Source organism: Gavia stellata, chromosome 9, assembly GCF_030936135.1.
Source record: "Gavia stellata isolate bGavSte3 chromosome 9, bGavSte3.hap2, whole genome shotgun sequence".
Taxonomy (NCBI): domain Eukaryota; kingdom Metazoa; phylum Chordata; class Aves; order Gaviiformes; family Gaviidae; genus Gavia; species Gavia stellata.
This window is the reverse complement of record NC_082602.1, coordinates 10,747,440-10,867,188: the sequence shown is the minus strand read 5'-3', so window position 1 is coordinate 10,867,188 and position 119,749 is coordinate 10,747,440. Positions and strand designations below refer to the sequence as shown.

The window sequence follows — 119,749 nt, the reverse complement described above, 5'->3', positions numbered from 1 at the left end:
TCCTCTTGCAGACAGGGTGAACCTTTCGGGCTGAGGCTGAGATCATCGGCTAGACACCGCTGAGGAGCAGAGCGGCAGTGAGGCCATCAGACCAGAACAGAGATATAAAGCAAGCACTTTAGTAAACAAAGAGGCTTTTGCAAGGAATTAACACCTTCTCAAGCGTGGGACAAAACACATGTGGGTTTCACCCACCAGATCTGGGGTTGTGGCACTTTTGTGTTTCACCTCCGTAAGGAAAAGGCACCGCAAGTATCGACTGGACACCGACTGGGCAGGGGGCCCACACGAGTCCCTCACCTCCTCCTGGCTCATTCTTGGAAATGCTTTAAGATACAAACTACTAAATACAATATTAGGATACTTTGGCCGCTAGTTGCTGCTTGCGTTATGTCTCAGCCCTCGAGAAATATTAAGGCAGCAGAGAACACCTGGTGTTATTTCTTGTTTCAAGGTGCTGGTCGTTGTGGTCCATACATCCCTGTGCACGCCATTCAATAAAACATTGGCCGAGTATTGCTAGAGATCAGAATCAAAAGTTGGATTTGACTCCCTTAAATCATAGCTCTGTCAGGTCATTGCCACAGGAATTTTCAAAATAGCAAAGCCTTCTCCTGCTTGTTTAAGTATATAAACACATTATTGTGGTCATAGATTAAACATTTTTCATAGGTACAATTTTACACGGATCTGTCAGGAACTTTACTGGACTATAGTAGAAACCAATCTCGAAGTAATTTATTAACATTTTGAGGCTATCTGAAGGTCACATGTAATCAAGATTTGAGGCAAAAAGAGGGGGATACTTGTTTAAAGCAAACAGGAATTTGATTAGCCTTGAAACCCTTCAAACTACTTGGGCCAAAAGCTTTCCTAGCAGGCAAAGCAGGTTCCTGCTGTCAGTCAGGGTAGCAAAACCCTTCCAAAAGTGACATGCAGAAGGTGCAGGTTCATCTGAGTGTTTCCAGCTCTCATGCCAATAACTGACAAACAATTTTAAGACTTCAAAAACTTGAAAAACAACAAAAAATGTTGGTCAAAAGATTTAGAGCCCCAGATGCTGAAGTCAGATGACTTCAGGAGGTTGTCATTAAAAACATCTAGTCCTCATGATTGCCCGCAATCAGTCAGTCAAGTTTCAGATGGGGGGGGGGGGGGGGGAAGCTCCAGATCTGTTGCATTTTAAATTTAATCTGCTGGGTTTGGATCCTAGTTTTTGTGTACATGAAGTTGGCGGAATGAGGGAGGGATGGACTCAATCAATCAGTAGGTCTTTTTTTTCGTCCTGAATGCTCAGGGAATTGTCATCACCAACAGTAAAGTCTAAATGCCACTTAGCTGAGATTTACAACATGGAAGAATTAGAAGCTTCCTTTTCTCAAAGTTACAGTATGTTCAATCCTTGCCCAGAAGACAATGATTTTTTTTTTTTTAACTTTCTCCTCAAAATGCAAAGGTTTTGGTTTCCCACAGAATGTAAAAATCAAATATCTCTTCATTCCTGACCCACATTTGCCGCAGGTCAAGTAATTATGAATGAAAATGCCACTTTGTTTATATGAGTTCCTTTTATGACAGAGATTAAATTATGAAATTTGTACTCCTGGCATCTTATTAATACTGCTCTGCTGTAAAATTCCTCAGGCAACAGGCGAAATAATGACTTGAAACTGCAACAAGATAATTACCTTACAATGCAGGCGTTTTGAAGATGGAGTTAGCTCTGGATTTGAAAATACAATTTTTTAGGACCTTATCCTTTATATAAAAGGGTGCGAAATACTTACAATTACCTTAATTTATTTCCATGACATTTTGGTTTAGATCCAATCAATTCCTAGTACATTAAGGAAAATCTTGTCATTATTCAATAACAGGATTTAGCTGTTCAAAGCAATTTTCTTAACCTTTAATTTTGAAAAGGTAAGTCTTCAAATCTTAGCAAAATTAACTTCGTGCCGTGGTGAAACACTTTGATCTATACAATATCTTTATTGCATCTGATGTGCCAAGATGCGTTGATGAATGAAAGAAATTAGCAAATTCAGCACTTCCCTTCAACTTCCAGCTGAAAGCCCAGCGCACACATGCAGAGGAACGATGTCCTTGCTAGTATAAGGCCATGCAGGAGGGTTCGTCTGAAGCACCCCTAAAGCAGATGACATAAACTACATCTAAATCCTAAATGGACACTCTTCAAAATTAATTGATTTGATTTAGGTTCCTCTGCTTTCAAATGGAAGTGAACAAAGCTTCTTTCTTCTTAGTGATAATCCTCACTAACGTCATAGTTCAAGATCATCAACTTCCCCAAGTATCCCTTCGTAGGTAACACCTGATGTGGAAATAGCACAGCAGATGAATTCAACAAACGGATTTCCTTTACGAGTGGAGCAGGTCAAAATCCTGCAGTGGGCAAAGATCTTTCTAGCGCATTTCACACTTTTCAGTCCTGCAAAGCCCATACATGCCAGGGGGAACACCCTGCCTTCTCTACACGTGGATGCAGTTTCTCACTTGCCTGTTTCTAAAGATTACAAAAGGGGACAGCAGCTACTCAGGACCACTAACACGGGAACATTCTTACTGATGAAGATGTACAAACCCAGAGAAATATTTCACTGATAACCTATGTTCTGTTGTTCCAGCTACACAAACCAAAACAACTTGACCTAACGAGGCAGCCTGGAGAAAATTTTCCATGAATTTCTTATTCCCAGTTATAAAGTTGCAACATTCTGTCCATGTAAGGTGCTTACGTTTGTCATTTCCCCACCGAGCTCCAAAATGAATGTGACTCAAATGGACGTGGTCAGAGCTTACATCGCTGTTTTCAGAAAAACATGACCTTTTTTTAATTTTTCTCCCCTGTAAGCAAAGCAAGACTACTGTCAGCATCCAGTCAGGACAGTCTTTCACAAACGAAAAACTTTAATCAAACAAGCACCTAAGGAAACCCATACAGGTATTTCTTCTTGGGCACGAACATGTGGGAGATGGCAACCCAGCAAATGGGAACACAGGAACACAAATCACTTGCCTCCCTGAAGTGTTTTCTGCCCTCTTTGCAAAGGACTGCAAACTTGGAAAGTAAAGGCTAATCGGAAAAACACCCTCCCCTATAACTGGTCTTGATAAGGATTGCTGAGAGAATCTAAGCATTATGTTTGGAGAGCATGACTACAGCAGATTCCTGTAATAAATCTGAAAACGTTGCAGTTTCCCCCTGATTCTGCCTTTGTTTTCCTGGTTCGTTTTGTTTTTAACAGGTACTACTAGCAATTTCTGAGAACAAACCTAACTGTTCCCCAACAAGCAAAATAATTTTCTGCCTGTCTCCATGCAGTGAGTGTAAAAGAAAGGTGAAAACACTGTCTTTGAGCAAGAAGATTGCAGCTTTCCCCTTTTGCCTCTTAACACACTCCTTCAGCCTGAAAAGGAGATGTCAGATGCTCAATAGCCATTACAGAGCACATCCAGCCACGATTTACAGAAGTTTAACTTCTCACGCGCTCCAAACATTGTTCCTAATGTAAAGCACAGTTTACACAAAAGCTAGCAAACGTTGTACTTCCAGGCAAAAATACCAGTAATGCCTTTAGCTAAGATCAGACATGTTAAAAAAGTGATGATATAAGGATACATCAAAACAAACAATTTGTAATTTGTCATAACTGCCTTCCTACAAAAATGGCCTTCGGAATTGAAACTCAACATTTGTGTAGGGACAGTGATTAAATGCTAATACACATACGTATGTTTTGCATCCAAACTGGTAGCATCCTGTGTGGCACTACATTCTGTTTCTCGGTAACTTTAAACATGGACTTTAAAAACAAACCTGCTCCACTGTTTTTTTGCTCCCTTCCTGTCCTGAATGCAGTTTTTATCTGTGCAGAATCTCACTCTGATAACATTAATTGCAAAAGGAAGGTGTAAGAATTACAAGCAGTTGCAGAAGGCATCTCTCTGAAGAAGAAAAAAAAGCTGCCATTGAACTGGGCCTTGCAAGTGAATATAACTGAAAACAGGGTAGACAAAAGTGTCTGCGGAAAGTTCTGTACAGGGTAGGTAGGCAGGTAGGTACCCGCGTGCTATGTGAATTCTCCTAGAGGAGATTTACACAAACCAGCGTTTACCAGTTGGGCAAGAAGAGGAGTTGGGGCTTTTCAGTAATCTTTATCTAATCAGGCATCCTTTTACCATTTTACACCCAATGAAGAAATCCCCTCGTTGTATTCCATTGCTCTGAAAACTCGAACATCAAAGTGGTCCTCTTAGATAGCCAAAAGGGGAAAAAAAAAAAAAAAGGCAACGAATCTCCCATTTTTAATATCACCTGTTCAATTTTCCTTTTAAAAAAAAACACCATACAAACCACATAAACCTGTCTTTTTCTTGTTGTTGTTAGGCAGATAAGCTATGGCAAGGATTTTCAGGGCAATCCATTTTCCATTTGATCTAGAGAAGAGCTGACTGGGAAGGCTGAGGTGTGTGAACTGTGGATACCAGTCAGCCAGCAAGCACAATCAGATTGTAAAGACAGTGCAGTCTCTCTCTCCGTTGTGCACAAGTTCCACTGTCCTCTGCTTGGATTTACAGCTGATTAACTATGTATTAATGATCCGCACTCCCTGTAGTTTGTGACAGCTTCTTTAAGCTTCTGCAATATATGTATCAACTAGCCAGCAAGCACAGCACCGTGTATGCATATCTGCAAACGTCGTAACAGCATACCACAGTATCACCAAGAGAACTTGGAACGTACCAGCGCTTCCTTTAGCTGTGTACCAAGTGCCACTTACCAGAACTGTGTAATGTAACCCCGGCTGACAGCTCAGTTAAGCAGAAATTGATGATATTGCTGTAATGGAGTTATCAGTGACAGATACCTCCTACGCAGCTTCCAGGTCACACTCACTTAGGCAATGATAAATGAGCATGAAACACTGTTAGCACAGAACAAGGTCATAAATACTCAATTCATAGTTAAAAAAAACCCAACAACTTCAGACAGCTGCAGCATCTTGCAGATTCCATGATTTTATGGATGTTCTCACTCTTGTCAAAAATGTACCACAAAACAGTGAAAGGAGACTTTTTGCAGATTTAAAAAAAAGAAAGGAAAAAAAAACCCCAGTCATCCATCCAGAGCAAATATTGCATCACTCTACACTGGCTGATACACAAATACATGGGTGAACCTTACAGAGTTTATAACAGCTTTTGGTATCCCAAGGTCTGCCCATCCTTCTGTCACAGAAAGCTGCCTAGGCTGAGAGGGTGCAGCCTGTTTGGAGTGTAAATGGCAAAAGTTGTGAAATTCAGTTGTCTGGGACTCCTCTGTCCAAGTACTGACATAGGTGGGAAGCCAATGGTTTGCAACGGAGAAAGATGGAAAAAGTCCATAGGGAAGCAGCCCTTGCGATTGTGCTTTATCCCTAAGGAGTTACCTCCACAGGCTCCAGTGGCTTTCAAGAATTAATAAAGCATATTCCTCAGGGTGTTTGCTACTCGCAGTTAGATCAGCGACAGCTTGGGGCAGGAGACACTGGCAGCTGCTTCCCCACTGCAGCAGCAGAGAGTGTGAGCACCTTCTCCTGCCTCCCCATCACCTGGAATTTACCGGCTACAACACGAAGGGCATCAACCCTCCTCTACCAGGTCATCACGCTACCAGAAGCATGTCCCCTCCGGGTTGTCCAACACTCAGCCAAACGCCTCGTATACAGCATGATGTAATTTTGGCCATTTACATGAGAAGAATTAAATCTAAAAACCAGGAACAACAAACCATGCTTGAGGAGGAACCGAGACCTAGCGTGCGGCAGCCCGCAGCACACGGGCAGCCGGAGTGTGCATTGCACAGGCACCCCTGCTCAACCACGACGAACTGCTCATTCTTGCTTCGGCAGACGTGCCTGCAGGTCAGCATCTTCCTTACTGTCACCGCTCTACGACAGACTAAATCCTTCAGTATTAACACTGCAAACTTTAATAAGCTCTGCTACATCTAAAACCTTAGGAGCAATTGGAAATTATATTTTATCCTAATTTTTTGTTATGCTAAAACATGAGTTCCTTACTGGCTTAAAACAGGATTTTTGAAAAACGGTTCTAAATCTTTTCCTTTACAAGGATGTCAGTACCACTTTTACAAGCCATGCAAACATTTATGCAACATGTTCATTATTTCTGTCTTTTTAGAGTTTTAATTGCTTTTATCTAGTTAGATTTTCTTCATGAAGTTCAAAGAATAATCAAAGACTTACTTCTTACCAAAAGCAAATGGGGAATTAACATTGAAATGCCTGCATATGGCCATACACACATATGCAATCTCACACTCATGCTAACACCCTTCCAATTTACAGTAGTTACTTCCTTTTTGAATTGCCACACAGATGGGAGCAACTGCTACGATATTATACAGTAAGAATAACTTACTTTGCTATATTTTATGTGTCAAAATACTTGAATTATTAAATCTACTACGAGAACTACCTTCAGTATTGTGCCATGTACATTCAAATGTGCTGGAATTTCTCTGTCCTGGAAAGCATATTACAAGACAAAACACACAATATTATTTCAGTCAGAATTTTTTAATTGTATTCCTACAAAATCATGTAAACATTAGCATACAGATCCAGAAAAATCAATATAATATAATGGTGCATAAACTGTAAGTTTAGAAGAATGTCAGGAACACTTCAACAGTTTATAAATTAATATATACAGTAATGGGTACTCATCATTAGATAAGAACACCTCAAAACTGAGGAATTTAGGTGCAAGAGCTGTAAACAACAGAAACGCTCCGACACCAAACTTGACTATGAGGCAACACTGCAATCTACATGACTGCCTGTTGTTGTTTCATATTAAGCATTCAATTTAGCTGCTAAAAAGTATAAAACAAAAGTTTTGGTAGGAAGTTTATTTTTATTTGAAATCATATAGCAAACATCCCTAAAGTAATAAAAACCCCCAAAAACGGAATACTCCACTAAACAGGTTTCTAGAAGAGTGAAACTGAAGCTTACTAGGCTGCACAAAGAGATCATCAGCATCTCCATTCCATGCTACTTCAAACAGAGCACCAAAAGGCATCTCTAGCTAAAGAAAACATTTCAGGTAGTTTATAAATGGAGAGTGGTGGGTGGAGGGAAAAAGAAAGATGCAGAGCACGTCTTGGACTGATACAAAATTCCTGCTTCCACATGCAGCATTCTGGGCAGTTTAGCTCTTTATTGAATTAGAAAGTCATGGGAATGTAACGCCATTGTTGATTTCTTAACTCTGGGCTATTTTGCTTAAAAAACCCCCCAAAACAAGCAAGAAAAATATGATCTTCACAGCCTGTCTGCGATCGAAGTCATATTCAAAGTGTTCTTACAACATTGCCCTTTACAAGATCAAGGACACATGGTAGAATGCAGCGTTATTCAGATGGCACATTAAACAGAAAATGAGTTATTATTTTCCTTTTCTCCCATCCATAAAACCGTATTTCATAGTGAGAAAAAATGTATGGTAAACATACCCTAACAAATGATCTCAAATTAAAGGGATTCTTCCCCATCTAGAACATTGTCAGATATCAGTGAAAATACAGGCTGCGTAAAATTACTAGGATTATCCTGGAAACACCTGACACTGCAAAAACTCTCTTAACTGGATGTCCTATAATATGACCTTCAGAGAATCTTTCCAAAGTTAAATACATTTTTCAGTTTCTAGAGCTGAAGTAGAATTTTATGCCATCTTACTTTCGTACATTTTTCATACCTGACAAACCACCTCCCCTCACAATGGAAATTAATATTGCACTAATAAAGATGTATTTATTCACAATAAAGGGGAGGTCATATCTAGCCACCTAAAGCTTTTTGCTATATTTTCTTCCAGTTGTTTAGGAACAAATTCCGTTCACCTTTTCTATGGGAAATCCTGAGTAGTAAGGTGAAGAAGGTTTGGCAGATAGCACCAATTTTCCATCACTTGTCTTAATTAAGAGGGAACTTTTATCGTCAGCAATGCATCTAGAAGCACTATCAGAATTGAACCTAAATGCCCAAATAAGAGCTTATTATAATATACTGTTATTCCTGTTGCCAGAATCTCAGCCAACACTGAAACAGGAGCAAGAGAAAAGATTTCTGCTAACTCTGAGGACACAAGTTGCAAACACAGAAAAGGGCCTGAAATTCTATCCCAAATCTTTTCCTTATAATGCATGGGGGTGGAGAAAACTGCAGCTGGAGGGAAGAATAGGAGGAAACCCTTAAGCTGCTGTGTCTGTCACCTTCGAAGCAACACACTTCCAAGCTGCCTGCTTACCTTTAATGCACAGGTGCAGCCCTCTGAAGGTGTTTAAAAATGACCCAAGCTCTTTGCTATTGCTTCCACCAAAGCAGCTCAGGCAGCGAGTGCTTTATTGTAAGCCAGACTGCCAACAACTTCCAGCATTTAATTACCATGTCGTGTTTCAGGCTTGGAGAGGTTTTATCTGACATTAGCCAAAAGGATTTGTTGATACGAGAGCCTTAGCTCACTACATTCCCTGCTGTGGTTTCTACTTGTATTGCTAAACTGGCAATACCAACCATGACAGACCAGAAAATCTAACACAGAAGAGGCTAAACTTGGCAATTTGGGCTTAAACGGGGTTTAATTTGCTAACAGACAAATGTTTCATTGGATTGGCCCTGTACACAGATCTGGAGAAGTTTTATCACAGATTTACCTGCAGTTTTGTGTGAACTATTAAAGTACTACAGCAACACTAATTTGGTATTCACAGAGATAGGAATAGCACGGTTTTTACACATCTTTTGCCCTCTCTTCATTGTTACTGTTACCACGCCTAAAAAGATGCAGGCACAAACTCCTAACAAGACCTCATGTTCTTACGTGTAGCCTGTGGACTTTCCTCCCACTGATATGCAAGTGATTTCCAATCCCTCACTCAGATTATCCCATGGGGATCTTATACTCACATACATGCATATTGCGATAAAGGAGAACTGGTATGACAATATAAACACGACTAGCAGACCTTAATTCAAATGATATTGCCAACAACAGTGAACCTTGAGAAACTTCAAATATACTAACATGTCTAAAACCTTGTTCAATGTTGTACCAGATAGCACCAACAAAATGGTATTGAAGAGTTTCATGTGAAAATGTTTCCCTCTGATTCTAACTTTGGTCACATTTGTCATTTTCCCACCCTCCCATACTTTGTTTTTTCTCTGCTTCTTCATGCTAACTTTCATGTCTGATTCGATAAAGGCAATGCAATTGTGAAATACATTATAGCTCCCCCAGAACTGTTCAATTTTTAACCATTTATTTAAAAAATAGACTAAACCCAGGACATTAAGTTAAATGAATGAAAAAGTTGGTAAGATAATGAAGATACTGTGCCAGTCTTAAGGAGGTAATGAAATTGTTACAATTTTCAATAAGAACAGTCATGACAATGCTTCTTTCTAAAATCATCCCAGCTACCTGTACTCCATCACTAAGCTTACATGAGAAATCTAGGTAAGATCTCTGAAAAACAAAGGCAAAGGAGTACAGAGGAATCTTCTGAAGTCTTCCAGCAATCTCTTGACCGGAATTCAAATGTGTACCAAAATATCCTGCTTAACAAGGTATAATGCAAACCAGATTTACCAAAAAAAAAAATAAATTTTCTGTACACACATGAACAAGGTTTTCTTGTATGAAACCATCAAACAAAAAAAATCTCGTCTCTCAAAGGTGGGTTTTTTTTGTTTGGATGTTATACATAACTATCAATGCAGTCAATATATATTAAGTTAAGCCAATTCATACATTATACCCAGCAATTCACACAATATACCAGTGGGAGGAGATGAACAATATTCTGATCAAATACATTTATTTTAATCCTCAAAGCACAACCCTTTTTCTTCATCATCATCATCAGTAGAATCTGCATAGGACTCAACGGTATTGTATATGAAAGAGTACAGCTTGACATCTGGTCCTGAAGTAGAACAGCTTCTGCATTCTTCGTTGTAATATCTCAGTAACAGCCTATAAATGTCCCCTTAAAAAGAAAAAGAAATAATTAAAAAACATGTAAGATCATGCCATATGAAGAACATCTGATTGCAACTGAAGACCGAAAACGCACACTCACACTGCAATAGTGGCTAGGAACATCTCTTTAAATGAGCAGTGAAAAGAGGAGGTAGGCAACTGTATAAGGGGAAAGTGACTGTTCTCAAGTTTGTTCAGAACATAGGGTGGGCTCCCTCAACTTTCTGCTGAGCTTTCTGCACAAGATACCCGAACATTAGGCTTGCATATGTATTACTTACAAATGCATTGCCAATTACCTAGCGTTGTGCTTCTGTCCCAGAAATTAAAGACATTTAACAACCACAGTAGGGCAATGGGCACACTGCTTTTCTTGTATTGCTACTGGATAACACATCTAAACCATTAACTCATCTTGCAGGATCAAGCCAGAACCACTGTAAGACAAATCTATATTGAGAAGGCGTAAGCAGATTTTCCCTTTTTAAAGCATTTTGAGTTTTATTAAAAACTTTTGCAAACCTTCTGTCTACCACATGCATCTATGTTTTCCAAATCCTGCAGTGTAACTCCCAAGGGAATTACAAAAGGATTCTAAAAGTCTAACAGATTAACACTGCGCAGTTGATCCTGAATCAGAAGAGTTCCCCACTCTGGAAGCAGGTGTAAATAAATGGAGATGCATTTGCTTGTGTTCAGGACTTGATGACAATAATTCTTATTGGACAACTTCCACTTATAGAGACAGTTAAGTCTCTTTGCTGGATGAAAAGATTTCTTTATGCTCACCAATAGTTTGGCCCTTCTCACAGAGAAAAGTGTGCATGCTGTAAATATCCCGCATCAGCTCCACATCTCCAAAGGTAAAATAAACAACATCACGTCCAGCCTCAGCAGCTGCCAATATCTGTATTAAGGCTGAAACAACAAAGAAAGATTACACACATGAATATAGAACAAAACAATTAGCTGAAGGGAAAAACACAGCTTAAGTTTACAAAAAATCATACCACCCGTGTCCAGATGAATGCTGCAAAGCAATGTGAACAATGGGTAGATAAGTACTCCACTTTTAAAACGAAGTAAAGCATACTGGGCACTGCAGCTCAGAGTGTTGAAGTATCCTGCTGGAGTCACAAGTGACAACCACCCTTACTTTCCAGATAAACAATGCCCTTAAAAATCAAAGGTGTTTTTTTGGTCCGTGTCCCTCCGCAAGCAGCATACAGACATTAATTATCCAATAAACGTGTGCAACAGCATAAGACGACAGAGTTTAAGCTGCTTGCATCAAGTCACAAATAGTGGGGTAAAAAGCATCCATTAGCACATCACAATTTCCATTCTCTGCCGCTCTTCAGAAGGAACGGAGCCAGCCTTTTCACTTGGTAAGCTACGCAAAGCCGGAGCTGATCCAGCTTTTAGCTCCCAAGAGGAGATCTATGGTTCTGCAGCCTCTTACTGTGCAATTTAAGGTGTCCATTTTACCCATAATAGAAGTATGCAGCATGAAATATGATGGCTCGTTCTGACCTATAAAAAGCGAGTGGCGATGCCAGGAATGCAATTCAGGTTAACTTCCAGCTTTACGTCAAACTCACTGGACCAAGCTGCATCCCAAGTTCTGTCAATGGCTAACATTACAAAATACACAGAATTTGTTTTTCTATATGGAAAAGACAGAAGAACGTTTCCTATCTTGGAAACAGATTTTTGAAGATTCATCTTGAGAAACCCTCTGGGGTATTGATCAATGGTCCAGCTGAGCCAAGCTAATTACCCACTGCAACTGGAGAAAGTGGCTCTGGTCCAGCTACATTCTCTCACCCACCTCCTGACTTTTCTGCAGCTCTCAGATGCTCATCAGACATCTCACTGAGCCAATTCCATTCACCAACCTGACAGAAAAGTTATACGACAAAAGAATAAAAGCTAATTGTTTTCTGCTAGATTAGCAGTTGAATTGGCTGAGTGAACGGTTTGCTAAGAGCCAGAACTGATGCAAGGGAGGGCACCAGACCTTACAACAGCCAAGAACAGGGAAGGGGAGAAGAAAAACCAGGACCCTTTTAGGTAGCACCAAACTACTACAAGAGCACAGCTGTTTCACCAATCAGTACTGCGAGGCTGGAGTGTCACAGACGCATGCAATCAATCAGACATTCATTTTAGGTAATATTACAACAGTCCAAATAATGGATCCCAGCAACTATTTAATCTACTGCGGCTTGTCTTATTTCAGAGCCTATGGGTGCAGTTCTGACATTAATTCTTTCTGTTTCTACCCAGTAAGTAGTTAATTAAAGTATGATTAATATTGTCTTTGTAAAGATTAATTTTAAATAAAATAGCGTACATACTGCATTCCCACCTGCTAGTGGAAACTAAAGAGAAAGCTGCTCATAGCTCAGCTCAAGGATCTTTCACATTTTTAAACAGAGACCTATTAAAATACTGCATTCTTTAATCAAAAAAACCTCTTGTAAACCCATAGCTAAAATTACAAATCACACGATTCACATGTGAAATTAATCTCAATCTGGGAATGATATTTTATTTAAACTACTGAACCAGATATGGATTTGGTAAAGCTTCAGTAGTTCAGCTTTTAAAGGATCTAATTAACTAGCTTGCATAGGGGAACAGAATGTAATGAATCTTATTATTCATTCCAAACAAACAATGCAGTTTCACTTTATGGAAGATATTAAAAATATCCTACTGTTTATTTTGAATTGCTATGAATCTTATGAAACAAGGGTCAAAAATTTCTGTCAAGAATCAGGCTTCACAATCTTCTGGGCATTAACGATATACAATGCCACATGAAATTTCCATGCTACTGATACAAAAAGGAGCATCACAGGAAGAGCAACAGAGCCTGCGGTATAGGGGACTGGAGGGATTTGGGCTCTCTTGCCCCTTGCACCCAGCTGATGTAATCCCATTTAACTCTTCTGGACTCGCACCTGAAGGAATGGCTCTGCTGACATACCTTCTACCACCCAGCGAGGGTGGTAGAAGCATAATACAAATCCCTCTGGGGACCCAGCTATCCTCACAGGCCCTACATGTTCAGTCCCTTTTACCCAGAGGAAAGGATGTTATCACCAGGGAATCCCTCCCTTACTATGGTGCTGTTGCAGCAGCGCAGCCGAAGTCCAGAGATCGGTGCAAGGGAAGTGGCACCAGAGAAGTGGCACAGCAGGGGCAAGCAGAATGTAACTCCGCTACTGCAGGCACAGCAGTGCTATGCTGGGTTAAACACCCAGTACTCCTTGTGTTGTTGCCTAGTGTGTAAGTTCAGAACTGCAGTACTATCATGGTAGCACCCCAAGACTGCACACATTTACATGAGGCAAGATGTATGCTTTTCTCTCCTTCCACTAATCCTACAAGGGTCTTTTTAAAGCTGATGGCAGTCTTCCTATTGAACTTTATTTTCTCAGATAAATAAGAGCACCAGTTCAGCTAAAGAGTAGTCTCTCACAATCGTTAGAAGTTAAATTTATGTATTTATGAGATGCCTCATCAGATCATCTCCTTTGCATTTTCAATAAAAGTGTCTTTTGACAGTTGCATAGAGCCCCTGCAGCTAGTAATTGTTAAATTATCCTCTGGTTTGAAGAGCAAGACAAGATCTTCTAACTTCTCCCAATTATATAAACATACTTTTTTCAGTATTGAAAGTCTTAAGTTTATATTAAAATTTTGTGGCAATATCCCTAACTTAGCTGGAATCTGTCTTGTTTACATACCAGGTCTTTAATTTATAAAGCCGGATTATTTTTTTCCTCCCTTAAGACGACTCTAGTTTTCGCATCATCTGTCACCTTGAGTGAAACCATATTTTACATACAATCATGTTCCTTTAATTCATGACTAAAAAAAATCATGATAAAATGTCATAATGCATTATGGCGCTTATCCAGTTATATCCAATTACATCAAATACTTCGGTGGTTCTGAAGTCTGTTACAGATCCAGATACTACTTCTGAAAGGACAAGGGTGTATATTTAAGAACGTTAAATGAAAAAGCAAGATTTTAAACTACAAAAACTATTTTGTCATTGCAATACACTGTCAAGCCTGTGTAGTCAGCAAAAGCTATTATTTGGGCTCAGTGAAACAGTGATACTGATAATCTCAGTTTTCTAAAACATATTCTGAAATGGAGAATTTATAACTCCCTATGAAGTGTAAAAGATTATTCTCCTGTGCAAGACATTTGCTTATAATGAAGTGAAACCATTGAGAGAATTTGCAGTTCAGAATAACCCTATATAGCATTTTAGAACAAAAGGGAAAAACACCTTTAGCACTTATGACTGTGTAGGGAGTATCTGTGAGCTAGGAAAGACTTTACTTGGTTATCACACATCAAATGCAGCTCTATTCTGACGAAAACACACATGACAAACTACTGTACTCCTTTGTAGCTCAGTTTACAAAAAAAAAAAAAAGAATGAAGCCAGCTAGTTTCTAGTCAGCATCAGTTCAGAGAAAAAGGTCACATACTAAATGACTAGCTCCATATCCTACAGCACATCACTGTCATTTAATTCTCTTTATCAAGCATTGATTTTTCAGAGTCAACTAAGACATTAAGTTGAGTTTACAAAAAGCGTAAGTTAAGTGCAAGTTGAACCAATATCTGTCTTTGTAAGGTCTGCCAAAAGAACAAGAGAAGACTTGAAAGTGCAAACATGGATTTAGATGAATTTTTCAAAACAGCAGCAGTGCTGTAACTTGATGTTAAGTGTTAATTCTCACAAACTTTGGAAAAAAAATAAGGTTGACCCAAAACCAGAGGAAAAGTTACATAAATGGAAACTCAAACTAAAATATTAAGTTAAAATAAAACAATGTTTTACATGAGAATGTTCAAGTCTTTACGTGCTCTTGTTCTGCCCAGAGTTCATATCCAAGTTACGAAGCACCACATCTCACAGCTCATTTCTTTGCCTACGTCAAAGACTTTTCTTATGGGCTACCTCACCAAATGGACTCAGCTCTGGTGGTCTTTGTCAGTATGCTTCAGTTTTGAGCTCTGACTGATGGGGAGAGGAAGTAAAGCATTTCAGCGAGCAATCCCTATTCTAAAAGTCACATCCAGTATTGAACAAATAATGGCTTTGATCAGATGAGCCACATTTTTAGCAGAAACCCATACATTAAAAAAAAATATACATGGGATATTACAGTTCGGATCTGAGATGAGGCCTTATGCAAATCAAAGTATTAAACCTTCCTAACATAATCATGATCAAGTATGATCAGATCCTGCAGTAAATACTACTTCTGATATTGATGATCTGCACTTGGCAGCCTATTTTATCTAATGGAAATCAAAAAACAACTGTCAGGAAATCGATGAGCAGTGAGAAAAAAAATAGATGCTCAATGAGTAAAAGACATTAAGAAAGAAAACTAATGAAGCTGGTAGCCTGATGATTGTTTGTCTCAGTGTAACTATCTGAAGCTGTTCAGAAAAGCAAATTTTAAATACTCTCCAAATGTTTGAAAACAACAAAAATGTAAGTTTCTACTTGGAACTATATGAATCAGGATATCAATTTAAATGTCAGGATCCATCAGTTCTTGACTTGATGGGAAAAGTCTTAAATGAATGTAGGCATGTCATATCTGCCGCATTATAAATACTCTAATTAAAAATAAAAGAACATGAGAAAGTGAGTGATATAGCAGGCAAGTCAGGAAAAAAAGAAGCATGTCTGAGTGACTGAAAACCTCTCTGGCATACAGCAATATATTGAGGAGCAAAACTAAACATTAAGCATTGCCAGCAAGTTTGTGAAGCCTCGCAATTACCAGCTACTTTAAGCAGCTTTGCAGAGATAAGAATTTTAGGCATAATCTAAAAAGACTTGTCCACAAAGGTCAACTGATTTATATGACTGAAAACGGCAATGAACATGTTCTTTTGTGAACTAATATTGCGTGTCCATGCTTTTGAAGGTTTCAGTGCTACAGATCCTTCTAAACCCCTCATTTCACCATCATGTACTTACCTCAAACTTTAAACTGAAAATAGCATATAAAAGCAGCGCACATTTTTGTTAAGGCCACATTACTCATGGCATAAAGATCAAAGCTAATGAACCAGTTCTATGGACAGTTTAACTATTATTCCAATTCTTGGCTAAAATGTATTAATTTGAACAAGCCCAAAAAACATATTTGAACAACAACAACAAAAAAAGCCCAAGAATCAAAATCTAAAGTTATTTGATTAATTTGGACATTAATGAATTGTTACAATCTACCTTTTAATCGGGAGTCCCCTCCAAAGGCACCACATCCCCAGTTTCCCGTAGCTATTGCAGAGAGATGTTGAGGGGGAACATTGGGTCGAGAGAAGCCACAGTAGGCCTGCAGGGAGACAATAGTCAGAATGTGAAGCTGACAGGCAATCTGGTGTGATATTTTCAAACAATAAGATGATAACAATAATTAGTATTGTCTTCTAGCAATACCAAATTCAAACTACTTCGATACACCATTAGTCTTCCTTTAAATTTAAGGCCAATCACTACAGAATTTAAGGCAAAAAGAATTTTGCCTTATTTGGATCCAAGTTAAAAATTAGGTACAGGTGCTGACTCCCAGGGATTTCATCACAGCTATAGGAAACTTTTCAGAATAGAGAATAACTTTAACAGTAGATTGTGTTTGTTGCTTTTCGGCCTATTTTGCATACTTGACAGCTGAACTGCTGTGTCCAGTATTACTGAAAATTTCTCAAAACTGAAAATAAAATACAAAATCGCATCTTAGAACACAGGTCTAATGCAATAAATGAGGGTAGGAGGAAAAAGTGTGATATTCACTAAGAAATCTTGAGTAAAAGCAGTTGCTTCCATGTACAGAAAAAAGGATAAACTTCTTTGGGAAGTTTTTCAACAGTACAAAAATTTATCAAACTGGTACAATTGTCTGGTACAGATTGAAGTACCCACGGTTTCACTCCAACCTGATCTAAGCTGCAAATTCAGACTTCTGTTAGTCATAATTTAGCAGAGTACCATAACATAAAGTTTGCATAACAGGCACTTACACACCATCAGGTGCATGCAGCTTCTTGAGCTCTCTCAACTCAGAGCTATTAGTGTGCTTAATGTCCAAAGCATGTTTGTGTGAAACTGGTGGGGCAAGCAAGCTAGTAGCCCGGCTGCGTGGACAATAATTCTTCAAGTTCCATCCTCCCAGCGAGGGAAATGGATTGGTGTTGCAACAGCATGCCGTTTTCTTTTCAGCTTTTACTTAATGGGCATGTATTTCTCAACTTGCCAAGATGGGAACAAAAACTGTCTTATCAGATGCAATAAGAAAGTCAGCAAATACGTGGAAGGACTTCAGCAGCCATGAAGAAAAATATCTAAGTAAGTGCTCCCCTACGATTTTTCATAGCAAATAAAGAATAAAGATAAAACTAACCACTTTTTAAAAAAGAGACAATGAACCAATATTTTAAATAGGTTTAACCTAGGAATACAGGAACATGAAAGCTTTGTGTGCAGTTTTTAAAGCAGTTGCTTCCATATGGGAAGCAGAAGAGCTGCTCCTTTTTAACTACATAAATGAATCTGTTAAGTTGTGCACAACTTCTAAATAATGAGATACTACATATTTGAAGTTGTGTGATGTTTATAATTGGTTTGTTTTCATATGAAACTGTTATATACAGTTATCACAGTTAACACCATTTAAAAAAAACCCAAAACTGTTCTGCATACCATAATTCTTAGGGAAGCATTTTTTTAATTGGTGACTATCAAAATAGGCTTAATGACATTTATGAGTGGGATCGCAAGCCCAATTATAAGTCATTTGTTCCTTAGGATTTGGAAAGTAGAACTAGCAACTGGAAAAAATATTGCTAGTGAGAGTCTTCATTAGGCAATAATCTCAAGGGGCTAGCAAGGATGAAACAGTGACATCTCTTACACATATATCCATAAATCTTAATGCTGAAATCAGATACAATGACTTTTTTTTTCCTTATTCTGAACAGCTGACTTTAGACAATATTAATCTTGTTTTCTGAGTATGGGTTAAACCAGAAACAAGGGTCAGCCTCAGACAGCTACCCTGAGAAAACTAAATGAGAGCAAACATGTGGTTCTTTAAGTCAAATGGATCTTATAAAGGAGAAATCACACAGGCTTGTAAGAAAATAGAAGTTGTAAAAAGAATCACTTTAAGTTGTTTCGATCATTTCCTAATGTCTAACAAAATAACAGACAAACAAAACCTCTGGAAACAAGTGGACACTGCACTGTGTCTATTAATACATAATACACTTTTATTTCAAAGCTTGTGTGCATATACCGTGCTTACTGAATCCTGATTTATTAAATCATAATAGAAACAGAGTTGCAGCTTATTCCATCAACTTGTTTTCAGCTACAGAAAAATCTGAAGGTTAATATTAATTTTAAATCAAACTGAAAAAAATCACCACAGTACACTCAAAAATATTTGATTTGTTAAAATATTACAGAACCTCCAAACTTAATGAAATTTTTACTGTAGCAAACAGAATTAACTCAGGCTCAAAATTTTCTTTAAATACCAATCAGTCCTCATCAAACAACACCAGCCAAACCAACATGCTGTATAAAAGTTGTATGGGTCTACCACAATTTATTTTAAAAATCCAAACCAAATCAATAACATTGAAAATTGTAGGCAGATCATAAATTCACTAGAGTAGATAATTTGAATTTTGTAATAAGATATCACTGAGTTTACAAATTTTATTTACTGTCTTTTTCTCAGGGCTAATTTCATTACCAACCATGAAGAAACAAGCTGATGAATGTTACTTTAGTCAAGACGCTAAGGTTTTACGACTAAATTAAATTAGCCCTTCAGCACTGTACATCATTTCTGGGAGGGGGGAACAAAAAAAAAAAAAAGAAAAAGATTAGCTTTCAGGTATATTTCCCTTCCCTTTCCAGCTGAGAGAAGATTAGCTTTCAGGTATATTTCCCTTCCCTTTCCAGCTGAGAATTAGGAGCACACTGCCCTATGTTTGAATCTATTTAAAATGCTTCCTATATTATTCTATATCCTACTATACTACAGAAAGCAGGAGACTTTAACAATGGTAATATTGTGCCCCTATATTTAACACCCTAGCTAAAGCAGAGGCCCACTGCGTCTATAAATGTAGAAGCACACTAAGTAGACTTTATCTTTGGCATGTTTTGAACCCAAATATAAGCACACTGATACAGTATAACTGTATAAGCATTCTTGTACTCAACCACCCAGTAAAAATAGCATTGCCATTGCTATAACAGGCCACAGACCTTTCACTACCTATGCCTTATACTAATGATGCAAGGCCCTCATTCTGGCCCATTAACTGCCTTATTAACTTAGGAGAATTTGCTATGTGAACTGGAGATTGATACCAGGCATCTCTTGTTAGGAGATAAAATTTACGCGTGGGGTAACAGCAAAGGCCTTGAAAACATTGGCACAGGTTGAAAGCTAAGGCCTCAGAACTATAAACAGCTCACTGACGGCAATTAGTAGTCATTGAAAAAGTACAACCTCAAGAGCTGGGAAAAGACTGCTTTAGCTTCAAGAAAAGAAGCAGCAGCAAAGCAAGAAGACAGACAAATAACATGAAAATCTCAGCCATTTAACATGATAAAGCACCTGCCATGGCTTGGGAAAGTAACCCTATGTTCCCAAACATTATGCAGTACATAGTCCAGGACAGAGACCAAGGGCTGGGAACCATCTAGAAACTCAAATATCCTATTTAAGGACAAGATCCAAAACTAGGAAGGGCAGGGGAGAGAAAAAAGATGCCCACCACAGTTCAGGCTTCCCTTGTCAAAGAGCTCTTCAGCCTGGCAACCTTTATGATTAAGACTATCAAGGACCATAGCCATTGGATCTAACCATGCAGTTTTGCGTACACACAGCTAATGCAGAGTAAGGTCAAGGACTGACTGCTTTGAATACATATTGATAATTATTAATAATGTGTAACAATTATTAGTAGGAAGTATGCTGTTTCTGAATGTCAGTCTAAAAGTTTTGTTTAAAGGATTAAAACTGGCCTGATTTATCAGTCTTCTGAACACCCCTATCACTGCAAGCTCTAACTGGCATGTATATACACATATTCAGTAGCAACAGCTCTTACAGCTATTGTGCAAATAAAAATAGGAGATTTATAAACAGCTGGGCCTGATCTCAACAAAACATCAATATATGAAAAGATAAACTCCCAGGTAATATGGCAATACTCCATGAGCAAACAAGAAAGGCGAAAGAAAAGCAAGTGGCACTGTATTTATGAACTGTCACCATATTAAAACATGAGGCACCCCGTTCACCTTGACTGGAGGGCTGAGTAGGGTTCAGCAGAGCCAATCATGGGAACAGAACTTAAAATCATAATTTAGAAGCAGGACAGGGAAGAGTTAACAAAAGGTATATCCAAATTTCATTTATATTTTTGGAAGTTAAATACAATACACCTCTGAATAGCATATCAAAGGATAAGAGTCATTCTATTTGACAAGCTTCTGCTTTAACATCGGACAGCAAAGCCCTGAAAAGTACACCTTTTAAGAGACACAACTAAGCAAGAACTTCCTTAGCTGAAGATAATAATACAAAAATATTTGAAAGGGTACTATAAACATTAATGAAACAGCCTTAGACTACAGGCTGTTATAAAAAGTTACTGGCCTTGTTGAGCTCTCTTCTAATTTTCTCCGGACCAAACTGATCAAGGAAACGTCTGAAGTGAAATGCATCTATAGCAACAATTTCAGTGTAGCGTCGCTGCCATTCATCCCTAAAATTGGAGGGAGGAGAAAAGTAGATGACAGTAGTTGTTGAATATTGGCCATATAATTATGATCCCAAATGAGCAATTCCCTGCAGAGCTTCTCTGTTAGCAGAAGCTAGACAGGTGAGCTCATAACAGACAATGGAACACCTTTTTTCTTTGCGGGTCGGGAATGAAAGCAGCATCAGAAATGAGACAAGTCTCCCTATAAATTTAGAAATACTCTGGCTAGACTTTGGGTATAAACGTGAAACAAATCTTATTACACAGCACTATTTATTAAGTACATAAGAACACTGCAAGGTCAAAGAGAAGCACTTTGTCTCTCTGTCTTCCTCCAACATTTAAATGAGAACACATTGTGTATGTTTCTATACCAAAAGGATAATTTTGTGTATATACTATGATAACATTGTTGGAGAAATAAATTTAAGAGCTCAGAGCTTTCTACTCAGATTCATGGTATTAAATCTTATTTTGCCACATACCAGCTGCACTATGGCACCTGAGGTATCATTGTCAATCTTCTTGTGACATTACAGTCCACAGTTCAGTCAGTATCTTAAAAATTTGCATTAAATACATACAACTGTAAAAGATGTTGGTTTAAGAACTGACATATTGGCAGGTACCATTTATTAGCATTAATATCTCATTATTAATATGAGATAACTTTTTTAGCTTGTTGGCTCTACTGAAGAGAGCAGGATCAAACAGTCAAATTCTCTATTAAGGCAAATGCTAGGAAATAATTGAAGTACCAAGTTTACAAATTTATAACATTTATTTATTCCTTCACTTGAAATATTTATGTGGAACTTTACCTTGGGGTCTTATCTTCATGGCTTCTTGCCCATCGGTAAGTTTCTGCATAGCCTGTATACTCACTGTACTGCTCAGTACCTGAAACAAATGATTTTCTGTATTACATACAAAATATGTACGTATTTTTTCCACTTGGTATATCTTTCATAGGAATGACTGCTTCTCCAAATGAACACACAGCTCTCAGAGTTTCGTATCTGGACCAAGAATACGAGAACTTCTGGTAACCAGTAGAAGCTTCTTTTCCACAGATGATGTGTAGCATCCATGATAGAACATTACAAGTGCAGATCTTTGTATGCTGTCCAGTATATAACAAGATGATAGTTTTCAACTTTGCCACTCTCAAGTTCAATAGCTTCTCAATAAACTGCCTGTCATCCTTAAAGTTTTACTGGCTAATATCTGGTTAACAAAGACTGTGAGCCTTCGCGCCACCAGCATTTTGCTTTTCTTTTTTCAGGCTACTACCTGTAAACACGATGATAAAACAGTCACTCCACTATTGAAAGCACGGCAACCCTACTTCATCACAATTTAGCAAATGCCTGGGTTTACAGTTCAGGAAACATGAGAAGGAAAATATAAACAGATTCAAAAGTGTATGTGATGAGTTATATGTTTATACATTTTATTTCTCTTCATAAAACCATGGTCTGGAACATACTTGGCTGCTCTGCGAGAAAGTCCAGCAGGGTATCTTGACAAGCCTTAAAGGCTGTAAGAAAGTAGCTCATTAAGACCTCCAGCAATTTTAGCTATTATGCTCTACTGTGCCAACTCCTTTTCAAAGGTTTATCCCAAGACCAAGAAGAAAAGCATTTTAACTCAGAGTAAGGATCATAACCTTTCTAAAAGGCTGCCTTTCACCTCATTTTCCGAACTTCAAGACCTCACTTCAAAACCTGGGGATGCACAAATGCTTCAAAGAAATACTCCTAAAGTAACACCACAGCAAAAATCACAACTTTTCCCCCTGTTTTGAGCTCACAACAACTGAATTTCAAAAGTAGGAGACTGAAAAGTACCTTGTCTGGAAAATTTCAGTTCATACAGCACAGTTTGGCACAAGTTATAAACAGTAAGAGGAGAACTGTTAAGCAACCCATTAATTACAAACAGTGACATCAGCTATGCATATAACAGAAAAAAAGGTTTTAGAAAGACCTGTAAGCTGACAGCACAAAACATCTGATTACTAAACCAAGAGTAATGCCTAACTGTTGCACAGATTAGTGATACTCCGAGAATACAAGTGTTTAAATTTAATTTCAAAGTTTTTCAATCTCTAAATTAAAAAAAAATTAAAAAGTTGAACAATCAGAAATATAAACCTAATCACTTTTAACCTCATCTGACAAGGGAATTTCAATGCTTGCTTTCAGTAGTCTTAAGCATATGAAACATAAGCTGTTAAAGACTGTTTGAAATGATGCATATACTTCAAGACTTTTTCCCCATTTACCCAAATTTATTTTAACTGAAAAGACTTACCAGCGCTTCTGTAACTCATCTGCCCTATTATCCACTCATTATTTATTTAATTTGTCTATATGATTAACCATACTGAGTGCACACAAATTCCACTCAAGGCTATTTTGAAAAGTTGCTATGCAAAATGAGTGGGATGTTAAAAGATTCCTCACCAAGAATTCACTTCCTGTTACAAAAATCAAAGTCCTCAAAATTGTGATGGCATAATACGCCTGTATATTCACACACATTGCTGCCCTTGTACAAAGGACAACTGTGAGCAGCTTAAGTATTCAGAAGTCAGCCTTCTAATCAAATTGTAGGCTACCAACCTTCAGTAAGACTTCTGACATAGGTAAAATTCAGATTTACTGATATGCTTGGAATAAATGGTCTGAGCAAATAATAAGAAAAGACAGACAAGGGAAATATGTGACTTTTGTGAGAGCTCTCTTTAGGGGACAACCTAGAAAAACTTCCAGCTTTGAAAAGCAAGCATTTGCTTTGGTATCTAGCATGTGGAAAGAAAAGACTAGGTTATCAAGATATTGTAACAGGATAGATTAAATGACAGAGTATTAAGTGGACTTTTTCAAGGTTCATTGTTTTCATTAATTTTTATGGAAGTGCAGTGTCTGATGACGAAAGCACCAGGAAATAAACAAACAAGCAAATACATATATTAAAAAAAAAATCAATAACAGAGAAACTCAGAGAAATCACACGAACTCTAAACTCACACCACAGAAACCCAAAGTTAATGAAAATCAATGGGTTTTCATAAGTGAAGCTCTGGAATGTGTCAGACAAAAATGGTTATTCAACTGGCAGCACTTTTGCCTGTGAACTACTGGGATACAAACTGCTGTTGCCAGGAGAACAGAAGCAGTACAGGATAAATTTGATATACTAATGTTTTTGGTGAATCTTTTTTCTTCCCATAAAAAAAAAAGGGTAAAAAAAGCCAAGTCACAAATACAGCATAATAGCACAGTTCCATCATAGTTTTAAAAAACAAGCTACAAAATAAACTAAAAAAGCCCACCTGAAGTCAAAAGGAAGTATATACAAATATAATTCAAAAATACATTATTTGTGAAAATTGTAATAGTTACAGTATCAGACAAACAGTGAAACTGCCAGGTGTTAGTGCTTATGGGACCTCATCCATCTAGAAAGAGTTGCAATTATTACTAAAAATAAATATACCATTCTCAGACTCCACAGTCTAGCTTTTCATTTGCATATGACCTGTATGGCATTATAAAGTTCCCAGGGATTGGGAAAAACCCCACTGTCCCTCTAGTATTTCTTATGAGCTAGAAATTATACCTCTGAAAAGGCAGTACCACTAGCACTGAATAAAAAGGAGTGCATGTGAAAAACACAAGAGTACAGTTTTGTAGTCACCAATACAAATGCACATTTACTGCCAAAAGTGAGGGGAAGGTCCTTCTCTCCCTTTCAGTCAGTTCTTCTGATCCTTATCTTGCACCACCATTAATCTTCTTGGCTCTCCAGATAGTGACACGATCAGCCTGCTAAATCCAGCTGAAAAACAATTTTTCCCCCTCTGAGTAGATCTTCAGCTTAACCAATTATCTGATCTCATTTACTGCATGGGTAATGTGCTTAGAAGTCTCTGAAAATGTATCACTAAATGCGGTCAGGACTGGCCGTTGTTCAACCTGCAGATTTAAAGCAAACATGGAACACAGCTTCATCTGCTCTTAACGCTGCCTGAGTATATGTGAACTCAAAGGGAGGGGGGCGGGGGGGGGGAAGGGAGAAAAAACCTGAATGAAAAAAAAAATGACACTTATTCACTGCTCTACCAGAAATGCAGCTGTGGGAACCTTTGGCATTGCTGCTGCCATTTCTGTAGGTAGACGTCTGTGTTGAAGAACTTGACTGTTTGCATGACCAGTTCCATATTCATTACAGCAGTGATCTTAACCAGATACTGTGCAATCACAACAAATTTAATTTCTCTCCCAATTTCTCAGACTCTTCTGCAAATTTAAGCTACACAGTTATACCCATTAGGCCTCTGAGTCAAGATGCATCACAAAGAATGTAATTTATCAAGAGGTTTGTGACATGCAGTGGGGACTTGGCTAAGAACCGAGGTGGAAGAGTTCCAGGGATGAAATGGAAATGATGGAATGGCCATTTCCATTAGAGAAGAACACCGTATCACAAATACTAATTGCAAAACACTATAAAGTACCTAAGAAAACTAAAAGAACATTGCCGCAGTGTAAAAAGACCCTCAGTTTTATTTGTTCATGCCAAATGAGTATTTTTTGCAGGGGAATGAAAGAAGGTCTTTCAAAACATTCATTTAGTGTTTTCCCCCAATCAGACTGATAGCTGCACTCTGGTTTTACCCTCCCCAGAAGAGCCTCACCCAGAGGACAGTACTTCAATATGTTAATCTTGTTATAGTATCATATCCAAAATACACAGCAGATATCAGCAATGGCCAAGAATTTTCTGACTCATTTTTTTAAAAGGTAATCACAAAAGCCAATTTATCAAAAAGTTTTCACAGAAAAGGCATTAATTTTGGCAGGGGGAAAAAACAAAATAAAACACTACCTTAAAAAGATTACCAAGTATAAGACTGAAAACAAAAGATGCTCTGCCTGGTACAATCAATAGCTCAGGACAGAGTAAGATTTACAAGACCTAAGCTCAAATATCTACTGTGCATGCATGTGAGAGAAAGAAGTATTTTGGAAGGACTTTTCCAAGAAACATGTTTTAATACCCGTACAAATTCCTGACTGTTGAGGCAGCTCAGGTAAGTAAACCCAACATTTTTACTATAGGAGACTGAAAAATATAAAATATACATAATCTATTACAGTATTTGCCCAGAGGATCTCTCCGATCAAATATTTTTTCTTTCTAGCTGTTCTTTAGAGTAAATAAAAACAAAATTATAGCATCATTTTAATTTTCAGTCACGAAAAATGCTCACTGTGTTCCCATGTATAGAACTGAGACACACACAGCATGACCTGGGCCTCTCCAGTCCTTAGTAGCAACATTAGGTGTTTTGATGCTAACTGTTTTGATCCAATGGATAATAAAACATCCCAATTTCTATGACAGAGGTGGAAACAAAAGGAAAAAACACTTTCAGCAAAGCACTGGACAGACAGTGCATCCCCATACACAGTCTCTCAACGACATACTGGAGAAGCATTTAGGTTTTGATGTTGTACATTACGAACCTTTAAGTAACCTACAAGTAACACAAACACATGTTCGTAACTTATAAGATTAAAATCCTTAAGAGACATTTCCTGACTTTCTACCCTTTTTAACGGATGCTGATTTTCTCCTCTTCCACTTCTCCCCCTCTCTTTTTGGTAACCAGAAGGCAGTTCCTCTTCTCAGAGTTTTCAATCCCACTGATCACATGAAATGTTACAAACTCCAGACAGGAACAAAAAAAAAAAAAAGAAAACCAAAACACCAACCCTGCTTTAACATAACAGAAGCATTACCTGCTAATAGCTGGGACCAGCTAATAGCTGGTAATTGTGGCTTTTACCTATATTGGCCAACAGTATTCTTTAGCTAGGTCTAAAGACTCTGAGTCCTCAAACACATCTATATAGGATAAAAAAATGTTCTGTTTGCTTGCTGTCACTTTTTGTTTGTTTCCTTCACAAAACATCTGTTGGAAAAGCAGCCCTATGGTGGGGGTGAAGAGGTGGGGTGAAGAAGGAAGCTCTTTGTCCGATGAGTATTGACTTTTTTTTTTCTTCTTTTTTTTTTAATCCCTACAACATTTAGACATACTAAGCTTCAACTTGAAATGTATTTTCTGTATATAAAACCAGAATAAGATGTGAAACATTTTCTGCAAAGACTAACCTGTGATGATAAGACATTCATTGTGATCCAAGACTTCAGTGATAAGCCTTGATACAATCAGTTCTGGGTTGATTAAAAACCGAATTTCTTCTTGTACTAGTCCTGCCCCGGTCACACCACCTCCAACAAAACGGTTTGCAAAATCAACCTAACAAAAATACATTCAGGAAGATTATGAGATAAGCAAACAGCATAAAATCCTTTCATTTACCAAGGTAAATAAAGTCCTGTACAAATTTCAGTTCTGTTGAAATCTGCTGCTATCAATTAAAAATACAAGCAGCAGGACAAAACCCAATTAACACCATGACTTTCTCTTTTTTTCCTTTCTACTTATCAGAAAACTTAAAACAATGCAATATTGTGAGTGAGATATTACACAGCAAAATAAAGTTCTGCATCTCAAATGCTCTGAATCCAAGTTTTGTGGGTTTTCTTTGAAAAGCACATATTTAAGAATAAAAGACATTTCAGTAAATGTGAAAGATGAAAACAGCAAATTACACTATTCTTTTTGCATTTTATGGACATTGAAGAATTACTAAGTTGTCTTTTAATAAGCATTCTGCCCCAGCTGTCCACACTGAAGCATTTTTAGCTCAGCATTGTCCCTGTACCAGTTGTTTTGTACCTAAAAGAATCTCTTACGAATTCTCCTTGAAATGCACTTGAACAAGGCCAGTCATTCTGATCAAGGTTTCTGCTTGAAACAGAGAAGCTCTGGACTCTAATTTTTGCTACAATAATACATATTTTACAAATTACATTTCTATATAGACAACAGTTTTAAAAGTAATTGGTTTATTCAATAAAGTGATTAGTATTTATGCAAATTAACTGCCCATATAAATTTATGATTTTAAAAAGTCACTTCATCTTTCAAAAGCTATTAGCTTCTTACTGCTTTTTATTTAAACAGCTAATGACAGCACATTTACAGGAGGGGAACAGAAGTTGCTGGAGTGACATGAAGATCTGTGTAGATTACAAACTGATTAAGGAGTCAGAGTCAAGTCTGAAGCACACAAAGAGCCAGCCACTACAACAGCAAGCATTCCTGAAGCCTGTCCTGGAAATACCAACACACTTCAGTTGTTTAAGGTTTGCTGACCTTGACTGCGATACCAAAAAAGTAACAAGAAAACTACTCAAATGTTCAGTGTATCAGGGCCCCAAATGCACTTTAACTGCGCTGAGTACCCTCACCTTGGGCCCCCATCCTCACCCTCAGCACATGGCCTCCGTACAAACACACCCCCTTGGCCTGGACCTCGCCTGAGACACGTCATGTATGGGCCCATGCCCAGCCCTGTCCTCTGCTGATGCCCAGTTGCTGACTGGACATCTAGGAATGACCTTGGTGACCTGACTCGTCACCTTGCATTTGTCTGATGACCACTGGCCTGTCAGCAGAAACTGTTATTGTCACGATCCTGCTCTGCTTGTCTCAGCCAGTGACCCTGCCAGCCTAGGCTGGGATCACTGTGGACTCCTGGATGGTCTCGCCTCGGTCATCCTGCTCCCTCCTGGAGTGTCATCTGAACAGAGATATTTTCTTTGATAAGATTTGAAATAGCCAGGAGGAAAAATATCGCTCCCTAGGCAGTGCTCAATTTTACAGGGTACAACAGAAATTTAAACAGTACATGAAAAAGCATAATTCAACTTTCTCTCACCTCTGAGTTTATAGGATAGTTGAATAGAGAGACAGCAAAAAATGGGTATTGTTGAGCTGTTGCTGAGTCCATAATAATTTCAATACACATTTTGAGAGCTCAAGTTTCATACAGTCATGAGACATTTTAAAATTTGAGGAAAAAGCATCGCAGAACACTAGACCAGTAACGCACCTGAGCTACAGTCTCATTTAATAGATACATCATATGGGTTAAACGACTGTGCCTTTCAGGTTCAGCATCTACTTTCGGCTCATGAGCAATTTTTGAGCTATGCTACCTGGATAGCAACTGTGATATTTAAGCAGCTAATTATTTTATGATTTGTCCTGCAGGAATACCCACAGGAAGTGAGATACCTCCATTACCCCAACTGCTCTGCAAGCCCAAAAGCGCAACAGACAGTTCCCTCCTTGAAAAATGTAAGAGTCTAATTTTAAACAAAAAAGAATAAACGCAACTAATCGCAGAGAGAAGACTCGTAAGATTACATATTCATATGTTCATATTCTATTTTTCGTAAATATATTTTTTAAAATTTATTCCCTATTTACACATTAACTGTTTTAGTAGCAGATTTTGGCTTTCTACTGTTCTCTAGCATCTGCTCTTTCCAGAGAAAGTCCTCCCATTCTCCTTCCTCCTCTTCCTCTGCACCACTTGTTCCTGGCTAAAGAAGTTCTAAATTTTTTTTGGTAACTGAACTCTAGAGACCTTTTTTCCTTTTTTTTTTTTTTTTAATAACTTAATTTGAAAACTCAGATATGTTCCTTGCTATAGATATGGACAGGACATCCTCCTTATGAATCTCTTTTAGCTGACTGGCTCCCAGACCGAAACAGTGATGCTGGCAGCAGCAAGAAAGTCTCCTGAACTACTGACCTGGTCATTGTCTGGGGCACAAGAATAATTTTTTTTAAAAATAAACTGAAACCCTTGACAACTCATCAAGATCACAGCCTGAAACTTTTATCTTGCCAATCTTTGATCTTGGTTTGAACCAAAAGACCTGAAGCTGTCCAGGGCTTGCGATTTTCTGTCAGCTCTTTCTGTAACAGGTACACATGCAAACCTAGATGAGCTGGGGAATACTGACAGCACTAAGACTGTCCATGGATTTAATTTTGATGTTTCTTTTACACTGCAAAACATCTTGTCATTTAAGTCAATTGAGGATAAACAAATAACTTTGTTAAGCTGACGGACCATAAAAGCATGACAAAAACATGACATAAAGCCACATTTACTGTTAGATGCGCTTACCTGTAGCATACCTTGTCCATTGCTTTCAATAGTGCCTTCGTAGGTGACATGCAATCTAGACAGTTTTTTCTGAGATCTATCATTGGGGAAAAATGTTGTACAGAAAGGATGATTACAGAATCTCCACACAAAGACATCCATTTGAAAAGAAAACCCATCCAAACCCAAACTTCTTACATACCTTAACATAAAGTGGTTTACCCCCCCCCGATGGATTAAAAAAAATGCATTTGCCTTTCAGAAACAATTCGTAAAGGTTTAACATAGCCAATTGTTCAGTTTCTCCACCTCTTTCACCATAAAACCTCAAATTTGAAATTGAAGTTCTAAATTTTTCACACGTTTGTCCCACATGGACTTGCTAACCAGGAAGAAAGCTGCAACACTTATGTTTTCGTACTGGTTATCACCCATACTTCATTATATTTCCTGTAATTTCTGAAATCAAGTCATCTCTCTCTTTTTTCCCCACTCAAGCAACAGCACCAAAGACGTACTACTGTTCTAAAAATTCACTTAAGACTTGCTGGCGTCACAGGTAAACAAACATATTCGAAAACTCAGGGTGCTCAAACTACTTGTGACAGTTCACCCACTAACCCTCCGTACTTCTCTCTATAACAATCCATACCAAACATCGTTTTCTGTAGTAATTCCATGCCTAAATCAATTCTATATGAATGGTATTCAGTTAATTTCTTAGATTAACAGGATGTTTGACTTACCTTTCCCAGTCTGGAAACTCCTGGAGACACTGCCTTGTAAACGTCACCAATCCCGTAGGTTCTACAGGCAAACCAACCCCAGAGGAAAATGTGTTAACTGCTGGAGCTTTAGTCCTTAGATTATTTTAAGCGGTAAGCTTTTAAAATTACAACAAACAACATTCTTGGCAGAAATACAAGAGCTTAACTTTTCTCAAGAGCAGCTTTAACTCTTCCCCTGACAGCCCATGCTCAAGTTGAAAACAAGTAACACGAAGACCAAAATATTCACTTCTCTTCTCCCTTTAAAGTTTGAGTATTTTTCTTTTTCCAGATCAAGGAAAAACTATGTCTTAAGTGATTTTCACTTAAACTGTAAACAGTAGTAGAAAGACTTGATAATTAAAGTAAAATGCGGTGCCACTTAGAAAAAAGAAATTGTCAACCTTTAGAGGTGACTACTGTTCCGTGTCAACAGGCAATGCACAGAGTACTCAACCTATGGATGGATGAAGCAGCAGCTCATATTTCCCAGCAAGTCCTACTATGTCAATAAAGATGCAGTATTAGTGGATTCCAAATCAAGCCATTTTCAGCCCTGCCAGGATGCTAGTGAAATTCACTGTACTTCAACTGCGAAAAGACTCCTGCTCTCAAGAAAAAAAGAGGAGCCATTGCTCATTGCAGGAAGGATGCATTATCTTCTTCTCTCATTTTACTCAAAAAAGTTCAGTTTTGCAACAGAAAGAAAATACCAGCCTTTTATTAGGTGATGTCATCCTAATAAAAACTTTATTTGAGACTCATTTCTTTGCTCCAGTAAGTCTACTGCACTGGCTTGTGAAAAATATTCAAAAGAGCATGTAAAGCACAAACATATCCTTCCAAAAGCATTAAATAATCCTGTGCTTTTCTTCAAAATTATAGGGGTTTAGGGGGAAAAAGGGGTTGCTTGCTATTAAAAAAGTGCACAGCTTTTAGTAATCAAGCGCTTTTCCACAAGGAACTCTGGTATGAGTGGCAATATTTTACAAATTAAGCATCCACCTTTTGAGCACAAAGTCTTCAGCTGATATAGGCTCCACTGTGTTCTCTTACAAGGAATTCAATTACCATTTACAATAAGAAGAGTGGCAAAATTATTACAGTAATTTATAGAGCTAGGTTACTTCAGTCTTACTAATTCCTTGGACAAAAAAGAACAAGAAATGGGGTCTTTTAAAGGTATGATAGGAATTTTTAATTGAGGAAAAGAGCACTCAAGAATATCATTAAATATTATTTAAAGTTATAATGCTAAGAAATCTAATATGGTAGTTTCATAAAGCATGTTCCCAACATATTTCATATGCACGGGGGGTCAGGGACAGCTGCATAAATTTAGGATTTGGTTTGCATGAAAACGTTATTACTCAAGTATAAAAAAAAAGCTAGTACACTGTATCTCTTCTCAGTCCCACACATAGATCACAATTTACTTCCCACCTCAGAGACTTACTTCTATTCACATTGCTGAAAGCTTGAAAGCTGAAACAGGATGCAGCTGCATTTAATTTGTGGTGAATTAAAATGATGAACTGAAGATGGACTGAACCAAGTAAAGGGATTTTTATATTTAATAGTTTAAAGCTGTCTGCCTTTTAAAACAAACCCTTCTGAAAGAATATGAAGCTAATAGTGAACTACTGACATATAAAGAAAAAATTCTTAAAAAAAATACTGTAATAAGGCTGTTGCTGCAGATGTGATGCACGCTACTGCAGTAAGATCTCTTTCTCCCCCAAAATATAATATATAAGCTCTGATACAGTTCTCAGAAAAATAAATCTATTTTTGAAAGCTTATGCAGATGTTCAAATTCACAGTAACAACAGAAGATCTGTCTACACGCACTAAGGAAAGTATCGCACTAACTGCTAAAAGGATTGGCGATATCTCATGTCTTGCTATCACTTGTATTTGAACCAGGCAAACTTCACACAACTTTGCTTTAGGACAATAGAAGGGAAAAACCTGAAATATCAGCACAAGTAGGGGAAAAACCCTCAGAACTACAAACGTTATAGTCAAAGGACTAAATGTGCATACTGCAGGAAATCTGAAGCTTCATTCAGAATCTTTAAGCTTGTGATTTTAATGACTACATATGGTGCTAAGCTCCCTCTGTATTCTCACTCTGATGTGGTGCAGCGAGTAGTTGCGTGTATTACAAACATTATACATGTATATATTTATATACACACATATACACATTTATACACACACACTTTATATATATACACACACATAAAGGAGTGTGAAAAATACATCTCTATATATTTTACGCATCTCCCCATATATATATATATTTTTCAGAAAAAAGAAAACAGAATAAGCTCCAAGCAAAAAATTTAATTGCATGCATCATCTATATGAGAAGAAGTGACATTAATACGAGTATCAGTGTAGCAAGCTGGCTTTTGTTACACACTTCCATCATAATGCTGCATAGCCATTTCTAAATTTAATGGGATTAAATTTTTCATGTATCTGCTTTGTAGCTCAACAGAAGAATAAGAAATATACTTTTTTCTGTGACTCTCCTAAAATAGCAGAAAAGGGTCTTAAGTTTCTCAGGCTTCCTTGGTGACCGTCCTTCAAACAATCTAAAAAGGAAGAAATAAAAGGAATTAATTAGATTTCAGGGATATAGTGCATAGTAATTAGGCTACTTACCAATTGTGATTTTATTTTTTTAAACTATTGTGCACATATTTCAATTAGCCTTGCATTTAAATACTCTATTGTGGAAAGAATTCTCTAGACAGCTCCTCTGTAACATGGGCCTTTAGGAATGACAAGTTCGTTCACTTGCCAAGCTTCTGATGAAGATGCTAAGTGAATGCCTATCTCACTTATGCTGATTTTTGTAATATCAAAAAATATAATTTCAATATGAACATCCAGGAAAGCTACTAGTTTTATTTGCAACAGACTGGCTTGGATGAAAATAAGTGACCAAGGGGTGAAAACATATGTGTTGAGTACTCCGACATCTAAATGTCTTACCCTACTTTCAGCTCAGCGAGTTGCAGAGAAGAATATCATGCAACCATATTGCTTTCAAGATTTGCACTGCACCAGCAGTGTTTCTAAAGAATCTACGCCCAACAGAAATGGCTTCATGCACTGGGCTACCACTGACATTCTAACATTCATTTGTAAAAACCTAGGCATTAAAGAGAAGCATCCTATTTTTAGCCATTAAGTGAATGTATCATTTTAAGATTAGCTGAAATACTTTTACTGCATCATCTGTCTTCCAGCAACTTGAACACACATTACTTAATTTCACTTCCAATAAAGTGACAAGGCATTGTTATTGGCAACACATAATGGAATTTATCTGGAAGGAAGAATAGCGGCGACTTCAGAAATAATATCCTTTGAGTAGGAAGTCCACTACAAGATGTCTGACACAGTGAAAGCCCTGAGGATGTAAGATTCCCCCCCAACAAACAGTCTAAGTAAAGCAATGACACAACATTATTCATTTGTTTCCATGCACTGGAATGACAACCTGCCTTTAGACCAGAATGCTGTCAGGTGAATTTAGCTTTTAGTAGTGAAGTGAACTAGATTTTTTCAGTATTTAAAAATTATTACAAAGTATACATGCTGAAGAGATCAATTTAGTCTAAAAATCTATATTAAGTCGCAGAAGCTAATTTTAAAAAGGTTGAAAAGGTTTTATGAAAACTTTTTGTTCTTTGAATAATCAATCAGGACTTTAAGGCAGCAAAGTCCAGACTTATACAGTCTATTTTAAAATGGGCCAATATGCAAATTCTATCAAGGGGTTGTGCTTGCACAACTAGTAAGAGGTTCATAAAAGAAAGAGTTGATATGTGTGTGCGTACACAGGTCTTGCCTAAATGCATACATCACCTCAGACCTTTTATCTGGAAGTCTCATTTGGTACGAATCCTTTAAACTGGTTAATTTACCTATTAGCCCAATCATGCCTTTACTAGTTTTTCGCCTCTTTACATCAAATTGAAACCTTGCTCATGTTGCAAACTCTCAGGAATTCTTCATGTCACAAAGGCGATGATTCGGCATAACTAGCAGACTGGGCAGGAGAAGTCCAGAACTGGAAAAACTATGCCTGAATTAAGTCAAATCAAGCTAAATGACAAGCCAGATGAACTTGATTTCATCCATTACAATTGCTCACCAAAATGCAGTCACTCTGTCAAATAGGGAATTTCAACCAAATATTTTTTTAAATCTGCAGTATTCAGCATTGGCCTGTTTTTTCTCCTGTTAAAAGCTGTGATAACTACCTCTCTTCCTTCTCCTTTGGGATCAAAGCTAGAGTAATACTGATTTGCTTCTGAAAAATCTCATTTACAGCAGATAAATATTCCCAAAACACCATCTATAATTACAATAATGAGAAGAGATATCTGTATTTCTGTTCTAGCCCTATATGGCTGGGTAAAAACCACAGGGCAGCACAAAAGAATTTGAAAAGCTCCGGGTTCTGGCACAGGCATCCCTTGCTGTAGAGGGATACTCCATACAGTGGGGACAGAAGAATACTGTGGCATTCAAAATTATCTGTACTTTGACCTAGTAGCTACATGCATCCAGTAACTACAGGCATCGTATCTCTTATAGCAGTTAGCACAACAGCTCTCATAACCCTTCTCCATCTCAGAGTATTTGCTTTTCTTCACTATGACATAACATAAATTGCACTTTCTGTTTGAAAATCCACTGTTAAATACAGAAAAATTAATTTTAAAGTTATTTATTTATTAAAAACAAAAGTGGGCAACACCAGTCCTGCACACACATTTTGGGACCAAATCTACCACAAATGATGTTTATCCAAAACAGAACACACTCATAAAAGGATAGCCATTTATGGCAGGTTGAAGATACCATATCTTAGATTAAATGCTTGAATTTACCTCACCTTTTCTGTGTCTAGAATTTACCTTTATTAGTGAGCTAGTGGCAAACTGAAGATGGCTGTCTGCAAACATGTTTTTTATTATATACATGTTTGCAGAATACAAAACACTAGTACATTACTTGCATATACATTTTCACATAACCAGACCAAGGAACTCTTGTCTTCAGCTATTTCAAGTAAAAGTGCTTTACAACATTAGGAATTTGTTTAAAAAGCTAATCAGACCAGTGGAAAAACCCCCACAGATTTCAAAGGGCTACAAATTAGCCTTAAACCCTCATAGTATCTAATTATTTATTGACATTCAGTTGAATTTGATTGCCTCATATGTTCTTTTAAATTTCCACAGAAATCGTATCACAATGACAATGATTCAGAAGACTTCCACCAAGCTATACTAAAGTCAGAAGAAGAAAAGCACAAGAGAAAAACCAACACCCCCCCCTCAATACACGCAGGCAGCCAAGCTTTCTTAAGTGCAGCAAAGAGTAACTAGTCATCTTTGTGAATGCAACGGTAGAAGCAAGTGATACTTAAAACAATCAAAAATGGCCCAGTCCTGGACCATTAGTTTAAGTGAGCATATAACATGGCAAAGTTATGAACATTTTAACCTTGAACCTTACTTCTGAAATGATCAATTAGGCAACATTATGAGAAGCTTTATTTCTGAAGCAAATTTCTATTTTGAAGAACAAAGCTAGATGAGGGCATCAATAAGATATTAAATAAGATTCTTCTTCAAGCTCTGAGACACAGATAATACCAAAAAAACCACCCAAAAACATAAGTGGAAACCACATAATCAATTTGCTGACAGAAAACCCACAGCCAAAACCCATTAATTCCAATTAAAGAAGTCATCCAAATGAAGTGCACTGTAAATCAAATGCAAAGCACTGCAAGCCCACTTTCAGTCAAAGTAATTGAAATATTACCATCAACTGCATATGTAAGCTGTTTTGCTTTGTACAAGATGTTCCCACTGCCATGCAGCTAACTTCAATTTAGCAGATACAGGAGCTAAGAAAGCTTGCAGGGCTGATCACCAAACACAGATGCAAATTTATCTCTGGCTCTCTGGCTTCCAAGCCAGGGTAGCAGCAATGTTAATCAAATAAAATACCTCTACAGAGATACACTTAAGTATTCGAGGAATCAAGGTCAGAGATTTAAAAACATAAGAAAGTAGATGCGTGAACAATGTCATAAACACAAATAGATTGTTAAAGTCATTGTGGCTAAATGAAAACTCTTTCCTAGCAAATATTCAGACACTTAATTCAATTGTTCTGAAGATAAATCCCATATATGAGAAACAAAAGATTAAAAATAATAAGAACTGATACTGGGAAAATGTAAAAAAAAGATTTTAAAAAAATTACTCAACAACTGTCAGTAAACACACAGTAAAGTTACAAGGCAATACTTTATACTGTTTCAATAATTATTACAAAAACGTGTGCATTTGTTTTGCATTAGCGTTTTCCTAAAATTTTAGGGTGGAAAAAAGCATTTTAAAAGTGTAATCAATGAGACTGCAAAAAACAGAACATTGACTGCAAACTCAAAATTGTCTTATTTTCAACCAACATCTCCACCTTAGAAAGCTGGAGCCAAAAGCTCTAAAGAACCTGCTCCTAAGTCCTTCGAGTGCTGAGGCCAGCGGCAAATGGGCAAGGTACTTCAAAGGGTGCATCTCCAATGATGCAACATCAACATGATTTAATAACATTAAGAGCCACACAAAAGTGACCTTGGCATGCATATAGTTCACTAGGGAAAAGTTGAACCAGCTTAAGTGAACAGTTCCGAAATACATTGTTTCTGATTAATGTATAATTAAAATACGGTCGTTTACTTGTAATATTTAATTTCCAAGGAGCTTACTTGAAGAACTGGCTCCAGTAATTGTTACAAGCCAAAGGAACCATTACAATGATGTGGTTTAATCTCCCAGTTAAATAATTTCATATCGGTATTCCCATCCCCAGGCTGGGCTTCCTTTGAATGTTTCTTTTCAGACTATAATCACATCTTTACATTGAAATTGGAACCTATAAGGTTCAGAAAGCTGTTCACACTGTAACAATATGCAAAAATTTGCAGGATGGATCATACTTCAAAGAATATTTCCCATTCATAAAGAGTATTTCCCATTCATAAATCCATGGCATTTCACATGTGTTGCTTGCAAAAGGGTGGACACACAATTTTATACTTATGGTCCCCACGATTAACTATGTGTGCTTTTAGTGCCTGTGGTAGTTAAGAAAAAAGTGTCTCTTTCTTTACTACTATAGTTGATGACACACTTATATTGTTTCTTATATTTTAGTGTGATCTCACTAAAGATAACATAGCATCTAAGCAAGTGCAAAACATTTTACTAAAACCTCATTTTTCTCCTACAAATAAAAGTGGAAGGAGGATTTGCAAGGAAGTAGTACAGACAGGTGAATTTAACCCAGTAAAGGGACTGAACAGGGGGAAGGATAGAAAGTTAAGGCAGAAATGAAAATCCTGAATAGACATTACCTTCAACCTCAAGAGCAGAGCTAATCGCTAAGCAGAGCTTTACTCTAATGAATAGAACCTCAAAACACTTGGAAAAAACAATCAAATAAGCACCTTGCTTTTTGTATCTTGTCCAAGCTTATCTGACGTATACATGTAGGGGTGGAAATACTATGTTTACATATATTACTGTCAAACTTGTACTACTCTCCATATGATTGAGGGCTATTTTCATTAAGAGGCTGAGCATTCTCAATTGCTAGCAATCTCAATGGGAGCTACTAAAATTTCATACTGATACACAGAACCCTAAAAGAAAAACTAATATAATGTTGAATGGCACAATAAATTCATCATTTAGGATTACATTGGTTGCACTGGGGACCACGTAAGAAGCACCTCTTCCATCTTTCTCCTGCAATTTTTTTCCCCCTTGGAAAAAGAAAAGTGGAGTTCCATGAACAGAAGAGAAAAATAAAACTCTCCCTTTTTCAGAAACAGTATCATATTTGTAATGAAGTATTTTTTAAGCTTTGATTTTCAATGCTAAGCACAGTTGATCAAAACACTTTCAGTAAGGGTTCTGTCACAATATTGACATTTTTATTCAATTGTGCTCAAGGTAATCTTAGTCACATGCATATTAAGGACTACCTGTAGATATTAGTTTATCTAATGTCTAGGAAGTCTGTACGCATTAATGTGCACAGAGAGAGAGAAGCCCATCATGTAAGAGTTGCAATGTATATATAATTATGTGTGCTCATCACATGATTGCACAGGATAGAAAACAACCTCTTTCACTCTCTAAATATATGAAAGCAATTCAGCCTACCATATAGGAATAACTGGAATTACATTAATTACCTGTATCCTTTGCCTGAAGTATTTTCTGGAGAAAGCTGTTTCAATTGATTATGTATTGGGTGGGGTTTCCCCCCCATACAGAAATATTTATCTGCTTTTTAAAGCAGAGTGCTACATCACTAAAGCTTAACTTCAATGAAAAAGATGTAAGATAGTTCCAGTCAGTTATTGGTCAAGGACTTCGCATGAAGAATGGAGCTGCAAGAAGTGTTTCATTGCTACCATTTACACTCCCCTTATCAAGGGAAATAAATTACACAATGTTTCATTCCTGCTTACATACCTGTATTTTGTGAATAGCAATACCCCAGACTCACTCCGGTCTCCAAAGCACCTGAGGGGGTGTGCAAGACAATCCCCTAGTATGCAGGAAGAAAATATTTTTGTACCATTCATAACGTAAGAAGTATATTTTTTAAATAGGGTTTATTTCATCTTTAGCTCATCCTTTTTTAATTACTTTTTTTGTGCATGTTTTAGAATGTAATATATTAGTACAGTAGTACATGTATGTAATTTATAAGTAAATAAAGATGCATATATTGGGGGTGCATGCTCAAAAATTTTTAAATGATAGGTACGTGCCATCAAAAAAGTTTGGACACCACTGCCCTAGACAGCTTTAAATACTTACACATCAATTACATAATGTAAAATAAGGAAATCTTAGCAAATTTAAAATGGGAAATTCTTATATCCAATATAAAAATATAAACCCTTACTAGAAAGTCCTGCAGCCATTGAAAATACTTTAAGCAAGAACTAAAAGTAAAGCTATTCAGGATATCAAAGCTTCAATTCATGAAATTTGGACTTCATATAAATCAAAACCAGAATAATCCAGATGAGAAATTCCTCCCAGAGAGATGAAAGGCAGACAAATTAACCCGCTCTCTGACAGCACAAAAGGAAATGCCACTGTCCAGGTCTTGCACTTCCTGACAGGAAAACATAGCACAACCTTACAACAAGTCAAGTACAGCAGCCTCAGTTCAGCTTTTCTGGTGCCTAGTGTATGTCTCTTCCACTTAAAAACATAAATTCCATCTTTCTGTATTAAAACCACCTTCCTTTTCTCTGTTTATACAAGAAGTAATTTAGAGTCAATTAGGAGAAAACCAATTCAGTAATTCAACCTCTTAGGCAATTTCTTATTTTCTGTCACGTGTCATAGGTACGAGCTGTTGTCATCTCAAAGTTATTTAAGAACATTGTACTATTCATCACCCTATGTTTAATTAGAATTTCATCTTTAGATTAATAGTGACTTTTAAGATTTGTATAAACAAAAAATTGAGCAATGTAATTTTGTTGGTAATCTAGATGCAAAACCTATCTTTCCGTCTCAGACACTCACATACACCCAACACGTCTATTCTCTGTGCTTTTCATTTTGTACTTCTGTTCATCGTGGCAAGTAACTTGGAGCATTATAAACCTGTTTTAAGAAAAAGTTTTGGTGAATTAGGGGTCTTAGAATACATCAGATTGATACTTGAGTTTGATTCAGTAAGATGCTAACTCCAAGTACTCAACACCAAGGAATAGCAAGGTAAAATGTTTTACCCTGAGGATCTAAAACAAAAGACATCCCACAGCACGGTACAACTAAGCTCTGGACTAAATTGCTATCTTTACTAAGCTAGCAAAAAAAATTCAGATCGAGTACTGTTTCAATCACTACAGCGAAGTAATTATGCCAGAATTCTTAAGAATAGGTTCCTTTTAAAGTTGTCCATTTAAAGACTATTTCATCATTTACCATACACAAATGCTGATTTAAATTTTTTCAGAAAATTATACTCCGAGTATTCCACTCAAGGCTAATTAAAACATACACCTAAGGCAGGCATAACAGAATCAGCTGTGTAGGATCAGTGTCTGTAAACTCAGAAAACCCAGAACCACTTTTCAGAGGAGCAATGCATCTCCCAGCCCAAACCAAGTTCTTTCAAAGTCACTAGATAATTTATTACCCAGAGAATACTCGTTAGTGTTGCAAAATTGATGTTGTTTATGAAGAGACAATTGCATTACTGGTAAATTAGATTTCAATTCTCCTGCATAAACGTACTATACAGTTTGTCCATTTCCTTTCATATATTACACATTCCATAAAAGACATATATATCTTAACTAGTGGGTTTTTTCCCCTCATTTCCAATCACTTGAAATTACTTTAAAGGTTTGTTTGATAAAGATGAAGAAATTCAGTCCTAGTGGAATACTGGCGGTTTCAGACCAGAGCATCCACTAATACATGGGCCAAAAGATGCATCAGGCTTATGTCATTAGATGCACTACCTTCAACTATGAATTCAACCTCAATTGCTTTGATAGGAGCTATTACAGATGCATAGTATCTCCAGTTTAACTACAGCAGTTTTTTGAAAAAGGAAAACAGAGGCATTATTCTAACTTGACGAAACAGCTAAGATCGGATCTGTAGCAGGTCAAAGACACAGCAAAAGCACAATGGTCCTTGACAAACCTGTCTCCTTTTCAGTCCTCCAGAACTCTGACTCACAATTGCAGAATTTTTTTTTCCTTATACTTTGCTTTTACACATAATCAAACTAGGTAGTTTCCTAAATTACTAAATTCTATAGTGTTAAGACACAGGTCTGATAACTTGGTCAACAGGGAGGAAGAAAAACCTCCACAGCACAAAGTCTTTCATTACTGTGGGCGGTATCCGTTTCAGCATCTTTTAAAAAATAAATGCAAGAAAGCATAGTTCAATCTTATCTTTAATATATTTCAAGAGGAATATATTTTTTGTGAAAGAGCTATGTTAAACCACAAACTATTCACAAAGAAGATTAATTATGAGCATCACTATAAGAAACTACTTTAAACTGTGCAACCAACATCAAAATTGTAGAGAGGATCTCGGAAGAGTCAATGCGATTCATGCTCTACATTCAACCAGCATGCAACTTCCATGGAAAATTTATCAGTAAGAGGAATAAAATAGCAAATTTAATTAGGTCTTCCTTTTGTGATGGGATATTTTTGCATAAAGCTGCCCAATCTATTTCCATCTTACATATTATAAAAGTGTTTTTAAAAAGAAAAATTGAACTCTAAATTTAGCTTGATATTTTGAACGGAAGCAGCATTTTATGCTACTTAGTATGATCTAATGTTTGGCCACTGAACAGATGTCATTCTATCCACTAGAATTCACAAATGTTAAAGCTCTCTAAGTTAAACTACAAGTTCCATTTTATTAACTACATTTGAAATGAAATATGTTATTAATAACTTAAGAATCATAATAGGCCCATTCTTGCCAAGTACGAAAGGGAAGAATTCAATTAAATTACTGAGTATTTCATTATACACAGGTGACTTTCAGTCTGTAGCATGATGAACAATCAAAATAGACAGTCGGTGTCACAACATACTATTAAACTAAATGCTTCAGTGTCAAAAGAGGAATGCTCACTTTTTTTCTCCTCTCATCTGGCAAAACCAACAGGCAGGATAGGAGACGTAAAGCATAAATGACTTATGTTAATACTAACACATACAATGGCCTTCCTTCCAATCAGTTGCAGTTATTAGCACACGCACTAGCATTTAAACAACTTGCCATCATCACTGTAGTAACAGTGACAAACACTGGTGCACCTGAAAATGCTTAACAGATGGAAAAGGAAAAAAGGAAAAAAAACCCCAGCAAATTCTCAATATCTTGCACTGACTGACTGTTGTTTTGTCAAACAGATTTGTATCTTGGGGGGAGCAGGGGTGGAAGTCACAATATGCTAGTTAATCCCCCATAGAAACCTGAAGAAGGGAGAAGACTGAGAGGGAAGAAGGAATATGACAGCACTTAAATATAGAAACCATAACTAATTTGTAGTGTATAAAAAGGTACTAATGTTTAAGTCTGCATAAAGTGAATTGATAAATGACTGCTGTGTAAAACTGAAAACACAAGAATGAAACAGCTTATACAGTTGTGTTTCTAACTTAAGGCACAAATTTTATTTTTTCAGTCTCAAGGAGTTGAGGTGAAGGGTGGAAACCTTTTGTATGAATGTATAAAGGGCATGCATAGTGCAACTGAGGAACACATTTGCTAAAGAAAAAATCCCTCAAATGCTAGCATCCGCTCAGTAATTTTGCTTCGTTAAGGAACCATAGCAGATTACTTTTTTCTTCCCAAAGTCTTTCATTCATAGTCATGTGGCAGATGAATTATGCTGAGGAAAGAACTAAGTCTGGCAAAAGCTGCAGACGGTAATACTGCGGGGAAAAAGGGTTGCTGTGCGGAACAATCTGTTATGCCCATTCCTAAGCAGACAGAGCAGAGCAGCAGCCTCTGAAGTCTTTACATCAAAATATTGTTATAAAGAGGAAAAAAAGTCAAACATTTTAACCTCAGTCATTGCCTACTGCCTTTTGAGAATATCCAGCTTCATGAAAGGCATTTTCGTGAAAGCTGAAAATATGCACTGCAATGGACCAAACCTTGTGGTCTTTACAAGTCTGAAACACTAGCTGAAAACTTGACATTTTATTCTCTGTCCTTGCTACTAAATAGCTAACTTCTCAGGGTGAGAAAACACAGGCTTGACAGGAGGAAAAAGAAATAGGATACTATCCATCCTCCTTCTGCCCCTTCATTTTAGATTTCAACTAAGTCAGGTTATATACAGTAGCACGATAAAAAATGTAAATTCTTGTAGTACTCTCTCCACCACTCACTCTCTTCAATATCCTTTTGCTTTTATCCTGCCAGTCCCCCTCTCACTGACACCACCCTCTTATTTTATCCACTGCCTGTCACACCTCGTATTCTACCTCACTAATCTGCTCATTATCAAATGCAAAATACAGAGGGGGAGAAGTTTTACTTAACCATTTGTTGGACTAAAAAAAAGGACTGAAAAAGGAAACTGTAATTATATAAATGTCACATAAATTGGCAAACACTGAGGAAGAGCCGCTTTTAATCCTCAAGAACCAGAGGACATCAGCTTTCCTTCTTTTCTCCAGTTTGGCAACAATATTCTTGCACTTTACACGAATAAAAATGGCTTTCTACCCTATGTGACTAAAAGCTGAGCATTACCTCATCCATAATGCAAGAAGAAGGCCTGAAGGTTGTCTGTTGTATTACCCCTTTTAAATAAGATTGTTGGAACTTACTATGAGTGACAGCACTAGGAAGCCAAGTCAGAAAACAAAAGAGGACTGACTGGAACAGGGCAGAAAATCCTGAATAGTTAATACTTTATACTGGTCATTCTTTAAGTCTACGGCAGGAAACTATTTACCTAATAATTTGCCAAGGCTGTTTTATTTAAAAGTAGTTCAAAATATTATGCCCCAACTTAACCTAGTATTATACTGTACTACTGTGACTTTACATTGCTGTACAATGTTCATAGAAGAGAGTATGAATTTACTCCAGTGATTTAACAGCATTTTATTCTGTAGTTGGTAAGAATTTAACTGCTTGATTTGTAACATGCTTAAGTTACAACAAAAACTGGTACCTTAAAGTCCTTTAAAAAACCCACAAAATTCAGCTAGAAGTGTGTAGTTGGTGCAGTCAAACAGCACTCTTTCCAGAACTTTACTGTTTCCTTTCACTGCTCTCAACACAAATCTTTTTTAATGCATGGATGGTACTTTTCATTTATTTGGTCTTCTGGAGGAAGAATATTTGTTCTAATGGTGGAAAAATATACCCAATTATATGGCACATTACTGCCCACCCACACTTCTCTTCCATAACCTCCTGCACTGTGGGCACGAACACCAAGGCAGTGACTCTGGTCTCTCTTCTGAGATACACAGTATAGAGAAACCTGTGCTAGCTCTTAAAGACAGCAAGCACCAAAACTGTTATTAGTAAATTGGCATGCCTGACAATTTATTCTGGGAAGTTTAGTCTAATATAGCTCTTATGACACATGTACCCAAGTGTGCTGGATCACAGGTAACAGTATTTTTATATTTCATCTCAATCTTCAGAGCATATACACTACATATGTGAACTGTGAGGAATAAGAAAAACTCTAGATCAATAATCTATCCAAGCTCCGGTCTAATAAACTTAAGGTTGATCTACAGAGACTTGTATGGAAGAGCCCAGAAGATGACAAACTCTCATTTCTAATCTACAAGTCATGTGAACCATAATATTCTGCAGCAGGAAATGTCTCCATGCTCTTCCCCCATTTAAAACTTTAATAAGCACATTTAAAAAATAAAAGATGTGAAGAAAAATTTCTAATAAAAATCTGTCTGTAAGCTAGCATTGAAGAAGAAGGAATAAGCATTTGTTTAGAAATCAGAGTATCTTTAATTAAATTCTTATTGTGGTCTTTAAACCTTTTTAGGCTAACTTGTAGCAAAAAGGACAGGTTTATTTTAACATGCAGCTCTACAATTGCCTTAAAATGATAAGAGATCGTATGGATGCTGAAGAATCAAGTCCTATTGATCTGACTTAATGTGCAGATCACCACTGCTGACACAAATGAGACAACAGAAACATGGCTGGGGAAACACTGACCTTTAAATTAAATACATATAGAACACTCGAAGCACAACTGAAATATACCATTTGCAGATGAATGGCTTATGAGGAGGTAGGGAATTGTATCAGCCTAATTATGCCAGAGCAAGAGCGTGTCTGTCCATGCGCATGTATAAAAAAAAAGAAAAATCTGGAATATTAAGCATATCTTCCTGTGCACAAGATCCTTTCTTACATAGATGCATAGTTTTCTTGTCCCTTAGAGGCGAACAGAAAAGACAGAAAGCAAATTACTGAAATTATTGACAGAAACATGAAAAAAACAATGAGTTTCTCCTCTAAATGACAACAATAATATTTTCATTGAAGGGTTATCAGCTTCATTTAGTCCAGAGTGCCATACCTGTTGAAGTTAATGTCTGGATAACTAGAATACTCAGACTTCATCTTCGCATTGCGACGTGGAAAAGTACAGAAGAAAGCATTGGCTAGAAAACTAGCAATCTGTTCCTGTGACATTGTGATGGAGTGATTCATCTTTTGTTTCAGCAGAGGTATCGGCTACCAACAAAAGAAGCGAGGGGGAGGGAGGGGCAGGAGAAAAGGGAGGGAAGGAGAAAGAAAAATAATTAGCTTACCCATTTTAGAAGAAAAAAACACGAGCACAAAATTACACTTGTTAAATTAGAGCAAGAGTAATTTAGGCCACTGGTGGACCCTTTAATCAGCAGCACCATTAAAGACAAGAACAGTTTATTCAAGACAATTCAGAAAAAGCTTGCTTGACAAACTGCAGATTTCTAATCAATAATAAAAAGAAAGACCAAGAAAACACAACTTATCAAACAAAACCATGGGGAATGGGGGGGGGGGGGGGGGGAATAGATGGGATGTTGCAAATCCTGGGCAACCTTAAAAAATGAAGTAAACCCTCACTTTCAATAGCTGTAAGTTAAGAACGTTTAAGGAAAGCTTTCAGCTACAGTAACCATGCTTTATACTTTACAAAGAAACATGGAAGTCATGGCACAGATCATCACTCTATGACTTGATTTATTTTTTTTTATCCTGCTTGAAGAAGTAACATTGATAATATTTGCAGAAAGTGCATGATTATCTATTCTTTTATAATCAGAATGAACAAAAAGCTCAGCTTCACTTTGGTCTTCAGTTTGGAGTTTTATTTGACTCTAGTTGGGGTTTCTTTGTTACAAAAAGAAACAAAGGGGCAGGGGGAACCAAGAAAACCTGAAGTGTTATATATTTTCCATCTTATCAGGCTTAGCCTTCTGATTTGGAATTTTCGCTCACCACATCCATGGCATTTTATTTATTTATGTTTAATTATGTGATAATACTAGGGGGATAGAATATCATTCTGACTGCTAAGGAGTCCAGTAACAATTACAATAAACCCACTTAACAGGAGAAAGGGAACACAGTTTTCACCTCTTCTTCCAATATTCTCAGCCATCACCATTAGCCTAGCTCCAGGAGAGCTGAGCAGCCACATTTTAATCCTTTTAGTTGTGAATACAGAAATTGCTACTAATTTAGACTGTTGAATACAGAGTCCTGTTTACTCCACAAAACAAACAAGTTTTCCTTCATTCTTGTAACTACTACATTCACGTTCACTGAATCTCATTCTGTCTTCTGGCTATTTAATTAACAAGCTATATTATGATGTCTGAAGTCACACAGCTAGAGCGGGGAAAAAAAGCCTGAGAAGCTCTCTCTAATAAGTTTTACAAGCCTATAAAACCAGGATATTTTGGACAGTATGTTATATTGGAACAAATTTAGCTTTATGTCTAACCAAAAAAATGAATCTGACGAAGTTCTTCACAATTTACACTGCCTAACAGTACATCATCTTTATAAAAGGTATTACTACATGAACTTGCAAGTCTTGTGCTTGACTTTGTGTTCAGAAACTTCATAGCATTCTCAGAAACTTTCCCCATCAAGTGACTAGTAAAAAAAAAATTTTTAAGAAATATTCATATCGTTTGAAATTGTGTATCTACTGTTGGACCCCTGCAGCATAACAAAGTAGGGAGAGATTTTTCCCTCTCCTGTCCAACAAAATCAATTTACAAAATTGTAACAAAGGAGCTTACAAATTAGAGTAATTACCCTGCTAATGTGTCACCTATCATACATCCTCACTTGATCAGCCCTATTCAGTTTTATCAGCTTTACTACCTACAGAACTGATTCCCATAGCAATAATAAAAGAATAAGTTAAGGTTTGTATGTGCACAAGTATTGTGACGCTCTAACTAGAATAAAATATGCTCCCAAGTAAATGAAGGCTTTATGAAAATACTACTTCTAGGATTAAAAAAATTCTAAAATAAAAAATTAGATGTTTTAAGATTATTCAAGTATTTCAGTTCATAAGTGTGATTTTCAAACCTGAAAGGTTTCATGGACATTTCATTTAAGAAAAGCAAGAAGCAACTCCAGCATACAGAAAGGAAAGCGTTACTGAAGTTCAGGCTAAAAATATGACAGCAAGATATATTTTTTTTTTACTTTCTATTATATCTTTATAGATGTGCATTGTCCATTCTGCTCCCTAGGCCCCAGCTACATTCAACACAAAAACTATAGCTTTTATTAAGAACGTAACGTAATCCTAATGTTTTGACCTTAGCCATTAGTTACAGTTTGCAGAAAAGTGGTCTGCCACAGAGCACTTAGATAGCTGTGTTTACTTACCTGGGTGCAGATACTAGGGAGACAGAGCGCCAGCTTGACCATATCAGGAAGAATAGACTGGAACAAATGTTGAGCCTCTGCATCTTCAAGAACCTGTTAAAAAGAAAGAAAGAAAGAAAAAAGGCTTTTTACCTCAAATAAAGATTGTATGAAAAGTTTGTGAAACAGGACCCATCCAAAAGAAACAAGAGGAAAAAAAAGGTCCTATTAGCTTCACACAGATCTGTAGCATTTTTCATGGTAGTACCTCACTGCATTTTACCTTGCAATAATCCACTAACTGAAATACAGAAACAACTCTCAAAAGTTGCAGTTGAGAAAACATGTCACCAAATGCCCTATAAAGGAACTTTGAATAAGTTACTATGCGACTCTTTCTAAAGCAATGAACCAAATTCTCAACTGATAAAAATCACTACCTAACCACAAAAGTACTGGAAGGATTTACTTAACCTTCATGTTCAGGTCATAGTCCAAGACAAGTACCTGTGACATTCTTCTGTTAAGTACATAGGAAAGGCACTGCTGGGTCAGATCAGTGGTCCTCAGCAGCAGCAACAGGAAATGCTATGCAAGAAGAACATGTAAGCCTGGGTGCTTTCTGCTGTCCCTTCCCACTATGTTCCCCCAAGAACTACAGCCATTGGATTACATACGTTAAAGGGTGCAGTCTGCCTGGTCCCACATGCTGAAGTTGCAATCTTTTCAGTCTCTTCCTGTAAGACAGCTGATCCTACGACTATTTTAACTGTCCCTCTATACCTGCTCTAATATTCTTCTTGAGAAGGAGAAACCAGAATTGACAACACAAAAAAATGGGCACACCAATGTTTCACAAGGCTTCTCAAAGCTTTTATACTCAAGATCAAGTCACATCAAACCCTTCATGTCCTATTCTCAATTCCCTTCCTGATGCTGTCTGGCCCACTGTTGACATGTTTGGCTGCCAAAGCATATCAAGCCAATGTATTCAGAGAAAGTCCAGGATCTCTTTTATAAGTTGCAACTGCCAGTTCTGAGCTCAACATCACACACCCAGGGTTTAGACGAACCCACCCAAACCCCACACCCCTATTCATGTATCATACACCCATTTTTAAAAGGTGAAAAATGTTCTTTATGGTGGACAAAGCTCTTCTAAGAAAAGCTAGGATAGGCACATGAATGGGAGGTTGTGAAAAGAAAAGCAATATAAAGCAGGGCAGTTGCAATACACAAAGTGGCACAAAAGCATGCCATATTCTCAAAAGCCTCACATTCTGCCACATGAACGGGCTGAAGATCAAGGAGAGAAAAGCACATTCTGCATCTACCTGTGCAGCGGTGCAGTTTTTCCCCTGAACTAGGGAACCAGCCACCAGATGTGACTGGCTGTTTGATTTACATGCTGTGTTTAAGGCAAAAAGCAGAAAGAAGAGAACACACAACTTGCACTACAGCTGGGGAATGGAAGACCAAGGTCACAGTTCAGCTTTTTGTCTTCCTCTTTCCTCTACATCCAGGGAATCTGTATTTGAGACAATTGCATCCTACCAGTTTCTAGATTAAAATAATTCAAATTCTGACACTGTGGCTTTAAAACTATAGAATATTATTTTTCAAGTAAAACTGTTAGAAAATAATTGGATTTACTACCAATTTCACACAAAAACAATAGCAGACAGAATGGATGAAACGGCATCAAGGTATCACCAATTTTAGTCTCTGCAACACTTAAGACTAATTGTGAAGTCACAGAAAGTGATCTTTTTAGTCATATAATCAAAAGCTTTGTAATTCACACTTCAATGGAAAGTTTCACAGACTTCAGAATGTGAAAAAGATACTGGCAATTTTCTGAAGAAGAGGAAAATACAGTGCCTCTGATTCAAAGCATACTGTTCCCCATAAACTCCAAGCTGAAAATATTGTTTGAAGGCTAACAACTTCTGTTCTTCTAACATCATTAAAATCAGTATAGAAATGTCTCTGCTCTACTCCCTCCTGTTCCAAGTGATAAAGGGATAAGAGCACTCAGGCAGTTAAAAAAAAAACAAAACACAAACAAATGCTCAAAGGACAAAACTTATGGTAGGGAAGAGGGGAAAATAAAACAATCCAAATACCTACACAGTTACTTTCCATGCATTATGTATGCTGCTTATGGAGACATACAAACAAGGTTTTAATTTAAAGTTTTAAATTGAAACAAGAACTTACAAAGAACAGCAAGCCTATGAAACACGAAAATCGTTTGATATAATAGAGGAGGAATCCAAGTATTATACAAATTATTACTGAAAGTCAACTGTTTTTTTTAAGGTTAAGAAATGAACAAGATGCATCTCTCTCCTGTTGTTGGCTACATATGCAACTACATATTCACACACTACAAGTCAGATATTGACAATTATGACCTAACCTTTAGCATCATCTGCTTTAGCAGGAAACTTTGCTCTGTTCTTAGGCAGAATGTTTTTAAGTGCCATAAAGTAACGAAATGAGCATTTAAAGGCTGGAACTTCAGATCTCAATACATAAAATGAATCTGTATGTTAAATCCATTCAAAAGATGACATTTAACCTCAGATGTCTACCAGGCTGTCAAATTCTGATATTCTCTCCCCTTCGGGTAACACTTCCTCTCTTTTAAAGTTGACATATAAATAGTGGCTGCTATGGTTTGCTGACTGCCACCGACTATACAGTATCACTCATCTGGTGACACATTATGGCTCTGGACTTTGTCATAGCTGTCAAGACTTCAACCTTTTCTTTATGCTCCTTTGAAAACAATATAATAATAGTATCAGACAATTTCTTCCCAAACCAGAAGCAGGGCCAGCAATTGCACAGCTCAGCTCTGATACAAAATGCATAACTACAAAGTTCACTTCTTAAACTCTGAAATTCTACTTTTCCTTCTCCGTACCTTCCTAATGTTGTACCAGAACATGCTTTCCTCTCTACATTATTTCTATGCATGACTTTTACTAGACCTCCACTAATGAAGACCTCAAAATTTGGAGCTGTCAATGCCCAGAATTGTTCTCATTGGCCTTCAGACAGATTATTCTTATATGTAAATGACAAATAAGGTGAGGGTTTTTTTGTGAAAACTGTTGGGCGCCATGAAAATGTTACTACATTTTCACAAGGTAAGTCACTTAAAGGGCCCCACAACTTTAAAAAGATGATCATTGTGAGTGCTAAGTTCACAGACCTTGCCAAGAAACTCCTAGGTCTGCGTTGTTCTCTAATCAAACCACCAAGCAGCCTAAGCATCCCTGTTTTGAATACTCCCCTATTTAGGGAAAGGTCTCCTAAATATTGCAAGGAAGCACATCAATAGTTTTCAAGCTCAAACATAGTTTGTCTCTTTCCAGAAATGTTATAACTTCACAAAATAGCTGCTGCAGTGAGTAATCTAAGAACTCTCTTGTTCAACTGCAGGTGCTGGGTAGGTTTTTTTGGTTGTTTTTTGGGTTTTTAAAAAAAACACACACACAGAAAACCAAACAAAAAACCTTTCTCCCTAATAAACATTCTCCCTAAAGATAACTTTTTGGGGAACTATTCAGTCCTGTGTTTCCCATTTATATCTTGAGGCTATAACCCATTATTGAAGAGTGGCAGTATGCCAGAAATATGTATCCTTCCTTGCTTTAAGTTTCTAAAAAAAACCTAAGTAACTTGAGTCTTGGCCACCTCCACGTAATCATAACTTCCCCTTTCTGCCCATAGACTCTTCCTGTACAGGTAACGTTCCTATGAGGTTACTATGAAAAAGAACACCTGTAAACCCCTGGCTGCTTGGCCCTCATCCTCTTGTGACCACTAAACCTGCATGCCACCACAGTTGCAGCTTTGTAGACTAACCACTGTCACTGCATATTCTCAGCTATGCTCAGTGCAACATAGAGGCTGGTTATCAAACTTTGAAAGCAGCAAAAAAGAACACTCAATCATGGAAAGTAAAAGGATTCCAGGATGTGGAGTGCTGACACCACAGCTACATCTGACAGACATCCCATGATGCAAATGCCAACCTGGGAGAACCTAGCAACAGCACAAAGAATACCTGATCACAGAATTGAATGAAGATTTATTTAGAAGGAAACTCTCTTCAGGAAGCAGTGACTTGTACTGATGTAAAATTCAGCATATTTAGAGTCACATTACATATTCTACTTATTTGTTGCTGCTGAAAGAGCTGGCGGGGTGTGTGTGTGCGTGTGCACGTAGTCTTCCTCTGCATTAATAAGTCAAACCAGCCTACCAAAAAGTCATGCATTATTAGATGTTGTGCAGGGTGGGCTGTAGGCAGAAGAGAGCCAGTCGCACCCCTTGTCAACGGGTTAAAAGGCAGATACCAGTTGCAATTCTTTCCACTGAAAAAAGCAGTAATATTCTAGTTAGTATGAAGTTAAAACAAGTACCTCACTTTGAAGTAAAACTCCTAATACAGGAACATCTGTATTTATTCAGTAATGTGCTTTTAATTGTGTACAATCTTTTTCAAGGCTACAACTATGCAAAGATTAAGAGAAAGAATTGGACTTCCATTGTTAAAGAAAACCCATTTGTTTTATAACTTAAGGAATTCTAAAATATGAAATGGTTGTCAACAATTTTTGATAAAGGAAAATACATTAAGTATCATAGCAATTTTGTTTTGAAACAATTGATCTGTTTCTCCTTTCTTTATTATGCATACATGTCCTTTGCAGCTTCCTTCAGGATTTGAAATAAAAACAAAAATATATTGTTGACTTTATTCATAGTCCTCTAATCATGCAAAAAAGTTATTTAGGAATGAAATAAAAGCAAGGGTTATACCCCGAGGGAAAAGTATATGGAATCAGAGTTGCAAAGTATGACTTGCTTTTTGCCAAAGAAACCACTTGGCGATTTCATCACTGGAGTGACTGATTAAACAAACATGACTTAGGGCTCCAATTCATAAGATGCAAATGGTTCAGCGAGCCGTAGCAAAGGTAAGAGCTCTTGGCCAAACTTGCATTGCGATTTTGTAAAATGAACATTCATACTGCAGCAGAGAGGCCTGACTAAATGCCACCATAAGTAATGTCCTCTTGTCACTATAAACCCGTCCTCCAAAACGTAATGAACGAGTACGCCTGACAGTCCTAATAAGAAGGATCTGAGGTAGCATGGGGTGATAGTAATGGTAGAGAGTTTAAATCTAAATCCGACAGCTCATCAAACCAAACAAACTGCACATATAGAACACAAATTTAGACAGCTCTATCTATCACATGAGAAGGTAGAGTCATCACGCCAACAGGCAACCAGCATGCTAAGACAGCAATGGCTTCATGCTTTCAATTTATTTGGTTTTATTTCCCCATATTAACTTCTGCGGCAGGATAAGGACTGACTGAACCACGTTCTTAAGGATGAAGGGGAAAACCAGAGTGCTTCCTTCAGACTTCGTGTCTTATTTCCTAATTCTAACTTTTTCCTTCCCAGCTGCCATAATGTCTCACGCACTTTCTTAGAATTACTTTGTTTCAGTTTGTAAGTGCTCTGTACCATCAGTTACTATACTGAACTGTCTTACCAGTAACAGCTTTCCTAATTATTTTAATGTAAGATATCATACGGTTAGAGGTGGTAATAGCTTCCTAACTAACTAGACAAACTACATAACTTCTATGTACTCTATTCACAGTAAATTCATTCTCCTAATTTCAGGAATATTTTTTTGTTCTTCTTTCTTCACTAGCTTCAATTTGTCTCAAATAAAAAAAAAAAATCTCTGTATATTTTTACAGGGCATTAAGATCCACATGATGAATACTTCCAAGCCGAAAAACTTGGTTGCAGATAGAGGTGTAGCAAGTAAGGGCCTATATAGCCTACCTAGACATAACATCATTATTAAACCTCCTTCAAGTCTGCAATTCAACGAAAATTACAAAGAAAGATACGTGAACAAAGCAATACTATTCACATTTTCACAAGGAGAAGGATTTGCTCAGTGCTGCACGCAAGGAATATGCAGGTGGAACATGCTACGAAATCTAAGACAACTTGGAATGGTGTCCTGAAAAAAATTTGATCAACTTCTGTAATTTTGCAATTTCGGTGAGGATAACAGGGAAGGCAAAAAACTGAAAAAGTTAAAAATATATTTGGAGAACAAGGCCAATAGGAACTTGTGTTTGAAGGCTCAATTTCTTTTTAAGACTGTTAACAGTCTTGTTCTACCCATAAGCATTTTAAATGCTGCTTTTTTTCATTCAATGCATAGACTGTACTTCCCTTCCAAAGGCTCCCATTTCACTGTCAAATGAGATGCAAGAGTTCAATAGCTCTTGTGCTATTCTACAAGATACTGGTTCTTGTGCACTTTTGGATAATGTTAACAATTTTGCTTTCCCACTTTTTTTTTTAAAAAAAAAAAAAGTTTATTCCACAGAAGAATCTCCCAGGCATCCTGAAGCATCTCCCTCACTATTCCCCTTCCAGCTAAGACTTTCCTTTGAGATGACACTTATGCAAAAACTTGAACATACTTAAGCAATCATAACATGTGGCTGCTCCTTTATTGCACCAAGCAATGTTGTCTTCATTTTCTCTTCCTTCCAGAGCAGCCTGTACTTATTTACTTGTTCTTCTGTCTCATACAGAAGTTGCATGCTTTTTGGATGCTATTTGTGTAACACTTAAACATGGTGGAGTCTAGATCCGTGACTAGAACTCCTCAGTGCCAATAGAACAACCAAGCCACTATGACATTTAAGTCTTTTACCAGAAAGTAAACCAACCTTAGACTGCCAACCAGTACTCCCTTTCTCCCCCTAATCCTTGTCCTAAGTGCTTTTAAACGTTATAGAATCCTAAAAGCAGACTCTCTCAATCTGTTATTTGGAACAGCTGGAAAAAACCCCAAAAGACTAAACAAAGTCTTATCGGGTGACTTTGAAAACAAATATATTAACTTAGTACACCCCAAAAAAAACAAAACAAACTTCACTAAGTCATACTCTCTACAAAGCCTTTTCTTCTGGACAGGGAGTAGGTGAATTCTACTTAAACACATTGTGCTAAAACTATCAGCGTATCTGATACCTAGACAGAGACACTAGGCTGCAGCCCACTAACTTGTATGCCTATGTAAAAAAACCTCTTTCTCATAATGCAAAATATTATACATATAAACAAGATAGAAACCTAGAAATAAAGCAGGGGTCGGGGTGGAGATTTTAGTTCCTATTTTATTAAGTTAACGAACTTCCGAAACTGCAGGAGAGAATAAACTCTCATCTGCTTCCTTTAGTTCCCTTACAAAAGTAATTCAGTAGGAAACACACTTTACTGTCAAATCCGTCCCATTTCTTGAGCACTTGTCTGATTAGAAACCAGAGGAAGGACAAAGTAATCTTTGGAGGCAAGACGGGAAAAAAAAAAAAATGTAACACTGGATTATGCAGAGAAGAATCTTATTTGAGAAGAAGAATGCTTCTGACATTTATCAAAACCACAAACTGACACTTCAAAAGGAAAAAGGAAGACAGCTTACAAGGCAGAGGTTCATTCATTTTTGTTTAATTCTACCCCCCACCCCCCCACAGGCTCATTCATGTCTTCTGCCAATCCAACCCTGGAATAATCTCTCACGTGTATCATCCCTAACAATGGCAGCTTTGTTCTCAAAGCTTTTCAACATTCTAAATAAAACCTGAGAGAAAAATGTACATTGATAGTTCCATCTCCTCTTAATGGTTTTAGAAGACCAGTTTATACTTCTAAAGTACTAGAAATCTAACCTCAATCATGTTCATCACCAATGAGTGAAAGCTCAGTCCTGATTCTCTACAGGCCACCAATAGACTCTGCAGAGCGATTCTATCATGAGTAGAAGCATCACAAACATTTCCAAAGCAGTGGCAGAGTCCTGGGAAGAAAAGTCAAATACTGCTTTCTAAACACTTCTGAGCTACTCTTGGGAAGTACAAAGTAGTGGAAAATACAATGATCTTGTTTCTACAGCAGGGCTGTAACATTGGGGAAAAAAAAAAACCGTATCTTTCACCTTACTGACACAAGGTAACGGTGAAAACAATCTGCTTCCAGGTTCATTCAAAACTTTTACCTCTGTAAACACAATACTTGGGGGAAAAAATGTTTAATAGTGCTATAATTTTAAAAACATCAGCTAAGAACCATAGCATGGATGCGTTCAAAAGTCATCAGATATTTAACTACAGCTTTTTTCAACGACTTTTGAAACTGATATCCTTGGCACTAAAAGCTTCATGAGACAAAATAGCTATTGCCCTTATGAAAGCTGTATTTTCTTTATCATTACCCAAAAAAAGTCAAGCACAAACAGAAGGGGTAAAAAGATACCAACTAAAGATAACACAATAGCATTGTAGATTTCACAATTCTATAGGCTATTTTTTGCTTGGTTGTCAGAATTATAGACTCAAAAGAACCAGTATCTTGAGATAAATATCCAGTAATTAGGATTATACTGGGCAAATAAGACCCTCAGACCATCTCCAGGGTACACACTCTGCCACCTTTGCAAACCTGCTCTTTAAAGAATGCATGGCAACTAGTAACAAACTCTGCAAGAAAGCAATATAAAGAAATTCAGTTTTCCAGATGAAAAAGCATGAGAAGAATTGGGAATATAGTTATAATACACTTCATTTATGCCTTCATAGTCATTCTAACAATGGCAATGCCTCTTTATCACTTCCCTACTTCCATGTACACTTTTTCAGAGTGTTTCTCTTGAAAGCTTTGACCATCATCAGGTTTTTTTCATTCTAACTGCTCCAGACATTTAAAAAAAAAAAAAATCTAAAGCAGCTAAGGAAAGCCACCACAACCAAAAGGGGCTTCTCTAGTCATTTAGGATAGATAGGTGAGCGTAGATACGTGATGATTTACACACAATCCAATGGAAGCAAAGAAATCCATTCATCAGCTCCCAAAACAAAACAAAAAAGCAACTATCAGAAGACAGCTTTTAAAACCAGAACATTTATATTTACTAGATTTTTTTCTTGTCTTTTTTAAAAAGGAATGTTCTCAATACAGTGAAAAACTATGGAAGAGATCCTCAGGATCTATCTTTACAATGTCTCAAAGCATTAAGCATCCACAAACACTTAAGACACAATTAAAACTCTACACCTGATATGTGTAAATATCCCTTCCCTGGTAATTCTGAGTCAACAGTCTGATGCAATAGTCATTGCAATGGTGCTTACAAAACACCACTTAAAAGATACTCAACTGTTTTGCTGAGAAAGTATAGAAAACCAAGAATAAGCCTGTAATTCAGTACTCAATGCTATTTCTCCTCTACAATGCTTAGCTTCTAATGTTTTGAATGTGTACAAGATGCATATTCCCCCCACCCCAGAAAAGCTCACATTTTGTTCAATATAGGGACAAATTCCTTTCTGCTACTCTGAAAAGAAAACCCTTCATGGCACACTGAAAAGACCTTTCAGTTTAGATTTTAAAAAGGTCATCTGATGTAATGAAAATTGTTTGAAAACATCTGGACTAAAATGAAATCCAGCAAGGAGCAATGGATAGACTATTTTCAGCCTTGGGACATTTTGTTTCTTGCTTAAAAGCCTACATTTGTAGTGCTGACATCTCTGTACAATGCTCACTTCTGTTAGTACTGTCCAAACAATTATAAAAATGATTTATCAAAAACCCAGTCACCAGAACAATTTGGTACTTTAAAATTCCTTCTATCCCTGTATCACTGATTATAGCAATCATTTTTTCAAGCAGGTTATTCAAACAACAAAACATACAGGAAGGACTGACATGGTTCATAAGACCTGCTAGGAAACAAGAGTGGGGTAAAACCTTATTAGAACATAAAAATCTCCCAAGGTATACACGTACTTAACAGTAGCGAGTGTTCTTAAACAGTTTGGTCTTTTTCGCATGAGTGAAAATCTAGAGCTCAACCATAATCCAACTAGACTATACTACAGTCACAACATCTTCAGCTGTTGCATTTATAGTCTTTTTTTAGACAAAAAATTGAAATAATTGTAAAAAAAAAAATTGAACTATAATTTCCAAAATTGTCCAGGTAATTTCCAAAGTTTCTTAAGGTTAAGTTTAAGGTTATTAAAATAAGGTTATTAAGGTTAAGATCACACACACTTAAAGGCTGTGTGGTTCTGTGGCTGTTTAAAATTTTGTAATTAGAGTATTTAATTGATAAGACAGTTCTTAATTTCATTCAAATCAGCTCAGTGATCTCAAAACACAACCAATTCTTCTTAAAGAAAAAGCAGACATACTGCCAATATTTGCACATCTGATTTTTCTGCTCAGTTCTCAAACATTTAATATGCTCCTTCTTAACTCAAATACTTGCATCTGACACATTTTCTGAAAGTACCAAGTTCAGGCCAAATGTGCTAGTATACTGCATAGCAACATGTATTCAAATGAGGAACTATAATTTGGCAAAACAAATGCACTAAGCATTTTCTGTAGATATTATCAAAATTTTACTACGTTTACGCCACAATTCAGCAACTCAGTAACACATATTTGTGAGGTTTTTCGGTGAAATATAAGAGTTTTCTTCTATTTATTTTAATTATTCCTAAGTGCAAAGCATTGACTAACAGAAACAAGACTCATTGTAATATGCTCCACCACTCCTCACTTTAAGAATATTCTCCTATATTCTGGAATCTGTAAAGAACACCTGCAGTAGAAAACAGGAGTATCTTAGAAAGTGTGTGCACATATCCATATGAATATTGCTAGGCCAAAATTTAAATAGTAAGGATTTGTGCAAATGAAAAATAATCTCTAGTACAATAATTAACTTCAATTTTTCAAGAAAAGGAAAACAGACTTTTGTAAGAGCAAAACATCTGTAATATGGATGTGTGATTTTTATGGGAAGGAGAAAAATGTTATTACTAAAAACGGGAAAATAAATCTGTTGTTTAAGGTATTATATGGCCCTTAGTTTTACCTGAGGAGATATATGAAGTCTAGAGCAAACCTCCAGGCATACATGCCTAATCTAAAGAGACAAGGTTGGGAAGAATTGCTGTTACACCTGAGTTAGAAATACAAGGCATATATCTAAATACAACAGAAAAGTTGTACTTATGAATGAATTTATTTACATATTTATCTTGCATATTATATAAGTTTATGTATTTGTAAATGACATTTTAGAGAAAATCTGAAAAAGGTATTAAGTGAGGTTCTAGAAATTACAGGTAGACACTTGCATGTAAAAGCAGACAGTAACGAAGCCTCACATCCTGACTGTTCTGGACTTCTAAAAGGATCTAGCATCCATAAGAATAATTGTCATGCAAGTTTTAATAGAAAGAAGCAAGAAGAAATGACACTCCTTTTCTAATCCTGTTTCAAAACTAATTATAGTTATAATTGTAAGACAGACATTTTTAACAGCCCATATTCTACATCATGTAAAAGCATAACTAAAAGGTGAAGAAAAATAGTAATATATTCCTTCAGCTTGACAACTGACCTGCTTTCTTGCTACATAGCTTTTTATCAGATTTTAGGATAAACTGAGATTTGTGCCATAAAAAAAAAAGCCTTCTAACAGCCAGTTTTGAGGCTAAAACCAGTGAACTCATGCCTGACTGGAAAAGGAGAAAAAGGAGCACAGATAAAGTGGTTTGGTACATTCTTCCTTTTCCTTCATGCTGAAGGTTCTTCTCTGCAATTAGGTATAGACAGGAGAAAAGACTGGTCCTTTTAAAGAGCGTTATCATGTTTCTTTCAACCTCACAGAAAAATCCAAATGTAAAAGTTATACAGCTTCTTTCATAATAGAAAAGGATTTCCTGTATGCTGAATTTATATGGGAATCAACAGCAAATATGCAAACCCTGGACATGAAATTGATTGATTGGCTTCAAACAGCTTTCCCAAAAGACAAAAAGATCACAAGACATCCATAAACAGGCACTGCAGACACACACATGCTTTTTCCTACACTAAAAGCCAAATCTAACAGTTGGAAACTGAGTTACATACAGTGGAGAATGAAAGACTGTCTTTATAAAGAAACTAACATCATACCCCTTTAAGTCTTCCTACTTGCATCAAGTAGGCACCAAGAGTTTAAAGTTCTGCAGAGTGCCTGAAAAAACAAATTTTAAAAGGCCTAAGTGCCCTCAAGTGAGGTTTATTTGAAATGTCAATTACCTTTATTATTTTGTCTCCTAAAAGAGGCTAGTGTACAGATCCCCATGCCTTTCTGTCAGCAACGTCTCATATTGGTACTACGCCACAATGGGGCCCGCATGACAAAGCCACTTCTGCATCTCAACGTCAACCCAGCAAAGTTACAAGAATGTAAAAATGGACAAAAGTTCATGAAAGACCATCAACAAAAGATGCCTAGAAAAGTCTAACAGCAAGAAAAGCAGGTAAAGAGCAGCACTTCCTCACAACGCTCTTGCAGCAATCAGTTTCAGAAATTTCCAGAGTCTATCACAGTATCTGTGTAGATGTTACTGGGATCTTTCTACCAGCAATTTCTTCAAATCCCTTCAAAACCTGATGTAAAACCGTAACATCCTCTACTTTCCCTGACAAGGAGTTCCACAGCCTTTTATTCAGTATCTAAACAAGTAATTACTTTTGTCTGGTTTTGGAACCCTTACCTGCTAGGAACACTCACCTGGTGTCCCTTAACTGTTGCACTAGAAGAATGAATAGTCATTTCCTCTTCACCTTCTCTTACATTCATTTTGGACACCACCGTTATACCCATTCCTCACTTCTCTCTCAACTAAGATGAAAAGATGAAACAGTCCTAGCTTATTCAGATATTCCTCACATGGGAACTATTACACACCTTTACACCATTCCTCATTCCTCGCATTGTATCTTCTCCATTTCACAGACATAAACTTTCCACCAAGATGATCAAGCTCAAAGAGTCCAGAGAAGCATAAAAATAGTTATGGATACAATGTGAACATCTGCAAGATGTATTGTGACGCATTTTTCAGATGACTCACAGAAGCTCAGAGACAATCACTGTCTATGCCACACAAATTTACCTAAACTCCAATCTTTGGTCTATGCTTAAGAGATCAAACTTATGTCTAAACTATTTGCAATTTCCAATACATGAGTAATCACTTAAGTTCTTAAGTTCTTGTATACTATGCAACTAAAACTAAATTTAAAAGAAGGATCACCTTTAAAGAATGTTATGCACTGCTTATACAATGTCATGTCATTTTCAGATTTAAACACTCCTCTGTTCCTTAAAGAGCAGGACAGATGTAAGCAATAAGAGCAAGAGTTCATGAAACAACATTAACAAGAATTATGCTTAAGCTCTAAGAGACTTTAAAGCAATACAATAAAAACAAAGCATGTCCAGAGCCAGCAGGCCCAATCTAAAGCAGCAGACCGTGTGACTGTCTTAAATTATAAAGCCCTACTTTTCTCTTTATTTAAAGTTGGTGTTCTTGGAGATTAGTTTAAGACACAAGGTTCGAATTACCTCACTAGACATTTTATTTCATGCACTTGGGGAAAAAGCAAAAGAATTTGGTCTTGCCTGGAAGTGGAAGGGCAAACCTACAACAAAGAAAAATAAAAACTACTACAGTATGTAGCACTGTTGATCAAAAGCATGTAATAAATTCCCAACCTATCATCATTCATGTAAATAAAGCTCATCTACAACACATTGTGAATCCTGAGACAGCTCCATCCACAGCGATTTCCTCATGTTTCCTTTTCTGCTTGTTGTTTACTCTTTCCTGTCTGGCTTCTAGGTAAGTTCTGGGAAAACAGATGCAAGGATGACTTCAAGTGACAAGAGCTTTACAAGTAAGAAGAAAAATGCTAGCACTAATAATTTTCATCCACTAAGCAATAACTTAAATAAATCCTAAGCCTGTTTGCCAATATTAACAAACAGATAGCAAAACAAATCAATACAACAGTGTGGAAATTCCATGGAGGACAACAAAACTGTCAGATGTCTGAAGCAAATAAGCTACCGAGAGCTTTATGTACATTATTGATAGGTGCTATGAACTTTTTAAAAGAAACAAAAAAAGACTCAAGCTCCCAAATGTACTTCACTGTTCAAATAGGAATTTTACTTCCACACATTAACTGGCATCCAAAACAATCTTTTGAAAATAGTGTGAGGGCTCCCTCTTCTGACAACGCTTGGACAAACGGTAAAACTGGTAAGCCTGTACATGTCAGGGTATGTTTTTTGGAAAAAAATTCCTGGCTCACATACATGATACTTATTTCCCACTAGTTAAGAAAGCTGAAAGTGTTTTAATCTTAAAGGAAAATAAACAACTCCAAGAAACTGGTAATTATTGTTATTACAAAGAAATTGATTTGAATCTTACAAAAAGGATTTAAAAATAATGCATATTTTGACTGTGTAACTTGGAAGGAAACTACCTAAAATAGGAAACACAATGTAAGGTTGACATGAAAGCATTTAACAGATTAATAGATAAGGTGAGCTGTGGCCAGAATCAGAAGACAAAATAACAAATGCTACGTTATAATTTACCAAGCACAGACCTATTGAAGTAATATCTAAATACAGTGGCCTTAAATTAATCACTAAAATAGACACAATTAGATTTGTGGACCCAGCTCCCTTCTAAATCAGACCACAAAATTCTTGGTTAAGAATGTATTGGAAGTCAATAGTGCCCAAGAATATAAATAGGTATTTGAGGATCATATACTCTGTTTTTATCTTTTTCTTTTAATATATATTTGTGACTATTTCTCCCTTTGTTGAGCTGCCGCCCCTCCCTTTGGGCTGATTACTCAAGCCAGCTTTCTTTTCAACCAGCCCTCTCAACTTCTGCTGAGCAAATGTCACCTGGAACAGTTCCCCTGTTCCCTGAAAGCCATAAACAAGAAAATACACAAGCCAATGGTAAGCCCTTAATCATTAACTCCCAAATACAGCAACATCAAAAGCTACACTTCACTACAGCTAGTATGTTTAGGCCATTTCCATAGAGGATCTCAACGTTCACTCAATAGCTGCTCACTTAGACAGACTGCAAACAGTCTTTCAAAGCAGATGACTTGTTAATTTACAGAACTTGAAGAGTACACACAGCACTTAATAACAGAAAAGATTTAAACATCTCTCTACAAGATGTATCCCCTCTACATGTTCTGTTCACTAAACAATATATTCAATAAACAAAGCCAGGATAACATTTTGCTCCTGCGGTCTACAAGGAGCCACTGTCTTATACTGCTTCATTGTTCATTATTAGATACACTGCTGCACACTCTTCACATTGGTCTAAAATCCATGTTTTGAAACAGCTCTCCTCCCTCCATCTGGGAACCTCACAAATAAATCATCATTCCCAGGTGACAGAAATTGCCTTTTCACCCTCAGTAAAAGATTGATGCCCAATACATAGTTTATTTCCCTATTGTTCCCTTCTTCTCTGGAGACAGCTGATATTACTTACTCTCCCTGGCTGATGATCTCTGAATCTAATCATCCATAGTTTCTGAACTCCCAGATGCATGATATGAACGCATCAGTACAAGCTCAGTTGCATTTGTAGCAATACGATGCAAATCTGGTACATTCCTGAATTAGATTTTTAAATAAATAGTTTGCTTGTACTTTAAAACATTCTAGTAATTTAAATATGTATTCTTTAATACCACAAGATTGAACAGTTGAACAGGCCAAGTTAATTTTGGTTAGTACAAGAGTCAACAGAAGCAAAGAAACCAAATGTCCACATCCTCTACCATCCAGCCGTGACAGCCTGAAAAACAGATAGACCCACAGATGAGAGAAGGGAGCACTGAACTGGCAAGATGGGCAAACACAGTAGCTCTCATGGCTAGCAAATATGATACCACCAGTATTTTTATAGGTACCTTTTGCCAGTAATAACAATACTGTGTTGCATGCAAAACAAAACTCATTCTGTAAAACAGTAGTCCCTATACACAATGGAAATAGGCAATAGAAAGAACAGTTCCTCTGATCACATGAATTAGGCAGACATCTATTTTAAACATACATAACTAACAAAATTAACTTCAAATCAAATTTAGTTTCCACTGAACCTTAATACAGCTTAGCAAGCCCTTCCCAAGAAAACAAGCACATGTGTTTTAAAAGCACTTCTGAGTTGGTGGAAGAAAAATATAATAATTTCTACTGCATCTCATTTAATCTCCCATACTGCTTTAATTAGCATAGTTCCTGAACATCAGTCAGGATGCACAATAATGATAGTACAACTTGCATTTGCCACCTACTATTAATTTTTCTTTTCCATCCTCTTCCAGGAAGGTAACATGAAGTCATAAAACCCACCCCAATCTTTCAAAGGCTCTACAGTTTAAACGCATCATCTCAGCATATAGCATAATGTTACTGCTAGACCAGCAAAGCACAGTCTATACAAACACCACTGTAATATAACATTAAAGTTGTTTAAAAAAGAAAATAAAAAAGCAACACTTTTTAAAACAAGAAACCATTACACTGGAAATATTAATACATTTTATTAATAAATCTGGTTATCATAAAACAGAGAAAAGGCATTTCTCACCTTACTTTCAGTAACCTTAGTTGTTACTGAAGCACCCAAATTACCTAAGATTTAAAATGAAACCAGTTTATAAAGTATAATTATAATTTCAACTGAAGTTACAAGCCAAATAACTGTCCACATAGATGATCACAAAACCTTTACTCTTGGAAAGGGAAATAAAGCCAAAAGCATTGAGACATATAGACAAAGTAGTCACTTATATTTTACTTTTCTTCCTATTTTAAATCAACTTGGTTTACCTTCTCACAGAAGTCAGTAAGAGCAGTGAAGTCCCATTTCTTGGAATAAGCAACATTGTATCTCAGTATAGCCTCCTACCGAAAGAGCACAACAAAATAAAGCTTAGAGATACTTATTAACAGAAGAAAAACCATTTTATGAAATTTTCTTGCTGAAGGAACAGTACCATCTAGTGGCTAAAACCTGCCACAGAGCCTACCAAAAAACTATTCATGGTGCGACTCCATGATACTGAATCCTGGTTTAGCACTGAATAAGCTTTAGTCTACAGGTTTTTCCTCCTAGCACAGAACAAGATAAGGTGTGCTTGGATCTGCCTACAACACACAACATAAACGGTCCCCACCCTATCCTTGCTCTCTTTAAAAAAATACTAAAAGCGTCCCTCAGCAATGTAGCAGAAGTTTCACCAGTTTACGAACTTAAAGAATTAGAACCACAACAAAATTACGTAGGCCCTTTACAACAACAACCACCTTTAAAAAATTCTCAGAAAAAATACCAAATAAAATAGTACTATCAAGGGAAGTTTCATTAGTTGCCAGGGGAGCACTATTTATTTGTTTAAAGTTTGTCTGCAGCTTTTGGATCCTTCTCCTTCCCTGCCTTTCAGGTATAATCTAAATTGCGTTATTCTTCACAAAAAACATAACAGCAATTCTAAGCTGCTCCAAATCACAATTCATTAAAAGCCAGTGAGAATTATAAGAGTTATCAACAGAGGATTAGTCTCCAAAATTTACATACTTTTGTCAGCAGTTTGAATTGTTGCAATTTTAGTGGCATATACTGGCATGAGCAGTTACTGTTTCAAACTCTCTCACCTGTGCATCACCCTGCCATCTGGTTATAGAAAAAGCCTACGTGCTACATTTACCACAAGCTAGTAGATACCTCTGGACAAACAGTTTTGTGTAGACTTATAAAAGACAATTTTAATAATATCTAATAAATTCAATGGTAACATTTAAGACTCATTAAATAAGACCCTTAATTCATTGGGGAATCCCTTAAACAGCATAAATTTTTTTTAAATTTACTTTAAAAAGTGACTAAACAAATAGGACTGAGCCAGAATCACTAACAGTACCTGGAGAGCCTGAATGTACTTATATCTATATAGACTTGATTTCAAATTGACAAGCTTACCTTCAAATCATGTGAGCAAGTAAATTTGTTAAGTAAGGCAGTTTGGATTAGTTCCCATCGACTTCCAGCAGTTCTATCTCCATTCTTTAAAAAAAAAGAAAAGCCCAAAACAAAATCAGATTAAGTTATTCAAAACAGAAGGACGTATTTACTAATGATTGTCTGTCTTGCCATATTTTTTTTTAAATAAAACTTGCTTTATTTGTGAATTTCTTTAAAAATAAACCACATATTTTGAGTAACTGTAAAGTACTTCTGCAACTTCTACTCCACTGCATTTAATTTCCTTAAGAGTTCCTTTTTAATTGAAGCATTCACAAAACTCAAAGAGCTCTTTTTCACCAATGCAGCACTCTTCCTCATGCCATCTCAAGGACAAATAATGTTCAATACATTGGTTGTGAAAAAAGTGGATTCTGCAGATAAAACATGACCACAGTTTATAAAATCCGCAACTCAAAATATAAACTGAACCAACTTTATAAAAATGTAATATTAAGAACAATAAGGGCACAGATTATAAAAGCATATTGCTGTGGCTGACTCTTCCGCCAATCCAAATTTAAGACATCCTGTGGTATTTTTCCTCAACAGAAAGTCTAACTGCCCATTGCAAGCAACAATGATATTTCTTATGAGACTACAAGGACAGAGACAACTCATCTTGCTCAACTAGCAACAAAGATCTTATCAACACTTTATCTCTGAAACATCAATTAAATTCATTTTATACTGTATCTGTAAAATTGATAAATGAAAAGACTGAGTTCCAGACTCAAATATCAACAATCATTATGCAGTCTTCACTACAGGACACACTTGCTTATTTTATTCACCAAGTCTGAAGTATTTCAGTGGGTATAACTCTGGAGCAGTGACAAGAAATACCAGATCAACAAATCATGCAGGGCCAATTCTGATCTTTCCGCCGTTGTTTTAGCGGAACAGCAGACAGATACACCTCAATCTGTAAGCAATACCTGACAGAATATTGTAATCAGAATGTGGTTACAAATTCATTCACATCTCTTAGCATCCCTAATTGCTTCACAACACCCCCCAACATATAAATATGTAAGTATATAAATATATAACTTACATGGAGTATAAGCTTATACTTCATGTAAGTATAGACATATATACACCATCAAATCAATGGCTACGTAAAGTAATTACTATTAAAAAAAAAATCTGGTCTGCCTGAAGCATCATGTCCCAGAATCCAGCTTTTCAGACCAGGTATGTTCATCTATTTGATTTTCCAATTCCATACACACAGTTTGCTAACTGAGCAAATGCAGTAAACTGAAAACTCATCTGTATGTAAACAAACTTATTTGATTACACAACTGTAAATACTTTATCTTACCTCATCCTCTACAGGGTATAAATTTTGTTCTGAGCAGGGCATTTTCACATGTTTGTTGTCCCACAAATCTTTGTAGTGAGTTGGAAAAGGTTTAGGCACCTCTCCTTCCCTCAGAAGGTCTACCTGCAACACAGAAGGAGGGATAATAAAGCTCAGACTCTACTTTCAAGTGTTTGAATGGAAGAAATAAAAAGGAAGCAAAAACATAGCTAAAAAAAGCTCTCATCTACAGCCACCCTTTTTGAAAAGGGGAAAGCTACAGACCAACCACATGATGGATATTCAGTTAGAAAAAACCTCATCTGGTACTCTTACGTTATACTTGGTGAAAAGAACACCACCTTATCATTTGACCTCTTGAAACACACTGAAATAAAGGTAATACATGCAATTATTTTATGTCCAATTATCAGCTAAATACTTCCTCATTTATGAATCTAAGTATCTACACAGTTTCATCCAAATATTTTCAAAATGTAGTTTCAAATCTAACCATAGTCATGTGCAGAAATAACATTTTTAACCTAACACTGAAGAGAATGAGAAATCATTATAGATATAGCAATATTTCAAGTTTACTCCACAGAATATCAGAAATGTAAAAATAAATAATGCAATGTTCTTGAAGACTTAATCTGCTATACAGCCTTCTGGCAGCACTGATTCTCTCAGAACTTGCATTTAAACTTAATGTGGTTTTCTTTTGTTTGCTATTTATCCAGGACCCTACAGATCTCTAGTCACATGGTTTATTTCAACAATAATTTGACTGAATACTACTCCAAAGGATTAAAGGCAAATATATCAGACTTGATCTAAAACGCAGTGGTAAAATTGCTAGAAACTCCTCTTCATTCTTTGTCTTTTTCATATCTTGAATATCTTGAGTCTTTTGTATATCTTGAACCCAAAGCAGAATCATATTAAAATGAAAATATAACATGAAAATGTTGAAGTACAAATTTTACTTGCAGGCATATTTAAATTCCTACAGTTTATAACTCGGACAAGGAAGTATACACACACCTATGCACAAGCCAGAGGCAGTAAAACCATAATTACATTTCTTCTGGATCGTAATATCCTAATTCTGCTCATCAGAAATGTCAATTTTCAGTTAAATCCGTTGCCCCAGTCTACTTGCAAGGAACAGCAAAGGAGATTTCCACAACCTGCTAATACTGTAAGACTAACGTTCGGCATTTCATATTATTGAACAATTCAGTAAGTAATCTGATTTCAGATAATACATTGAATTATCGTACTCTGACTGTTACTGTATGATTGGCTGAGGGTCGCAGATGAGGAAGACGGGCCCCACACATAGGCATTCTTCTCATCTCTTCAATCGGTGTCCCAAACCATTTCTTATTAGTTGGAAGAGGAGGTGGCATATATTTAGGAATCTTCCTTCCTGGCCCCTGAGGTTTGAATTCACACTTCTCTTTTCTGCTGTTAAAATAAAATAAGTTGAAACATTTTATTTCCACAGAAAAACCTGGTAGGCAAATAAACAAACTTCCAAACCAGGGTTATGTTTATAACAGTGTCAGTTTATTTACTAGCCTTTGCTGTGGCCCCAGGCCAAAGCTTTATTTGAGGAAAACCCCCGCCATCAACAACCTCCTCCTCCCCAACACATGCAAGTACATGATGTCTACAAAAACACTCATCTCTACAGGCTTACAAACACCTTCACAGAACTGCAATATGTTAGCAAGGCAGGGTTCTCCTCTGCAGAGTCATGCTCTTTGCCAACAGGATTGGATTTTTCACGCCAGGCATACAATACTTGCAATGGAAGTAGAAATTTAAAAGTAATCCAAAAAACACTTGCAAAATTCAAATACATGCAAGAGCAGATGAACTAATCCTCTTTGATGATCAAAGGTATTTGCATGGATCTGAGATATTTTGGGGAAGAAAAATCTGAACCCACTGTATGTTTTATGTAACATACCAGATGTTTCCCATGCAAGAGAAAGTTCTCAGAGTAAAATGCAAAACAAGTAAAAAGCCTACACTTTGAGGCACTGTTTAGACCTCTAAATTCCCCTTAGCAAACTTACTCCACCTTGCATAAAGATGTTGTCCAACCTGTTTGCTGTATCTATGCATAGGCCAGTACTTTCAGGTGCAGACAATGCCTTCAACCTGGCCAATCACATGCAAATGGTGTAGCCACATCGGCATGGCACTGGGTACAGGTCCAGTGTGCTCATCTGAGAGCCAAACGATAATTCTGGCATAGCATTGCTGATGACTGAAACCTGTTTGATACACTACTGCTTCTTTCTGCGCCACTTAAGATCTGAGCCACTCTATAATCTGCTGTAGACCTGTCTAAGGAAAACCAGGAGGAAAGCTTTGAGATTTTCTAATTGCCCTCTTAAGCACTATAGACAATACCACTATTTTGCCTGGCACTGAGGTTTATAACCGTAACATCATCTTGTTTAGGACCCAAAGAGAGAGGGGAAAAAACCCAACACACTAACTCTCTACAGCCTCATACTCTACCTTACTAATTATTCTGTAAAGCGCTGATAGGATTCCCATCTATCCACACAGCAAAACTTTTGCATGAGTTTCCCTTTTGTAACATGGATTTATTGTAACAGACGATGCTCTAGCACTAAGAAACGCAATTCTCAACCTCTGCTGCTTTGCTACAAAAGCAATTCATTTAAATTGGTGAAAAGAGTACTCACTAAACCCATCATTTTAAACTTTATGACCCCCTTCTCCATACTTCTTTTAGCAAATTCTTCATCCATCCATTTTTCCTCAGAACTACCTTTTTTGTTTTCCAAATCCACTCTCAGCCTACTCATCTCTTAAGATTTCTCAAATGCAAGCTCACACCACAATTAGCCACCCTCCATCACCCTCTTCTTCATTTCCTTGAAAGGTATAGTTTGTGCTGCTCCTCACATTCAGGAAGGACCTCCCAGTAAAGACCTGCAAAACTACTTTGTTGCCCTACTTTAACGACTTGAGTCTACTGAGATAATTGCTTATTACACCAACACACACAGTTCTCTTGTTTCTGCTTACTCCCTTTGCCATTTATTCACTTTCTCAGCTCCCATGGAAATCTAAGCTCTTCAGAGCTGAGATTATCCTTTTGTCCTTACACAACATCTAGCATATGGAGTCCTAGGTCATGCTCAAGGCTTCCATTTCCATTGCTGTAGTGTGTAATTATCAGTCCTCCTCTCTCCCAAATCATGAATAAAGCCAAAAAACCCCAAAAAACACTCACACACATCTCCACAACTGCTTTCAAAAGTGAAATTTTTCATGTAAATTTCGATCAAAGCACCAGTAGCACTGATGCTTCAACAAAATAGATTCAGTATTTTTGACAAATGAAACAAAAAAACCCAAGAAAACATCAGTTTCCTCAAGTATTCTGAATGAAATAATGAATGCTAGAGCTACGCTCCATAAAACACTCCTGTACCACCATTCATTTTCAAGCATTAAAAATCCCATGGCCTTAAATCACTTCTTTAAGAAAATCAGCTACAGTGTCTTTAATTCCCAATTTTAACAGATCTTCAATTATTTAAAAAATTGCACTGGACAAACATATCCTTTAAAAAAACACAAGTAGTACCATTAGAAATAAGTTACTTCAAGCTTACATCAAAGTTGTCTTTGTGTCTTAGCATACATTTTGCAAAGCTCTTTATACAATCCAGCCTCCAAAGTGCTATCACCAAAGAGGAAATTTTCAAGCGTGAAAACACAGATGAAGAGGCAGACAGAACGCTACCTTTTCTCCTCAATCTTAGGTATCCTCATGAAGTGAGAGGTGATTTTGGAGTCTCTCTTCACACCCTGTTTTGCAACTTTGCATTCTGATGATGGAGCAGGAGAGATCCCAGGTGACTTCGTATGCAGACCATCCTCTTTAACAGAATTATCTATTTCCTCAAAGCTTTCACAGCCCTTGGCAGAAAAACGCGACTTTCTTGACTCCAGTTCAGCATCCCCATATTGAATTCTAAAAGATTTGTTTATGGATTTTGACATATTAATCTCCTCTCGCTCATCAAGAAACGGACTCGTTTCTTCATCAGCCTCTGACCCATGACAGCTATTTTTAGAATTATCTACATCCATTGGTGACTCTGGTTCACTTTCTTTCTCAAAAGCAGGTGAATCTCCTGAACTGCTCTGACACTTGCTCAGTTTCCCAGGACCTCCAAGATCCGATACACAAGCATCACAACCAGCATCTGAAAGTGGACTGTCCGGAACTACATCCCCTTCTTCTTGTTCACCCTTTAAACAGACAGAATTGCAACTCTTTAGCTTCTGTGGATTGCATGAAGCCACTTGTCCATCTGTCTCAGTGTCTTTTGAAGAAGGTTTTGTATTTCCCATTTTCAAAGACCGGCCTGATGATGATTTCCTCTGAGTCCAATTGTCACTGCTTTCTTCACAGCCTTTCTGAGTCTGCTTGCCAGTTTTGTGCATCTGATCGATGTTGGCATTTTTAAAGACGTCTCCAGACACAGGCTCTGTGTCTAAGACTGTATCTTCGTCTTCATGCTCCCAGTTACACATGCTGCCTGTCTGAGGCAAATTTACATGCTTTGCACCAACTTCCACAGATATTTTTGAATAATTTTGCTGACAAATATTCTCTAGCTTTTTCACATCATGCTCACAAAAATTCTCTTTTTTAATGGAAGTCATCTTGGGATTTGCTTCAGTATTGTTATTAATTTTGCTTTGTAAGCTGTGGAAGAGAAGTAAGGGAATTTAATGTCTTATCTCCAAATGAAATTTCTGTACATACATATTTTAAAGGAATTATTGTAAACATACAACAGAAACTACAGAGTTTCACGCATTATACTCTTTAAGTGAGCACTACCAGGGTCAACAAGTTTTAATGCAGTGGGTAATTTAGCTCAGTAACAACCTATTTCCATTTAAAGGCTCCAAAGGATGATGAATCAGTTGCTTACCTTAGAAATCTATTCCAGTGATAGATTTGAAAATAAGGATAATGTACACAGTATTAAGCTATCATTTAGTTATTTTCTCCAGACGAAAAATGTTAGAAGTCATGATAAAGTCCTCCTTAACTTTTGTTTTAATCCGTTAAATACAGTGAGCAAGGAAATCGATGGTTTTGTAGCCATTCCCTCAGAGCTACAAATTCATCTTTTAGAAGATTAGGACACAGTAGTCCGTAGTCTCAAAAACATCCTGTTACCTCCTTACTTTTATAAGTAGCCCCTGACTTCAAAAAAAAAAAAAAAAGAAACATCACAATACAAAAGCGTAAGAGTAAAATATAGTTAGACTGATAGTAAAAGTTAGAAGACACATTAAATCAATTATTATTTTTAAAGAAAAAAATAACCTAATTTGTTCTGCCCTGTCTTACACAAAGAATGGAAAGAAATGTGTCCTAACAGTTACACAGGGAAATGAAGCAAGAGTTGTACGAGCAGATGAAACTTTTCGAGAAGACATTGGAAAGTCATTTCACACTTATGTACTATTTTTTGTGTCAGTGTATTGATAACGAAAAATACTTAGATGCCATATGAATATAAAAGCCTGAGTAGTCTTGGTGAATATATCACTCTGAACAATACCTTCTCCTGAACGTACTGTTACAACATGGTGTAGAACCAATACAAACTAAGCACGCTAAACTCTGTATGTCTGGTCATTACCCAGTTTCCCATCTACACTAAATAGGAAAATAGGCAATTATCACACAACCCTAAATTCGGCAACTGAACATCTTAATAGATTCCTATTAAGGCATTAATTCTCTCCATGAATGATAACCAACCCTCTTCTAAAAGAGCACTCTGTATAAAGAGATAGCATTCACACCTTTACCACTACAGAACAAAAAGAAAAAAAAGAAAAAGGGGATTGGAGCAACAGATCATAGCTTGGAACTTCACCCATAGGAAGTTTATTTGAAAACAAAAGGATTTTTGAGGGGTTTATGTTATGATAACTTAATTCCCAATTTATGTGTTTGTTCCTGCACTGAAAATTTTGATGAACAAAAATGAAAGTTATGTTACTGCTGCCATCTCAACAAATGACTGTTTAAAGGTATTAACAACATCTGTTGTCAGCTTAAGATGAGAAATCAAATCTAACACAAAGACAGTGTTCAAATTCGAATAAATTAAAATTGTAATGTTAACTGCAATAGAAAGGCACATGAACTATTTACACAACTAACCTGCCGCTTAAAACTGACTAGGCTGTAGTCTGTCAGCAAGCCTGGAGGAGGGCATATAAAAGCAATAGTCTAAAAAGAATGTTAAAAAAAAAATTATATGCATTCCCTCCTTAGGCATCCTCTTAACATCTTTGTTTTACTGCAACCTTTGAGCATGTAATTGAGCCTGTAATTTTATTTTATAAAAATAAAAGCAGAGCTGTTGACTAAGGATGTAGTCTGCTATTACAGCTAACTTGAGCTAGTGCTTGGTTGCCACTGTAAGCAGCAGTCCCGCTTTGCATTCCCTTGCTGCAGGTTCCCATCTTTTTCTTTGCAGGAGCAGCAGTATTTTTTCACATAAACCAGTGAGGTGCTTCAGGAAGCTAAGTCAGCCAAAAAAGTTTGATTTTGGGGGGTTAGAGGGGAGGGGTAGCTAGTTAGCTTTTTATAGTGAAAGTCTGTCAGTTCGTTATACTCAAGAGGATGTGCCAAGGTAAGGAAAGCAGCAGAAATGGGGTTGCCTTTTTTTCCAGTAGCTACCTGTACAGGCAACCTGCACTTTTGAGTTCCCCACAGGCCCACTCAAAGAACACAACTTTTGCATAGGTATACTGTACATTTTACCTTTTGGACTCAGTTGTCTTGGGTCCTTTATTCTCCAACCAAGTGGTAATTGTCCGTTGTTTACAAACTGAAAAAACACAGTTCACTATATTATTACATGAAAAACATGATAAAACTGCAACATGATTGCATATGGATAAGATAACTTGCACGGGATGAAGATAAAACCACCTCAATTAAGTCCTCATTATCATCTTTACTATAGGGAACATCCAGACGCTAACACTATTAAAACTACATTGATACAAATTAAATACCGCATCACATCAGTAGCTAGAGCTTCTGTAATAATCTTTATAAATGCCAGGCTTGGTGTGTGCTGTGTTTGGTTTTTTTTTTTTTATGGCAACATTTTTTTTAATATGGTTAAAAACATACAGTGAATCTCTATATTAAAAAAAAGGCAACTTGAACTTTCCAGCTCTCATTATCACCTTTAATTACCACTACCATCACAGTGAGCCCTGAAAGACTTCTAATGAATTTTGGAATGAAGAGGCAACATGACATAGTTTAAAACAAACAAACAAACCCCTAAAAACTACGCATCTTAGAAGACCCAGCTGTGAACCTTATTTGTATGTAGCATACTGTGAAACATGAGGCTTAATATAAAGATTGTACACATTAGAGGTGACAAGTGCTGAGAAAAGGATTTTTTCTTCTCCCCTCCACCCATAAACAATTTCTAAAACCTTGTCAATGCTTGTTCCCCTAAACAGCAACAAAATGGGAAGGACACAACTTTTTCAGATTTACTACCAGCGACACAGCTCCAGTGAATGTGATCAGTCTTATCTCTGTGAAATTGCAGTCCAGACAAGCTTTCAATAGAACAGCAGCACATGAACTGATTATGTAGATACTCAGGGGGACAATAGGGAGAAAAAACTCAAAGCAGTTATTTCACAACTGGAAAATAATCTTCATTAGTATAAGAAGGTTTTTTTAGGTTTTTTTTGTTGTTGTTATTTAAAGGTAATTCTGAAAATCTGGCAACTAGCTTCAGCTCCCTTTGTTTCCATTTGCCAGGAGAAGTTATCTACCCACCACTGCTGACTGTGCAAGGTGTTTACTCACTGCTTTCAACTGGGTAAGTGAAATTTGTAGCTCCCCTATTGCAACAGTAGTTTTGTAGAACTCAAAAAAACAGTACAGCAGATCTGGCTATTCTGATTAATAGTCACTACGGAAAGACTCAGCATTTTACTGCAAATGGAGGTTGTGTAACTTGTAGCATAGATAGCTTAGGCCATAGTTAATTTAAGAGATATTGTTTCATAAAAGCTTTCCCTAACATTCAAGGCCTTGAACACTCTTCCACAGCTGGTTATCAAATATCCTTATCAAAAGTACAGAATTTCTAGAATGAAAAAGTAATCTCCAGAAAATGTTTAAATTATTTGAAGTTCTTCTGAAACAGCACAAACAATTGTGCGAAATTGCCATCATGTGACTAGGTCACCAGGGAGTAATACCAAGCTGTATGAAGATTACAAGCACGAGGATACCTGTGCCATACTCAGCCATTCAATTTTTCAACAAATGCTCAGCTTCACCCTGCTCAGACAAAAATAACAGCTTGATGAATTTTATGAACTAAAAGATTTTATTTCTAAAGACTCACTAAAACTGACATATATCAGTCATTCTGTTTCCCAAATTTCACCTTCTTATGTTTCAAGTGTTAACCCAAATTGCCTACAGGAAAGGGGAAAGAAGCAGCCAGAAAAAAACCTTGAAGAGACATGTTAAAACATGGGACAAATAAACCTCTTCAAAGGCAGCTGACTACTTCTTGAGGTATAAACTTGCATTAAGGAAAGAATACTTATTCATTAGCACAATAAATAGAAATGACAGCAGCAAAACAAAACAAAATGGCTTTGGTCTGAACTTTCACATCTGACTAGCGATTTAAGCCCCCTAACCAACATAACACACAATAGGTATTTTATTGTGCATTAAGATTTTGACACCATTAGCTCCAAATAAAAATAACCTAAGGAAGCCACGTGGTAACTTTTTCTACGCGGCTTTGTTACACATCAGGAGGAGCACCCCAGAGGACCAGCAGCGCTCCAGGCCTGCGGCCACATGCCCACATGGGTTCCGGTCACTACCCTTAGCTCTCCCGGCCGTGATCGGCCGGCACAACAGGCCGCTGAACGTCATTTCTCTTCCAGCCAGTATTTGTTCTCTTCCATACGAAACACACTACCTTTAGCAGCCCACACCTCGCTTGGATGGTTGCACTGTTACCGAAAGTTTGTAATGAATCAGGCACAAAGCCAGGATAGCGATCCTGTACCCAAAGCAGTCTCCAAAGGGAAGCAACACGCACTGCCCCACACCACCGGGCTCGCGTGCACAGGACACGCTGGCTCCGGGAAGCTAAATCAGAGACGATTCAAGCCCGACACTGAAGGCTACGTACACTGGCACAAGCGGCCTCTCGCCATTTAACGCTGCCCTCCTTTCAGCATCACGCGAACAGAAGCACAGCAGAGATGCAGTAAGCAGCAGAGAAGGGCACCGCAACTCGGCGGAGTCCCCAGCCCGGCCCGGCCGCATCCTCCCGCCAAGCCCCAGGCGCGGCCGCGGCTCCCGCGGGCCCGGGCGGCGGGGGCCGCCGAGCAGCGCTCCGGCGCGGCTTGGGCAAGTTCAGCGCTGCCCAGGCTTTGCAGGCAGAGCCGTCCCCGCCCCTGGCACCCCGAAACCGCCCAAGCCGCCGAAGGAGGCAAGGGGCCGGACCGCCGGCGAGCCCCCTTCCGCGCCCAGCCCCGGCGCTCGCCTGGCCGCTCCCCCTGCCCCGGCGAGGGCGCAGCCCCGGCCGGTACAAACCTTTGTTCCCCACGGCGGTGGCGGGGCTGCCGCCGCCGGAGCTGCTGCCCCCGGGCCCCTCCTGGCGGGGACCGAGCGGCGGCGGCGACGGCGGCCGCTCTCCCTGGGAGCCGCTGCCGGGGCTGGTGGTGCTTGGCCGGGCTCTCTTCCGAGGGGGGTCCCGCCCGCAGCCCGCACTCATCCTCAGCGGGCCCGCCTCCGCCCGCCCAGCCCGCCTCAGCCGCGCGGGCCCGCCAGCGGCCGCCCGGGCCAGGCGGCAGCCGCCCCCCGGGGACGGCGCGACGATGCAGCGGCGGCTCTGCCCCTCCGCATCCTCCGGCCCACAGCGCCGGGCTCGCCCCGCCGGCCACCCCCTCGGCGGGAGGCGCGGAAGGAGCGGCGGGGCCGGGGCCGAGCCGCGTCCAGCGAGAGGGGCCAGGGGCGTCCGCCAGTCGCAGCAAAATGGCTCCCCGCCCGCCTCACCCCTCTCACCATGGCGACCACGCTCCTCCCCCGCCGGCAGCGGGCGCGCGGGCCGGAAAGCAGGGCGGCGCGCGGCACGCTTTACGGCAGCGCGCGGAGGTCGTTGCTGCGGCGGGCGCGGGGCCCGGTGGCGCCATGGAGGGCGGCGGCAACTCCAAGGGCACGGGCCTCGGCGGCCTCTTCGGCGCCGGCGGGGTAGGGTACTCCCACGCCGACCTGGCGGGGGTACCATGTGAGTACCGGCGCGCAGGGGCGACCGGCGGCGCCTGTGGCGGCGCCTGCCCTCGGCCCAGGTGGCGGGGCTGGGCGGGGGGCAGGATCCGTTTCCCGTCAGCGGGGCAGGGCCGGGCGGCCCGTCCCTGCGGGCCCGAGGGTGCTGGCGCCGCTCTCGGAAGTCAGCGTGGCGCGGCCTGGGCGAAGGGCCGACCCGGCCGAGCGCGGCCCCCGAGGAGCTGGGGCTCTGCCGGCCGCCTCGGCCGCGGGAAGCCGGGCCACAGCGCTTCCTCCGGCTGCCCCTGCCGGGGGGCGATGGAGGGAGGAGGGCGGCAGCTTCGGCCACAGTCCGTCCGTCGGCGATGGCAGCGTGTTGCGACGGGCACTGGTTACAGAGACGTCGTGTCCATCCCATCCGTGCTGCTCCTGTAGCGCTTCCTGAACATAGGGGGTTGTCAGTCGGTGTCGTATTTTAATCAGTTCTGCAACGTGACGGCAGAATTTTCACTGCTTCCACGCACGAGGTCTGCCCCCTTTTAACTTACTGGATGTGAAATTGGTGCTAGGGAAATTTGTGTTAAAGTATTTATTTTTTTCTTTTCAGTAACTGGAATGAGTCCTTTGTCCCCGTACTTAAACTTGGACCCCAGGTATCTAGTACAGGTGAGAAGGCGGCTTGTTTTTATGTGTTGAACTCAGTTGTGTTGTTTGTATGGTCATATATGAAGACCTCAAAAATTCTGCAGTGCTGTGCAGTGTGTACTGAAGTCTTGAACTGGTGAACAGTGTTAATATAGAGGATAAGTAAGACTGCTGGGTCAACATAAGCCTGCCGCTATTGAAAAGTGGAGGTCTTCCTCCCTACTTTGAGGCATACAGCCCCAATACACAAGTTCTGGCATTATGTTCTGGCACCCTCCACTGAGCCCCTTCAATCAGCAAGAGCAGACAGAAACTCTCCACTCTTTTGAGGGATTAGCTTTCTGTACTGTGGTGAGTTCGATCAGTTTGCAGAGGTGTTCAGCCAAACCCCAGACCTGATACAGGCTTTGTCATCGTATGTTGTCACAGCAGCAAATTAAATGCCACTTTCCTTATATCATTTCCTGGCTGAAGGGAGACCATCGTGAAGTAGAGCTTTCTGTTTTGTTATACAGAATAATGTAGCTATCATACTTACAGAGCTTAATATTAGTTAACAATATTAGTTAACATAACATGATGGCCTGTAGGCCACCGTGAGGAAAATAAAATAATTTAAAATCCTATCATGTTTTCCTTTCTCAGCAATATTAACTATAGCTGAAAGGATTTAAGTTAATCCAATAAGGATGCATGTCTTAATTACTTTATTAATATTTTCTGTATATTAATATATATGGCTTATATTATCTGAGAACATTAAATTTTGCAGAAGTAGCACTGAAGGTCAACAGTTGTATAGTATCTCCTAATCTGTGTGCCTTTTGTTTCATGATACACTGCATCGCTGCTTCTCTCGTAAGTGGAAAGCTCTGAATGCAGTGCTGGGGGCTGTTTTTTATATTTCACTTTCACTAGAAGCTGTTGTAGTCAAGACTAGTATGTAACATTCCCATGATGGTAGAAAAAAGGGGATATGCCTCTGTTTGAAATGGATTCACTAGCATGATTATCTTGCCTGCTGTTGTTGAGTGGTCAAAAAAAGTGCTAAGTGATTTTTTTAGACCTCTCCCAAAAATACCCACTAAAGCTGTCTTGCTTAGTTAGTACCGTATATCTGGGAACATGTTGGTGTTAAAAATGGTATAACAGAGTTTTTGGAACAAAGTGTGTGTATACTAATAGTTTTTTTTTTAAAAAAAGCTTGCTTTTAAAGAAAAGAAGGTGTTGGCATTAGTGTCATTAAAAGAGTTCTAAAAATACCTATTGACGTAACACTAGAGGCTACAGTTTATGTTGTAACACTTCACTTCTCTTGATATTAAGCACTAGCAAGTACATTGAAATAAAAAGGAATTCCATTTAAATGTGGGAAATTTTTTTTTACTTGAACAAGTTGCCCACGCAAGCTGTGGGGTCTCCGTTTGTGGAGATGCACAAAACCTGGGTATGGCCCTGAGCAGCCAGCACTAGCTGCCCCTGCTTTGAGTACTGGGGTTGCACTAAACAGTTTCTGCAGGTCCCTTGCAACCTTAACCGTTCTAAGATTCTAAAAATTTGAGGAAAAATACAAAGCCAATATTTTAAAATACAAGAACTTAAATTACTAGCCTTAAAAATTGGTTGTCTGTGAAGGTGTGCGTGGAGGGGCGAGGGTCTCCTGTATTGAAATATCACCCTTTTGCTTTCAGAATGCAGAGAGAAAGTCCGCCTTATTGTTGAGAGTCTTACATTTTGTTCCTGGCCTTCCCGTAATAATGAATGCTACAGTGGTACTCATGACTTTAAAACCCACTTTCTTTGTTAGTCCATTAATGCAGTCACAAACAAATGTGTTTTCTGCAATGCTTTTGTTACCTTCAGCAGGTATCAGTTACAAAATAGCATGCCAGCCTTTGTCACAAACCTAGACCTTGGGCTTCCTAGGTTGTTGTCTCTATAGAAACGTAGATGTTACATACAGACAGTGATTGCTTCATCTTTACTTTTTGGACAGTAGTGAAAACTGTAAGAAACTGCTAACTAGTGTACACACTGAATTTCTCCAAATATCTAGTTACAGAGAAGATAGAAACCATATTATAAGTTCACTTTATTAATAAAGTAGTCACAATTTTAGAAGCTGTATATTTTTTCTGTATTACCATCCATGTTTAGTCTTAAGTATGGACTAAGAAAACCCCTTAAAATGCAATTACTTGAGCCTGCAGTTGTTACAGTCACATACCAGTTAAATGGGGGGTGAATAATACTATGACTGGAAAGCATACAAGCATAAAAAGAGATTTTACTGCTTTAGCAGTAACTTAATGTGCTTATCAACACATGTGCATCTTGTCAGTGTCTCATATTGAAAAAGTGCTTTGGCCCATCTTAATCCCTACACATGTGCTAGTTATCAGCCCATTTCTCTAGCTTTTTAGACCAGTCTGATTTACCAGAACACAAGCCTGTTCCCAGGGGAGAAAGTTGCACTAGTAAAAAACTACCAACCTCGCATATTTCGTGCTTGATCGTCACTAGTTTTGAATGTATTTCTTGCTTTTTTCTTGTCTTCAAAATAGGTCACAGTGCAAGGAAATACTTCTTTTGGTACAAAGGCAGTTTTTCCTTTAGTGTCAGAGTAGTGGGAAACCTTAATGCATTACTGCATCAGTATAGATTGCTTAGTGAGGAAACAGTGCTGCATAATCAGACAACAGGAAGGTTTTTAGAGGGCAGTGGGTCTTGTATTGCTCGCTGCAAGATCTAATAAATAATTAAGCAAATAGCCATTAAAAAACCACAAACCAACCAACAACCCATACAAGATAAGTTCCTTAGCTGCCTGATGTAATTTATAAAAAGTTAAAAATATAAATGGATAGCTTTTTTCTAAAGTCTTTTTTCATTCTTATTAAAGTATACACATAGTGTATTCCATCTCTGTGCTAGTAGACAACAGTTTTCCAGAAACACTGTTTGTACTTGTTTTTTCTCTAGTTCATTGTATGGATTAAAGAAAAAAAATAATATGGCCTACATTTTTAAGCAGGTACATTTGGAAAATAAAATGGTGTTTGTTTTGTTTTCCCACAGGATACAGATGAGTTTATCTTGCCCACAGGAGCCAACAAAACTCGAGGCAGATTTGAGCTGGCCTTTTTTACCATTGGAGGATGTTGTATGACAGGTAGGTGGTTGTGTTTTTCAGTTTTCCCTGTCCAGGTAACACCTATATGCCACAGTAATTGACATTATAAATGTCTTGTTTTGCAGTAGAGTCTTACTAAGCAGCTATTTGGCTTCATAAGCAGCTATTTGGCTTCAGTCTATATGCTGAAGTCTGTTCTCAGTATTTGTTTCTAGTATCGTTCTGTTTGTTCCTTTTTCTTCTTCTCAAAAAGTAACAACTGATATTATGCTAACTAGGGGCAGCATTTGGTGCGCTGAATGGTTTGCGACTTGGCTTGAAGGAGACGCAGAACATGGCGTGGTCAAAACCTAGAAATGTACAGTAAGTGTTTAATCTCAAACAAAAAAGTACACCTTAGTAACAGAGTTGTTTCTTCCAGCTTGTACAAAGATTAGATCTGAATATACTGCAAAAATAAATCTATTTTTGTGTTTTTAGAGGGAACAAATGAGAGTCAGTGTTTGTCTTCATCAAGTTAGGAAATGTTTTTAGTTATAATGATGTTCAGTTCAAGCTTTTTGCTTTTCATTTAGTGACAGTTGGTATGTCCTCTGACTTACCTTAAATATTTGAGAATAAATTACTACTTTGATATTTACTAGAAATCTACTTCAAAGTCAAAACAGTGGTTTTATATGTTGAAATATTCCCACAAGAAGCACAATTTGGTTTGAGCTATTTTTTGCTCTGACTTACCTGAGAGCGAGTTCTCTCTTCTTTCCCAAACTTTCCAAAACCAGGAAGAGATTAAAATGCAGAAGCTGGGCCTGCCGGGATTTGCATTAGGGATGACGTAGGTGCATGCTGCTGAGCAAGTGTTACGTGATGGAAGTTGTTCTGGATTACAGTGTCCGTGAACACCCATGGCATTCCCATGTTTTCACCTTACCTGATTGTTTCAAAGAACTCAGTAAAGAGAGAAACACGTTTTTTTTCCTGCAGTATGCTTCTCCTTCCAGAATTATTAGTAGTTTAGACATAACTATAAGAAAACTTCAGTGTGTGTGAAGGAGGCATAGGAAAGTAGAGGAGTGAAATAACTGGAGGAAACCATTTTCACTCTCCCAGAATACTTTGGGGAAAGGAAATTTTAGAGGAGGAATTTAATATTTCCTAGTACAGTTTATGCTGGCTCTGCTCCTTTAAAAATATTGTTTCTATATTCTTCATCCTTTTCTTTACCATCTCTAGAATTAAAGATAGAACTAAAGTATTTCCCACTATAATTATGACTCTTCCATAATGTTCTAGATGAACAGAAGTGAATTTTATGTATTCGGAATGAGCCGAGTCAGACCAAAACATGTTGCTAAGTGCAAACTTTGATGGGGCGAGCCCAGCAGGTGGCAGCCAGTGCACATGCTGCTGTTAGTCCTTGCCCTCCAAGGGAAAAGGCCTGTTGAAGGTCATCACCTTGAAACAGGCTATTAAGTTACATGTTTTCCTAATCAGATGCAGGGAAGAGACTTGCCTAGATAGATTTCCTTCAAATTTATCCTTAATGTACACAGATACTATTTTTTTATTAATTTGAATTTTGCTAGTAATCTCCTGTCTTCAAATATCTCATTGTATGTCATGGCTATTAAAATTATGAATTTTCTCATCAATTCAGAATTAATGTAAATGTAAAAAAGTGGGGGTGGGGGATTGTAATTAGGGGGAGATTGTCAATACCCTAGCCTCTCGGATTTTTTTCTCTTGTTTCAAAATGAAGTTTTCCATTATTGTTCGGTTCATTACCTAACCATATTCAGTAATGGCCTGTGTCTCCTAATGAAAATCATAAAAAAGGAAAAGTAGTGGAAAATGAACTCAAATCAGAAGGTACATAATGTGTGACACTTTCATTGCTTTAAATGATAAACTAAGTTCCAGTGGTAGTCAGCTGTCCAGAGCAGTACTGTCTCTGTGATAGTGTTACACTGCTGGGAGATAAAGATCAGTCATTTCTTTTGGCTGCTGTTGTCACCATTCTGGAGACAGCTGATGTCAAAAAGAAGTGGCATTGTGCTTCCCTGAGAGTGCACTAAAGATTTGCTTTCCCTCTTTAGTGCTAGTCTGGAAGCATACATACAGAAATACTCCAGGTACTTTAGCTTTTCTTGGGTGCTAAGTTTGACAAATGGTAGTGCAAAAGATTGCCTCTTTTCTTCCTGACTTGCTTTGGTTCAGACTTCCTTTTAATACCCACCCCTTTTGTTCAAGGATCACCATGCTCCCTGGCATGTGGTCCCTGTGTTGCTTACACCTTCTAGAAAAGCACTCTAGCTTTCTTGGAGCTCTTTTACCCAGTTAAGTCAGCATAAGTGCATCAGTCATACTCAGTAGCTACATGTAGTCACCGTGTCAGGAACACCTATCAACTAGAGTTAGAAAGTCATTTGAAGGGAAGACATTGGATTCTTGGTAAGGTGCAAGTTTGACGTGAAAAGAGAGAGGGATTTGCTTAAGACTTGACAGGACTAAATGTTTGCCTTCAGTATTGCATGTATTACTTTTCATAGTATGCGTGCTAGAGGAGATTATGGATTACCAAACTATGTGCTTTTCCTTACTGTTTTGTTTTGAAGGGCTTTTAGTTCATTATTCCAGTTTTATTAATCAAATGTATAGTGTAAACACATTACGCCTACTATCATAAACACTGTCTCAACGTAAACACAGAGAACTAAAGGATTAATACCTTTTTTTAACTCCTTTATAGAATTCTAAATATGGTGACAAGGCAAGGAGCGTTATGGGCTAACACTTTGGGATCTCTGGGTAAGTAAACTCGTTATTTTGTAAGAAAAACAGTTTAAAGATGTCACTGTTTGATGGGAAAGTGTATTCTCTAAATTTTCATTATGAAATCCATCAGGAAAAACTGCAGGGTTTTTTCTTTGGGACATGAGGGCATTTCAGTAGACACTGAAAAGGAAATTAAAGGCTAAAATAGGATTTGACGCATAAGTAGCCAAAAGCCTATAATTAAACCCCAAAATTTTTCGTATATTACAAACAAGAACTCGAGCTATAACTGAAATAGGAATAACTGAAAATTACAGGTAATGCTTACTTGTTAATAAAGGTTTGGGCAGGGGAGAGGGGAATACAATCACATCAGTTGCCTCAGAAAGACAACTGCAGATGATTTCATAAAAGTCAGTGGAATAACTAACGCCCTAGATAAGACAAGCTCTTTGACTTCTTCCCCCCCAATCTTAAAAGAGCAAAGGTTGCTCAGTTACTTTGAAGGGAGAAATCCAAAACTGATGAGATTATTTTGAAAAAGATGAATGATGGAACTCATTGCCCCACAGAGTGGTAATAGAAGAGAAATTATCAGTACTTAAAACAGCGATTATGTCATGTTATAACCCAGTCTACTTATATTTGAATTTTGAAAAATGCATCAAAGCATAGGCTAAGTTGCATTTATTACGTTTTGTTTCAGTTTTATTTCTGAAGAGTAGATTAGCTTGCTGTTTAACTCAGACATCAGCTTTTGAGGCATAATATAGAAGCCATGGTTAAAGATGGGATTCTGAACTGCAGTGAGAATGGCACTTTTCCTAAGAGATGCATATTGCATAGCAAGTTTTATGGTGGGATGTTTTTTTTCTTCTTTTTTTATGTGTTTTTTTTCCCTTATTTTCTATTCCAAATTTAATCAAAACATGCCTGAAAACCGAGATGCAGGTACACTGCAGTTCAAGGTTCCAGGTTAAGTGACACATTAACATGTTTTTTCAGCTGTGTTTGAAGAAAGATTACTCAAGAAAATGTTTGTGCATTCCAGTAACAAATTGTTATTTTTCTCATAAAATATGGCCTCCCAAGTCACAAGAGTTAAGCAGAACTTGGTATTTTGGGATTTGGTATAGCTCTGCCTTGTCCTAGCTACCAGAGAAGTGCCTTCCAAGGAGCTGAAGTATTTTTACATCTTAGTTCACTTGTGCAGCATTTCTGTACCTCCAAGATTCCTTCTGTTACTACTGACAATTTTTGTCATTCTGTTCCTGAACAGACATAGCAATACCTGTGTTAAACTATTTTAAAAAATGGTGTTGAATTCAGCTCTTCCTTCCCCTTATTGTTAATACTACATGCTACAAAGACAAGGTAAAATACTGTTGCCTGTGCTGAATGGAGAAAGGTGCTGCTGTTCAACTTGTCAACATTAATACAGTTGCTTATGAAGGATTTACATTTTTTAGCAGAAGTAAAGATTTCAAATTCTTGGAGGACAAGGGATGAATTAAAGTGGCACGGTGTCTTTATCACTTTAAAATGATGACATACTCCACTGTTCTTTGTCAGCATGAAATATGATTATATCGTGAGGGGTGAGGATGGGGGTGCCTTCTCCCTTCAGTCAAAATGCATAGATTATATATGCATCCATACTAAAAGCCCATGCATTTCGCTTTCTAATCCTTTGCGGGACAGTCCCCAAAGTTCTCCCAAAGCAAAAGGCCCTTTGGGGACAAAGTTCTCATATGCAGGCAGAAATGAAGCAGCTCTAAGTGTCAAATCTCAAGCAATCTAATTGTCATCTATAAGGGAAGTGTAGCCCATTGTACTCCAGCCCTTGGTAACATGATCTGAATGCTGCCCTTAACTTGCATTTCATTGTGGTCACACATGGGTAAAAATTTTCTCTGCTACCTAGAAAGTGTTGTTGAGTTTAGTTTCATGCCATCCACAGAAGACAGTATAAAGCCTACCATTAAACCCTCAGAAGTTTTTTAAACAAATTTGAACTAGCAAAATGGGCTTAAACTTCAGTCATTGTTTTATATCACGTATTTATCATGTCTTGAGGCAGTACTAGATGTCATGAAGAATGCTACTTTATAACCAGACTATAGCTAGAGAAAGAAAAAAAATATCTGTAAACTAGAAATAGGTCTGGAAAAAACCACCAAAGACAGGATTTGACAGAGGATTCCCCCCTTTAAATAAACAGAAAATCTGTGCTTCAGAAGGATAGTTGCACTGAGCCTGAATGGGACTTTTAACTTCCAACTTTTAATATGCTTTTCTTTGCCAGCTCTACTTTACAGTGCGTTTGGAGTCATCATTGAAAAAACGCGAGGTGCAGAAGATGACCTGAACACCATAGCTGCTGGAACCTTGACAGGAATGCTATACAAAAGCACTGGTAGAGTAGCAAAATGTTTCTAGTTTTCCTCTTCTTGTGCTTTATCCTAGTTATTAGGATTCTCATTACTTTTACTAAGTACTGTCCTGCTCTGAAAATTGGCAGTGTAAAAATGGTACACTAGAAACGTAGAATTACAATGTAGGTTTTTCACAGTCCAGGTACTATCACATGAATCACTTGTAATAATTTTGATGCAGTCAAGCTGCGTTCTATGTATTCCTCCCCCTGCCCACCCCCTTTCACTGTGGAAGGTACTTCCCATTTGCCTGCATCCACTCATGGACTTGAGAAACTATTGTTTTTATTCCTACTATACCTGAAAAACATGGCTGAAAATGAGCTGGGTATGTATTTTATACAATCTAACTCTAAATCTGAGTAAACATTTGAGTGTTCATTCAGTGTTTAACAGACATAATTTGGTTCTCATGATTATTGTTAGTCCTGTGCAAGTTGGAAAGAATCCAATTTAATTCAGCTGGATTTTTTTTTTAATGCAAGTTTTCCTTAAGTATTTTTAACTGTGTGAAAAACAATGTATGGGTTAGGGGATATTGAACTAATAGGTCTCAATTATCTGCTAGATGTAATGCAGTTAAGTGTCTTTTTTCAACTAATTGGAATTATTTTTTTTAACGCCAAAAAGGAAAAAGCTTAAATTGATGCTGTCTACTTCTGAGGATAAGCAACAGTAACTAGAAATATTAAAATGATATTACCTTCTTTAAGCATAAATGAAACAGTGGTATTCATCCAGTACAACCCTAAATAGAGTGTAAGGCAAAACTACTTTCAAATGAGGGTTAATAAAAAATTCAGTCTCGAGAAAGTGAAAATCAGGAATTCAAATTTAACATGGATCCTTTTTTTTTCCTTAAAAGATTTTGGTAAACCAGTTTTACAAATTCATGTCATTAAAGTATGCAGAAAAAAACTGATACATTTATAAAGTCATTACTTAGCTGTTTGTGAAACTGTTGTCTTGTGGTAGGACTCTAGTCTTTACATAGTGGTCAAAACCAACAAACAATGTTATTTGAGAACAGCATGGATTTAAGGTTAGTTTGCTGATATGTACTGAATTGTTTGCAGAAGAGAGGGTCTGAACTTCATCAGCAAAATGCCTGTTAATATATATTCCAAGCTCAAAATTGGAGGGATCATTTTTTTTTAGAGGACTGCTGGGTACTGCAGATTGACATTACCACAGGAAAAAAGTATAAATTTTAAGTACCTCGATAAAGGTTTGGCTCTATGATTCACCTGTATCTTACTCAGGAGATAATTCTAGGAATTAATCTATGTACTTTTGCATATCTAACTGAGCCTCAGGATCTTAGAAGTGTTCCTAAAGGCCGGCTTTATATATGGGGCAACACAGTTTGAGAAGTCTTATTTTCCTTTTGGCCTAGACTAATTGAAACCAGAAATAATTAGCTTGAGCAGCCTTCATAAATACTAGCTTGTGCACTTAACCTTGCAAGAGCACATAGCTCTCTTGTAATCAACTACTTATTTGGGATTTCATGGGTGATAAGCCAGATTGCCAACAACAGCTGGATAGGGTAGCAGTGTAGAAGTCTAACATTTGCTGTAGGAGGTTATCATTAAGAAGTAGGACTGCCATCTTACACTCCAGCAGAAGCTTCCCCCTTACGTTTCAGAAGTATAGAGCTGGCATTATGTGTAATCTCTTTTCTTGGCACAGTGTAACCATGGATAACTACTCCAGTCACATGCACAGTCATCTGACACTACAAAAAATTTTCTTACCAGAGAGCACAGTGGGATTTTTGTTTTGTAACATAAGATCTACTGAGGTAATAGTAGCACTGATAAAGGTGAATGTAGTGAATAAGTCTGTATTGATTACAGTATTGTATTTCAAGTATGTGTTGTCCATATGAACTGTAGTGCACAGAAACTCAAAAGAAATACATTTTTCACCATATGCAGGAAATTTGAGTGGCACAGTAGACCTTAGAGGTCAAGGATTAGTTCTGGCAGTGAAAAAGATGATATTCACATCTGTTTGAAGAATTTAATTCCAATCTTATTTTCCTTTTTTCCTTTCATGCTCTGTCCTTCTTGCTGCTTCTCCCATGCCTCCTCTCCTGTCACCTTATGCTAGAATGCCCTTCCTAATTCTGTATGGTAAAGCTTCCCTCTAAGTTATGCCTTTGCCCACCATCCATATGTATTTACCTAAAACAATCTTGAATATTTAAACCATATGCAAATATCAGTTCACATCTGTGACTTCTATCAAGATTGTAATTGTTTCCTGTGTTACATGGAATGCCATGTTGTGTTGGCATTAAAAAAGGAAAATTTGAAAGCTGTCAGGGACATTTCTGTTATAAATCCCCATATTTCAGAGTGTGCTGGAAACTCCCACAAACACGCCATCTCAAATCAAGGCTGTTCTGTAATCCACAAAGGGTGGATTACTGGAGGCAGTGCTGTTCAAACACTCAGATTTTCCACTTCCATCATTCCTGTTTTGTAAAGAGATCAGGAACGTATTTAAGAAGAAACTGTATAAAATATGGCAGGTTTTTTTTATTATGACTTTCTGGTTCATGTTTAAACATAGCACTGATGGAAGAATCGTATCAGCAACCCTGCTGCACTGAAAAATACTCTTGGGTACACTACAAAGCCTAGACTGAATTTCTGAAACCAATGATTAAGCCTTTGCTGAGGGGGATGAGTGGAAAGGAAAAAAATAGCAGAAAGACTTTTTGAAGGTGAGATTTGTTGCCCCAAATTTGTCCCATTTTTCACAGTTTGTCCTTGTAGAGGTGTTAATTATTACCAAAATGCCAGCAGTCAAACAAAAAAGGCTTTCCAAAATACCCATGTTCTAAAACCATTAGACTACGAGCAGTTTTGTGCAAGGCTACTTAACACAAAGCTTGTGTGCGAGACGATTAAAAAAGTCTGCAAGCAAGGACTGTGAAAGTTCAGCCCTCCTCTGTTCACTGGAAGTGGCATTAGTCACTGAAAGTTCCCCATTGCAAGTGACTAAAGCACTTAAGTCCCCAAGACCTCTGATGGTCCTCCTTGGAGCAAGTCAGATACTGTTAACTTGACATTAGAAACCAGGAGTTAGCTGGAATCCATCATGGCATGCTGTATGGCTTAGGTTAACAGATGTTGAATTGAGTTTGAAAGTAAAACTAATTTGAGGAACTTTAAAACAGCACACTAGTCAATCCCTTTGACCAAAGTGATCTCTAGTTTTCACATTTGTTTGAAATGAAATTTAATACTATGATTACTTACTAGATTTTAGCCCAAATGTAGCAATGTGAGGAGTACAGTATTGACTTGTTACACTAGACTTGCTACTTCATTGAAGCTGAGTTTCAAGCTCACAACTTAAACTGAATGTTCTGGGTAGAAGTTGAGTGATGGATGAAAGAAAACCCTTTGTGTTCCTTTGCCAGTGGCATATGTAGTAGAAATGTTGTTGCAATTTAGTTGATCCTGTTTGAGTTTTGCTACAAGGGAGTCTGATATCCTAAGTCCATGAGGATGGCTTTTCCATTTAATAAGGTACTATTCTGTGTTCTTCAATGTCAAGCAAAGGCAGAAATTAAAATGTGTTATGCCAAGTTTTTTCTGATAAGTGTTACTAAGCACAAATACTAACATATCTTAAAACAAACATTTAGCACTCTTGCACGCATTTTCAACCTCTTTTCTAAAATCAAGCCTCTTTAGTTTGTTTTCTCATAATTGTATTAGTTTCTGAAAGCAGCAAAAATCAAAAAGATGATTGTCACTGTGCACTATGTCACTATTATTGCCTCTCACCATGAAAATGCACGTGGTTCCACTCATCATGTCACAAAGGTACAGCTGGCTGAGGATCTTACACTCCCTTGTCAAGCATGCAGGATTGATCACTCAGGAAAAAGATGCTGAGCTAGGTGGGACTTTGGTCTGACCCAGTGTGACAGCCATTAATTTCTCATGGAAATTCCTGACAGAGACTTCAGTAAGCAAAAAATGTTAAATAACCTTTACCTCATCTGAGGGTTACTCAAGTTGTAGATGTTCTTTTTCTTAGATAATTTTTTTTCCCTCTTGAGGTTAGGGAAAATGGGAACAAAAATAAAGTAATGCTTTGGACAAACTAAGTTATTTTGTTTACTGTACTCCTGTGCAGAAGGAAGCCAATACTAGATAGAGCGTCTCATGCCTTTTGCACAATAGATGTTACATAATTTGGTATAAAATGGTGTGCCTCTGAAGAGAAGGGAATTGCATCCTAGCAGTAGCTGAAGGGAGTAGTTGTCATTTGAAGACCTCGGAACACAACACTGAAAACTCAATACGTTATGAATTAATTAAGAAGGGCTAAATCTTTTATTGCTAGCAGTAAAGTCTAGCCAGAGCTAAAGATCAGTTTTGTGATGTTCAGTGGGTAGGAGTTCAGGGCAGTTGTGTTAGCTAACTACTTCTTGAGCTGTATAAGCCTCTTCCCTTTGGGCTCAATCTGTGTTTTTCTTTGGGCCAGACAGGGTGGTTTTTTTTCTTGTTTCTGTTTGGTGGGGAGAGGGAAAGGGGAGCTTTTTGCAGACTGCTGCAGGTATGGCCCTGGGATATATTGCTCTTCTCCAAATAATGCAGAAAATTAAGTCAAGTATTTCCTTCTGAACTTTGAAGTTCAGAGCTGTCAGGCATTTTAGAAATCAAGAACTTCTGATAAAACCTGCTTTTAACATAACAGGTCTATAGGACTATTAATCAAATGGTGTTTAGTGAAAGGATTTTGTTCGGGTCTGAAATAAGACAGACATAAGAGCAAACTACAAGCAGGTGCTGCAGGTAATAGCTTGTTGAGACTTTGTTACTTGAGGACTAATGTCTAAGAATATGCGTGGCCACTGAAAGCAGTGCTGCCTTCAGCCCAACTCTGCTAAGCAGAAACAGTGAACTGAGTTCTCGGTGGTACAGGGATTTGCAGTGTTCTTGCTGCCATTTACAGTAGCTGAAGTAGTCTCCTGTCAGTCATATGCTGCTGCTTTCACTCAGTGAGAAAACAGGGAATTTTTATAATGTTTGCAAAGTAATTTCAACAGCTTTAATACTTCTAAACTTGTAAATTACATTATAAATTCTTACTGTTTTTCTAATTTAACCTTCACACCACAGTAACTATAGGAAATTTTCCCTGTTGCAAGCTTTGTTGTTTCTGTATTTTAACCACAATGCTGTCTTAGCTGCAACAGTATGGAAGTGGAACGTGCTTTTCTGGAATTTATCCTGTTTCCAAAAATAAGTTTATCAGTTTCCTCAATAATTTCTGTACCCACAGACTTTGCCCACGCTTACAAGATTTCATAAAGTGACCCCTGTGGAGCAGCAGGAAGAAACTGTTTGAATTTCTTATTGATAATAGGACCACCCAGAGATGTTCAAACAAGTGTCTGCCTGGTAGTTCAGAGGGTCTAGTTAGCTACCACTGTGCTTGAATTTGGAGCAAAACTGAGGTTGCCTTGTACATTTGAAAAGTCAAGCCCTTTAAACCATTTTAAAATATTTTGTTCCTGGAAGCCTTAAAGGAAGAGAAACTGTTTGCATTTTGAACATCTGAGAGAGAGAGATTGGAAGACAAAACTAATTACAACTTAACTATTACACTTCTTTTGTTTGGCGTAAATATGTGGGTCTGGATTTTCAGTTAAGGTATTTCGGATGTTTGCTGTTGGGTGGTTCTTGCTTTAAACATGCCAGGAACTATCCCAGGGTAGCGGAGAAACACATTCTGAAAATAGAGACAATAGGGTCCTAAATTGAAGATTTTGCCCTCGTGTTATGCAATATAGATAATGGTTTTACCTACTATGAGTCAAATTCAGTGTTAAGAGTGGATCATGCCATGAAGCAATGCAAAGCTGTGCTATTAGAGTGCTGTGTGTCATTGCATAGTGTACTCTGAAACCTATTTTAAATGCATAGAAGAGGGACGATACTGTATGGTGAAAGGATGCAGCAGCTAGAGCCAGAGAATTCTCATTTAGAGAGCATCAGAAGTATCCTTGGAAACCCATAGCAGCTTCTCAACTATTGTGCAAGTTGCCAGATCTCAAAATACCTGCTTTCAGAAATGTCTGTCAGCTGGAACTTCAAGTTATCTTACTCAGACATGCAAGATTAGAGGCTTACGACCATGTTTCTAGCAGGGTTTGTCAAGGCGGACCTGGTATCAGAGGCTTGCAGAGAGTGATTGCAGAGGAGGGGTGTGAACATGTTTTATCATGCAAACACAGCTGGGATGGGAGTGGAGAATTTTTGAGGTTTTTTTTAAACAGGTAGTCTTCTCAGAGGGCTTAACATTTCCTGCCCAGCAACTGGGCTGCATTCTACAGTGCATTACTGTTTGAAGTCTGCCACAGACCTGGAGGTATTTACTCAAATGCAAATCTAACCAGTTAGGGAAAAGAAAGTTTTTTCTTTCCCTTTTTTTTGTAATTACTGTGGATAGTTCAGAAACCAGGTGCAACTGTTACAAAAAAAATTACTGGTAAAATTATGTAGCAGAAGTATATAGAACCTGGTAAGAAATGTTTCTTGCATGTTTTCTTCTTGAATTTTTTCAAACTCACTCAGTAATGCACCTATACCAACTGCACAAGTTCCTGTTCATGAAACAGACTTCCACTGAAAATCTTCAGCAAAGTCCCTGAGGTATCTGCAAGACCTACAGACTGCTTTAGGCCCTGTGGTTGACACTTTGTAAGTGGATTCAGAGCTGCCATCCTCACCTGGCTGACCTCAGCACATGAGAATATTAACATTTTTTGTGTTAGGAGCAGCGTTCCTTAGCAGTACTGTGTCTTGAGTCTGCATGGATGCTAGAAGTAGCTCAGCTATCCAAATTAAAGAAGATACCTTTCTTGTACAGTCCCGACTTCACAGAATCTGGAACCACACTTGATCAGCTTTCAACTTACCTTTCCTCCATAGGAAAAATAGGATTTCACAGGGAAAGGAGAGGAATTGAACCCAGGGGCTGAGGGAAGAGTCTACGGGAATAGTCATAGCTCTGTACTGCGTTGCGTTCTATGAGAATGTTCCACATTTTGTGCATTTCCCTGTACACCAGAATGGTTAGGAGCCCTCTCTGGGGGTTTCTTCTGTGAGCAATTGCTTCCTAATATGAACAGCAGAAAATCAGGCTCTCTAATGTTTTATTAATTTTTCCCAGAAGTTACGAGGAGTTAGTATTTTTACAGATTATCTCAAATATTTGTTTTGCACAAAGTGTCCTTTAAATTTCACCTGTGGCTTTTTGCAAAAAGCTGCTTGCACATGGTTAGTTCTGTGTACTCAGCTGCAACGCCTTCCCGTGAAAAGCTTTTTGTGCAACATATTCAGGATAAATTATCAGAAATAGAAGTCTACATTTGCGTTCCTAAATCCAGATTTAGGCACGTAGGTGCATAAACAGTATGGCTTTCCTTAGAGCTGTTGAGTTCTCAACAGTTAGGGCAGTGAACTCAGTTAGGCTTATATCCCAAAAAACTCTCAAATTGTCACAGCTAGTCTGGCAATAAAATTTCTAGAAACTATGGCTAGACGTGATCTCTGGAACAAAGTCCAACTTCTGCTATCACTTCTGCAGCTTCTTGGTTTCATTACATGCCTGGGCAATGTGAGTAGGTTTAACAACTCCAATGAAATCCATTTAATCTTGCGGCACAAGTAATGCAGTCTCGGTCTAGCTGATGCCAACAGCTTCTTGCCTCACTACAAGCTTAAATGCAATTCTGTGAGACAATTTTATGACCCATAATGGAAAAAAAAATCAGCAATTACTGAGATAAATTTCTTCTCAAGTTTGAGCAACCTGAATTCCACTGTCAGTTTTACCTATAAAGCAGGGCAGGTGTTATCTAGCTGTAAGCAGAAACTGGCCTTGTTCTATATACTGTATACATTATCTAACTTGCTTCGATTGGGATTGATAAACGTTGCAGAATCAAACTCAGTGTAAGTTCTCCTAGTGTTAAAGGTCATACTCTCAGGTGTTCCTGCGTGTTTCTAGTGTATTCTGGGAGCTTTACCAAGGTGCTTTCTACTACACTGAGGAATAGAATCATTTTGCTGCCTAGTAAAAGCAACAGAAGTCTCTACTTCTGCCCCTGTACGCTACAACCCTCCCATGGGTGGAGTGGGGTTGTGATGCCATCTGACTCCCAGCTCCAGCCAGGTGCGCTGGCTGCTGGTAGTAGCCAAACATGCCCTGTATTTTTACCTTCACATCTTGCAGAAGCTTCAAGTCTTGATTGAGCAGTAGAAATAAAATATTAAAAAAATATTTTTTAATAGCCTGTGTGAGTCAGTTTTTGCCATTGCAAGATGATAATTTTGAATATTAAGAATAGTAAGAATAAAGAAAGTTGTTCAATGTATGCCCTAGTAAATTCTTGCCAGTTGATCCCTTTCATCTACTTTTTGATTTTTTTCAAAAGGTTTTAAAATTCCAAAGACACAAAAGCTGTGTTAAGTGCTGCATGATGTCCCTCGTGAATCTTTGGCACCCAACGTCACATCCACATCAGCTGCTGTTGTGTTCACTTATTTCCCTCCTGCCCTTTCTCCTTCCCTGCAAACCTAGTTACCATAACTGACAAACATTATTATTATTCCTCATCTGAAATCCTAAATGGAGGAGTTCTTAAAACAGGAAGAGATCATATCTATCTATAAACACCTGTGTTGAGGAAAGATGGAACAGATAAAGTAGGACTTGGGAAAAGCCATCTTTGCTTTGAGTGTTCTGTAGTAGTTACTCAGGCAGCAGTGCTAACAGTTTGAGAGGAAGTCATACAGGTAGAATTAGTGTCAGGATCAGGAATGACCTTTCTTGAGTCTGGCAGCAGATTTGAGGGGAGGGTAGAATTAGCACAGGTACACTTTTTGGAAAGTTATTCAAAAAAGAAAAACTGTGTTTCATTAAGATGTCTCTGGATTTGAACAGCTTCTTGGAAGTTGCTGTAGCTGACTGTTTCCTCAGATGTAACTTTAATGGGTTTTAATGTGCTTTTCTTTTTCAGGTGGAGCGCGTGGGATAGCACGAGGTGGTATTGCAGGTCTGACACTTACTGGCCTCTACGCTCTGTATAACAACTGGGAGCACATGAAAGGCTCCATAGCCCGGCAGTCCCTCTGAGCAGGGCAGCCAGCGCTGGAAGGAGGACACGCTTGCATAGTCACCAATCAAATCAGTTGCGAGATCTGTCTGGTGCCCCTTCCTATTTTATTTACAATTCGTGTGAAACCGAAGGAATCTATGCTGGGAGGAACCTCTTGACATCATGTAGCTGGACTGGCCCTTTCCTTCCTGCCAGCCAGTCGCTGGAGAGGCAGCAATACTCGTTGGACCTGCAAGTGAGCGAAGTGGCCACCAAGATAGAGTCTCCTTGACACGCTCACCAGCTAGCCCTGGGCCAGAGCTACGAGGCATGCTCAAGTCCCATAGCTGTACCTGCTGCGCTACCAGGTTTGTTTGGTTGCGTGTACTACAACGATAGCACTGCGTAATAAAGTCTGTGTCTATAGAGCTATTCACTGCAGTCTTTCAACGTGTATCACCCGGCCAGCCAGCGCCTGGGCAGCTGGAGCCTTAAGCAGCAACTGGCACAGGGCAAGGCTTCTTATTTCTGACAGCACAGGATAAGCTGTAAAAGGGACATCATTAATAAAAAGGGTGGTACTTACGCAATACCATTTCTATGCTTTGCTGTTCCTACTACTGATAAGACAAGAATGTGCTGCATCCAGTGACTTTTATTTACAGTTTTGTTTTGAAGGGCTGATGTGATAAAATCCTGGGGAAGTTAGTGGGTGAGGGGAAGTGAACTAACAGGCTGATTGTCTCCTGATGTGAGGTGATGGTGAGGCATACTAGGGCTTGACTCCACTCTTGTATTTGCTCTAATAAATAAGGAACTGGTTGCTTTTGGATGAGGTATAGTTGCTGTTGCAGACCAGCTGCCAGTGGATTGATTATCAAAACACCGGGGTGCTCCAGGATCTCAGAACTTATTTAGCCAACAGTTAGAAACGAAGCAGTATAAATACTCCTCTCATTGCTTATTACAGGATTTTTAGTTAGTGATAAGCTTTTTCCCCCAAGTAATGTTTGTAGGTTATTGACAGAATGAAGACACACGATGAACCTACACCTTCTCCAGTGGTAAAAGTAAACCACGTACCAAGCATTGTTTGCAGATAAATTAAACAGTAAGTTGTGAACTAGCTCAATAATTAGAGTTATTGTATGACAGCTCATTCCTTCAATTTTTAAATAATTAAACAGGTCAATAATTAAAGAGGTCTGAGACAGCATGAAGGCAGGGCAAGGGAAAAACAAGAAACTTACTGCTCAGTAGACAACTTCATGCAAAATAAGAGTTTGAGTTCTCCCTACTGAAACAGCTCTTGAGAACTACATTGCACCCGACAAAATAAAAACAAAAAAAGCTGCAGAGGGAAGGTGGTAGCTCTTACCTTCATTCAAGAAGAAATGCAGCTTTGCTAAGAAGTCTCTTTAGGAGGAGATGACTACCGAGACTAGCTTTTTATAGAGCAAGTGCTCTAGCTAACGAGCCTTCACAGTTGAACTCAATTAGCTTTGCTTGGATACCAGGTCAAAGCAGATGCTTTATGCCAGCACTTAACTGAATGTAGCATAAAGGAAAGAAAACAGGCCTTTTCTCACCCGCTTGGTAAATGCTGTTTCTTGTTAAGCCTTATGTTCGTTCCACTGTCTTTTAGTGGGCTGTGTATTACTGTTGTGGTGTCTGAGCTGGACATTCTAGCGTGTGTTTTTTGAGGGCTCTACTGCCAAAGAAATTGTCCCCTACTCGCAGGCTGCAGAAGGGTGATGCAGGCACCAGCTGTGCAGTGCTGTCACGTGGGACATCAGGAAAACGCGTGCGCTTTCTTCCTGAGCTTTTTCTCTCCCCATTGGCATCAGTGCATTCTTCCTCACCCACGTTTCTTGGTCACAATTAATAGGACTTAGACTCCTGCACACTTGACAGTGCTGGATGAAGGATTGATAGCCGCTTTGGGGGCTGATGGTGGACGAGGGTGGCTTTTTAAGTGTCAGGAACTTTGCAATGTATCTTTTAGGTTTTCTAGAGACTTTTTCAGGGCTGAAATACGACCCAGGAGCTCTCTGCCCCAGCTGAGGTGAGAAAGCTGTGAAGCTTAACAAATGTCTGTCTTCCTTTAGGTGCACTGGAGATAATGTAGGAACAAGCTTTTGTAAGTTCAAAGTTGCCACAACCTTAAGGCTAGGCTGACTCTTGAGACAACTTAGCATGTTATCTGGTCTGCAATAACCTCAAATTTCCTGGAACTGTTTGCCTCAGGGGCAAAGCTGAGTGCATTTTTCTGAAATAGCTGTGCTCCTAGGGCTGTTAAAAGCTTTGGTTCATAACCTGTTTGTATATGGAGTGATCCATAGCTTGAGCTATGAAATACAACCAGCATGGAGGCAGCAGCGAGGGAGGTGAATTGTATGGAATACAGAGAACATCTTTCTGATGTTCTGTGTCAAGACTTACTGTGTTCACAGTTTAATGGTGAACAATCAGTATAAAATTGCTGCTTAAAGCTGTGACCAAAAGTATATCTGAGCTCAGTAGGAATAAAAGGAAGTAAAATCAAGTTGCAAACAGGATTTGGCAAGCAAGCTATAGTCCTCCCATGCAGTATTACGTAAATGTGAGCACAGAAGACCTTGGCCATCTTGAAGAGCGGTGTTTTATCCTCTTGCAGTGCCAGTCATGGCATCTGGTTTTGCTGATAGATCTGAGACAGCTTTCCATGCTGCAGCAGCAAGTGAGGGAGTTTGAGACAACAGGTATGACAGCTTTTTGAATCTTGTAAAGCTGCTTTTGAGTAGTCTTTGGAACAGAGAAAGGCAAGCCACTTTCACCATTCCCTCTCAGCAGGTGACTTCTCTTACAGTTGGGGGAAGTTGTTGAAAAGTCACTAGTCATGTGGTAGGAATCTCCAGCTTCCTCCATGAAGCAGAAGCTGCTTTTGAAAACAGGAGGGAGATGTATGTTAGGGCAGAAAAATGATCCAGTGTTCATAGCCTGTGTTTCCTCTGGCCTAATCTGGGACTGGAAATGGAGGAGGAAAATCCTTTTTTATGCTTGAACAGAAGGTTACCCCTGTGCTTAATAAATTCTAGCTAGGAACTTGGTATGTTTTAAGTGGAGCTTTGTGTACTCTGTGAGTGTTGGCCTGTGCTGTTGAATGCCAGGCAACTGCAGGGACACCAAAGAGGACTACAGCCTTTTTTTGGTACTTTTCACAGCATCATTAATACTGGTCTTGTGTTCCCCTTGGGTGTCTCTTCCCACTCTGTCAGCTGCCCTCTCTCCCTGTCCTGAGCGCCACTGCCTGACGTGCACCACAGCACGTTTGAGTCCGAGTCGTGGAGCGCTCCAGTCCCGCAGGAGCCCTGTGAGCAGCCCTGCTCCGGGTGAGTGCTTGCAAGGGAAGAACGCCTCTGCTGCCACTCGCGCCCTCCTGCTCCTTTGTTTACCAGACTCTGCAGCAGTGTTGACTCACACTTTTGCCAAGGTTTCCACCGGGCTCCCAGTGGGGAGTCTAATAGAGGAGATAGCAGTTTGCTTTCTTGACTCAGTTAGTTAATCTGTGCTGCAGCCTGCACTGCTGCCACAAGTAAGGGCCGGCCAAGCACTGGCCTTTCCCCCTCTCCTCCACTGGCTGAAGTTTGGGGCACCTTCCCTTGCTGCCTGCAGCAGCTCTCAGGGGTGGGGATGTAACAGGCCCTCATGAGGCAAGCTATCGGCTTGTGAAGTCTCCCACCTGAAATTAGCCATAAAGCTCCATACTTGCACCAGTACGTACGTGTGACCACAAAGCATTCTGGTTATTTTGCACAGAAGCAAGTTAGGAAGATTAATTTGTTACAGAAACTCAGCTGAGAGAGAAGGGGGAGGTAACTGCTCTAGCTCCCCAGGGAGGGAGAGAAGTAGAATTAAGCATTTTGGAGAGGACCCCATTCTTCAGTACAATCCAATAATCTCAGATGGCTCATAAAAGTGTTTCCCAGAGAAGCCAGGAACAGCATTCTCTGCTCCGGCTACTCTGTCTTCTTTGTCTTTGGAAGACCTGAGGCATTTTTCTCCCTGTCTTTGAAAGCTATACTCAGGATCCATGGCTCAGGAATTCTGCACGTGGCTGCTTCTAACAAAGAACCTCTAGTCTATTTATAAAAAGAAGCGTGTGTATGCACACCCACACATGAAATTCAAGGTATAGTGGCTGAAAGGCTGCCAGGCCCAGCTGCCTGCTGTCTCAAGAGACTGTTCTCTTAATGCTACAATGCAGCCTGGCTTAAGTCACTTCTGCCAGTTTAGAGGAACGGAAAATCCTCAGAGGAACAAAACATGTAGAGTCTGATGTTCAAAAACCAGGAGACCAGAAGAGCCAGAGAACTAACTTCCAGTTGCGCAGCCAGACCAGAGATGTTCTACAGCCATGGGAGAAGAGGACTGGAGACCACTAAAATCTGTAAATCCTCCTCAAGTATTCAAGAGCGGTAAGAAATAAACATGTCACTTTGTCTAAACGTGTGTTTCTTACAGCAGCTGAGTGAAGGCCGGGTGATTCAGACATACCAGCCGTGTGTCCAGGGGCTTGCGTTCAGTGCAGCCATCGACAGGAGTTACCCATTAGGTGTGCACCTGGTGCCAGGGTTTCCCAGCTCTGACTGCGGGGCTCTGCGGAACTGCAGGGGGTGATGAAATAAAGAACTAAAACATCTTGAGTCCAGCACAGGGATGGAAGCACAGCTGCAGCAGCATCCAAGCAGAAGTTAACGAGGCAACATGCCGCAGCATTTTTAGTTACCAGTCTTGCAAAGGAGACATATCACACCTTTGGTTGCAATTATTTTTTAATGGAAAAGACTAATCAATGTTTTACATAAATATCAATTAGTGATAACAAGTCAGTTGAGTAAGTAAAGGAATACATACTCCCAAGTTTTAAAGGCTTATAATGAACTGACAAAGTAGCACACAATGACAACTATAAGGAATTATAAGAGGTGGGCTGCACGTCAATCACCTTCATTAAGTTCAACTGCTAATCAAATTAGGCTATTATTGGAGTTAGTCACAGAGCAGTCTTCCCATGCAGCAACAAGGACACGTTCAAAGGGGGAAGTGAACTTCAAAAACTTATTTCTGCTTCCAACAGAAAGCCCTGACTATGAAAGTATGAAAGCCTCAAGTGGTCCACTGATGTTAAGCCCTTTTGGGGTCTGGTTTCGGATGTGCAGTGTCCCCCTCTCAGACTAAAAACTGACATTTTATCCAAGTACACAGGTTCTATCAGACAGGAATGTGTTCACACTGCAAAGTGATACCAAGGCTGGACCTTGCTAATAATTTCTTTTCTACAGTTTTGTGAAGAACTAAAATCACTTTTATTCCCAGGCAGGCTGCAGGGATGGGGAACAGGGGAGGCTGTTTTTATAGTCATTAAGAGCAATTTCTAAATGAGTAGAAGCTGCACCAGGAACTATGTAACTTCACAGTTTTTCATGCAAGCTGACAGGTGTGATCCACATTTCCATCCCAACATCTCCGCAATCCTTCCTACGTACTGAAAAAGCTAAATACCTACAGAGGTATTGCTCACACTGTGTCCACAGCTATCAGGATCAGAGTTACTCAACCCCGCTTTCATATGCATAACAACAGAGAAATCCAGAGCTTAAATATCTTTAAAATGGATCAGTGGGAGCCACGCAGTTTGCCAAGTTAGTGTTTCCCAATTAAACAGCATGACGTCAATCTGATGAGAAGGCATCAAATTCCCCAAATATTACCTTTAAATATTATGTGGCTAAGATGCCCGCTTTCCAGTGGTTTCATCAACGGAAGTTCATTATGAAGTATCTAAAACTAGCAGAAACGTACACATTTAATCTTACAGCTTTTTCAGTGAAATTCAAATAGTTATTACATGCTGGGGACATGGTAGGATCTGATCTAATGACGCATGAAAATTAACACCCTACCCTGTTCTCTGAATGGCTCAACAATTCGCAAGAAAAGTTTTCATTCAAGACTAAGTTACCAATTCTCCTGTCACATGTCAGGTCCCATAAATTCATGTCTTTTTCAAAATCTGGACTACACATACTCAGCCAGGAGACACACCAATACAAGATGCAAATGAAACCTTTAAAGTTAGCAACTGCTCAGTAAAAGAAATTGCTTCCAAATACAGCCTAAGTTATCTTGCAGTCCCAGTAAGCTGGAACTCAACTCATGACAAGGTTGTAGGAGCTGAAAGGAACGGCAGCACTTCTAAAGTCACTGCCAAAGGTGGATGTTTCAGAGCACCAGAGGAATTTTGCTTTTTACTTGCACTGGCTTCAACGTACTTCAAGTGACAACCTAGTAAAGAAGATTCACGTAGTCCCATAGCAGATACGAATTTACAAACACCTCTATAGTATCAGATTGCTTATGCTCAGTGGGTTTACATTTCAGAATTAATCATAACAAAAAGGTATCTTCTGCACCATAACTCTGTTATATGAGTAATCTTTCTTTTTGCTATAATTTTAGAAGAAAAAGCAGACGGCCAAACACAAAACACAAGAATTCAGCTGGCTGCAGTCACTCAGCGTGATGTGCGATTGATCAGCGTGAAGGGGACGATTTCACTGCTTCCAGTTCTTCACATCTAAACAAATTTAAGATGGGATTATTCTCTTTGATAAACAGAAAGCAACACTTTTGGAAAAAAACATGCATAAAGACACCCTGGAAAAAACAAAATTCATACTAAAATACTTCCTAGAACCAAGTATCTTGCCTTTTAGGGCTTGAAGTATGCCTGCTAAGGACTTTTTTCACGAATTTCAAAAACAATGATAAAGAGTTATCTTGGCAGAAAGGAAAAACATGATGTCAGCTGTAAATACATTAACGAGATAAGAAAGAAGCTGCCTGGAAGTTTAGGCATTAACTGTGCATTCCAGTTGCAATAGAAGTTACCAAAATTCTACCAAGTGTCAATCAGTTGAAGAGCTATTTACTCAAGAACATAAGTAATTCCCTCCCTGGCTTGTGATTGGAAGAGGAGGAATAATGAAAAAGTAGAATGGTCCAAGCTGTTAAAAAGGTGTAGGGGGAGGAAATCACGATGCTGTTAAATATTATGTTTGGAGAATTCTGCAGACGACAGTTAGCTGCCGGCATCTGTACTCTGCACCCCCATGTTATGTTTGGGCTCAGTTGTTCTAATACATTCTGTGCATCCTACCTGTAAAGGCGTCCGATACAGCCATTTTTCTTTATCTCCATTGAGTTTCATACAGGCAAAAAGGTCGCAAACTGTAGGAAGGCCAAAGTCCTGAAAGAGAAGTCACCGTAATTACTCATCTCCAAACATAAATACTTTCTGATGCATCTTCAAATTTTGGCAAGTGTTAAAAAAGAAAATAAAACTGACTTCTGAGTCCGAGATGAATAGTTTCCTCATTTAGTAAAACAATTATTAACTTGTTTTGTGTTAAACGCTGGCCTCATCTACTTAAGCAACTAATTAATAGTCACTGAAAACATTGAAAGAATTAAGAAACCTAGAAATTGTCAGTATTATCCAGAAGAGGTATGAATTGGGAAAAGAAGGCAGGCATTAAATTCAGTAAAACAATAAACCCAGCAGTAACAAAAACTTATGCTCACTTGTGCTTTCTTGCGTAGAAGCCATTTATCTTCTGCTGGGAGCGGGCTAGTATTTTCTAGGTTGTTTGAAGTCAACACCCAACTGTTTACATTCAAGGGGAGGTGGAATGGAGCCAAGAGGTCTAGGAAAGGACTCTTGAAACTACTATCTGCTTTCTCCCTACTCGCCTTTTCTTCTGCACTTTCTGCTTTGTGCTCAGACTTGGCTAGCCAGCTTGCCAGAGGCCTTTCGAGCAATACTTTCAAGGGTTCTGCAGTTTCTGCTGAATAATCCGCTTTCTCTGCACTAATGGGTTCCCCTGTGAGCTGCTGTGTGGGGTTGAGCCAGGTATCAGCAGCAGACTTGGTCTTCTCGTGCTCAGGGTTTGGTACATCTTTCTGGCTGACTGGAACTCCATTTTTATCCTTCCCTTCTTTCTTCAGAAGCCATTTACACAGAGCCTCTTTTCCACAGTTTTCATCACACACACATTCTGAAAAGCTGGCACACAGCTCATTAGCTTTGCACACATCTTCCACTTTAAATGGGGCCTGGGGATGCTGAAGAAGCCAAGCATTTACAGCAGATGTAGTGGGTGATTTCTTTCCTTCAAGATGCTCATTCAGGCACTTCAGATTTCCCAGGTTCTCAATTTCCACACTTTTGATCTGGCTGCCACGACAACTGGTACATGTTTCAGCTTTGAGGAGCCAATCATTCAAATTAAATTCTTCCCTAAAAGGTTTAAATTCATACTTCCATTTCTCATCTGAAGCACTACTTCCATTTTCTGTGTCAGGAGTAAGCAGCCAGTCAGAAAGGTCCATCTCTTCTTGTCCAAGGGATTCCAATTCCTCCACCTTTTCAATAGTGGAAAAGGACGAGTTGAAAGTAGAGGTGGAGTCCTTGCGGCCAGGGGAGTCTGTCTTCCCAGCAACATCACGCTGTTGATTCTGCAGGAGCCAGTTTTCCAAATCTTTCAGATTTCCCCAGGCTTGCTCAAAGTAACAGACTTTGGAAGAATTTAAATCCTAGTGAAGACACATTGAAATGCATCTGTTAACACTAAAAGACAACATTCAGTAACTGTTTGCACAGTTACAGCTTGGAGTATTCTGATAGTAAGTGCAAAAGTATTAGTTCAACATAAGGCAGAGAGAAGAGAATTAGAGAAGGTTTCATTCCCACCATATTCTGCCTCCAATTGGATACTGTGTTTCCCCCTTTATTGAAAACTAGGTTAGTGCATAGAAGGCTTACCTGGCTGGGCTCTGACACACATTTCTGCGTAACCCATTCTTCAAGATTGGTGCTGGGAACATACGGAGCCTGGCAAACACTCACAGGTCTGCTTCCAAGTAACCAGTCAGCAAGCGAGGCACTCACTGTCCCACACAAGGTTTTCTGCTGAGAAAGAATGTTTTGGTTATGAGAAAGTCTAATTGTGAGGTAATCTATGGTGAACATCAAAGAGGCATTCAACATGCATCAGTATTTTTTGAACCAAAAGAAAACCCAGTCCCTTCTAATTAAGAAAAAGTAGATTTTCAATCACCTGTATGACTTTAAGCGTCTGCACTGATAGGTTGTTTTGTGAACCCAGATCCTTCAGAAAGCAAATGACAAGAAAGGGAAGTGGTAACTTCTACAACACACAGTTCTGATCCGTGTACCCCAGCCATAACCCTCCTTCTGACCACAATTCCCATTACTAATTTGCTACCTTCCTTCACTGGTGCTGTTTCTGTGCAGAGCCCAACATAAGATTTCCCATGAATTTCTGCATTAAAAGGAATTGGACAGTTCCAAGCCCTGACTTGACAACATCAGGGAATATTCAGTTAAAAAATTCTGACTGACAGTCCCGCTCCAAATTCACTTTCATACTATGTTCTTTTGCATGTCTGTTCCTGGAGCAGCTAGAACATCAGACCACCAGTGCTCACCACAGCAACTTTTACTGGCTACTCGGACATCTTAACAAACAAACTGAAGTCATTACTCAAGCAAGCTAACATATTGTGCTTGAGTTCTCCTTTTCGCTTTAATACAATTAAACATTCACAGATACAAGTCTTAATCTTACCTGCTCACAGTTCATTAGGGCACAATTCTGCCCTGGGAACCAGGGAGAACTATTCTCTCTCTCTGAGGTTTGCTGCAGGGAAAGAAAAGTAAAAGCTAATCTAAATCTCAATTTTGTCCAGTTTCTAGGATGAATTCTACAATAAAGCAGAAGTAAAGCGCAGTTACAACTGGTCAGTTTTTTGTGGCTACCAATTTTCTCAACATTTAAAAACAGAACGGAGAAAGATTTACTATAAAAATACTACCTTCAGTCCACTTCCTTTAAGAGAATTATCTCCAATAATACAGAAGATACACTGCTTACATAAAAATCCCGAAATATTTATATCACAGAAAGCCACCTACGATGTATAACTATTAATATGTAAAGAAAACAATAACATTAATACTCAGTTGCTGGAATGCAGTAAGAATACAATCATCATTCCCTCAGTCTCTGCCAAAATATATTAAAATAACACATACATAACTAGATCTAAGCTCAGTCAAAATCAGAACTACATGCAATAGTTAATAAACCACTGTGTATATATTATATCGCTAAAACTATATGACTCGCACACAAGATCCATTCAAGCTATAACTAAAAGTAGAAATATCACTTGGAATCTATTGCACTACTGCCTCAAAAAAGATTTTTTTTCCCCCAAGTATTCCAAGCCAGGAAAGTCTTGTGCTTACCATTGTTTTAATTGAACCAAATGAGGTAATAGCCTGGCGAAGGTAAGATGTGTCAGCCTCAAAATTCAGGATGGAAGACTCCTCTGGTTTAAGAGTAAGAGTTTCCAGTCTGAAAGAGTAAGACGATAGTTACAAAAAGAAAAAAAAAATTATAATCTTCTTAATCTGTCATGTTTTGGGAATCAGTCCATTATGTCAAAGGAAGGCTTCCAGCTGACTTGGCACTAATTAGGTAACAAAAAGACTTTTAGTACTTGCATAAAAATAGAGATGCCTATCCACAAACCAAAAACAGAATAAATAGCCAGCAAAACACAAGTTTCTCCTTCTGACTTCAATTGCCATCAACAACTAATATTTTAAATAATCTGCACAAATGAGTATCTCCCCTGCTCCTTATAGTCCTGTTTTTTCAATTTAAGATAAAAAAAGATGAGAGGAATCATATCTCAGACGGCTTTAAAGATCTTATTTCTAGGAACCATTAAAAACATAGAAACAGTGAGTTACATCTATTATTAGTTCTATCAGAAATCAAAAACCAGACTAAATTCAAAATAAATACCAATTGTGTTAACTTGCATCATAAAATATATTTACCTCTCCAGGCAAACTGAAATCTGGTTTGCTAGTTCGTTACTACAGGAGCGTTCCAGCTGATGAATAAGGCAATTGAATTGTCCCAAATACTGCATGGAAGACAAAACACATGTTATTGTTTTGCCTTCTAAGATTAAAATGCAGAAAATACTTGCAAGGATAAAGTTTAGTTAAAAATGCCAGTGCAACAATTTACAACCAAATCTTACCCAATAGAGCTGCTGCGCCTGCTGCTGCAACGCCTCCTCTTTCAGCTGTTGTATGAGATCTACCTGTTCAAACAGCCAAACTTCACGACTGCGCAGGCATTCCAGGTGGCGGCTTATGTGGCTGTGAATCTTGGCTTTTACCTGTAAGGTAAAAACGTACCATTTCTAGAACACCTGTCAAACAGTATGAGCAAGCATATGCTGCATTGATTACAAAACAGTAATTGTCACAGATAAGCAGTATTTTTGGAGCAATTTATTTCTCAAAAACTAACCACACCCACAGCGCCACCTGACTCAAGTTAGTAGAAGTTCCAAGGCTACCTTTAAAGAAGTATCAAAGAACAACGTTACTTGCAATATCTCTCTATTCTGATGTTTCAACAAACAGCTTTAGTAAATTCTGTGTGCCTAAGCTAGTAATACAGGAATACCTTTATCAAGAGCATGACCAAATTACACAGTAAGATGCTTGCAAGTTTCTAGGAAAACTTCAGACCATCATCGTAACAGAAAGTAATGAAGGTTTTTATTATTCCAGAGTAAAGTCATGTTAGTTATTAAAACATTTTTTAAAAATAATTTAAAATTACCTCCCGCCAGTTCTCTTTAATCTGTTGTTCAGCTTTGACAATTCCAGATATAGCTGTTTCCAAGTCCTTCTTTGCTTGAAGGCACTTTGCCAGAGGCTCACTGCTGCAGGAATTTCTACTTCTATCTTGTGGTGGACTCATTCTTGAAGTGTTCCTAAAACACAATGAAAAAAAATTTCTTAATAGTTTCTATTCCTCTTCAACGGAAGAGGAAGGGCATCACATGAAGAACCATCTGCTCCACTTCACTATAAAGGTGAACAACAAAAAGAAAACACAACAAAAAAGCTAAGACCCTACACCAATGCAAGTTTTCTAAACATAGATAAAGCTTTCTCCAGGGGCAACAATGGTCTCTCAAATGCCTTGGCCCACGGAATTTGCACAATCGCAGGAAAACCAACAGATATTTGACAACAGCTTCAACCACAGGCTCTTAGGCAATCCTCCCCTGCCATTCACTTTCCTCTGGCTTTTATGTCTAGCCAGCAAACTCCAGCAGCTGGCCGATTCAGGCAAGGTTCAGCAGCTCTGCCGGAACTGGGGGAGAATGGCCCGGCAAGGGGCAAAACTGTTTCAGTCACCCTTTTTTCAACTGCAGGCAAATGAACTGGCTCCCATAAATGAGAAAATCCTAATACAGTTTGATCAACTGAAAAACCAAGTGTTGATACACAGATCACTCTTTACTAAGCTGCAAAGGCCGAAACTTATAGCAGCTGCCCATTATTTTTGTTGTGCTCACAGCCATGGTAACTTACTCAGCTTCAGCATACCCTGAAGTAGAAGGGGCTCAGATACAAAAGTTCTACAGAAGTTACACAGGTAAGGATTCTGCAAGTAAGGGAAAAAAGCTAAATATGGATTTTTAGTAAAAATGGGAAGCATCTATATAAGCATTTTTTCTAAACAGTGGGTATTTTGTTACCGAAGAGTTTCAATTCTCCTGTTAAGTTTCACTAAAGATTCATAGTAAGTGTTCTATTTAAAACAAGTCTTCAGCAGTGACAGCTATGGAAATTCCCAGCAGAATTAACGTGTACACATGTGCCAATCTAAATATTTCACAGATTTTACCACTCCTCTGGAGGGAACTGAAAAGAGTATTTTGAATATGACAACTATGGAGCTTGTGTTACTGAGCAGCTATTTAGTCTGCCATTTCCAAGCCCCACGACCATATAAACTGCAACCCAAAAATCCTTCCACAGCCAAGACCCACCAGATACATCTAAGTTGTGCATTTCAGAGAGCAGAGAGCTAGGAGTGGTTTGCAAATGGAAGCTGACTGAAAAAGCAAGGTTTGCTGTGAGGCAGCATCAGGGACTGCATCTCCCTTGGTTCCCTCCACACCACTGGCTCCCTGCCTCCCAGGCACCCCCCGCCATGAGACACGGAGCAGGCACAGAAGCCACACCAAGCCGCTGCACACAACTCAATCCCATCCTCGCCATAACGTCTCATCTTCCAGGAAGTGCAGAGCACAACTACAAGAGAAGTGAACTTGAATTTATTTTTTAAGCTTATGTTAATTCTACACCAAATCAGACAGGGTGCAGAAGTCCAAAATATATCATTCTCCATTCTGTGCTATGAATACCAGTTTTGTCCTTGTATTTGCATACTCTAATTCATTCACAGGTTCAGTTCTGTAGGTTTCATGATCCTCACCTTGCCAGTGATGTTCAATAAAAGGTAAGCTTTCTCTTCACAACACCCCTTAGATTTTATCTTGCTTGTCAACTCCCATGTACAACCTACAGGAAAACATAATTGGGAGCCCTAGGTCTCAGATGTAACCCAAAAGTATTAAAGTAAAGGCAGAGATATACCCAGCCAAGAAAACAAGGATGTTACATATATTAAAAGCTGTCATATACTCAAAAGTAAACAAAAAAATCATAGCGTTCTTTATTATTTAATTATCATACTCTTATGTAATAACCGAGTCAAAGTCTGAAAGGCTAAATGTAAATGGCATGTTTGCTTGCACAGTAGATAACATACTTAAAAGAGTTTTGTGAAAATAATGTTAAGCTGTGTATCTACAAATGCCAAGCCCAAAGTATGCTGCATTGCCATATACACATTTTCTGAATTTACCCCACTAGGGAATTGGGCCCAATGCCTGAAGAAATACTACTTTTTCACACTTTGCATTAGCAACTTCATACCAGCACAGTGAAATTTAAGAAACTGACACGTGCTCCTCTAATGATCTCCGAAAATACTTGCCTTTGTTGCTTTTCTGGTTTTTTATTTGATTGCAAGAGCCTCTCTCCAAAACGTATACAGCCAGAATGAATGCTGGTTTCCTCCAGCCTGCCAGCTCTTGTAAAATGGCTGTTCTTTTGCTTTGTCAAAAATTAGCCAATAAAAATAACATTAGAGTTGAGGATGAGAGTCAATTCATCCTTCTTTTCAATTTCTGCAAGCCTCTAACAAAAACAAGTGGGGGTAACCACCTATTTCCCTCCTTCCCAACTATCACCAAATAACACTAGGAGTTTAAGACGTTTTCAGGCCCCATGCTCTGAAATACCCAAAATCATACACTTCGGCTCAACAGTAACAAAATACAGTTATTTCTGCAACAGGATACATGGTTGTAATACAGCCTCACCGTTTTTGGCCACTTCCACGTCATCAAACTGTTTCCAACCACACGGAGGAATTCCACCATGATTATATTGCATCACGGGCCGCACCAACCCCCTCGCCCCCCCCCCCCCCCATCAGCTGAACTGGCACTTACTTCGCGAGCCACGGATGCAATTCAGCAGCGTCCCGCTTATAAAGCTGTTTCCATTTTCAACCTTCTATTCTGCACAAGCAGGGACTCAAAAACGCTTTTTAGCAGTCACGTGCAGCTGTTTCCAGTCCCGCCGCAAATTCCGCTCCAAACGCTCGCCGACGGGGAGGCGACCGGACCCCGGTGGAGGCAGGGGGACCAGCCGGCGGGCAGCCGCCGGCGGTGTGCGCAGGGGCCGCCCGCTGCGGCTCCCTGCAGCGCGGCCGGCGGCGGGAGGGGAAGGCGCGGCCCCGCAGCCCTGCCTGCCGGCAGCCCCGCCGCCGCCCGCGCCCCGCGCCTTATCGGGGCGGCCAGCCCGCGCCCCGCCCCGCGGCCACAGCGCCCGGCCGCGCCCGCACGTCGGCAGCGGCCGGGGGAGGCGCCGGAACCGCCCCGGGGGCGCGGGAGGGCCGGGCCGGGGGCGCCCGGCGGGGCCCCGCGCTGCAGCGAGCCCGCCCGCGGGCGCTGGCCCCGCTGGCCTGGACCGCAAGCCGTTCTGCGGGCCGCGGCCCAGGCCGAGGCACACCACCTCACCCCTGGCCGGCGAGGCGGCGCCTCCGCCGTGCGCTCCTCCTCTCCCCTCCCCCGTCCGCTCATCCAAAACACCAAGTGCCCCCAGCATCCCGCTGGCAGTTTAAACCGCAAAACCAGGGCGTTTTGCAACAAACCCACTCTTTCTTGCAACTGCCGAGTGTGGCAAGGCGCCTTCTTCGTGTAACAAATGCAACAGAGCACACCCGAGCGCTAAGGCGTTCAGCACGTGTTTTTTCTGCAGCAAGAAGGGCCAAAGGGGCTGCGATCCTGCGCAGCAGCCAGACGAAACCTTCCGTCCCCCGCCACACACAAAGCCCAGCACCTGTGAAGTTCCAGAAATCCCTCTGATAATAAACCGCCCAGCTGCAGTAAACTCCTGGAGGGAGCGACCTGACACCGACAGACACAGTTTTTATCACCTCTGCTCTTTCTTCCCCGATTTCACACGCAAATGAGGAAAGCACACGTACCTGTGTGCCTGCAATCAGTAAAAAAGTTATAGCTACGAAAACAAAAGAACTGCCCAAATGAGGTAGGAACATAATATTATTGTTCCTAATTGCAAAATAACTACCAGTCTTTACAGAAAGATTTTTGCCTGTTTCTGTTAATACCCAAAAGCCTCCCGGGAGGGCCGTCACTGCAAAAACCCTGCAGCCAAAACTTCTGGTCACAGTGTTACTTTTCCCAGTGCTCCGTACAGTCTCCAGTCTCCCAACAGGCTGCCTGCCCCCACCCCAAGGTGTTACTTCCCGTATTTCTCCTCTTGTGCTTTTATTTGTAGATCAGAAACCGCCGGGCAAAAGTAACTTTTTTAGATTTTAATTAACTCTCAGGAGCCTGGGGAGCAGAGGAGGCGGGGACAACCCTTCCTTGCCTAGCAATCTGCTAACAGGCCAGCAGAAAACTGGTTTTACCAGCTTTTCAGTTCCAGCACAGCCATCCCCGCTGCCGCTTGGGAAGATCACTGTTTTCCATTTCAATCGGGTGTGGAATAACCTCAAAAAGATGGCCGGGCCGAGACTTTGCTGGAGAAAAGCTTCTGAAGGGAACAAAACCTCACGGCGAACACACTCTATTTATAAGCGTGGAACGATTTCTTTCAGTTGGCAGGACTAGGCTGTTCCAAAGGTCTCTCTGACCTGACTTCATGTGGTTTTAAACCAGCTGGCTTGTTTGAACTGAAATCCCTCTTCATTTCCATTTTACCCCACCAAAAAACAGTAGTTCCTCGTAAGTAACTATCCCAAATTAGGTACGTGGGAGTTGTGGTTAGGGAGTGAAGTACTGTAAGTATACAAGCCCAATCTCAGAAATTTCCATCTACATCCAAATACAACACACATTTTGTACAGCACAGTATCAACATCAGGAGCCAATATCTGTGCAGAGCCTCTGCTGGGGGGGATTATTTCACTCCAAAAGAAGCGTGTACCACTGTATTTTGTAAGTCACAAGCCACATGCAGAAAAAACGACCTCCAACAGCTCTGAGTAAGAGAAGTGGTGAAATTAACACCTAAAGGTATAATAATAAAGAAAAGCTCCAGGTAATACATTTTCTAAAATTCAAGTAGGTTTCACCTACCTGCACCATATTAGATCTGTGCCACAAACCTGAACACAGGCAACTGCCTTTTCAGCCTATTTTAGCCCTGGAAGAGCCCCGTCAGTGCCCAAAGCACATGTACTGAGACATCTTCACAAGAGCTGGGTTCCAAAGAGTCGTAAGTCACCAGTGCAGCTGAGACAAGACGACTGATCATCGTTTTATTCTATGAACCATTAACATATATTTTTTAGGTACAGCAGAGCAGGCACATAATTAAAATCACAAAATATCTGAATATGAAGGCCTAAAATCACTATGCCATGATTGCATACAATACCAAAGTAGATATCCCCGAGTGGGAAAGACGAACTGTTATCTTAACACAGATTTTACATTACAACACAACCATCTTTCAGACTTTGCATTTAAAACCCTTTGGAAAACAACTGACAAATCCCTTGCTCTGCTCGAAGCATATGGCCCCAAAGATAGCATTGCCACGCTCTCTGCACATCCATCAATACAACGTTATGCACCTCCAGAGTTATGAACAGTATTTTTTAAATGACTGTCAGCTTTTTTCCCCTCCTGTGACTTCATACCTTACCTAAAACCCCAGCGGAAGACAATTCTGTCCTGTCAGCTTTTCCCTTTAATCCCCATCACAAATACCGAGTTTAATGCTGAAAGAATGACTAACAAAATCCCTGAAAGCTCTGCCTTGAACCACTAACCCCTTACCTAACAACAGATACCTTCCAAGCTTTCAGTAGACACGGTGCATGACAGCTCCTGATCGTTTCTAACCCAGGCTGTTACTGCTTAGGCAACCTTTGAAAAGCGCGGCTGTTGACACAAGATTTTGATTTTTCAACTAAGGCGCGAGACGACGTTAGCGGTGGTAGCAGCTTAACTTCTCACGGGCGTAAGGCGGCGGCGAGATCAGAAAAAAAACTCCTACGTCCTCGTATTCGATCAATGTCAGCCCTCCACCACAGAATTACGGTTTCCTGACTGACCCGCCCGGTCACGCCCGACCCCAGCCGGGCCGCCTGAACGACTTTCAGCCGACTGCTCCTGGGCCGCATCCAAAGAGGGCCGCCGGGCCCGGCCCAGCAGCGCTCCGCCGGCTGTGCGCGCCCGCCCGCACTCCCTGCGCGGAAGCCGGCCTCGCGGGGCCACCACGGCGGGGGTGCAGCCACCACCTTCTACACAACACGGACGCGCATTTCTCTTAAATCAGCCCGAAGCAGGCGGCGACGCCGGGACCGCCGAGAGAAAACCCTCACAGCAATTAACGACACCACCTCCCCCCGCGGCAACGTAACGCGTGTCCCCCCCACTGCGCGCAGCCGCCGCCAGCCCGGCCCGCGGGGGACCCCGGCCCTGTGGCACCCCGGCCCTGTTACCCCCGCCCCACTGCCCGCCCCCGCCGCAGCGGCCGGCGGTCTCCGGTGAGGCCGCGCTTACCGGCGTCCGGCGCGGTGCTCTCCCCTCAGCCCTGCGCCGCCGCAGATGCCCGGCGAACAACGGCCGCTCTCGCGAGAGCGCCGCCCCCGCCCCGCCCCGCCCGCCCCCTGGCGGCGCGGCGGAGGGGCTGCGCGCCGGCGTGGCCCTTGGCGCCACCGCGGCGGCGGCGGGGGAGGGAGCGGGGCCCGGAGCGGGGCGGGCAGCAGGGACGGCCCGCGGGCTCGGAGGGCGGTGAAACCCGGCAGCACGAAAGCAGAGCGGGGGAGAGAGGCGGGGGGGTGGGGTGCAGTTCCACAAACCAACGCAAAAGCGTGAAGCACAACAGACACAGCACCGCCAATCCCCGCCGGCAGCAGCGCGGCGGCTCTCGGCCGTGGTCGCTGGCAGGAGGCTGGCTGCCGCCCGGCTCCTGCCCTCGGTGCCTCCCTCCCCGTCCCACGACGACCTCGGGGCCCGCCATGGCGGCAGCACGCGGCCCTCAGCCCGGGCGGGAAGGCGGCGGTGCTGGCGAAGACGCTGGGCTCGCTGCTCGCCCGGCCCGAAGCCGGCCACCCCACGGGCTTCCCGCCGCCAGCACGGCCCGCGGCAGGACAGCGGCCCGCCCGAGTCGCCCTGCCGGAGGCAGCGGCCCTCGCCCCACGCGAGGCCGGTGGCCCTGCCCCACCAGAGCCTCTCCCCCAGGACGCGGCCCTGCAGCTCGTGATCCCCGGCATCCGCCCCATCCTCCCCTCTCCCTTTTTCCCCGTCGCGGTGGGAGAGCTGCTCGGCAGCCGGGGTACCTGGCAGGCGGTGGAAGGGCTGCCCGGCTCCCTCAGCCCCGCACAGATCACGGACCGTCACCGCGCTGCCCCAGGAAGTCTCCAGGCGGCACGTGTTGAAGTCCACCACCGACAGCCCGGTCTGCTCCAAAACCTGAGACAGCACCGGGTCGCCCTCCCCACCTGCGACAAAACAAAGCAGAGGAGAAAGATGAAGCACAGAACATGTCAGGGGACGTGGCAAGCCACCAGTTTTGGTCTTTTCCTTGCCCACTAGCAAATTCCCAGTGTGCATGGCTTGGTTTGGCTTTACACAATACTTTTTTTTGGTTTTGTCTTTCCCCAAGCGTGAAGCACAGCAGGAAACACTTCCTAATACCTGCCATCACGGTTTTCAGTTGGGAAGAGGATCCAGTTACTCTTCTGGAGGATAGCAAGAGCGTGTTGCACCACTGCTGCTCGTGCTTTTAGATACTCAAGGCAAGGAGATCTCAGCCTTTCCGGGACCACCCAGCCAGCACCTCCGAGAATGCATGTTTGTGAAGCACTGCCTTTTATAGGTGTTTGCACAGTACTTAAAACATACATTAACAGAGAAAAAGGGCTTCAAATGGAAACCTAAGTAGGTGTGCAGCTCTGCATACATGTGGTAGCTGAGTCACCATTTCCTGAACACAGGAGCACCTCTGTGCACGGACCAAGGAGCTGTTCTTTTGAACAGGATCTTACTGGTGGGTAGGGTTCATGGCTGCAGCCAGAGTACAAATAATTTAACACTGACATAAGAGAAAGCAGAAGTCAGCCACCTAATCCCAGATGTGCTGTTACCCTAGGAACCTGCATTTCAGGTATTTGGCTTCCTCGTCTAAACATGTAGGAGACACAGGATGCGTTATATAATCCTTCACTGGGTATTTGGATTTAAGAGAAAAAATACCACCAACCCTGGTCTGACCTTGAAAACCAGCAATGCTCATATACCTGTTGTGTCCCCCCATCCAGTTACCCAGCAGGACTGTACCGGGTGAAGAGAGCAGCCTCTCTTGGGCAGGCAGGCATAGCGGTCAAAACGGTTTGCCGTTATGTCTTCCATAGGCTTGATCAAGGCAGTATCATAATCAAGATGGTTTGAGTGGTTTTCGTGGAACCACTCACGCTGGTAGATTTGCTTCACGCGGTACACTCTCTGTGTGGATTCATTGTGGCTAAGGTTATGCTTCCCTAGGAGGATTCGCCAGTCAGATACATCTTCCATCTCACCCCTAAAGGAATTTCAGAGTAAGGAACCATCTGCATATTTTTAATGGGCTCTTGCCTCCCACCGCTGATGGCAGTACACGCTGCTCCTCCCTCCGCCATTCCCTTAGCGACACCAGGTGTGCCTTTTTACCCAAACCTACATAGTAGATCAAAAAATGAAATTTAAAATGGCATTAGCCTAAGCTAAATTGGTAGTCTGCTAAAACAGGGGCAAAAGGTTGGGTAGAGATGTGATTTTATGGAAAAATAAACAAGATGATCTCACGTTCAAACAGTAGCAAAGATGGAGACTTATGTACTGTGTTGTTCCTCAGTGCTGGATAGAACTGTATGTCAGTATTGACAGTAAGCCTCCAACTAGAGTATGAAGAGGAGCATTTTGGATGCATAAAAGGCATCTATATACACATCAAAAATAGTTAATGAGGATAAGCTCATGCAGCTTTTCCCTTGGGAAATGTATGACACCGCATAATGCACTCCTGTACCCAAAATTCAGCACTATTTCTTGCCGAATGGGAATCACGCATGTAGTCCTTCACCATAAAGACCATCCTTCCTGACAACCCACCACTTCACTTTGCCTTGACTCGGCAAAAGTGCTTAATGACCCTCTTTGTACACTCAAAGATGCTCTTCCTTGCTTGGCTGCAGTGTGAGAATAAAGGGCAGGGTGGGATTCATCCCCACACACACCCTTCAACCAGGAGCCTCGATACAGAAGCAGAAACTTTTCCTGCAGTTCTGAGGTATTGGCCTGCCAAACTGTACTACTCTGCACCATCCAAAACACAAAGAACTTGACAATGTTCTCTGCTGAAATTATTTTATAGCAAATTTTATGGGGTTTATGCACATGTTCTTAAAGAATGTTTCTGGTTCCTGTTTAGACCATTCCTCTTTCAACAGTTGCAGTAATTTAGTTGAAGAGAATCAGTTGTGTTAACTTCTATGTTTAATGCCCCATAATGTAATTTCTCTGTTCTGCAACTCTATCACACAGTTAAGCAGTACATCGCTGCCTTTTAAAAGGGAAAAAAAGAAGTGCAGCACACTGACAGTGGCGCAGCAGGCACGGCACAGCTGGAGGTGAAGCCAGATGCCAAAGCAGACTAACAACCTGACGGCAGCTCCTCTCAGAGACAGCAACGGTCCCAAAGCGGGGTATGAAATTATAGAAGCGTCGTCATTGTAGGCGTCAGGGAAATTCATGCAGCTCCTGGGAGAATTGCCAGTTGCTTCAAGCTCTGCCTGGAAGCAGGCTGTTCTCTCTTTGTCCCTGCCAGCCCGGGTGCACAGCCCTCCCTCCCGCATATCCTCTCTGACGTCTGTCCTTGGTCCCCTTCCAGGCAGGCCGTGACCTGGCACTCGGTCCCACAGCCTTCCCCCAGAGCTTGTCCTGCCCGTGGCTGGAGGCTGACCTCGCAGCCACCAACCTGCCCAAGCAGCTGAGCGGAACAGCAGTCAGTTGTGCCCAAGTCCAAGGCTTTACTTCCCTGCAGGGGATTTTTCAAAGCTCTCTGCACTCTATTTACTCGCCTTGAATCTTCGCTTTTTGTGACGAACTGCCTCAATGTCAGAGATAAACTAAGTATTTTTGAACTCCCACACAAATGGTTTCATATATGGACTGTAAACAGATGTTTTAATAACCTTTTCCTGCACCCCACACTCAGCCTTCTTCCTTCCTCTAGTTTAATGATTTCTCATTTCTGCAACCTTTTTTTAATTACTGTCTATTTGTCTATCTCACATATAGTCTATCCCACTTCACATGAAACAGAAGTACAGAATACATCTAACTCCACATGCATCTTTCATTTGAAGAGGTTCCCAGAAAGGTTTTCTATAACTTCTCCAGGAAGTCTAACCAAAGGCAGAACTTGCTTCTGGAAGCAATGGGCTGCAGTGAGAACCCAGCATTTGTGAATAAGAGTCCCACCACAGACGTGAACAAATCTCTTGCTTGTTGTGGTCCAAACCTATCAATGCAAAAAATAACAACAGAAGTTCTAACCAAAGAAGTGTCATCCCTGAGAAGAGGGACAGAGAAAAGGAACAGATTAACTTGTGATAACAGAAACGATTTCTCTTGTGCAATAGGGGTTACTAGCAATTGTAGAGGGAAATACCTTTATTTATGTACTACTATATCATGTAGGCAATGAAGGTATTAGAACTTCATACCCTATGCACAGATGTGTTGGTAAGCACACACCCAAACATTGAGATGTTTGTCAGCACAGCATCTTTTGTGTGATAGATGCCTACACAAGTAGGTTTTCCTAAGGGTCCCACACGTTCTCTAAAACAAAACCAGGGGTATGGCCATTTTAATCCTCACCCATTTTTTTCTGCTTTTTTTTGTTATTCATTTTTCCCACCTGAAACCCTCCAAAGCTTCAGCTGGTAGATGCATCTCAAACAGCAACCACTTCATATACACATATCGTTTTGCAGAAACAGGAGATTCTTTGAAGGCTGGAAATTAAACATCTTCCCACGTATCAAGGGGAAAGCACACTCAGTTCAGGTATGATGGATAGGTACTGCAACTCACACGTGTTTTACAAATGAGAGGAGTGTCCATATATGTTTTGTGGGTTACAATAGGCTTGACCACATCTTCAACGACAGCAGGAATGGCCCAATAGCTACGCAAAAACATGCCAACAGAAAGTATTATTTGTCAGTAAATGTGTTACTGACTTCATCAGCAACCTTTTCCAAGACATTGATACTTGTGTCACTGAAAAATTGTCGTAAAGGCTGTGCATACCTGTAATGAGACTTGTCAAGGCCAGGAGTGTGGCTTTGCTTCAGTGCCTGATACAATTCTCCCTGCAGTATTTGACTGAAAATACCTGCTGTCACAGTTTGCCAGCCAGTCTACAATACGCAGAGAAATATGTTCAATAAGCAAAGTCACATCCCAACAGTGGTTCATTGATCCTAGACTCGGTGGCTCCTACAACTTGAAATGTTGAGGAAGGAGATAAATATTAAACATCAATCCTTGGTCATGTTCTGCATACACCACGCAGTCATTTTTCGAATAACTGCCTGGCACACTTGGGATGTTAAAAATGCTGTAAATTTAATAAATAAAAACATCAATGGAAAAGTTTCCCATGCAAGTGTAGACTTAACTGCTAAAATTTCAGAGACCGATGGTTTCCTGAAGAACTGGGTTTAGGGGTTAAAGCCCCCATGCCTCTCAGCCTGCAAGTGACTGGCTTTTGGGACAGGGCAACCGGCTTCGCGTTTGGCTGCTTGGAGGATAGCTCAGATGCAGGCTAACGGAGAGCAGTTAGTGCTCAGTAACTGGGCATGAAACTAAGTTTGAGTTGGTTTCAAGACATTATCTCCGAAAAACTATTTATTCCCACTTTGCATTTGAATTAGAAAACAAACGAACAAAAAGCA

General features: G+C 39.3%; 3 protein-coding genes and 1 non-coding gene across 8 annotated transcripts; 2 read left to right on the top strand and 2 right to left on the bottom strand.

The window, feature by feature from the left end:
* Positions 1 to 6,594: 6,594 nt before the first annotated feature.
* On the bottom strand, positions 6,595 to 77,567 carry PARG (poly(ADP-ribose) glycohydrolase). The gene is made up of 18 exons (XM_059821054.1): positions 77,387 to 77,567; positions 74,543 to 74,609; positions 71,483 to 72,454; positions 68,967 to 69,153; positions 67,702 to 67,824; positions 66,333 to 66,416; positions 65,183 to 65,257; positions 48,334 to 48,426; positions 46,010 to 46,167; positions 33,323 to 33,402; positions 30,779 to 30,839; positions 30,054 to 30,129; positions 27,115 to 27,262; positions 21,750 to 21,828; positions 20,823 to 20,931; positions 16,370 to 16,475; positions 10,870 to 10,998; positions 6,595 to 10,087 (listed from the first exon to the last, which is right to left on the bottom strand). Exons 1-18 carry the CDS (start codon positions 77,565 to 77,567, stop codon positions 9,921 to 9,923), a joined length of 2,895 nt encoding a protein of 964 aa, XP_059677037.1. The 3' UTR covers positions 6,595 to 9,920.
* Positions 77,568 to 77,978: 411 nt separating this feature from the next.
* On the top strand, positions 77,979 to 96,610 carry LOC104252450 (mitochondrial import inner membrane translocase subunit Tim23). The gene is made up of 7 exons (XM_059821567.1): positions 77,979 to 78,080; positions 78,666 to 78,724; positions 81,782 to 81,875; positions 82,115 to 82,199; positions 84,586 to 84,644; positions 86,917 to 87,027; positions 96,105 to 96,610. The coding sequence occupies exons 1-7, from the start codon at positions 77,984 to 77,986 to the stop codon at positions 96,218 to 96,220; spliced, it is 621 nt and encodes a 206-aa protein (XP_059677550.1). The 5' UTR covers positions 77,979 to 77,983; the 3' UTR covers positions 96,221 to 96,610.
* On the top strand, positions 83,752 to 83,954 carry LOC132317575 (small nucleolar RNA SNORA74). The gene has a single exon (XR_009484110.1). It is a non-coding gene; the product is annotated as a small nucleolar RNA SNORA74 (small nucleolar RNA).
* A 4,253-nt stretch (positions 96,611 to 100,863) lies between the features above and the next one.
* Positions 100,864 to 114,351, bottom strand: NCOA4 (nuclear receptor coactivator 4). 5 transcript variants are annotated; one of them, XM_059821564.1, is made up of 10 exons: positions 110,715 to 110,899; positions 107,960 to 108,113; positions 107,367 to 107,507; positions 107,158 to 107,246; positions 106,558 to 106,666; positions 105,875 to 105,946; positions 105,049 to 105,195; positions 103,809 to 104,819; positions 103,384 to 103,473; positions 100,864 to 102,801 (listed from the first exon to the last, which is right to left on the bottom strand). In XM_059821564.1, exons 2-10 carry the CDS (start codon positions 108,098 to 108,100, stop codon positions 102,796 to 102,798), a joined length of 1,806 nt encoding a protein of 601 aa, XP_059677547.1. In that variant the 5' UTR covers positions 108,101 to 108,113; positions 110,715 to 110,899; the 3' UTR covers positions 100,864 to 102,795. The 5 variants fall into 5 exon arrangements, with proteins under 5 accessions (XP_059677547.1, XP_059677548.1, XP_059677549.1 ...); XM_059821565.1 differs by having other exon boundaries at positions 105,049 to 105,192; XM_059821566.1 differs by lacking the exons at positions 100,864 to 102,801; positions 110,715 to 110,899 and adding an exon at positions 114,306 to 114,351 and having other exon boundaries at positions 103,245 to 103,473.
* Positions 114,352 to 119,749: the final 5,398 nt, after the last annotated feature.

Coding starts and splice junctions, on each gene's coding strand:
- PARG (XM_059821054.1), bottom strand. CDS start 77,567: ATGAGTGCGGGCTGCGGGCGGGACCCCCCTCGGAAGAGAGCCCGGCCA. Junction 67,825..68,966: donor ATCATACAGTAACAGTCAGA/GTACGATAATTC, acceptor TCTGTGTTGCAG/GTAGACCTTCTGAGGGAAGG. Junction 48,427..65,182: donor TTACTGACTTCTGTGAGAAG/GTAAACCAAGTT, acceptor TCTTTTTAACAG/GTTCTTGAAGATGCAGAGGC.
- LOC104252450 (XM_059821567.1), top strand. CDS start 77,984: ATGGAGGGCGGCGGCAACTCCAAGGGCACGGGCCTCGGCGGCCTCTTC. Junction 84,645..86,916: donor TAACACTTTGGGATCTCTGG/GTAAGTAAACTC, acceptor TTTCTTTGCCAG/CTCTACTTTACAGTGCGTTT. Junction 87,028..96,104: donor AATGCTATACAAAAGCACTG/GTAGAGTAGCAA, acceptor TTTCTTTTTCAG/GTGGAGCGCGTGGGATAGCA.
- NCOA4 (XM_059821566.1), bottom strand. CDS start 108,100: ATGAGTCCACCACAAGATAGAAGTAGAAATTCCTGCAGCAGTGAGCCT. Junction 105,947..106,557: donor TTGGTTCAATTAAAACAATG/GTAAGCACAAGA, acceptor CTTTCCCTGCAG/CAAACCTCAGAGAGAGAGAA. Junction 104,820..105,048: donor GTGTGTCAGAGCCCAGCCAG/GTAAGCCTTCTA, acceptor TGTCTTCACTAG/GATTTAAATTCTTCCAAAGT.